General features: G+C 47.6%; 1 protein-coding gene across 4 annotated transcripts; it reads right to left on the bottom strand.

Moving 5' to 3' along the window:
• Positions 1 to 20,750: 20,750 nt before the first annotated feature.
• Positions 20,751 to 65,409, bottom strand: LOC141103931 (uncharacterized). 4 transcript variants are annotated; one of them, XM_073594016.1, is made up of 3 exons: positions 65,380 to 65,409; positions 29,696 to 29,801; positions 20,751 to 22,965 (listed from the first exon to the last, which is right to left on the bottom strand). In XM_073594016.1, exons 2-3 carry the CDS (start codon positions 29,700 to 29,702, stop codon positions 21,713 to 21,715), a joined length of 1,260 nt encoding a protein of 419 aa, XP_073450117.1. In that variant the 5' UTR covers positions 29,703 to 29,801; positions 65,380 to 65,409; the 3' UTR covers positions 20,751 to 21,712. The 4 variants fall into 4 exon arrangements, with proteins under 4 accessions (XP_073450117.1, XP_073450116.1, XP_073450119.1 ...); XM_073594015.1 differs by lacking the exon at positions 65,380 to 65,409 and adding an exon at positions 65,238 to 65,354; XM_073594018.1 differs by lacking the exon at positions 65,380 to 65,409 and adding an exon at positions 30,016 to 30,054.
• Positions 65,410 to 105,114: the final 39,705 nt, after the last annotated feature.

Raw genomic sequence — 105,114 nt, 5'->3', positions numbered from 1 at the left:
CCTCCCCCTCCCCCTCCTCTGCTATCTGCATGAGTCACTACTGACAAGTTTTCCTGACACCAAGAGATAAAAGGTGACAGGGGAGGAGCCTCCAGCACACAGCCTGTGATTGACAGCCTCAGCTCTGTTTCTGTGTGAAGGGGGGGCGTGTCCCTTCCCTCCAATCAGCTGTCACTGGGCTCTGCAGAGTGTAGCTCCCCGCCCCCTTTTTTCTGACAGCTCATACAAGCTTTATAATTCAGCACTTAGAATGGATGTAGAAGAGAAGGCTGCAGATAATCAGGTACAACTTGTAGGAGGATTTGTCTGATTTCTGAGGACGATCATTCGGAGGGTTTACATTCACTTTATTTGCAGACTTTTGTCCGACGTAATGATTGGTCCTTCTGTTGATGGACAACCTCAATGACCAATAGTGGGGGGGGGTGCGGCCAAACAGTTGGCATTTGGGGATTAGAGCACCGCGGGGGCGGGGCACCTCATCTCCTACAATCCTCTCTGATTTGTAATGACTTTGTGGCTAAGCCCCGCCCAGTTGAAGCGCATGCGTGTTAATGTGTGTTTTTTGGGGGATGAGAAGTGGGTGTGACCCGCAGAACAACGCACGGTACACCCGGGTCACAGCGCTGGCGCTACTTCCTGCCATTTCATGGCGGCGGGGACTTCAGAAGTCGCAGGAAACGTTCTCACCAATCGCGTCGGTTTGAACGCTTCCATTGCGGACAATGAGGTGCGACTTGGAACCGTCACTCGGGGTGCCCAATACATCGGGGGGGGGTCATTGGTGGTGACTGTCACCGGGGCGTGCCATGTGGGCGTGGTGAGAAATGTGGGCGTGGTGAGAAATGTGGGCGTGGCCTCAGCACACAATGCGAATGAAGAGAATCTTTCATCCTGAGAAATGGATTGATGGCTGAGGAGGGGGAAGGGCAATGAGGGAGGGTCGGACCCCCTGTCAGGTTTTGATTGCTGTGTCCCGGGAAGAAATCTACATTATAACAGGAAGAGATCCGGTGTCTGTGATCGGCAGATTTCATCTCACTTCCTGTTGTGTCACCTGGACAGGAAGTGACAGTAGAGATAACCCCTCCCCCTCCTTCCATGTGGCAGAGATGGGGGGGAATCGCAGGCCTGACACAGATGGGACCTCCGATCACTTGTCATTGCAGTGATGGTGGGGGTGGGGTCTGGTTGCTATGGGTTACTGCAGACAGTACAGATGAGTTGCCATGGTTACCACTCTCTGCACTGCTGAGGACTGATTGCGTGGGAGGAGCCATCAGGACCCCCCCCTCCCCCCACAGAGGAGGAGATGAGCTGATTGTATGACGGATGAAGTAAAGGAGGGTTAGAGCCCCTGTATGATTTGTTTGTCAATCCCTCCTAATGAAGACGATCTCTTGGGACCCCCCAATACTATAAAACATGGATTTCTAATCAGGGCACAGCGGGGGATGGACCAATCCTGTGCAGGAAAAATCTTCTCCTTTCTTTTTCTGGAAATGATCGATGGAAACCAAACAACCGACTTCCACCGGACTGCATGTCATGTGACCTCCCCTCCCCCCTTTTCTTACCTGAGCCCGATCCAATCCAGCGATGTGCACGAGTGCACTGGCTCCGCCTCCTGTCTCTCCCCTCATTGGATAGATTGATAGCAGTGGGAGTCATTGGCTCCGCCTCCTGTCTCTCCCCTCATTGGACAGATTGATAGCAATGGGAGTCATTGGCTCCGCCTCCTGTTAATGAAATCTGGTAACGTGGGGGGCGGGGCCGTGTTTATGGACGAATGAGCACACACGGGTGTCCCCAGGGAAAGCAGCTTTCTGTGGGGGCACCCAATGAAGGGGAGGATCCAGGAGCAGGGGACCCCAGAAGAGGATCGGGGGGCGCCCTGTGCTTTTATAGAGGCAGATGGGGGGGGCTCTGTGTTTTTATAGAGGAGGATGGGGGGGGGCTCTGTGTTTTTATAGAGGAGGATCGGGGGGGGGCTCTGTGTTTTTATAGAGGAGGATCGGGGGGGGCTCTGTGTTTTTATAGAGGAGGATCGGGGGGCTCTGTGTTTTTATAGAGGAGGATCGGGGGAGCTCTGTGTTTTTATAGAGGAGGATGGGGGGGGGCTCTGTGTTTTTATAGAGGAGGATCGGGGGGGGGCTCTGTGTTTTTATAGAGGAGGATTGGGGGGGCTCTGTGTTTTTATAGAGGAGGATCGGGGGGCTCTGTGTTTTTATAGATGAGGATCGGGGGGCTCTGTGTTTTTATAGAGGAGGATCGGGGGGCGCCCTGTGCTTTTATAGAGGCAGATGGGGGGGGGCTCTGTGTTTTTATAGAGGAGGATCGGGGGGCTCTGTGTTTTTATAGAGGAGGATTGGGGGGGCTCTGTGTTTTTATAGAGGAGGATCGGGGGGCTCTGTGTTTTTATAGAGGAGGATCGGGGGAGCTCTGTGTTTTTATAGAGGAGGATGGGGGGGGGCTCTGTGTTTTTATAGAGGATCGGGGGGGGGCTCTGTGTTTTTATAGAGGAGGATCGGGGGGGGGCTCTGTGTTTTTATAGAGGAGGATTGGGGGGGCTCTGTGTTTTTATAGAGGAGGATCGGGGGGCTCTGTGTTTTTATAGATGAGGATCGGGGGGCTCTGTGTTTTTATAGAGGAGGATCGGGGGGCGCCCTGTGCTTTTATAGAGGCAGATGGGGGGGGGCTCTGTGTTTTTATAGAGGAGGATCGGGGGGCTCTGTGTTTTTATAGAGGAGGATTGGGGGGGCTCTGTGTTTTTATAGAGGAGGATCGGGGGGCTCTGTGTTTTTATAGATGAGGATCGGGGGGGCTCTGTGGTTTTATAGAGGAGGATCGGGGGGGGGCTCTGTGTTTTTATAGAGGAAGATTGGGGGGGGGGCTCTGTGTTTTTATAGAGGAGGATCGGGGGGGGGGGCTCTGTGTTTTTATAGAGGAGGATGGGGGGGGGCTCTGTGTTTTTATAGAGGAGGATCGGGGGGGGCTCTGTGTTTTTATAGAGGAGGATCGGGGGGGGGCTCTGTGTTTTTATAGAGGAGGATTGGGGGGGCTCTGTGTTTTTATAGAGGAGGATCGGGGGGCTCTGTGTTTTTATAGATGAGGATCGGGGGGCTCTGTGTTTTTATAGAGGAGGATCGGGGGGCGCCCTGTGCTTTTATAGAGGCAGATGGGGGGGGGCTCTGTGTTTTTATAGAGGAGGATCGGGGGGCTCTGTGTTTTTATAGAGGAGGATTGGGGGGGCTCTGTGTTTTTATAGAGGAGGATCGGGGGGCTCTGTGTTTTTATAGATGAGGATCGGGGGGGCTCTGTGGTTTTATAGAGGAGGATCGGGGGGGGGCTCTGTGTTTTTATAGAGGAAGATTGGGGGGGGGGGCTCTGTGTTTTTATAGAGGAGGATCGGGGGGGGGGCTCTGTGTTTTTATAGAGGAGGATCGGGGGGGCTCTGTGTTTTTATAGAGGAGGATCGGGGGGGGGGCTCTGTGTTTTTATAGAGGAGGATCGAGGGGGGGGGCTCTGTGTTTTTATAGAGGAGGATGGGGGGGCTCTGTGTTTTTATAGAGGAGGATCGAGGGGGGGGGCTATGTGTTTTTATAGAGGAGGATCGGGGGGGCTCTGTGTTTTTATAGAGGAGGATCGGGGGGGCTCTGTGTTTTTATAGAGGAGGATGGGGGGGAGCTCTGTGTTTTTATAGAGGAGGATCGGGGGGGCTCTGTGTTTTTATAGAGGAGGATCGGGGGGGCTCTGTGTTTTTATAGAGGAGGATCGGGGGGGCTCTGTGTTTTTATAGAGGAGGATGGGGGGGGCTCTGTGTTTTTATAGAGGAGGATCGGGGGGGCTCTGTGTTTTTATAGAGGAGGATCGGGGGGGCTCTGTGTTTTTATAGAGGAGGATCGGGGGGGCTCTGTGTTTTTATAGAGGAGGATCGGGGGGGGCTCTGTGTTTTTATAGAGGAGGATCGGGGGGGGCTCTGTGTTTTTATAGAGGAGGATCGGGGGGGCTCTGTGTTTTTATAGAGGAGGATCGGGGGGGCTCTGTGTTTTTATAGAGGAGGATGGGGGGGTTTTTGTGTTTTTATAGAGGAGGATCGGGGGGGCTCTGTGTTTTTATAGAGGAGGATGGGGGGGCTCTGTGTTTTTATAGAGGAGGATGGGGGGGGCTCTGTGTTTTTATAGAGGAGGATCGGGGGGCTCTGTGTTTTTATAGAGGAGGATCGGGGGGGCTCTGTGTTTTTATAGAGGAGGATCGGGGGGGCTCTGTGTTTTTATAGAGGAGGATCGGGGGGGCTCTGTGTTTTTATAGAGGAGGATCGGGGGGGCTCTGTGTTTTTATAAAGGAGGATCGAGGGGGGGGCTCTGTGTTTTTATAGAGGAGGATCGGGGGGGCTCTGTGTTTTTATAAAGGAGGATCGAGGGGGGGGGCTCTGTGTTTTTATAGAGGAGGATCGGGGGGGCTCTGTGTTTTTATAGAGGAGGATCGGGGGGGCTCTGTGTTTTTATAGAGGAGGATCGGGGGGGCTCTGTGTTTTTATAGAGGAGGATCGGGGGGGCTCTGTGTTTTTATAGAGGAGGATGGGGGGGGGCTCTGTGTTTTTATAGAGGAGGATCGGGGGGGCTCTGTGTTTTTATAGAGGAGGATGGGGGGGGGGCTCTGTGTTTTTATAGAGGAGGATCGGGGGGGCTCTGTGTTTTTATAAAGGAGGATCGAGGGGGGAGGGCTCTGTGTTTTTATAGAGGAGGATCGGGGGGGCTCTGTGTTTTTATAAAGGAGGATCGAGGGGGGGGCTATGTGTTTTTATAGAGGAGGATCGGGGGGGCTCTGTGTTTTTATAGAGGAGGATCGGGGGGGCTCTGTGTTTTTATAGAGGAGGATTGGGGGGGCTCTGTGTTTTTATAGAGGAGGATCGGGGGGCTCTGTGTTTTTATAGATGAGGATCAGGGGGCTCTGTGTTTTTATAGAGGAGGATCGGGGGGGCGCTCTGTGTTTTTATAGAGGAGGATCGGGGGGCGCTCTGTGTTTTTATAGAGGAGGATTGGGGGGGGGGCTCTGTGTTTTTATAGAGGAGGATCGGGGGGGGGGGCTCTGTGTTTTTATAGAGGAGGATCGGGGGGGCTCTGTGTTTTTATAGAGGAGGATCGGGGGGGGGGCTCTGTGTTTTTATAGAGGAGGATCGGGGGGGCTCTGTGTTTTTATAGAGGAGGATCGAGGGGGGGGCTATGTGTTTTTATAGAGGGGGATCGGGGGGGGCTCTGTGTTTTTATAGAGGAGGATCGGGGGGGCTCTATGTTTTTATAGAGGAGGATCGGGGGGGCTCTGTGTTTTTATAGAGGAGGATGGGGGGGGGCTCTGTGTTTTTATAGAGGAGGATCGGGGGGGCTCTGTGTTTTTATAGAGGAGGATCGGGGGGGCTCTGTGTTTTTATAGAGGAGGATCGGGGGGGCTCTGTGTTTTTATAGAGGAGGATGGGGGGGGGCTCTGTGTTTTTATAGAGGAGGATCGGGGGGGCTCTGTGTTTTTATAGAGGAGGATCGGGGGGGCTCTGTGTTTTTATAGAGGAGGATCGGGGGGGCTCTGTGTTTTTATAGAGGAGGATCGGGGGGGCTCTGTGTTTTTATAGAGGAGGATCGGGGGGGCTCTGTGTTTTTATAGAGGAGGATCGGGGGGGCTCTGTGTTTTTATAGAGGAGGATGGGGGGGGTTTTTGTGTTTTTATAGAGGAGGATCGGGGGGGCTCTGTGTTTTTATAGAGGAGGATGGGGGGGGCTCTGTGTTTTTATAGAGGAGGATCGGGGGGGCTCTGTGTTTTTATAGAGGAGGATCGGGGGGGCTCTGTGTTTTTATAGAGGAGGATCGGGGGGGCTCTGTGTTTTTATAGAGGAGGATCGGGGGGGCTCTGTGTTTTTATAGAGGAGGATCGGGGGGGCTCTGTGTTTTTATAAAGGAGGATCGAGGGGGGGGGGCTCTGTGTTTTTATAGAGGAGGATCGGGGGGGCTCTGTGTTTTTATAGAGGAGGATCGGGGGGGCTCTGTGTTTTTATAGAGGAGGATCGGGGGGGCTCTGTGTTTTTATAGAGGAGGATCGGGGGGGCTCTGTGTTTTTATAGAGGAGGATCGGGGGGGCTCTGTGTTTTTATAGAGGAGGATGGGGGGGGTTTTTGTGTTTTTATAGAGGAGGATCGGGGGGGCTCTGTGTTTTTATAGAGGAGGATGGGGGGGGCTCTGTGTTTTTATAGAGGAGGATCGGGGGGGCTCTGTGTTTTTATAGAGGAGGATCGGGGGGGCTCTGTGTTTTTATAGAGGAGGATCGGGGGGGCTCTGTGTTTTTATAGAGGAGGATCGGGGGGGCTCTGTGTTTTTATAGAGGAGGATCGGGGGGGCTCTGTGTTTTTATAGAGGAGGATCGGGGGGGCTCTGTGTTTTTATAGAGGAGGATCGGGGGGGCTCTGTGTTTTTATAGAGGAGGATCGGGGGGGCTCTGTGTTTTTATAGAGGAGGATCGGGGGGGCTCTGTGTTTTTATAAAGGAGGATCGAGGGGGGGGGGCTCTGTGTTTTTATAGAGGAGGATCGGGGGGGCTCTGTGTTTTTATAGAGGAGGATCGGGGGGGCTCTGTGTTTTTATAGAGGAGGATCGGGGGGGCTCTGTGTTTTTATAAAGGAGGATCGAGGGGGGGGGGGCTCTGTGTTTTTATAGAGGAGGATCGGGGGGGCTCTGTGTTTTTATAGAGGAGGATCGGGGGGGCTCTGTGTTTTTATAGAGGAGGATCGGGGGGGCTCTGTGTTTTTATAGAGGAGGATGGGGGGGGCTCTGTGTTTTTATAGAGGAGGATCGGGGGGCTCTGTGTTTTTATAGAGGAGGATAGGGGGGGCTCTGTGTTTTTATAGAGGAGGATCGGGGGGGCTCTGTGTTTTTATAGAGGAGGATCGGGGGGGCTCTGTGTTTTTATAGAGGAGGATCGGGGGGGCTCTGTGTTTTTATAGAGGAGGATCGGGGGGCTCTGTGTTTTTATAGAGGAGGATCGGGGGGGCTCTGTGTTTTTATAGAGGAGGATCGGGGGGGCTCTGTGTTTTTATAGAGGAGGATCGGGGGGGCTCTGTGTTTTTATAGAGGAGGATCGGGGGGCTCTGTGTTTTTATAGAGGAGGATAGGGGGGGCTCTGTGTTTTTATAGAGGAGGATCGGGGGGGGGCTCTGTGTTTTTATAGAGGAGGATCGGGGGGGCTCTGTGTTTTTATAGAGGAGGATCGGGGGGGCTCTGTGTTTTTATAAAGGAGGATCGAGGGGGGGGGGGCTCTGTGTTTTTATAGAGGAGGATCGGGGGGGCTCTGTGTTTTTATAGAGGAGGATCGGGGGGGCTCTGTGTTTTTATAGAGGAGGATCGGGGGGGCTCTGTGTTTTTATAGAGGAGGATGGGGGGGGCTCTGTGTTTTTATAGAGGAGGATCGGGGGGCTCTGTGTTTTTATAGAGGAGGATAGGGGGGGCTCTGTGTTTTTATAGAGGAGGATCGGGGGGGCTCTGTGTTTTTATAGAGGAGGATCGGGGGGGCTCTGTGTTTTTATAGAGGAGGATCGGGGGGGCTCTGTGTTTTTATAGAGGAGGATCGGGGGGCTCTGTGTTTTTATAGAGGAGGATCGGGGGGGCTCTGTGTTTTTATAGAGGAGGATCGGGGGGGCTCTGTGTTTTTATAGAGGAGGATCGGGGGGGCTCTGTGTTTTTATAGAGGAGGATCGGGGGGCTCTGTGTTTTTATAGAGGAGGATAGGGGGGGCTCTGTGTTTTTATAGAGGAGGATCGGGGGGGGGCTCTGTGTTTTTATAGAGGAGGATCGGGGGGGCTCTGTGTTTTTATAGAGGAGGATCGGGGGGGCTCTGTGTTTTTATAGAGGAGGATGGGGGGGGCTCTGTGTTTTTATAGAGGAGGATCGGGGGGGCTCTGTGTTTTTATAGAGGAGGATCGGGGGGGCTCTGTGTTTTTATAGAGGAGGATGGGGGGGCTCTGTGTTTTTATAGAGGAGGATGGGGGGGGCTCTGTGTTTTTATAGAGGAGGATGGGGGGGCTCTGTGTTTTTATAGAGGAGGATCGGGGGGGCTCTGTGTTTTTATAGAGGAGGATCGGGGGGGCTCTGTGTTTTTATAGAGGAGGATCGGGGGGGCTCTGTGTTTTTATAGAGGAGGATCGGGGGGGCTCTGTGTTTTTATAGAGGAGGATCGGGGGGGCTCTGTGTTTTTATAGAGGAGGATCGGGGGGGCTCTGTGTTTTTATAGAGGAGGATCGGGGGGGCTCTGTGTTTTTATAGAGGAGGATCGGGGGGGCTCTGTGTTTTTATAGAGGAGGATCGGGGGGGCTCTGTGTTTTTATAGAGGAGGATCGGGGGGGCTCTGTGTTTTTATAGAGGAGGATCGGGGGGGCTCTGTGTTTTTATAGAGGAGGATCGGGGGGGCTCTGTGTTTTTATAGAGGAGGATCGGGGGGGCTCTGTGTTTTTATAGAGGAGGATCGGGGGGGCTCTGTGTTTTTATAGAGGAGGATCGGGGGGGCTCTGTGTTTTTATAGAGGAGGATCGGGGGGGCTCTGTGTTTTTATAGAGGAGGATGGGGGGGGCTCTGTGTTTTTATAGAGGAGGATCGGGGGGCTCTGTGTTTTTATAGAGGAGGATAGGGGGGGCTCTGTGTTTTTATAGAGGAGGATCGGGGGGGCTCTGTGTTTTTATAGAGGAGGATCGGGGGGGCTCTGTGTTTTTATAGAGGAGGATCGGGGGGGCTCTGTGTTTTTATAGAGGAGGATCGGGGGGCTCTGTGTTTTTATAGAGGAGGATCGGGGGGGCTCTGTGTTTTTATAGAGGAGGATCGGGGGGGCTCTGTGTTTTTATAGAGGAGGATCGGGGGGGCTCTGTGTTTTTATAGAGGAGGATCGGGGGGCTCTGTGTTTTTATAGAGGAGGATAGGGGGGGCTCTGTGTTTTTATAGAGGAGGATCGGGGGGGCTCTGTGTTTTTATAGAGGAGGATCGGGGGGGCTCTGTGTTTTTATAGAGGAGGATCGGGGGGGCTCTGTGTTTTTATAGAGGAGGATCGGGGGGCTCTGTGTTTTTATAGAGGAGGATCGGGGGGGCTCTGTGTTTTTATAGAGGAGGATCGGGGGGGGCTCTGTGTTTTTATAGAGGAGGATCGGGGGGGGCTCTGTGTTTTTATAGAGGAGGATCGGGGGGGCTCTGTGTTTTTATAGAGGAGGATCGGGGGGGCTCTGTGTTTTTATAGAGGAGGATCGGGGGGGCTCTGTGTTTTTATAGAGGAGGATCGGGGGGGGGCTCTGTGTTTTTATAGAGGAGGATCGGGGGGGCTCTGTGTTTTTATAGAGGAGGATGGGGGGGGCTCTGTGTTTTTATAGAGGAGGATCGGGGGGGCTCTGTGTTTTTATAGAGGAGGATCGGGGGGGCTCTGTGTTTTTATAGAGGAGGATGGGGGGGCTCTGTGTTTTTATAGAGGAGGATGGGGGGGGCTCTGTGTTTTTATAGAGGAGGATGGGGGGGCTCTGTGTTTTTATAGAGGAGGATCGGGGGGGCTCTGTGTTTTTATAGAGGAGGATCGGGGGGGCTCTGTGTTTTTATAGAGGAGGATCGGGGGGGCTCTGTGTTTTTATAGAGGAGGATCGGGGGGGCTCTGTGTTTTTATAGAGGAGGATCGGGGGGGCTCTGTGTTTTTATAGAGGAGGATCGGGGGGGCTCTGTGTTTTTATAGAGGAGGATCGGGGGGGCTCTGTGTTTTTATAGAGGAGGATCGGGGGGGCTCTGTGTTTTTATAGAGGAGGATCGGGGGGGCTCTGTGTTTTTATAGAGGAGGATCGGGGGGGCTCTGTGTTTTTATAGAGGAGGATCGGGGGGGCTCTGTGTTTTTATAGAGGGGGAAGTGACATGTTTGTTGTTTTCATACAAGGAGAATAAATGGAGATCTTTCGCTCCCTCGAGTCACATCTCTGCGATTCGGATCTCTGATTTCATTTATGGGAAGTCGCAATGAAATGACAAGAATAGTTGTGCAGGAAGTAGAGAGCCGGTAGAGTCACAACTTGTGGTAATGAGGATCGACTCGCCATGAACGGTGTGAACGGGACGCCGATCGATTGGCGGTGCTTCAATGGAGAGGAGCTTCTGAGGAAATCACTTTTCAGGCGCATTTTTTTAGCTCTGCTTCACATTAATGTGATTTGATATATAAAGTCGCATGTTAAATCGCCGGCTATTACCGTCCAAACCGGTGCGATTCGGACTTTGTGTTCCCGGATCTCTTGTATTACTTTTGGTGATTTCAATAAAGTTCTGAGCAGAAAACGGCAGAAATGTCTCTGGAATCGCCGGACTGACATGAAATGCGATTTCCACCCCGATGTGAAGCTCCAAGTCCCACCAATGAGGTTTTTCATGTTTTTTTCCATTTTGCAGAACTTTTGTTAACATGTGTTCTTATAGAAAACGTTCACATCGATGCGTTTTTCTGCGTTCTTGGAGGGAGTCGGGGACTTTTTTTAATTGCAAAATATTCTTTTCGCTTTTTTTTTTTGGTTCAGTAGATTTCAATGGGGAAGCTGCAGAAATGCATGTGGAGCGTTTTTACTGCAATTTTGCCATGATTTGCATTTTTAAATCGGCCCAACAAAAAATTTCCCCCCTCCCCCCCAAAAAAACAAAAATCACAAATTGCAGTAAAATCACAGTAAAAAAACACGGAAAGCACAGAGCCTAACGGAGAGGCTCTGCGCCTTCTATGAGCTCCATGCCTGGATGGAGAGTTTTCACATCTCAAATCGCATTCAAATCAGCGGCTATTAATTCACACGACTGTCCGGGTCGCCTCACGCGGCTGTCTGGGTCGCCTCACGCGGCTGTCTGGGTCGCCTCACGCGGCTGTCCGGGTCGCCTCACGCGGCTGTCCGGGTCGTCTCACGCGGCTGTCCGGGTCGCCTCACGCGGCTGTCCGGGTCGCCTCACGCGGCTGTCCGGGTCGTCTCACGCGGCTGTCCGGGTCGTCTCACGCGGCTGTCTGGGTCGCCTCACGCGGCTGTCTGGGTCGCCTCACGCGGCTGTCCGGGTCGCCTCACGCGGCTGTCCGGGTCGCCTCACGCGGCTGTCCGGGTCGCCTCACGCGACTGTCCGGGTCGCCTCACTCGGCTGTCCGGGTCGCCTCACGCGACTGTCCGGGTCGCCTCACGCGACTGTCCGGGTCGCCTCACTCGGCTGTCCGGGTCGCCTCACGCGACTGTCCGGGTCGCTCAGTTTCTCAGGCGGATCGGATCCTGCATTGTCCTCTATGGAGCAGCCGATGTCACTCGCCACCATTAAATACGCTCAAATTTGTGCCTGAGAAGGAAACGCATCGGTGCGATCCGAGAACTCCGGGAACAACTTTCATTTCTATTCCTCAGTAATCACAAAGGAATATGAATCGGCTCTCCTTGTACAGATGACACAACCCCATTGGATTAACAATGAAGAAGTCCATGACGAGGATTCTCCCTCTTTGCAGGACTATTGGGTGGATCATGTTGGGTCGGCCTCCTTGGAGGTGGTGTGGGGTCTCTCCCTCTTTGGGTGGATCATGCGGATTCGGCCTCCTTGGAGGTGGTGTGGGGTCTCTCCCTCTTTGGGTGGATCATGCGGATTCGGCCTCCTTGGAGGTGGTGTGGGGTCTCTCCCTCTTTGGGTGGATCATGCGGATTCGGCCTCCTTGGAGGTGGTGTGGGATCTCTCCCTCTTTGGGTGGATCATGCGGATTCGGCCTCCTTGGAGGTGGTGTGGGGTCTCTCCCTCTTTGGGTGGATCATGCGGATTCGGCCTCCTTGGAGGTGGTGTGGGATCTCTCCCTCTTTGGGTGGATCATGTTGGGTCGGCCTCCTTGGAGGTGGTGTGGGGTCTCTCCCTCTTTGGGTGGATCATGCGGATTCGGCCTCCTTGGAGGTGGTGTGGGATCTCTCCCTCTTTGGGTGGATCATGCGGATTCGGCCTCCTTGGAGGTGGTGTGGGATCTCTCCCTCTTTGGGTGGATCATGCGGATTCGGCCTCCTTGGAGGTGGTGTGGGGTCTCTCCCTCTTTGGGTGGATCATGCGGATTCGGCCTCCTTGGAGGTGGTGTGGGATCTCTCCCTCTTTGGGTGGATCATGTTGGGTCGGCCTCCTTGGAGGTGGTGTGGGGTCTCTCCCTCTTTGGGTGGATCATGCGGATTCGGCCTCCTTGGAGGTGGTGTGGGATCTCTCCCTCTTTGGGTGGATCATGCGGATTCGGCCTCCTTGGAGGTGGTGTGGGGTCTCTCCCTCTTTGGGTGGATCATGCGGATTCGGCCTCCTTGGAGGTGGTGTGGGATCTCTCCCTCTTTGGGTGGATCATGTTGGGTCGGCCTCCTTGGAGGTGGTGTGGGGTCTCTCCCTCTTTGGGTGGATCATGCGGATTCGGCCTCCTTGGAGGTGGTGTGGGATCTCTCCCTCTTTGGGTGGATCATGCGGATTCGGCCTCCTTGGAGGTGGTGTGGGGTCTCTCCCTCTTTGGGTGGATCATGTTGGATCGGCCTCCTTGGAGGTGGTGTGGGGTCTCTCCCTCTTTGGGTGGATCATGTTGGGTCGGCCTCCTTGGAGGTGGTGTGGGGTCTCTCCCTCTTTGGGTGGATCATGCGGATTCGGCCTCCTTGGAGGTGGTGTGGGGTCTCTCCCTCTTTGGGTGGATCATGTTGGATCGGCCTCCTTGGAGGTGGTGTGGGGTCTCTCCCTCTTTGGGTGGATCATGCGGATTCGGCCTCCTTGGAGGTGGTGTGGGGTCTCTCCCTCTTTGGGTGGATCATGTTGGGTCGGCCTCCTTGGAGGTGGTGTGGGATCTCTCCCTCTTTGGGTGGATCATGTTGGGTCGGCCTCCTTGGAGGTGGTGTGGGGTCTCTCCCTCTTTGGGTGGATCATGCGGATTCGGCCTCCTTGGAGGTGGTGTGGGATCTCTCCCTCTTTGGGTGGATCATGCGGATTCGGCCTCCTTGGAGGTGGTGTGGGGTCTCTCCCTCTTTGGGTGGATCATGCGGATTCGGCCTCCTTGGAGGTGGTGTGGGATCTCTCCCTCTTTGGGTGGATCATGCGGATTCGGCCTCCTTGGAGGTGGTGTGGGGTCTCTCCCTCTTTGGGTGGATCATGCGGATTCGGCCTCCTTGGAGGTGGTGTGGGATCTCTCCCTCTTTGGGTGGATCATGTTGGGTCGGCCTCCTTGGAGGTGGTGTGGGGTCTCTCCCTCTTTGGGTGGATCATGCGGATTCGGCCTCCTTGGAGGTGGTGTGGGATCTCTCCCTCTTTGGGTGGATCATGCGGATTCGGCCTCCTTGGAGGTGGTGTGGGATCTCTCCCTCTTTGGGTGGATCATGCGGATTCGGCCTCCTTGGAGGTGGTGTGGGGTCTCTCCCTCTTTGGGTGGATCATGTTGGATCGGCCTCCTTGGAGGTGGTGTGGGGTCTCTCCCTCTTTGGGTGGATCATGCGGATTCGGCCTCCTTGGAGGTGGTGTGGGGTCTCTCCCTCTTTGGGTGGATCATGCGGATTCGGCCTCCTTGGAGGTGGTGTGGGATCTCTCCCTCTTTGGGTGGATCATGCGGATTCGGCCTCCTTGGAGGTGGTGTGGGGTCTCTCCCTCTTTGGGTGGATCATGCGGATTCGGCCTCCTTGGAGGTGGTGTGGGATCTCTCCCTCTTTGGGTGGATCATGTTGGGTCGGCCTCCTTGGAGGTGGTGTGGGGTCTCTCCCTCTTTGGGTGGATCATGCGGATTCGGCCTCCTTGGAGGTGGTGTGGGATCTCTCCCTCTTTGGGTGGATCATGCGGATTCGGCCTCCTTGGAGGTGGTGTGGGATCTCTCCCTCTTTGGGTGGATCATGCGGATTCGGCCTCCTTGGAGGTGGTGTGGGGTCTCTCCCTCTTTGGGTGGATCATGCGGATTCGGCCTCCTTGGAGGTGGTGTGGGATCTCTCCCTCTTTGGGTGGATCATGTTGGGTCGGCCTCCTTGGAGGTGGTGTGGGGTCTCTCCCTCTTTGGGTGGATCATGCGGATTCGGCCTCCTTGGAGGTGGTGTGGGATCTCTCCCTCTTTGGGTGGATCATGCGGATTCGGCCTCCTTGGAGGTGGTGTGGGGTCTCTCCCTCTTTGGGTGGATCATGCGGATTCGGCCTCCTTGGAGGTGGTGTGGGATCTCTCCCTCTTTGGGTGGATCATGTTGGGTCGGCCTCCTTGGAGGTGGTGTGGGGTCTCTCCCTCTTTGGGTGGATCATGCGGATTCGGCCTCCTTGGAGGTGGTGTGGGATCTCTCCCTCTTTGGGTGGATCATGCGGATTCGGCCTCCTTGGAGGTGGTGTGGGGTCTCTCCCTCTTTGGGTGGATCATGTTGGATCGGCCTCCTTGGAGGTGGTGTGGGGTCTCTCCCTCTTTGGGTGGATCATGTTGGGTCGGCCTCCTTGGAGGTGGTGTGGGGTCTCTCCCTCTTTGGGTGGATCATGCGGATTCGGCCTCCTTGGAGGTGGTGTGGGGTCTCTCCCTCTTTGGGTGGATCATGTTGGATCGGCCTCCTTGGAGGTGGTGTGGGGTCTCTCCCTCTTTGGGTGGATCATGCGGATTCGGCCTCCTTGGAGGTGGTGTGGGGTCTCTCCCTCTTTGGGTGGATCATGTTGGGTCGGCCTCCTTGGAGGTGGTGTGGGATCTCTCCCTCTTTGGGTGGATCATGTTGGGTCGGCCTCCTTGGAGGTGGTGTGGGGTCTCTCCCTCTTTGGGTGGATCATGCGGATTCGGCCTCCTTGGAGGTGGTGTGGGATCTCTCCCTCTTTGGGTGGATCATGCGGATTCGGCCTCCTTGGAGGTGGTGTGGGGTCTCTCCCTCTTTGGGTGGATCATGCGGATTCGGCCTCCTTGGAGGTGGTGTGGGATCTCTCCCTCTTTGGGTGGATCATGCGGATTCGGCCTCCTTGGAGGTGGTGTGGGGTCTCTCCCTCTTTGGGTGGATCATGCGGATTCGGCCTCCTTGGAGGTGGTGTGGGATCTCTCCCTCTTTGGGTGGATCATGTTGGGTCGGCCTCCTTGGAGGTGGTGTGGGGTCTCTCCCTCTTTGGGTGGATCATGCGGATTCGGCCTCCTTGGAGGTGGTGTGGGATCTCTCCCTCTTTGGGTGGATCATGCGGATTTGGCCTCCTTGGAGGTGGTGTGGGATCTCTCCCTCTTTGGGTGGATCATGCGGATTCGGCCTCCTTGGAGGTGGTGTGGGGTCTCTCCCTCTTTGGGTGGATCATGTTGGATCGGCCTCCTTGGAGGTGGTGTGGGGTCTCTCCCTCTTTGGGTGGATCATGCGGATTCGGCCTCCTTGGAGGTGGTGTGGGGTCTCTCCCTCTTTGGGTGGATCATGCGGATTCGGCCTCCTTGGAGGTGGTGTGGGATCTCTCCCTCTTTGGGTGGATCATGCGGATTCGGCCTCCTTGGAGGTGGTGTGGGGTCTCTCCCTCTTTGGGTGGATCATGCGGATTCGGCCTCCTTGGAGGTGGTGTGGGATCTCTCCCTCTTTGGGTGGATCATGTTGGGTCGGCCTCCTTGGAGGTGGTGTGGGGTCTCTCCCTCTTTGGGTGGATCATGCGGATTCGGCCTCCTTGGAGGTGGTGTGGGATCTCTCCCTCTTTGGGTGGATCATGCGGATTCGGCCTCCTTGGAGGTGGTGTGGGATCTCTCCCTCTTTGGGTGGATCATGCGGATTCGGCCTCCTTGGAGGTGGTGTGGGGTCTCTCCCTCTTTGGGTGGATCATGTTGGATCGGCCTCCTTGGAGGTGGTGTGGGGTCTCTCCCTCTTTGGGTGGATCATGTTGGGTCGGCCTCCTTGGAGGTGGTGTGGGGTCTCTCCCTCTTTGGGTGGATCATGCGGATTCGGCCTCCTTGGAGGTGGTGTGGGGTCTCTCCCTCTTTGGGTGGATCATGTTGGATCGGCCTCCTTGGAGGTGGTGTGGGGTCTCTCCCTCTTTGGGTGGATCATGCGGATTCGGCCTCCTTGGAGGTGGTGTGGGGTCTCTCCCTCTTTGGGTGGATCATGTTGGGTCGGCCTCCTTGGAGGTGGTGTGGGATCTCTCCCTCTTTGGGTGGATCATGGCTCAGCCTCCTTGGAGGTGGTGTGGGATCTCTCCCTCTTTGGGTGGATCATGCGGATTCGGCCTCCTTGGAGGTGGTGTGGGATCTCTCCCTCTTTGGGTGGATCATGTTGGGTCGGCCTCCTTGGAGGTGGTGTGGGGTCTCTCCCTCTTTGGGTGGATCATGCGGATTCGGCCTCCTTGGAGGTGGTGTGGGGTCTCTCCCTCTTTGGGTGGATCATGCGGATTCGGCCTCCTTGGAGGTGGTGTGGGATCTCTCCCTCTTTGGGTGGATCATGCGGATTCGGCCTCCTTGGAGGTGGTGTGGGATCTCTCCCTCTTTGGGTGGATCATGTTGGGTCGGCCTCCTTGGAGGTAGTGTGGGGTCTCTCCCTCTTTGGGTGGATCATGCGGATTCGGCCTCCTTGGAGGTGGTGTGGGATCTCTCCCTCTTTGGGTGGATCATGTTGGCTCAGCCTCCTTGGAGGTGGTGTGGGATCTCTCCCTCTTTGGGTGGATCATGCGGATTCGGCCTCCTTGGAGGTGGTGTGGGATCTCTCCCTCTTTGGGTGGATCATGTTGGGTCGGCCTCCTTGGAGGTGGTGTGGGGTCTCTCCCTCTTTGGGTGGATCATGTTGGGTCGGCCTCCTTGGAGGTAGTGTGGGGTCTCTCCCTCTTTGGGTGGATCATGCGGATTCGGCCTCCTTGGAGGTGGTGTGGGATCTCTCCCTCTTTGGGTGGATCATGTTGGCTCAGCCTCCTTGGAGGTGGTGTGGGATCTCTCCCTCTTTGGGTGGATCATGCGGATTCGGCCTCCTTGGAGGTGGTGTGGGATCTCTCCCTCTTTGGGTGGATCATGTTGGGTCGGCCTCCTTGGAGGTGGTGTGGGGTCTCTCCCTCTTTGGGTGGATCATGTTGGGTCGGCCTCCTTGGAGGTGGTGTGGGATCTCTCCCTCTTTGGGTGGATCATACGGATTCGGCCTCCTTGGAGATGGTGTGGGAGGCTTCGGGTCGATATATCTCTGCTGTGGCTCCAGAACTTGGGGTCTCTGACCTACGACATAAAGTTGAGGAGACCTTGACTCATTATTCGGCTTCGGTTCCTAACTTGGAGCACCTTTCATCGCTTAGAGGAGAACTACATCTCCATGTCTCAGACATCACCAGAGTTGGTATAGAAAATAGCAGAGATTCATATTTCGAGGAAGGGGATAAAACCTGCAAACTCCTGGCGATGTTGGCACAGCAAGATAGGCCCTTAGCGGTTATACCTGAAATCCTCACGGTAGACGGTGTGTTAGTCTCCTCCCAGGAAGATACCCTATCGGCATTCACTACGTTTTATACCTCTCTATGTTTCCTCACTTCCTGATGACTTCTGCACCAATGCTCTCCATGTTAGACACGCTAGCACCAGGATGGCTCTCTGATGCAGAGAGACAATTCGTTGTTTCTGAGATCACATCAGAAGAGGTCATGGTGGCCATCAGGTCTTTTCCGGCAGGGAAGACCCCCGGGCCGGATGGACTGCCCATAGAATATTATAGAGCTCACAAAGAACTGCTCGCCCCCAAGCTAGCTCAGATGTTTCAGGCCTGCCTCCAACAGGGCTCCTTACCATCCACTATGAGGGAAGTCCATATTGTTCTCATTCCAAAGCCTAATAAAGACCCCAAGTTATGCGCCTCCTATAGGCCGATAGCGCTCCTAAACTGGGACCTAAAAATACTAACCAAATTACTGGCCACTAGGCTTAATAAGGTAATACAATTCCTGATTGACTCTGACCAAACGGGCTTTATGCCAGGTAGATCCACAGATATTAACATACGCAGACTTTTTTCTAATATTCATGCCCCCCATACTTATCAGGGCACTAGGACCATTGCCGCGCTTGATATGGCAAAGGCATTTGACACGGTGGAGTGGGTGTATCTGTGGGAGGTGTTGAGAAGAATGGGTTTCCCCCTGATATTTATTGACTGGATTCGTACATTGTATACTGGTCCTCTGGCATGCATTAAAATGAACGGCTCCCTGTCTCCTCCGTTCCCCCTGCAAAGAGGCACCAGACAGGGATGCCCTCTCTCCCCAGCTCTGTTCGCCCTGGCCATGGAACCAATAGCTGAGGCCCTCAGAAGCTCAGCCGAGGTCCGTGGGCTTAGGGTGGGTTGGCTGGAGGAGAGAGTGGCTCTTTAAGCTGATGATTTACTCCTTTTTTTAAATGACGCTGGTGACTCTCTGGGGGGTGCACTTGGGGTCATGGATGCCTTCTCCGCCTTCACGGGACTGAAGGTGACTTGGCACAAGTCTCAGCTCTTTCCGGTGGATGAGGGGGCCAGGTCCTCCTCACCCTCCTCAACCCCGCTCCAGTGAGTGGATAAATTAACCTATTTAGGTATCATCATCTCAAGGGAGAGCGGGGACTTTGACCCTGTCCTGGCAGTTATTAGATCCAAACTGAAGGCGTGGAGCAATCTTCCTCTTTCCCTCATTGGGCCTATCAACCTTCTTAAAATGAAAGTCCTCCCCAAACTTACGTACATTTTTGGAAATTCCCCACAATGGTTGACCAAAACCTTCTTTAATTCTCTTAAGCACCTCTTCCTCTCCTTCATTTGGGGATCAAAGCCACCTAGATTTAGATACACCACTCTGACCAGGCCTGTGGACAGTGGGGGTTTGGCTCTACCTGATTGTCACAAGTATTTCTTGGCCACTCAGCTTGTGACTGCCCATTGGTGGTTGCAACCGGACCTGACCAATTCTGTGACGGTGCTGGAGGCGGCTATAGTGGGGTCTCTGGAGGCCTTGAAGGGGCTACTATTCAGGGGACCAAAAACACCTCACTCCCTCACCCCTTCTATGCGCACCACTATGTGGGCGTGGAGGGTGGGAGAGGTGCTGAGGGCACCCCAGCCGAACTCCTGGTCTCCTCACACCCCCCTGTGGCTGAACCCTAACCTATCACAGTTTAATACTATCCCGGATCCACAGGCCTGGGCCAGATATAAAATATTGACCCTTGAACATGTAATCACCAATGGGGAGCTCATTCCCTTTCACGTATTGCGTACCAAATTGAATGTACCTGCAAAGGCCCACTTTCGGTATCTTCAAGTCGCTCATGCCTATAGGTGTCAGTTCTTAGGCCAACCGATTGTATTGTAATATTCAGAACTTGAATCCACCCTTCGGGTGAAGGATCTCGAGAAACCCACGTCTCAGATCTATGGGTCCCTGCTGGTCGCTGCCGTTCCCGAGCTGTCCTCCCTCCGCAAGAAATGGGTGGGGGACATGCTGGAGATGGATGAAGATGACTGGAGGAAGATTTGGGATTTTCCATTCTCCCCTCTGGTCTCAGCCAGGGACAAACTAGTCCAATACAAAATCGTACACAGAGTTCATTACACGCCCCCCTGGCGTATTCTCCGGTGTGTTGGCGCTGCTCCTACCAGCCGGGGTTCTTCTTATACATTCTCTGGGCTTGTCCAGCAATTGTACATTATTGGAAAGAAGTACTAGAAGTGATCACTAAGATTAGTATCCCGAATGATCCTAAACATCGTCTACCAAATGGACCAAATGTCAATACTCAGAGCTAGGAAAATACTCATATCTCTGTTATTATACTAAACACGTAACGCCATCACCATGACCTGGAAACGGTCGTCTCCCCCTCTGATAGGTTCTGGAAGAGCCTAGTGAATGCCAGTCTGCCCCTCTATAAAGCCACCTACTCGGGGAGGGTTGTCCCCAAAAATGTGAAAAGGTATGGACCTGTTGGTTGGATGATAATACCATGGCAACTGATACAGTAATCAATTCCTAAATTAGCATTATGGCTATAAATATGTTAGCAAATTGACCCAATATCTCTCCTTCAAATATCCTGTCAGTGCAGAGCATGGATTTTCCTGAATTAAACCCCTCCCCCCATCGGGGTATAGTTAAGTAAGTTTGTTTATGTTGGTTCGGTCTACAGCCGCATCGGAGGATATGCCCCTGCGTGGGCAATGTTTGGCCCCTGCGTGGGCAATGTTTGGCCCCTGCGTGGGCAATGTTTGGCCCCTGCGTGGGCAATGTTTGGCCCCTGCGTATGTTTGGCCCCTGCGTGGGTACTTTTTGTATGACAATATAAAACTTAATAAAAAGATTTAGCAAAAAAAAAAAAAGATAGCGGTGACATCAAAGAGCAGAGCTGTGGGAGGGGCCTGCCAAGCTCCACCCAGTACAGGAAGGGGCGGAGACCAGGAGAGAGGGCAGCAGTGGGCGGTCTTTATTACACTGGATAACTGCCCAGATCTGGAGGAAGTCACATGATTGGTGGATTTATTTCCCCCGGAGTTCATCTAAAGAAGACATTTTGAGTAGAGCGGAGGTTAAAGAGCTGTGGTCTGTGTCCCCCTAGGGGAGATTTCCCTTCACTTCCTGTCCTGGAAACAAAACAGGAAGTGAGAGGAAATTTTCCCTTCCGTTTTTGAACAGGCGCTCCCATTGGAGGATTTCCTCTCTATTTCTGTTCTTTGGATCGTCACTTCCTGTGATGATGATCACCGGGACAAATACGGGGAATTTCAGCCGTGGGGACACAGACATTTTTTTACCTTTCCTTGCACCAAGTAAAACTCACAAATCATTGGCTGTGGATACATTTTTAATGATCTAAAGATCTTTTGGGTTGTGGATGACTGAAGAGTGACCTGAGAGCCAGGCCGCCGGCATTTTCTGAGGACGGGGGGAGGGGACTTCTCTCAGGACAGGTACAATCTTTTCTGGAATGTTTCTCACAATTGTACACAATACAGTGGGCGGGACTAACACAAAATCATCAATACAAAATCTGTAACCAGTAGAATTCAGTAGAGACACTTCTGTAGCTTTCTGATAAATGTATAAAAATAAATATTTGCATTAAGTAGTTTAACTGCTAAAAAAGAGGTCAGATCCGAGCGTTCCTGACCAGTGGGCCCCACAATGGGGGTCTCAGGCTTGGCCCCATCCAGTAGGCCACAGCTGGCCAGTCCTGAAAAAGAAGTCAGTGCTTTCCTTCAGAAGAGGTGGGTTTGGGCATACGAGACCCGTGTGTCCCACAATGGGGGTCTTAGGCTGTGCCCGGACTGGTAGGCCATAGTTGACCAGTTTGGAAAAATAAGTCGGTGTTTTCTTTTAGAGGAGTTGGATTAGGGCATTCCTAACCAGTGTGCACCACAACAAGGGACTGAGGCTGGGCCTAATCCGGTAGGCCATAGTAAACCCGTTGGGGAAAACAAGTCAGTGTTCTTTCAGAAGTGTTGGACTTGGGCTTTCCTAACCAGTGTGCACCACAACTGGGTTCTCAGACTGTGCCTGGTCTCGTGGGCCATAGCTGGCCAGTTTTGAAAAATAAGTAATTCAGGGTTTTCTGACCAATGTGCACCACAATGGGGGTCTCAAGCTGTGCCCAGTCCAGTGGCCCACAGATGGCCGGATGTGCAAAATAAGTGTTTTCTTTCAGAAGAGTTGGAACCAGGTTTTACTGACCAACATGCACCACAACGGTGGTCTCAGACCAGGTCTGGTGAGCCATAGCTGGCCGATTCTGTTGGGTTTAAAGAGTGCCTAGGTGAGGTCTACACTCTCATATTCACAATGGTCTGAGTCTTCCAGCTCAATGCCAGGAACTAAGCTGTAATAGTCTGTAGACTGATTGAGGTAAAGCTTTTCTCGGTCTGTTGAGTCCTTCATGACCTCTGTTACGCTCACCGTGTCTACCTCTAACTCAGTCTTCAAATCCACCTCTTCTTCCTCTTCTTCCACCGCCAGGGTCAGACCCGGACCTTCCTGGCCAACCTGTCCTTCGCCCTTCACTAAAGAGTCCGCAGAGGTTCCCAGTTTGATCTCCACCTCCTCGTAGAGGTCTCTGCTGCTCCCAAGGAGAGCAGCTGAAGGTTTCAGTAGAATGGGGTCCTTGAACTGACTGGGTTCTGCTTCCCTTCGCTTATTTTGGAAGCTTTGTTGCAGTTCATAATGGTGATATTCTCCCCCGACGTTGCTGGCACCATTGCGATCCACAGTGACCAGATTGCACTCTCGACCAGCACTGGTGTAATTCCCCTTATGTTTGCGGCAGCAGCAATACCAACAGAGGAAGAGGACCAGCGCCACCAGCGGGATACAGATAAGAGCTATGGTCAAACTGTGGGACCTGCAAAGTCTCCCCCTTTCCACCTCCACAATTTGTAAGCCGCTGACCTCATTTGGAGTGACGCAGATCACCCCGTCCAGCAATGAACTTGTGTGGTTGTCCCGGAGTTTGGGCTCCAACTGGTCGTAGAGGACGCATGTGCAGTCCAGGCTGTTGTTGAGAAAGTTGAGTTTGGTGAGGGAAGGTTTGAGAAGATCACCGGGAAGGGAATTCAGGTCATTGAAGTTCAGGTGTATCTCCTCAATTTGGTCCGAGACCTTCAAGAAGTTGTCAGGAAGCCTTCTCAACTTGTTGTGCTCAATATGGAGGACCTTCAGGTTGGGAGCATTGCTCAGGAACCCATTAGGGAGATCCTTCAAGTGATTGTTATTTAAATACAGAAACTCAATGTTTGTGCGGTTCCTCCCCTGGACAGCGTCCGTAATTTCCAAAATTCCAGAGCTGGAGAGGTCCAGGACCCGAAGACCGGGCAGTAAGGTGAATATATTCCATTCCAGGGTGTCAACGCTGAGACTGAGGTTCACACAGCAGTGATCAGACATGAGCAGCGACCAATCGTACTCCTTCTCCACTACGAAACATTTACAGGGTTCCTCCATTGCTCCGCCCATCAGCACCCCGAACATCTGCAGCAGAAAGAACACCGAGCCGGGTCTGAACCGAAGACCTGAAATAAGAACAAACAACATCAGTATAGTTATCACCCTTATTAGCCTTACACATTCCCACCCAATATACCCAGATAGGGGAGCCGCTTTATAATGTTTAATATGGGCCAAGATACTGCCAATGGGCCATTCTCTACAGCACCATCTCTGTTCAGGCATCATCCAGGGTCACCATCAACTTCCTGGACTGAAACACCAGCTAAGAGAAGACTCAGGCATGCAAACCTGTGCAGCTCTTGGCTGTGTTCACAAATGTTTGACACAGACAAGCCCCTGCTGTAGCCTTTCTACAATGTACAGTCTGATCACTGGGGGAGGGGAGACTGAGGAAATGACTCCTCCTCCTTCTACAAAGTTACAATGTACAGTCTGATCCCTGGGGGGAGGGGAGACTGCGGAAATGACTCCTCCTCCTTCTACAAAGTTACAATGTACAGTCTGATCCCTGGGGGAAGGGAGACTGAGGAAATGACTCCTCCTCCTTCTACAAAGTTACAATGTACAGTCTGATCACTGGGGGAGGAGACTGAGGAAATGACTCCTCCTCCTACAAAGTTACAATGTACAGTCTGATCACTGGGGGAAGGGAGACTGAGGAAATGACTCCTCCTCCTACAAAGTTACAATGTACAGTCTGATCAATGGGGGAGAGGAGAGGGAAGTCTCAAAAACCATTTTTTGAAACAGAGGATTATGGGAAAAGGTTACTCAGCAGCCATACAGAATCTGTAGTTTTATCCTCCAGAAGGGCGGTAATATATCAGCTCAGTGCTCTGTCTCCAGTAATGAGGAATTGTGGGAATGGGGGTTGGTAGCCATGACGGTTCTGGAGACTCTTCCTGTGATTAATGATGGAATTCAGCCAATTATGAAACAATGGAGGACTTTGTCCCTCTTCATATATAATGACCAAACCTCCCCCTCCCCCATCTGATAATATTCACTGCTTACCTCCATTCTGACCCCAATCTGTGATTTATTACATAACGTCCGATGGGTGAGACACACCGCCCCAAATAGGAAGGAGGTCCCAATTCCTCCATATACAATATATAGATGAGAAGAATATACAGTACCTTGAAAAAGTATTCATACCCCTTGAAATTTCCCACATTTTGTTACAATCAAAAACCATAAATGTATTTTATTGGGATTTTATGTGATAGACCAACACAAAGTGTCACATAATTGTGAAGTGGAAGGAAAATGATAAATGATACAAATAAATATGTGAAAAGTGTGGGGGAGGGGCATTTGTATGGCGCCCCCCGGAGTCAATACTTTGTAGAACCCCCTTTCTCTACAAGTCTTTTTGGGGATGTCTCTACCAGCTTTGCACATCTAGAGAGGACATTTCTGCCCATTCTTCTTTGTAAAATATCTCAAGCTCTGTCAGATTGGATGGAGAGCGTCTGTGAACAGCAATTTTCAAGTCTTGCCACAGATTCTCAATGTGATTTAGGTCTGGACTGTGACTGGGCCATTCTAACACATGAATATGCTTTGATCTAAACCATTCCATTGTAGCTCTGGCTGGATGTTTCGGGTCGTTGTCCTGCTGGAAGGTGAACCTCCGCCCCAGTCTCAAGTCTTTTGTAGACTCTAACAGGTTTTCTTCTAAGATTGTCCTGTATTTGTCTCCATCCATCTTCCCATCAACTCTGACCAGCTTCCCTGTCCCTGCTGAAGAAAACCATCCCCACCACATGATGCTGCCACCACCATGTTTCACGGTGGGGATGGTGTGTTCAGGGTGATGTGCAGTGTTAGTTTTCCCCACACATAGCGTTTTGCTTTTAGGCCATAAAGTTGAATTTTGGTCTCCTCTGACCAGATCACCTTCTTCCACATGTTTGCTGTGTCCTCCACATGGCTTCTCACAAACTACAAACAGGACTTCTTATGACTTTCTTTCACCAATGTCTTTCTTCTTGTCACTCTTCCATAAAGGGCAGATTTGTGGAGAACACGACTAATAGTTGTCCTGTGGACAGATTCTCCCACCTGAGCTGTGGATCTCTGCAGCTCCTCCAGAGTTACCATGGACCTCTTGGCTCTTCTCTGATGAATGTTCTCCTTGCCCGGCCGGTCAGTTTAGGTGGACGGCCATGTCTTGGTAGGTTTGCAGTTGTGCCATACTCTTTCCATTTTCCGATGATGGATTGAACAGAGCTCCGTGAGATGTTCAAAGCTTGGGAGATTTTTTTTTTATAACCTAACCCTGCTTTATACTTCTCCACAACTTTATCCCTGACCTGTCTGGTGTGTTCCTTGGCCTTCATGATGCTGTTTGTTCACTAAGGTTCTCTAACAAACCTCTGAGGGCTTCACAGAACAGCTGTATTTATACTGAGATTAAATTACACACAGGTGGACTCTACTTACTAATTAGGTGACTTCTGAAGGCAATTGGTTCCTCTAGATTTTAGTTAGAACCCTTTCACACTGGAGGCGTTTTTCAGGCACTAAAGGGCTAAAAATAATGCCTGAAAAACATCTCCCTGCAGCCTCAGTGTGAGAGCCGTATACACCCCTCCTCCACCGCCCCTGCCATTGAAATCAATGGGCACCGCTGCCAAAGTGCTTCAGCAGCGGCGCTTTTCAGGCACATTTAACCCTTTAAAGAAATACAAATGTGTCTGCGCTAGAATTCAAATATCTAATAAGTGGTTGCAGTGAGTGTTAAATAGGTAAAGTAATACAAAAAATAAAAAATTGAAAAATATTTTTAAATTAAAAATAAAAATTAAAAACTGCACTTAAGCTGATCAATACAAATCAGAAATATCTCTTGGTGATTCAACCTTATAATACTAAAAGTGCGAAGTGCAATCTAAAATCCACAATATAAGTGCCAAATCGAAAGTGAAATTTTCATAAAAGTCCTTATAGTACAAAGGTGCATATCCAAAGAAATATAAATATAAGGTGCTCAAAATTAGTGTCCATAATAGTGAAGCTCATCCATCTTGTTCCTCCAAAAGTGTACATAAAGCATGCCTTAGTGTCTTTCCGTGATCCCCCAAAAGCACATGCGCTCACCTTCCTGCGTGTGACACAGTAATTAAACTCTGTCAAACACGCTTTGGAGCAACTCCTGTGCTCAAAGGAATCAACTTTGTAGACCTCCAATGCTCCCAGTCATGATATTATAAGCAAGAAAAAAGGAAACTCCATAGCGCAATATTGTAGGATAATGAAGGATCTTTTATTGTGAACAGAAACTCTCCCCTCATAGGGGTACTCTCATGCAGTGGGTGCGTAGGGGCACCATCCCATACAAGCATTGACAGAAACAGGCCGTCCGTAAGGTATAGCGTGCGGTGCGGTGTATACCACAATCTCTCTCTCTCTCTCTCTCTCTGCAGACAGCTCCGTCCAGGCCCCTCCCCTACGCGTGTTCGGCATCGGGATCACGTGCCTTCATCAGGGGGAGAGAGAGAGAGATTGTGGCATACACCGCACCGCACGCTATACCTTACGGACGGCCTGTTTCTGTCAATGCTTGTATGGGATGGTGCCCCTACGCACCCACTGCATGAGAGTACCCCTATGAGGGGAGAGTTTCTGTTCACAATAAAAGATCCTTCATTATCCTACAATATTGCGCTATGGAGTTTCCTTTTTTCTTGCTTATAATATCATGACTGGGAGCATTGGAGGTCTACAAAGTTGATTCCTTTGAGCACAGGAGTTGCTCCAAAGCGTGTTTGACAGAGTTTAATTACTGTGTCACACGCAGGAAGGTGAGCGCATGTGCTTTTGGGGGATCACGGAAAGACACTAAGGCATGCTTTATGGTACACTTTTGGAGGAACAAGATGGATGAGCTTCACTATTATGGACACTAATTTTGAGCACCTTATATTTATATTTCTTTGGATATGCACCTTTGTACTATAAGGACTTTTATGAAAATTTCACTTTCGATTTGGCACTTATATTGTGGATTTTAGATTGCACTTCGCACTTTTAGTATTATAAGGTTGAATCACCAAGAGATATTTCTGATTTGTATTGATCAGCTTAAGTGCAGTTTTTAATTTTTATTTTTAATTTAAAAATATTTTTCAATTTTTTATTTTTTGTATTACTTTACCTATTTAACACTCACTGCAACCACTTATTAGATATTTGAATTCTAGCGCAGACACATTTGTATTTCTTTAATATTAATTGCACGGTTATGGAACGTGATTAGTGTTTGCAGCTGTTTTTTCACTTGGATTCTTTTCACTTGGATTTTATTTCGTTATTTGATAAGGCATTAACCCGTATGTGGCTCGCAAGGCTCATCTAGATTTTTGGTACATTTAACCCTTTCTTTGGTCACTAGCAGGGGTTAAAAATACCCCGCTAGCGGCCGAAAAGCGCCACTGAAATGACGGCTCAGTGTGAAAGGGATCTAAAGGAGGCTGAATACAAATGCCCCTCCCCCCCCCACACTTTTCACATATTTATTTGTATCATTTATCATTTTCCTTCCACTTCACAATTATGTGACACTTTGTGTTGGTCTATCACATAAAATCCCAATAAAATACTTTTACGTTTTTGGTTGTAACCTGAAAAAATGTGGAGAATTTCAATGGGGTATGAATACTTTTTCAAGGCACGACTGAAACCCCTAAATCCATAAAGGGTGAGAATAAGGTTCAGGAGGTTCAATAGGAAGCCATGGTGAAGAACACAAGGACATGACTTCAAGACAGCCGGAGGAAAGTTCAAATCTAACCTTCGAAAATATTATTTTACTGAAAGGGTAGTTGATGCGTGGAGCAGACTTTCAGCAGAGGTAGTGAGACAGTTACCAGTAAGTGGGACAAGCATAGATCGATTCTCCGGGTGGCTAAACCTGTGGCCCTTGGAGCCCTTTAATGTGGCCCTTGAAACCCTTTAATGTGGCCCTTGAAACCCTTTAATGTGGCCCTTGGAGCCCTTTAATGTGGCCCTTGACCTCAAACCAGTGAAGCACACTTCTATTTTATCCTGCAGGTTTGGTGTGGTATCAGAAAGTTCACCGCACCCACAAGATATAATAGAAGTCTATGGCAAAGTGCGGGAAAGCCGCAGCACATCAGTGTGAAAGCAGCATTATAGGGGGCTCATTTACATTTGCGGTTTTGGGGGTGGGGTAAAATCCCATAGTTGAGATATGTTTTTACCACACACCACTCAACCACTGGTGTAGCGTCAGGGGTTGCAATGGTGGCCCCGACCCAGGGAGCCCCTGCAGCCTCCTTGTCACATTCTGTTTTACATCTCAATTTTCTTCTTGCAACCTCTCCTTATGCCATTCAAAATAAAAAATTCTAAATTCTGAACTATTTCATTTCATTGTAGCCCGTGACCGGTTACCAAATCATTTAAGTGGCCCTCACTCTTCAAAAGGTTGACCACCCCCGCTATACTCATAGGTTAAAATAAACACTGAATAAAAGAAAAAATAACAATAAAATAACAAATAAACAATAAAATAATAAAAAGTTAAAAAATAAAAGAGGCAGACCTGATGGAGCGCGTGGTCTTTAGACCTGATGGAGTGCGTGGTGTTTAGACCTGATGGAGTGTGTGGTCTTTAGACCTGATGGAGTGTGTGGTCTTTAGACCTGATGGAGTGCGTGGTGTTTAGACCTGATGGAGCGCGTGGTCTTTAGACCTGATGGAGCGCATGGTCTTTAGACCTGATGGAGTGTGTGGTCTTTAGACCTGATGGAGCGCGTGGTGTTTAGACCTGATGGAGTGTGTGGTCTTTAGACCTGATGGAGCGCGTGGTCTTTAGACCTGATGGAGTGTGTGGTCTTTAGACCTGATGGAGTGCGTGGTCTTTAGACCTGATGGAGCGCGTGGTGTTTAGACCTGATGGAGCGTGTGGTCTTTAGACCTGATGGAGCGCATGGTCTTTAGACCTGATGGAGTGCGCGGTGTTTAGACCTGATGGAGTGCGCGGTGTTTAGACCTGATGGAGTGTGTGGTCTTTAGACCTGATGGAGCGCGTGGTCTTTAGACCTGATGGAGTGTGTGGTCTTTAGACCTGATGGAGCGCGTGGTGTTTAGACCTGATGGGGTGTGTGGTCTTTAGACCTGATGGAGCGCTTGGTCTTTAGACCTGATGGAGTGTGTGGTCTTTAGACCTGATGGAGCGCATGGTGTTTAGACCTGATGGAGCGCATGGTCTTTAGACCTGATGGAGCGCGTAGTCTTTAGACCTGATGGAGTGTGTGGTGTGTAGACCTGATGGAGCGCGTGCTCTTTAGACCTGATGGAGTGTGTGGTGTGTAGACCTGATGGAGCGCGTGGTCTTTAGACCTGATGGAGTGTGTGGTGTGTAGACCTGATGGAGCGCGTGGTCTTTAGACCTGATGGAGTGCGTGGTGTGTAGACCTGATGGAGCGCGTGGTCTTTAGACCTGATGGAGTGTGTGGTGTGTAGACCTGATGGAGCGCGTGGTCTTTAGACCTGATGGAGTGCGTGGTGTGTAGACCTGATGGAGCGCGTGGTCTTTAGACCTGATGGAGTGTGTGGTGTGTAGACCTGATGGAGCGCGTGGTCTTTAGACCTGATGGAGTGCGTGGTCTTTAGACCTGATGGAGTGCGTGGTCTTTAGACCTGATGGAGCGCGTGGTCTTTAGACCTGATGGAGTGTGTGGTCTTCAGACCTGATGGAGCGTGTGGTCTTTTTCTGCCGTCTCTCTATGTTTCTATGACCCCAAGGCACAGATAACTCACCGGACATGGCTGGATTGTGGCGGAATGTGAAGATCAGGAAATATCCCGGTGGCTATTTACATTTCCAAAGGGCACTTTGGGTCCTTCTGTGGTCTTCTCATGTCGTCTGGAAGAGAGAAAAGAGGAATATGTAACAAATTCCACCTGTAGCCTCCAGGATCTCATTACATCCATGCAAACCGGGGCCCTAAATGACCTTTTCTGGAGCAGGAGTAAAGGCATCAGCCAACCAAAGCACATGGTGGAAGAGACCCCATAATTCCAGTACACCTCCGGGGTCTCCGGTTACCTCTACACCTGCCCTGAGAAGGGTTCCTCACCCTCAGAACAATGTGATGTCTTCACAGCTTGGGTGTGATATTACCGTAACCACAACCGTCGCCTGGAGGACTCAATGGTTCCTCGGAGCATCGCCCATCTGATTAACCCTTTGCTGTTCCTCCTACAACTGACCTATGTATCCCTTCAGAGAGCTCACCTCATTGGACGCTTCGTTCCTCACATATATCAGACGAGGAGATTCTCAGAGTTTGCTGTTGGGAAATGTGAGAAGATAGTGATGGATGGAGCTGAACACAAGCCAATCTCTATGGAGACGTTACACAGAGCTCTGGCCCCAGGGCATTATGGTTACCTGGGAAAAGCTTCAGGTTACTGTTGATGGCAGGTTCCCCTATCCGCAGAATACTCAACATGGGGGGGGGGCGGGGGGACTATGGAAAAGGTCTGTTTGGGGCGGAGTCCAGGCAGATCATCTCAACATTCCCATATCCGATACAAAGTTACCCCCAGAAAAATAAAACTCCGGGTGACACCAACGTACTCCTTCCAGACACTGATATCACAACCCAACACCACCGAGGGGACCCAAAATAGTGTACCCACCTCAGCTCCGGAAAGTTTTACCCCCCTTCATGACCAGGGCACTCTCTGACCTCATCTCTGAACTGCACATAAATGGAACAATGTTACTTTGTATCTCTCTATCTCCTGTCTGATCAATGTCTATAAACAATGTTACTTTGTATCTCTCTATCTCCCGTCTGATCAATGTTTATAAACAATGTTACTTTGTATCTCTCTATCTCCCTTCTGATCAATGTTTATAAACAATGTTACTTTGTATCTCTCTATCTCCCGTCTGATCAATGTTTATAAACAATGTTACTTTGTATCTCTCTATCCCCTGTCTGATCAATGTTTATAAACAATGTTACTTTGTATCTCTCTATCTCCTGTCTGATCAATGTTTATAAACAATGTTACTTTGTATCTCTCTATCTCCCGTCTGATCAATGTTTATAAACAATGTTACTTTGTATCTCTCTATCTCCCGTCTGATCAATGTTTATAAACAATGTTACTTTGTATCTCTCTATCTCCTGTCTGATCAATGTTTATAAACAATGTTACTTTGTATCTCTCTATCTCCCGTCTGATCAATGTTTATAAACAATGTTACTTTGTATCTCTCTATCTCCCATCTGATCAATGTTTATAAACAATGTTACTTTGTATCTCTCTATCTCCTGTCTGATCAATGTTTATAAACAATGTTACTTTGTATCTCTCTATCTCCCGTCTGATCAATGTTTATAAACAATGTTACTTTGTATCTCTCTATCTCCCGTCTGATCAATGTTTATAAACAATGTTACTTTGTATCTCTCTATCTCCTGTCTGATCAATGTTTATAAACAATGTTACTTTGTATCTCTCTATCTCCCGTCTGATCAATGTTTATAAACAATGTTACTTTGTATCTCTCTATCTCCCATCTGATCAATGTTTATAAACAATGTTACTTTGTATCTCTCTATCTCCCGTCTGATCAATGTTTATAAACACTGTTACTTTGTATACAATATTGCCTTATTGAGGCAGAGTTCTACCCAGAAGTTGAAGCTCCCCCTCCGGTGCCACATTTACCACCTTTCAGGAGGAGGGGGAGGGGTACCTGTCCCCACTTCTGTTGGACCTCCCTGTGGCAAGTTATATCAGAAGTTTGGCCCCTCCCCCTTCCCTGTCGCCGGGCTATTCAGAAAGCGCTCTGTGCATGCGCTGTGAAGCTGCAAGGCCTCACTGTTATTTCCCTTACAGACAGCGGCACCCGAGATGGAAACATGTCGGGATTCCTGGACAGGTAATGTCCTAATAATAAGTCAGCGGTTCCGGTATTTGTACGGTGGGTGTGGCTGCTGACTTTACATTTTTCGGTGGGGGGGGGCGGAATTCCTCTTTGAGCTGTGGAAGATTTACCCCCCTCCAGGACCAGGCCATTTCCTGCTATTCAGCACTGCGCTAATATTACAGGTAATTGATCGGTCATGTGACGCCGAACACAAATGTCATTTATATCTTTATTTTCACACAGAGATTTCTTTTTGTGATATTTGATTATCTGCATGTTTTATTATTTATTATAGAAAATAACATTTCTGCTCTAAAAAATATCCAATAAAATCGAATTTCTTCATAAATTTTGTCCAATATGTATTCTGCTCCGTGTCTTTGGTAAAAGAAATCCCAATAAGTGAATATTGATCGGTCTGTGTGAAGGTTCTACGTCTACAATTATGGGATATCTACGGGGATTATAATGGGTCTGGGATACGGCGGGGGGCAATGTGACACTAACTGACATCACCAATGACACGAATACAGTGAAAATACTATGCACTGTCACTGTACTAATGACAGCGGCTGGGAAGGGGTTGAAGCAAACATTATCAGAGGAGAGGTGGAGAAGAACGATCCGACACATGAGATCGGCACAGAGATGTCGGGTTTTGTCGGAATTCCCATCATTTGGAGTATTTTGTAAACTCCGGATATTTATGTTCTCACAGATCCTCCATTCCTCTCCTCTGTTGATGATTTATAGTATTATGGGCGGGATCAAACCTTGTAGTGTGGGGTCCGGGGGGGGGTCCGGGGGGGGGGTCCGGGGGTCCCTATTCTCCATTTCAGGGAGGAGTCAGGCCTGAAATGGGGCCAAAGCCGCTCCGCAGCCCCCCGGAGATAGGTGATCAGAGGTGAAACCTCATTTTGCAGCCCCCCTTGGCTCCACCCCTGACTCCACCCCCTTTGCCCTGCCCAGGTATACCCCACCTTTTTAATGAAGTGTCCACCAATCAATGTTTGCTTCCATTCATTCGGGGGACACAGACAGTCCTCCTCCTCCGCTGTGCCTCGGACACTATGTGCTGATGCTGAGATTTAGTTACAGAGAGAGGTGAGAAGGAACACCAGTGACCGGCGCCCCGAGGTGGCAGTGTGCCCTAGACGGCTGCCTAGTTTGCCTAGTCGGGCGGCACAGTGGTGTAGTGGGCGGCACAGTGGTGTAGTGGGTAGCACTCTCGCCTAGCAGTAAGAAGGGTCCCTGGTTCGAATCCCAACCACGACACTACCTGCCTGGAGTTTGCATGTTCTCCCTGTGTTGGGTTTCCTCCCACACTACAAAGACATGCTGGTAGGTTCATTGGATCCTGTCTAAATTGTCCCTAGTATATGAATGTGAGTTGGGTCCTTAGATTGTAAGCTCCTTGAGGGTAGGGACTGATGTGAATGTACAATGTATATGTAAAGCGCTGCGTAAATTGATGGCACTATATAAGTTCCTGAAATAAATAAAAATAAATAAAAAATAGTTGTAGCACCGGCCCTGCATGTGAACCGGCTCCATAGAGAGCCAATCACAATCTCCCATCATGTGAATTGGAGGCGGGGAAACCTTCATCCATCCACATAGGTGTGAGCCGGTCTGAGTATATATAACACACCTGTAATATATGATTGTCCTGAAGAAGCAGCGATCCGCGAAACGCGTAGAACAAGTACATCCATCAGATTTACAGATTTTTGTATTTATCGCAGTTTCTTTATGTACATCAATGTTTTATAATGTTGTGTTTATGACGTTTTATGTGTAATAAAATTTATATCGATTTTTATTCTACTTTGTTCTCATTTGTCATTTAAAGTCCCACCAAAAATACCAAATTCATTGATAGGATGATAACAATGTGAACCTGACCAATGATTGGAGCTCATTTCCCCCAATTTACAACTTTCTTTATGTATTAAGATGATCAGGAACAGAGCGATCGGCCCTGTGCACAGAGCTCTGGGCTGTGATTGGACACGGAGCTCTGGGCTGTGATTGGAAGTGGAGCTCTGGGCTGTGATTGGACACGGAGCTCTGGGCTGTGATTGGACACGGAGCTCTGGGCTGTGATTGGACGTGGAGCTCTGGGCTGTGATTGGACACAGAGCTCTGGGCTGTGATTGGAAGTGGAGCTCTGGGCTGTGATTGGACACGGAGCTCTGGGCTGTGATTGGACACAGAGCTCTGGGCTGTGATTGGAAGTGGAGCTCTGGGCTGTGATTGGACACGGAGCTCTGGGCTGTGATTGGACGCGGAGCTCTGGGCTGTGATTGGACGCGGAGCTCTGGGCTGTGATTGGACACGGAGCTCTGGGCTGTGATTGGACACGGAGCTCTGGGCTGTGATTGGACACGGAGCTCTGGGCTGTGATTGGACACGGAGCTCTGGGCTGTGATTGGACACGGAGCTCTGGGCTGTGATTGGACACGGAGCTCTGGGCTGTGATTGGACACAGAGCTCTGGGCTGTGATTGGAAGTGGAGCTCTGGGCTGTGATTGGACGCGGAGCTCTGGGCTGTGATTGGACGCGGAGCTCTGGGCTGTGATTGGACGCGGAGCTCTGGGCTGTGATTGGACACGGAGCTCTGGGCTGTGATTGGACGCGGAGCTCTGGGCTGTGATTGGACACGGAGCTCTGGGCTGTGATTGGACGCGGAGCTCTGGGCTGTGATTGGACGCGGAGCTCTGGGCTGTGATTGGACGCGGAGCTCTGGGCTGTGATTGGACGCGGAGCTCTGGGCTGTGATTGGAGGAGGGAGGGGGTGCTCACGCCATAAACCCAGAATCAGGCTGCGACATACCAGTTCAAGCACCTGGAGTCTCATCACCACTGAGGTCGCGACATTAAAACAGGTTGTGAAAAGGCGACATATTGCCACCTAAGAAACATCTCTGAAAAGCAGTCCAAGTGCAGATTGCTTTTCAAAGGCACACAAATCTTGTCTAAACCTGAAGTGGCCCTTCCTGAGAGCGAGGCGGCTCAGTACATCGTATACATAATATATACTTCACCAAATCAACAAATACTAAATAAAACCGATCGTTGTGGATGTTACAAAGTATAACAATAAGAAATGTAAAGTAAAAGGCAAAACCTTCTTTCCTTTTTGATTGATTAGAGTAATGGAGGATTATATCCCCTCCCCTCCCCCCCTGCAGTGTTTATTTGCCATTTGTGTCCCATTGGGGTGATTTCCCTTCATTTCCTGTCCCATAACCCAAGCAGGAAATGAGGAAGTCCCCAGAACTGGTGTCCCCAGTTGAAGATTTTTCCTGACTTCCTGCCAAAGAACAGAAAGTGAGTGGAAATTCCTCCAAAGTGAGAATAAATCCTTGGGTGTCCCCATTCAAAGATTTCCCTTCACTTCCTGTCCCGTAGCCAAAACAGGAAGTGAGGAACTCCCTGGTTGTCACCAGAACTGACGTCTCCAGTTTAAGATTTTTCCTAACTGCCTGTTCCATCGCACAATGGAAAGTGAGAATAAATCCCTGCTTGTCACTGGAACCAGTGTCCCCACTGGAAGATTTTCCTCCACTTCCTATTTCATGGCCACAACAGGAAGTGAAAGGAAATCCCCAGTTGTCACCAAACTAGAAGATTTCCCTCACTTTCTGATCCACAGCCACAGCAGAAAAGAAGGAAAAGCCCCCCAAAGTGAGAGGAAATCCCTGGTTGTCACGGGAACTGGTGTCCCTAATGGAAGATTTCCCTTTACTTCCTGTCCCATAGAGGGAAATGAAATCCTTCCAAAGAGGAACTGCCTGGTTGTCACCAGAACTGGTGTCCCCAATGAAAGATTTCCCTCCACAAATAGAGGAGGGGGGAGGGGAATCTCCCTAATGGGGACACAGACAACAATAAAAACTGACAGGGGGTCTTCCCCCTCCCCCCTCCACCCAAAACCTAACAAGAAAAGTTTTGTATTTATTTATACTTTTTTATCACCAATAAACCCCCCCCATCCCCCAATAACCAGAAAACATCAATGTGACAAAATATCCAAAAGATACATAAAATAAATGAAAGAAATCTGGAAAGTAGAGAGGCGGAGTCTCCGGGACGGAGGTGAATATGGCGGGAGCTCCATACAATATTCATACCCTGGAGGACTACAAGTCTCAGCAGAATCACCCGGAGACTCTCCATACTGACTGCAGACTGAGGCCCCCTCCCCATCCCCCGCGGGCGGTTTATTTTTAGCTGCCCGTTACGCACAGCCGCCGCGCCCTCCTGATGTCACAATGCGTTTCGTCTGGCAGGAATGCGTTCTCTCATCCCAGGACAGGATGCGGCTCAGTGACCCCGAGTGTCAGGAAGTCCTGGGGGCCCCAAAGTGCAGCCGGAGGGCCCCCATTTTCTGGGAGATCTAATAGAGCCCCCCGATCTCCCCCTAAAGTGGACCTGTCACTGCACAAAGCAACCACAAGGGGGCAGGTGAGAGCAATAAAGTTATATGAAAAAAATACATAAATGAAATAATATTAATAAAATATAAAAACAAATGAAATAACATAATAAAATAATTCTAGTGCCTTATTTCAGGTTTAAAGGGGTTGTAAAGGTAATTTTTTTCTTTTTAAATAACAAACATGTTATACTTACCTTCACTGTGCGGCTCGTTCTTCACAGAGTGGCCCCGATCCTCCCCTTCTGGGGTCCCTCGGCCTCCTCTTGTGGGGTCCCTCGGCCTCCTCTTCTGGGGTCCCTCGGCCTCCTCTTGTGGGGTCCCTCGGCCTCCTCTTCTGGGGTCCCTCGGCCTCCTCTTCTGGGGTCCCTTGGCCTCCTCTTCTGGGGTCCCTCGGCCTCCTCTTGTGGGGTCCCTCGGCCTCCCCTTCTGGGGTCCCTCGGCCTCCTCTTCTGGGGTCCCTCGGCCTCCTCTTCTGGGGTCCCTCGGCCTCCTCTTGTGGGGTCCCTCGGCCTCCTCTTCTGGGGTCCCTCGGCCTCCCCTTCTGGGGTCCCTCGGCCTCCCCTTCTGGGGTCCCTCGGCCTCCTCTTCTGGGGTCCCTCGGCAGCTGTCTTAGCTCCTCCCCACAAGGACTCACCACCTTCATGTGAGCTCCCTCGCATGGTGGTTAGTTCTTGCGGGCGCACTCCCGTGATACAGCCGGTAGCTATAGCCGCTCACTGTATCACTCGGCCCCGCCCCCCAGTGCGCCGCGTCATTGGATGTGATTGAAAGCAGCGCGAGACAATGGCTGCGCTGCTTTCAATCCATCCACTATAGCCAATCAGCGACCAGGCTGAGCGGCGGAATGGATGACGGGAGCGAGCGGCTGACTTTCGAGGTGTCAGGTAAGTAAAGCGGGGGGGCTGGGGGGGGCGGCGGTATTGTCGGAAGTTTTTTCACCTTAATGCATAGAATGACATTTACCTTTACAACCCCTTTAACTTTAAACTGATGATAACCTGTAAAGCCTTTTATAGCGCCACCTATGGAGAGTTTTAGGTAGTTTGTCGCCATTCCACGGGCGGGCGCAATTTTAAAGTGTGACATGTTTGGTATCTATTTACTCAACGCAACATCATCTTTTATACTTTACAAAAAAAAAAAAAAAAAGGATATTTCATTGTGTGCACTAAAATGCAATTTTAAAAAAGGTGGTTTTGATAAACAGCTGCGTTTTATTCCCGGGGGCCTCAGAAAATATATCACGTTTTCTAGCAGAAAAAGAAAGAAAATGCTGATTTTAATGTGCGAAAAATGACAAAATTGCCCAATAGGCAGCAGTTTAATATTGATCAAAATGGGGGCGTGGTTTTGTGGGTGTGGTTAAATGTGGACACGTTCAATAGGATGTCCCTAAAATTATTTTTTTAAATTTGGTCACCTTACTGTAACAGGAGGCGGTATGCAGAAAAGTGGGCGGGGACACCTCTCAGGTGGACAGGAACCAATGGAATTATGGGAGATCTCAATGTTGGATGATTCAAACCAGGGACTGGCTCCTCCCAGCAGGCTCCGCCTATATCTAAAATGTCGGTTTAGGGAGGACTGACACTTTAATGATCAAGTCTTGTTAGAGGGGGCGTGTCTTCAAGGAAAGAGTCATCAGCCATGCAGCAGTTCACTACATGGATGGTCACATGTCTGGAAGAATGTTAGCCCCGCCCACAGTACGCATTTCTCCTGCCCACTTTCCAGGTGGATGTCCCCAAAACACACCCACTTTATAGGTTTGTCTGCCTAGACTCCGCCTTTAAATATGCTGGGACTGCCCTGATCCCCACAATCTGATACACTGGGCATGTGCAGAAACCTGTATACGATTGGTGCTGCGATCCCAGGACACGGCCCGGGGCAGAGCATCGGCGGGACAGGGAGGGCCGGGATACTGGACTATCCTGGCAAATCCGGGACATCTGGTATGTATAGAATAGAGAGAGAGAGACAGACGTCACATACGGGTTACATCATCGGCCGGGTTTTTACCGCCCTCTCTGTCCCAGTGACACCCCATTTCTTGTCCTGGTGTCAGTGAAATCTCCCTGATGAGGACAGAAATAATAACTCAGCAAAACTTCTGACTTTCCCACCATTGAAACATTTCTAGAAGTTTTGTCTGGAGGGTTGGGCCAATTTTCCACTGCTGATCACTCGGCGTGGCGGAGTCCGTTCTATAGGAGGTTTACGTTCATCGTCTCCATTGTCCTCCGTCCAGCTGGAACCCCCCGGGATTTGTCTGTCCATCCAGCTGGGACCCCCCAGAATTCGTCTGTCTGTCCAGCTGGGACCCCCCCCCGGAATTCATCTGTCCGTCCAGCTGGGACCCCCCGGAATTCGTCTGTCCAGCTGGGACCCCCCGGGATTTGTCTGTCCGTCCAGCTGGGACCCCCCGGAATTCATCTGTCCATCCAGCTGGGACCCCCCGGAATTCATCTGTCCATCCAGCTGGAACCCCCCGGGATTTGTCTGTCCGTCCAGCTGGGACCCCCCAGAATTCATCTGTCCGTCCAGCTGGGACCCCCCCAGAATTCGTCTGTCCATCCAGCTGGGACCCCCCGGAATTCATCAGTCCGTCCAGCTGGGACCCCCCAGAATTCATCTGTCCATCCAGCTGGGACCCCCCAGAATTCGTCTGTCTGTCCAGCTGGGACCCCCCGGAATTCATCTGTCCATCCAGCTGGGACCCCCCGGAATTCATCTGTCTGTCCAGCTGGAACCCCCCAGAATTCATCTGTCCGTCCAGCTGGGACCCCCCAGAATTCATCTGTCCATCCAGCTGGGACCCCCCGGAATTCATCTGTCCATCCAGCTGGGACCCCCCGGAATTCATCTGTCTGTCCAGCTGGAACCCCCCAGAATTCATCTGTCTGTCCAGCTGGGACCCCCCGGAATTCATCTGTCTGTCCAGCTGGAACCCCCCAGAATTCATCTGTCTGTCCAGCTGGAACCCCCCAGAATTCATCTGTCCGTCCAGCTGGGACCCCCCGGAATTCATCTGTCTGTCCAGCTGGAACCCCCCAGAATTCATCTGTCTGTCCAGCTGGAACCCCCCAGAATTCATCTGTCTGTCCAGCTGGGACCCCCCAGAATTCATCTGTCTGTCCAGCTGGAACCCCCCAGAATTCCTCTGTCTGTCCAGCTGGGACCCCCCAGAATTCATCTGTCCGTCCAGCTGGGACCCCCCGGAATTCATCTGTCTGTCCAGCTGGAACCCCCCAGAATTCATCTGTCCATCCAGCTGGGACCCCCCGGAATTCATCTGTCTGTCCAGCTGGGACCCCCCAGAATTCATCTGTCTGTCCAGCTGGGACCCCCCGGAATTCATCTGTCTGTCCAGCTGGGACCCCCCCAGAATTCGTCTGTCCGTCCAGCTGGGACCCCCCGGGATTTGTCTGTCTGTCCAGCTGGGACCCCCCAGAATTCATCTGTCCATCCAGCTGGGACCGCCCAGAATTCATCAGTCCGTCCAGCTGGGACCCCCCGGAATTCATCTGTCTGTCCAGCTGGGACCCCCCAGAATTCATCTGTCTGTCCAGCTGGGACCCCCCAGAATTCATCTGTCCGTCCAGCTGGGACCCCCCAGAATTCATCTGTCCGTCCAGCTGGGACCCCCCAGAATTCATCTGTCCATCCAGCTGGGACCCCCCGGAATTCATCTGTCCATCCAGCTGGGACCCCCCGGAATTCATCTGTCTGTCCAGCTGGAACCCCCCAGAATTCATCTGTCTGTCCAGCTGGGACCCCCCAGAATTCATCTGTCCGTCCAGCTGGGACCCCCCGGAATTCATCTGTCTGTCCAGCTGGAACCCCCCAGAATTCATCTGTCTGTCCAGCTGGAACCCCCCAGAATTCATCTGTCTGTCCAGCTGGGACCCCCCAGAATTCATCTGTCTGTCCAGCTGGAACCCCCCAGAATTCCTCTGTCTGTCCAGCTGGGACCCCCCGGAATTCATCTGTCCGTCCAGCTGGGACCCCCCGGAATTCATCTGTCTGTCCAGCTGGAACCCCCCAGAATTCATCTGTCCATCCAGCTGGGACCCCCCGGAATTCATCTGTCTGTCCAGCTGGGACCCCCCAGAATTCATCTGTCTGTCCAGCTGGGACCCCCCGGAATTCATCTGTCTGTCCAGCTGGGACCCCCCCAGAATTCGTCTGTCCGTCCAGCTGGGACCCCCCGGGATTTGTCTGTCTGTCCAGCTGGGACCCCCCAGAATTCATCTGTCCATCCAGCTGGGACCGCCCAGAATTCATCAGTCCGTCCAGCTGGGACCCCCCCAGAATTCGTCTGTCCGTCCAGCTGGGACCCCCCGGGATTTGTCTGTCCGTCCAGCTGGGACCCCCCAGAATTCATCTGTCTGTCCAGCTGGGACCCCCCAGAATTCATCTGTCTGTCCAGCTGGGACCCCCCGGGATTTGTCTGTCCGTCCAGCTGGGACCCCCCAGAATTTGTCTGTCTGTCCAGCTGGGACCCCCCAGAATTTGTCTGTCTGTCCAGCTGGGACCCCCCCAGAATTTGTCTGTCTGTCCAGCTGGGACCCCCCCAGAATTCATCTGTCCGTCCAGCTGGGACCCCCCGGAATTCGTCTGTCCGTCCAGCTGGGACCCCCCGGAATTCATCTGTCCATCCAGCTGGGACCCCCCGGAATTCGTCTGTCTGTCCAGCTGGGATTCAGATTACTAGTATCCATCAGATTGTGTAACCAAAGTGACGTCCAACCAAAAAATACTTACTGCGCATGCACAATGCGTTCCACACACTTTATGATCTGACGGGTGACGGTAATCTGATAGAACAGCCATGCGGACATCTTACTACACCCAGCTACGGCGTGCATTTCAGAGTAACTTTAGTAATAAAGTGATTGTAGATAAAATAAATATATTATAGTGACATCTGTGATGTGTTTGGATGTTACATTTTGAAAGCTTAAAGGTTTAGCGCTGAGCAGTGCTGGGTGTACCAACATGGCCTCCGCCACCTTCCTACTGCTGGGTGTACCAACATGGCCTCCGCCACCTTCCTACTGCTGGGTGTACCAACATGGCCTCCGCCACCTTCCTACTGCTGGGTGTACCAACATGGCCTCCGCCACCTTCCTACTGCTGGGTGTACCAACATGGCCTCCGCCACCTTCCTACTGCTGGGTGTACCAACATGGCCTCCGCCACCTTCCTACTGCTGGGTGTACCAACATGGCCTCCGCCACCTTTCTCCTGCTGGGTGTACCAACATGGCCTCCGCCACCTTCCTACTGCTGGGTGTACCAACATGGCCTCCGCCACCTTCCTACTGCTGGGTGTACCAACATGGCCTTCGCCACCTTCCTACTGCTGGGTGTACCAACACGGCCTCCGCCACCTTCCTCCTGCTGGGTGTACCAACACGGCCTCCGCCACCTTCCTCCTGCTGGGTGTACCAACACGGCCTCCGCCACCTTCCTCCTGCTGGGTGTACCAACACGGCCTCCGCCACCTTCCTCCTGCTGGGTGTACCAACACGGCCTCCGCCACCTTTCTCCTGCTGGGTGTACCAACACGGCCTCCGCCACCTTCCTACTGCTGGGTGTACCAACACGGCCTCCGCCACCTTCTTACTGCTGGGTGTACCAACACGGCCTCCGCCACCTTCCTACTGCTGGGTGTACCAACACGGCCTCCGCCACCTTCCTACTGCTGGGTGTACCAACATGGCCTCCGCCACCTTCCTACTGCTGGGTGTACCAACATGGCCTCCGCCACCTTCCTACTGCTGGGTGTACCAACATGGCCTCCGCCACCTTCCTACTGCTGGGTGTACCAACATGGCCTCCGCCACCTTCCTACTGCTGGGTGTACCAACATGGCCTCCGCCACCTTTCTCCTGCTGGGTGTACCAACATGGCCTCCGCCACCTTCCTACTGCTGGGTGTACCAACATGGCCTCCGCCACCTTCCTACTGCTGGGTGTACCAACATGGCCTCCGCCACCTTCCTACTGCTGGGTGTACCAACATGGCCTCCGCCACCTTCCTACTGCTGGGTGTACCAACATGGCCTCCTCCACTTTCCTACTGCTGGGTGTACCAACACGGCCTCCGCCACCTTCCTCCTGCTGGGTGTACCAACACGGCCTCCGCCACCTTTCTCCTGCTGGGTGTACCAACATGGCCTCCGCCACCTTCCTACTGCTGGGTGTACCAACACGGCCCCCGCCACCTTCCTCCTGCTGGGTGTACCAACACGGCCCCCGTCACCTTCCTCCTGCTGGGTGTACCAACACGGCCTCCGCCACCTTCCTCCTGCTGGGTGTACCAACATGGCCTCCGCCACCTTCCTCCTGCTGGGTGTACCAACATGGCCTCCGCCACCTTCCTCCTGCTGGGTGTACCAACATGGCCCCCGCCACCTTCCTCCTGCTGGGTGTACCAACATGGCCTCCGCCACCTTCCTCCTGCTGGGTGTACCAACATGGCCTCCGCCACCTTCCTCCTGCTGGGTGTACCAACATGGCCTCCGCCACCTTCCTACTGCTGGGTGTACCAACATGGCCTCCGCCACCTTCCTACTGCTGGGTGTACCAACATGGCCTCCGCCACCTTCCTACTGCTGGGTGTACCAACATGGCCTCCGCCACCTTCCTACTGCTGGGTGTACCAACATGGCCTCCGCCACCTTCCTACTGCTGGGTGTACCAACATGGCCTCCGCCACCTTCCTCCTGCTGGGTGTACCAACATGGCCTCCGCCACCTTCCTACTGCTGGGTGTACCAACATGGCCCCTGCCACCTTCCTACTGCTGGGTGTACCAACATGGCCTCCGCCACCTTCCTCCTGCTGGGTGTACCAACATGGCCTCCGCCACCTTCCTACTGCTGGGTGTACCAACATGGCCTCCGCCACCTTCCTACTGCTGGGTGTACCAACATGGCCTCCGCCACCTTCCTACTGCTGGGTGTACCAACATGGCCTCCGCCACCTTCCTACTGCTGGGTGTACCAACATGGCCTCCGCCACCTTCCTCCTGCTGGGTGTACCAACATGGCCTCCGCCACCTTCCTACTGCTGGGTGTACCAACATGGCCCCTGCCACCTTCCTACTGCTGGGTGTACCAACATGGCCTCCGCCACCTTCCTACTGCTGGGTGTACCAACATGGCCTCCGCCACCTTCCTCCTGCTGGCATCCAGCTTCTTTCACAATGTAACATCCAAACAGCATCACAGATGTCACTATAATATATTTATTTATATACACTCACTTTGTTGCTACAATTAATGAAATTTAAGATGTAGCTGGGTGTAGTAAGATGTCCGCTGCCTTCTTCTGAATGCAGGTGTTCTGACAGATCATGAAGTGTGTGGAACACATCGCGCATGCGCAGTAAGTATTGTTTGGTGGGAATGTCAGTTCCGTTACACAATCTGATAGAACACCGGTATGAATGCTTCACATATTTTTAAAGAGGTATTTCAGTCCAGGTAATGCTAGCCCCGCCCCCTCTCACTTGCGCCGCCATCTTTGAAAGTCCCGGAAGAGATCTTTGACACATCTGCACATGCTCGGAATTCTTCCCCAGGCATGCACAGATCCGGGATCTCCAGAACAGCGCCGTGTTGGCACATGGAAGACCCCGCAGATGTGGCGAAGGTCTCTTCTAGGGTACGGACTTTCAAAGATGGCGGTGCTGTAAGGGGGCGGGGCTAGAATTAGCCAATCTGAAGTTCCTCTTCTCAACCATTTGGCACAAGTATGTATGAACCCCAACAATGATCTTCTCCCATTGGCTCCCTTTGGTCTTGTTACATCTCTTCAATAAATAGAAAAAATAGCCGCTGATCCCGCCAGAAAGCCAGCGAGCCAATAACTTCCTGTGCTTACAGAACACCTCTACCCTATGCTGTGGAGATAAGGAAAGAAGGAGGTGTTCTGTAGTACTACCATAAGGTGACAACGCTGCTCCTCCACAGATACAGTACAGAGAGTGTTGTCACCCTATGACAAGTCTACAGAACACCTCCCCCTTTCCTCATCTCCACATAATAGAGTAAAGGTGTTCTGTAGTCCTTTTCTAGCATGACAACGCTCTTCCTCCAGAAGTATATAGTATAGTGAGTGTTGTCACCCTAGGACAGGAAGTGTGTTACTGGCAGGATCACCAGGTGGAAATAAATAAAAATATTAAAATTATTTTATATTTATATTTTATTTATTATAATTAATACAGAGAGAAAAATAACGATCGTCTCCTCTGCAGATTGTGTAAGTTTTGCCCCCTTACATAGAAATGAAGGGTCTATAATTTTTATCATAGGTGTATTTTATATGATAGAGACAGAATATCAACCAAAAATCCAGAAAAATCACACAATACAAATGTTATAAATGGAGTAAAATAAGTATTTGCTCCCCTTAGTAGTTGGTGGAGAAACCCTTGTTGGTGATCACAGAGGTCAGACGTTTCTTGTAGGTGGTGATCAGTTTCCACACATCTCAGGAGGGATTTTCTCTTCTTTACAGATCTTCTCTAAATCCTGAAGGTTTCTTGACATCTCGAAGTTTTCAGCTCCTCCATACATTTTCTATAGGATTAAGGTCTGGAGACTGGATAGGACACTCCATGACCTTCATGTGCTTCTTCTTGAGCCCCTCCTTTGTTGCCTTGGTGATATGTTTTGGGTCATTGTCATGCTGGAAGACCCATCCATGACCCATCTTCAGTGTTCTGGATGAGGGAAGAAGGTTCTCCTCCAAGATCTTACAATATATGGCCCCGCCCATTGGACCCTCAATACGGCAAAGTCGGCCTGAACCTTTATCAGAGAAACAGCCCCAAATCATCATGTTTCCACCTCCGTGTGTGACTGTAGGGATCATGTGTGACTGTAGGGATGATGATGTGACTGTAGGGATGATGTGTGACTGTAGGGATGATGTGACTGTAGGGATGATGTGTGACTGTAGGGATGATGTGACTGTAGGGATGATGTGTGACTGTAGGGATGATGTGACTGTAGGGATGATGTGACTGTAGGGATGATGTGTGACTGTAGGGATGATGTGTGACTGTAGGGATGATGTGTGACTGTAGGGATGATGTGTGACTGTAGGGATGATGTGTGACTGTAGGGATGATGTGACTGTAGGGATGATGTGTGACTGTAGGGATGATGTGACTGTAGGGATGATGTGTGACTGTAGGGATGATGTGACTGTAGGGATGATGTGTGACTGTAGGGATGATGTGACTGTAGGGATGATGTGACTGTAGGGATGATGTGTGACTGTAGGGATGATGTGTGACTGTAGGGATGATGTGTGACTGTAGGGATGATGTGTGACTGTAGGGATGATGTGTGACTGTAGGGATGATGTGACTGTAGGGATGATGTGACTGTAGGGATGGTGTGTGACTGTAGGGATGATGTGACTGTAGGGATGATGTGACTGTAGGGATGATGTGACTGTAGGGATGATGTGTGACTGTAGGGATGATGTGTGACTGTAGGGATGATGTGTGACTGTAGGGATGATGTGTGACTGTAGGGATGATGTGACTGTAGGGATGATGTGACTGTAGGGATGATGTGACTGTAGGGATGATGTGTGACTGTAGGGATGATGTGTGACTGTAGGGATGATGTGTGACTGTAGGGATGATGTGTGACTGTAGGGATGATGTGACTGTAGGGATGATGTGACTGTAGGGATGATGTGTGACTGTAGGGATGATGTGTGACTGTAGGGATGATGTGTGACTGTAGGGATGATGTGTGACTGTAGGGATGATGTGACTGTAGGGATGATGTGACTGTAGGGATGGTGTGTGACTGTAGGGATGATGTGACTGTAGGGATGATGTGTGACTGTAGGGATGATGTGTGACTGTAGGGATGGTGTGTGACTGTAGGGATGATGTGTGACTGTAGGGATGATGTGTGACTGTAGGGATGATGTGTGACTGTAGGGATGATGTGACTGTAGGGATGATGTGACTGTAGGGATGGTGTGTGACTGTAGGGATGATGTGACTGTAGGGATGATGTGACTGTAGGGATGATGTGTGACTGTAGGGATGATGTGTGACTGTAGGGATGGTGTGTGACTGTAGGGATGATGTGACTGTAGGGATGATGTGACTGTAGGGATGATGTGTGACTGTAGGGATGATGATGTGACTGTAGGGATGGGGTGTGACTGTAGGGATGATGTGTGACTGTAGGGATGATGTGTGACTGTAGGGATGGTGTGTGACTGTAGGGATGATGTGACTGTAGGGATGGTGTGTGACTGTAGGGATGATGTGACTGTAGGGATGGTGTGACTGTAGGGATGATGTGACTGTAGGGATGATGTGTGACTGTAGGGATGATGTGACTGTAGGGATGATGTGACTGTAGGGATGATGTGTGACTGTAGGGATGATGTGTGACTGTAGGGATGGTGTGTGACTGTAGGGATGATGTGACTGTAGGGATGGTGTGACTGTAGGGATGGTGTGTGACTGTAGGGATGATGTGACTGTAGGGATGATGTGTGACTGTAGGGATGATGTGACTGTAGGGATGATGTGACTGTAGGGATGATGTGTGACTGTAGGGATGATGTGTGACTGTAGGGATGATGTGTGACTGTAGGGATGATGTGTGACTGTAGGGATGATGTGACTGTAGGGATGATGTGACTGTAGGGATGGTGTGTGACTGTAGGGATGATGTGACTGTAGGGATGATATGACTGTAGGGATGATGTGTGACTGTAGGGATGATGTGTGACTGTAGGGATGGTGTGTGACTGTAGGGATGATGTGACTGTAGGGATGGTGTGTGACTGTAGGGATGATGTGACTGTAGGGATGATGTGACTGTAGGGATGATGTGACTGTAGGGATGATGTGTGACTGTAGGGATGATGTGTGACTGTAGGGATGATGTGTGACTGTAGGGATGATGTGTGACTGTAGGGATGATGTGACTGTAGGGATGATGTGACTGTAGGGATGGTGTGTGACTGTAGGGATGATGTGACTGTAGGGATGATGTGTGACTGTAGGGATGATGTGTGACTGTAGGGATGGTGTGACTGTAGGGATGATGTGACTGTAGGGATGATGTGTGACTGTAGGGATGATGTGTGACTGTAGGGATGATGTGTGACTGTAGGGATGATGTGTGACTGTAGGGATGATGTGACTGTAGGGATGATGTGACTGTAGGGATGGTGTGTGACTGTAGGGATGATATGACTGTAGGGATGATGTGTGACTGTAGGGATGATGTGTGACTGTAGGGATGGTGTGTGACTGTAGGGATGATGTGACTGTAGGGATGGTGTGTGACTGTAGGGATGATGTGACTGTAGGGATGGTGTGACTGTAGGGATGATGTGACTGTAGGGATGATGTGTGACTGTAGGGATGATGTGACTGTAGGGATGATGTGACTGTAGGGATGATGTGTGACTGTAGGGATGATGTGTGACTGTAGGGATGGTGTGTGACTGTAGGGATGATGTGACTGTAGGGATGGTGTGACTGTAGGGATGGTGTGTGACTGTAGGGATGATGTGACTGTAGGGATGATGTGTGACTGTAGGGATGATGTGACTGTAGGGATGATGTGACTGTAGGGATGATGTGTGACTGTAGGGATGATGTGTGACTGTAGGGATGATGTGTGACTGTAGGGATGGTGTGTGACTGTAGGGATGGTGTGTGACTGTAGGGATGATGTGACTGTAGGGATGGTGTGTGACTGTAGGGATGATGTGACTGTAGGGATGATGTGTGACTGTAGGGATGATGTGTGACTGTAGGGATGATGTGTGACTGTAGGGATGGTGTGTGACTGTAGGGATGATGTGTGACTGTAGGGATGATGTGTGACTGTAGGGATGATGTGTGACTGTAGGGATGATGTGTGACTGTAGGGATGGTGTGTGACTGTAGGGATGATGATGTGACTGTAGGGATGATGTGACTGTAGGGATGATGTGACTGTAGGGATGATGTGACTGTAGGGATGATGTGTGACTGTAGGGATGATGTGACTGTAGGGATGGTGTGTGACTGTAGGGATGATGGTGTGACTGTAGGGATGATGTGTGACTGTAGGGATGATGTGACTGTAGGGATGATGTGTGACTGTAGGGATGATGTGACTAGGGATGATGTGACTGTAGGGATGATGTGACTGTAGGGATGATGTGACTGTAGGGATGATGTGACTTTAGGGATGATGTGTGACTGTAGGGATGATGTGACTGTAGGGATGATGTGACTGTAGGGATGGTGTGTGACTGTAGGGATGATGTGTGACTGTAGGGATGATGTGTGACTGTAGGGATGGTGTGTGACTGTAGGGATGATGTGACTGTAGGGATGATGTGTGACTGTAGGGATGATGTGACTTTAGGGATGATGATGTGACTGTAGGGATGATGTGTGACTGTAGGGATGGTGTGTGACTGTAGGGATGATGTGTGACTGTAGGGATGATGTGTGACTGTAGGGATGGTGTGTGACTGTAGGGATGATGTGTGACTGTAGGGATGATGTGTGACTGTAGGGATGATGGTGTGACGGTAGGGATGATGTGACTGTAGGGATGATGTGACTGTAGGGATGATGTGACTGTAGGGATGATGATGTGACTGTAGGGATGATGTGTGACTGTAGGGATGGTGTGTGACTGTAGGGATGATGTGTGACTGTAGGGATGATGTGTGACTGTAGGGATGGTGTGTGACTGTAGGGATGATGTGTGACTGTAGGGATGATGATGTGACTGTAGGGATGATGTGACTGTAGGGATGATGTGACTGTAGGGATGATGTGACTGTAGGGATGATGTGTGACTGTAGGGATGATGTGACTGTAGGGATGGTGTGTGACTGTAGGGATGGTGTGTGACTGTAGGGATGATGTGTGACTGTAGGGATGATGTGACTGTAGGGATGATGTGTGACTGTAGGGATGATGTGACTGTAGGGATGGTGTGTGACTGTAGGGATGATGTGTGACTGTAGGGATGATGTGACTGTAGGGATGATGTGACTGTAGGGATGATGTGTGACTGTAGGGATGATGTGTTACTGTAGGGATGGTGTGTGACTGTAGGGATGATGTGTGACTGTAGGGATGATGATGTGACTGTAGGGATGATGTGTGACTGTAGGGATGATGTGTGACTGTAGGGATGATGTGTGACTGTAGGGATGGTGTGTGACTGTAGGGATGATGTGACTGTAGGGATGATGATGTGACTGTAGGGATGATGTGTGACTGTAGGGATGATGTGTGACTGTAGGGATGATGTGACTGTAGGGATGATGTGACTGTAGGGATGATGTGTGACTGTAGGGATGGTGTGTGACTGTAGGGATGATGTGACTGTAGGGATGATGTGTGACTGTAGGGATGAGGTGTGACTGTAGGGATGATGTGACTGTAGGGATGATGTGTGACTGTAGGGATGGTGTGTGACTGTAGGGATGATGTGTGACTGTAGGGATGGTGTGTGACTGTAGGGATGATGTGACTGTAGGGATGATGTGTGACTGTAGGGATGGTGTGTGACTGTAGGGATGATGTGTGACTGTAGGGATGATGTGACTGTAGGGATGATGTGACTGTAGGGATGATGTGTGACTGTAGAGATGATGTGACTGTAGGGATGATGTGTGACTGTAGGGATGATGTGACTGTAGGGATGGTGTGTGACTGTAGGGATGATGGTGTGACTGTAGGGATGATGTGACTGTAGGGATGGTGTGTGACTGTAGGGATGATGTGTGACTGTAGGGATGATGTGACTGTAGGGATGATGTGTGACTGTAGGGATGATGTGACTAGGGATGATGTGACTGTAGGGATGGTGTGTGACTGTAGGGATGATGTGTGACTGTAGGGATGATGTGACTGTAGGGATGATGTGACTGTAGGGATGGTGTGTGACTGTAGGGATGATGGTGTGACTGTAGGGATGATGTGACTGTAGGGATGGTGTGTGACTGTAGGGATGATGTGTGACTGTAGGGATGATGTGACTGTAGGGATGATGTGTGACTGTAGGGATGATGTGACTAGGGATGATGTGACTGTAGGGATGGTGTGTGACTGTAGGGATGATGTGTGACTGTAGGGATGATGTGTGACTGTAGGGATGATGTGACTGTAGGGATGATGTGACTGTAGGGATGATGATGTGACTGTAGGGATGATGTGTGACTGTAGGGATGATGTGTGACTGTAGGGATGATGTGTGACTGTAGGGATGATGTGACTGTAGGGATGGTGTGTGACTGTAGGGATGATGTGTGACTGTAGGGATGATGTGACTGTAGGGATGATGTGTGACTGTAGGGATGATGTGACTGTAGGGATGGTGTGTGACTGTAGGGATGATGTGTGACTGTAGGGATGATGTGACTGTAGGGATGATGTGTGACTGTAGGGATGATGTGACTGTAGGGATGATGTGTGACTGTAGGGATGATGTGTGACTGTAGGGATGATGTGTGACTGTAGGGATGATGTGTGACTGTAGGGATGATGTGACTGTAGGGATGATGTGTGACTGTAGGGATGATGATGTGACTGTAGGGATGATGTGTGACTGTAGGGATGATGTGACTGTAGGGATGGTGTGTGACTGTAGGGATGATGTGTGACTGTAGGGATGATGTGACTGTAGGGATGATGTGACTGTAGGGATGGTGTGTGACTGTAGGGATGATGTGACTGTAGGGATGATGTGACTGTAGGGATGGTGTGTGACTGTAGGGATGATGGTGTGACTGTAGGGATGATGTGACTGTAGGGATGGTGTGTGACTGTAGGGATGATGTGTGACTGTAGGGATGATGTGACTGTAGGGATGATGTGTGACTGTAGGGATGATGTGTGACTGTAGGGATGGTGTGTGACTGTAGGGATGATGTGACTGTAGGGATGATGTGTGACTGTAGGGATGATGTGACTGTAGGGATGATGTGTGACTGTAGGGATGATGTGTGACTGTAGGGATGATGTGACTGTAGGGATGATGGTGTGACTGTAGGGATGATGTGTGACTGTAGGGATGATGTGTGACTGTAGGGATGATGTGTGACTGTAGGGATGGTGTGTGACTGTAGGGATGGTGTGTGACTGTAGGGATGGTGTGTGACTGTAGGGATGATGTGTGACTGTAGGGATGATGTGACTGTAGGGATGATGTGTGACTGTAGGGATGATGTGTGACTGTAGGGATGATGTGTGACTGTAGGGATGATGTGACTGTAGGGATGATGTGTGACTGTAGGGATGATGATGTGACTGTAGGGATGATGTGTGACTGTAGGGATGATGTGACTGTAGGGATGGTGTGTGACTGTAGGGATGATGTGTGACTGTAGGGATGATGTGACTGTAGGGATGGTGTGTGACTGTAGGGATGATGTGACTGTAGGGATGATGTGACTGTAGGGATGGTGTGTGACTGTAGGGATGATGTGTGACTGTAGGGATGATGTGACTGTAGGGATGGTGTGTGACTGTAGGGATGATGTGTGACTGTAGGGATGATGTGACTGTAGGGATGATGTGTGACTGTAGGGATGATGTGTGACTGTAGGGATGGTGTGTGACTGTAGGGATGATGTGACTGTAGGGATGATGTGTGACTGTAGGGATGATGTGACTGTAGGGATGATGTGTGACTGTAGGGATGATGTGTGACTGTAGGGATGATGTGTGACTGTAGGGATGGTGTGTGACTGTAGGGATGATGTGTGACTGTAGGGATGATGTGACTGTAGGGATGATGTGACTGTAGGGATGATGTGTGACTGTAAGGATGATGTGTGACTGTAGGGATGGTGTGTGACTGTAGGGATGATGTGACTGTAGGGATGATGTGTGACTGTAGGGATGATGTGACTGTAGGGATGATGTGTGACTGTAGGGATGATGTGTGACTGTAGGGATGATGTGTGACTGTAGGGATGATGTGACTGTAGGGATGATGTGTGACTGTAGGGATGATGATGTGACTGTAGGGATGATGATGTGACTGTAGGGATGATGTGTGACTGTAGGGATGATGTGTGACTGTAGGGATGATGTGTGACTGTAGGGATGATGTGACTGTAGGGATGATGTGTGACTGTAGGGATGATGATGTGACTGTAGGGATGATGATGTGACTGTAGGGATGATGTGTGACTGTAGGGATGATGTGACTGTAGGGATGATGTGACTGTAGGGATGATGTGACTGTAGGGATGATGATGTGACTGTAGGGATGATGATGTGACTGTAGGGATGATGTGTGACTGTAGGGATGATGTGACTGTAGGGATGGGGTGTGACTGTAGGGATGATGTGACTGTAGGGATGATGTGTGACTGTAGGGATGATGTGTGACTGTAGGGATGATGTGTGACTGTAGGGATGATGTGACTGTAGGGATGGTGTGTGACTGTAGGGATGATGTGTGACTGTAGGGATGATGTGACTGTAGGGATGATGTGTGACTGTAGGGATGATGTGTGACTGTAGGGATGATGTGACTGTAGGGATGATGTGACTGTAGGGATGATGTGTGACTGTAAGGATGATGTGTGACTGTAGGGATGGTGTGTGACTGTAGGGATGATGTGACTGTAGGGATGATGTGTGACTGTAGGGATGATGTGACTGTAGGGATGATGTGTGACTGTAGGGATGATGTGTGACTGTAGGGATGATGTGTGACTGTAGGGATGATGTGACTGTAGGGATGGTGTGTGACTGTAGGGATGGGGTGTGACTGTAGGGATGATGTGTGACTGTAGGGATGATGTGACTGTAGGGATGATGTGTGACTGTAGGGATGATGTGTGACTGTAGGGATGATGTGTGACTGTAGGGATGATGTGTGACTGTAGGGATGATGTGTGACTGTAGGGATGATGATGTGACTGTAGGGATGGTGTGTGACTGTAGGGATGATGTGACTGTAGGGATGATGTGTGACTGTAGGGATGATGTGTGACTGTAGGGATGGTGTGTGACTGTAGGGATGATGTGACTGTAGGGATGGTGTGTGACTGTAGGGATGATGTGACTGTAGGGATGATGTGTGACTGTAGGGATGATGTGTGACTGTAGGGATGATGTGACTGTAGGGATGGTGTGTGACTGTAGGGATGATGTGTGACTGTAGGGATGATGTGACTGTAGGGATGATGTGACTGTAGGGATGATGTGTGACTGTAAGGATGATGTGTGACTGTAGGGATGGTGTGTGACTGTAGGGATGATGTGACTGTAGGGATGATGTGTGACTGTAGGGATGATGTGACTGTAGGGATGATGTGTGACTGTAGGGATGATGTGTGACTGTAGGGATGATGTGTGACTGTAGGGATGATGTGACTGTAGGGATGATGTGTGACTGTAGGGATGATGATGTGACTGTAGGGATGATGATGTGACTGTAGGGATGATGTGTGACTGTAGGGATGGTGTGTGACTGTAGGGATGATGTGTGACTGTAGGGATGATGTGACTGTAGGGATGATGTGTGACTGTAGGGATGATGATGTGACTGTAGGGATGATGATGTGACTGTAGGGATGATGTGTGACTGTAGGGATGATGTGACTGTAGGGATGATGTGACTGTAGGGATGATGTGACTGTAGGGATGATGATGTGACTGTAGGGATGATGATGTGACTGTAGGGATGATGTGTGACTGTAGGGATGATGTGACTGTAGGGATGGGGTGTGACTGTAGGGATGATGTGACTGTAGGGATGATGTGTGACTGTAGGGATGATGTGTGACTGTAGGGATGATGTGTGACTGTAGGGATGATGTGACTGTAGGGATGGTGTGTGACTGTAGGGATGATGTGTGACTGTAGGGATGATGTGACTGTAGGGATGATGTGTGACTGTAGGGATGATGTGTGACTGTAGGGATGATGTGACTGTAGGGATGATGTGACTGTAGGGATGATGTGTGACTGTAAGGATGATGTGTGACTGTAGGGATGGTGTGTGACTGTAGGGATGATGTGACTGTAGGGATGATGTGTGACTGTAGGGATGATGTGACTGTAGGGATGATGTGTGACTGTAGGGATGATGTGTGACTGTAGGGATGATGTGTGACTGTAGGGATGATGTGACTGTAGGGATGGTGTGTGACTGTAGGGATGGGGTGTGACTGTAGGGATGATGTGTGACTGTAGGGATGATGTGACTGTAGGGATGATGTGTGACTGTAGGGATGATGTGTGACTGTAGGGATGATGTGTGACTGTAGGGATGATGTGTGACTGTAGGGATGATGTGTGACTGTAGGGATGATGATGTGACTGTAGGGATGGTGTGTGACTGTAGGGATGATGTGACTGTAGGGATGATGTGTGACTGTAGGGATGATGTGTGACTGTAGGGATGGTGTGTGACTGTAGGGATGATGTGACTGTAGGGATGGTGTGTGACTGTAGGGATGATGTGACTGTAGGGATGATGTGTGACTGTAGGGATGATGTGTGACTGTAGGGATGATGTGTGACTGTAGGGATGATGTGTGACTGTAGGGATGATGTGTGACTGTAGGGATGATGTGTGACTGTAGGGATGATGTGACTGTAGGGATGGTGTGTGACTGTAGGGATGATGTGACTGTAGGGATGATGTGTGACTGTAGGGATGATGTGTGACTGTAGGGATGTTGTGTGACTGTAGGGATGATGTGACTGTAGGGATGATGTGTGACTGTAGGGATGATGTGTGACTGTAGGGATGATGTGTGACTGTAGGGATGACGTGTGACTGTAGGGATGATGTTCTTAGGGTCATAGTCACCATTTTTCTTCCTCCAAACACGGTGAGTCTTCCTCCTCATGAAGACACAAGTACAGTCAGGCCAATGAACATCTAAATGATTCAGAGAAGGAGAAAGTTCTGTGGTCAGATGAGACCAAAATTCAGATCTTTGGCATCAACTCGACTCGCGGTGCTTGGAGGAAGAACAATGGTGACTATGACCCTAAGACAATGGATGGGGCCATGTATTGTAAGATCTTGGAGGAGAACCTTCTTCCCTCATCCAGAACACTGAAGATGGGTCATGGATGGGTCTTCCAGCATGACAATGACCCAAAACATATCACCAAGGCAACAAAGGAGGGGCTCAAGAAGAAGCACATGAAGGTCATGGAGTGTCCTATCCAGTCTCCAGACCTTAATCCTATAGAAAATGTATGGAGGAGCTGAAAACTTCGAGATGTCAAGAAACCTTCAGGATTTAGAGAAGATCTGTAAAGAAGAGAAAATCCCTCCTGAGATGTGTGGAAACTGATCACCACCTACAAGAAACGTCTGACCTCTGTGATCACCAACAAGGGTTTCTCCATCAACTACTAAGGGGAGCAAATACTTATTTTACTCCATTTATAACATTTGTATTGTGTGATTTTTCTGGATTTTTGGTTGATATTCTGTCTCTATCATATAAAATACACCTATGATAACAATGATAGACCCGTCACACATGGATTTAAATCCCTACACACCCCACTGGCTCCATTTCTTGATAATCCTCCCCCTCCCCCTCCCCCCGGGTCTTCATCCTCATGATTGGTGGACTAATAAGGGTTTGATACGAATAGCAGATCTCCGTGTCCATTGAGGTGTTTTGCCCTTCAGGAGAAGTCCCATCCCCCCAACACAGAACTATATCGCTACACGCAGATGGCGCATTTCTTGGCGACATTGGAATCGCACCTCTGAACTGACCACATATCAAATAAATGACAGGATTTTCTAAATGCAAAAATGGGAGCCGGATGTAGAAACCAGGAATGTGAAGAGTGAAGTAGAATGGTAGAGCGCGCATGCAGATCAGAGATTAATACCTCCTGATAGAGGCCAATTCTAAAGTCTTGATGGGGTGGTTCATCACAACATTGTGAGATGGGAATGAGGAACACCTACTAACAAAGGTATGTAGGCATAGGACACGCCCCCTGCCTCGCCCCCTTTAAGGAGAATTGTCCAAAAAAAGGTTCATTAAATCAACAAGGACTTTTTTAGCACTAATATTCCTTTATATCGGCTTTTAAAATGTAGAAATGAAGCAAATTAGAATTTGGAGGAAAGGTTTAGTGCATTTTATATACAACTATAGAGATCAGAGCAAAATGAGGAGGAATGAGGAGGAATGAGGAGGAATGAGGAGGAATGAGGGACAAATGAGGAATGAGGGACAAATGAGGAGGAATGAGGGACAAATGAGGAATGAGGGACAAATGAGGAGGAATGAGGAGGAATGAGGAGGAATGAGGGACAAATGAGGAGGAATGAGGGACAAATGAGGAATGAGGGACAAATGAGGAGGAATGAGGAGGAATGAGGGACAAATGAGGAATGAGGGACAAATGAGGAGGAATGAGGAGGAATGAGGGACAAATGAGGAATGAGGGACAAATGAGGAATGAGGGACAGATGAGGAGGAATGAGGAGGAATGAGGAGGAATGAGGGACAAATGAGGAATGAGGGACAGATGAGGAGGAATGAGGGACAAATGAGGAGGAATGAGGGACAAATGAGGAATGAGGGACAAATGAGGAGGAATGAGGGACAGATGAGGAGGAATGAGGGACAAATGAGGAGGAATGAGGGACAAATGAGGAGGAATGAGGGACAGATGAGGAATGAGGGACAAATGAGGAGGAATGAGGGACAAATGAGGAGGAATGAGGGACAAATGAGGAATGAGGGACAAATGAGGAGGAATGAGGGACAGATGAGGAGGAATGAGGGACAAATGAGGTGGAATGAGGGACAAATGAGGAGGAATGAGGGACAGATGAGGAGGAATGAGGGACAAATGAGGAATGAGGGACAGATGAGGAGGAATGAGGGACAGATGAGGAGGAATGAGGGACAAATGAGGAATGAGGGACAAATGAGGAGGAATGAGGGACAGATGAGGAGGAATGAGGGACAAATGAGGAATGAGGGACAAATGAGGAATGAGGGACAGATGAGGAGGAATGAGGGACAAATGAGGAGGAATGAGGGACAAATGAGGAGGAATGAGGGACAAATGAGGAGGAATGAGGGCCAAATGAGGAATGAGGGACAAATGAGGAGGAATGAGGGACAGATGAGGAGGAATGAGGGACAAATGAGGAATGAGGGACAAATGAGGAATGAGGGACAGATGAGGAGGAATGAGGGACAAATGAGGAGGAATGAGGGACAAATGAGGAGGAATGAGGGACAAATGAGGAGGAATGAGGGCCAAATGAGGAATGAGGGACAAATGAGGAGGAATGAGGGACAGATGAGGAGGAATGAGGGACAAATGAGGAATGAGGGACAAATGAGGAATGAGGGACAGATGAGGAGGAATGAGGGACAAATGAGGAGGAATGAGGGACAAATGAGGAGGAATGAGGGACAAATGAGGAGGAATGAGGGACAAATGAGGAGGAATGAGGGACAAATGAGGAATGAGGGACAGATGAGGAGGAATGAGGGACAGATGAGGAATGAGGGACAAATGAGGAGGAATGAGGGACAAATGAGGAGGAATGAGGGACAGATGAGGAGGAATGAGGGACAAATGAGGAGGAATGAGGGACAAATGAGGAATGAGGGACAAATGAGGAGGAATGAGGGACAGATGAGGAGGAATGAGGGACAAATGAGGAATGAGGGCCAAATGAGGAGGAATGAGGGCCAAATGAGGAATGAGGGACAAATGAGGAGGAATGAGGGACAGATGAGGAGGAATGAGGGACAAATGAGGAATGAGGGACAGATGAGGAGGAATGAGGGACAGATGAGGAGGAATGAGGGACAAATGAGGAGGAATGAGGGACAAATGAGGAGGAATGAGGGACAGATGAGGAATTAGGGACAAATGAGGAGGAATGAGGGACAAATGAGGAGGAATGAGGGACAGATGAGGAATGAGGGACAAATGAGGAGGAATGAGGGACAAATGAGGAATGAGGGACAAATGAGGAGGAATGAGGGACAAATGAGGAGGAATGAGGGACAGATGAGGAGGAATGAGGGACAAATGAGGAATGAGGGACAGATGAGGAGGAATGAGGGACAGATGAGGAGGAATGAGGGACAAATGAGGAGGAATGAGGGACAAATGAGGAATGAGGGACAAATGAGGAGGAATGAGGGACAGATGAGGAGGAATGAGGGACAAATGAGGAATGAGGGCCAAATGAGGAGGAATGAGGGCCAAATGAGGAATGAGGGACAAATGAGGAGGAATGAGGGACAGATGAGGAGGAATGAGGGACAAATGAGGAATGAGGGACAAATGAGGAATGAGGGACAGATGAGGAGGAATGAGGGACAAATGAGGAGGAATGAGGGACAAATGAGGAGGAATGAGGGACAAATGAGGAGGAATGAGGGACAAATGAGGAGGAATGAGGGACAAATGAGGAATGAGGGACAGATGAGGAGGAATGAGGGACAAATGAGGAATGAGGGACAAATGAGGAGGAATGAGGGACAAATGAGGAGGAATGAGGGACAAATGAGGAGGAATGAGGGACAGATGAGGAGGAATGAGGGACAAATGAGGAATGAGGGACAGATGAGGAGGAATGAGGGACAAATGAGGAATGAGGGACAAATGAGGAGGAATGAGGGACAAATGAGGAGGAATGAGGGACAGATGAGGAGGAATGAGGGACAAATGAGGAGGAATGAGGGACAAATGAGGAATGAGGGACAAATGAGGAGGAATGAGGGACAGATGAGGAGGAATGAGGGACAAATGAGGAATGAGGGCCAAATGAGGAGGAATGAGGGCCAAATGAGGAATGAGGGACAAATGAGGAGGAATGAGGGACAGATGAGGAGGAATGAGGGACAAATGAGGAATGAGGGACAGATGAGGAGGAATGAGGGACAGATGAGGAGGAATGAGGGACAAATGAGGAGGAATGAGGGACAAATGAGGAGGAATGAGGGACAGATGAGGAATTAGGGACAAATGAGGAGGAATGAGGGACAAATGAGGAGGAATGAGGGACAGATGAGGAATGAGGGACAAATGAGGAGGAATGAGGGACAAATGAGGAATGAGGGACAGATGAGGAGGAATGAGGGACAGATGAGGAGGAATGAGGGACAAATGAGGAGGAATGAGGGACAAATGAGGAGGAATGAGGGACAGATGAGGAATTAGGGGACAAATGAGGAGGAATGAGGGACAAATGAGGAGGAATGAGGGACAAATGAGGAATGAGGGACAAATGAGGAGGAATGAGGGACAAATGAGGAGGAATGAGGGACAGATGAGGAGGAATGAGGGACAAATGAGGAATGAGGGACAGATGAGGAGGAATGAGGGACAAATGAGGAATGAGGGACAAATGAGGAGGAATGAGAGACAAATGAGGAGGAATGAGGGACAGATGAGGAGGAATGAGGGACAAATGAGGAGGAATGAGGGACAAATGAGGAATGAGGGACAGATGAGGAGGAATGAGGGACAAATGAGGAATGAGGGACAAATGAGGAGGAATGAGAGACAAATGAGGAGGAATGAGGGACAGATGAGGAGGAATGAGGGACAAATGAGGAGGAATGAGGGACAAATGAGGAATGAGGGATAAATGAGGAGGAATGAGGGACAGATGAGGAGGAATGAGGGACAAATGAGGAATGAGGGCCAAATGAGGAGGAATGAGGGCCAAATGAGGAATGAGGGACAAATGAGGAGGAATGAGGGACAGATGAGGAGGAATGAGGGACAAATGAGGAATGAGGGACAGATGAGGAGGAATGAGGGACAGATGAGGAGGAATGAGGGACAGATGAGGAGGAATGAGGGACAAATGAGGAGGAATGAGGGACAGATGAGGAATGAGGGACAAATGAGGAGGAATGAGGGACAAATGAGGAGGAATGAGGGACAAATGAGGAATGAGGGACAAATGAGGAGGAATGAGGGACAAATGAGGAATGAGGGACAAATGAGGAGGAATGAGGGACAAATGAGGAGGAATGAGGGACAGATGAGGAGGAATGAGGGACAAATGAGGAATGAGGGACAGATGAGGAATGAGGGACAAATGAGGAGGAATGAGGGACAAATGAGGAATGAGGGACAAATGAGGAGGAATGAGGGACAAATGAGGAGGAATGAGGGACAAATGAGGAGGAATGAGGGACAGATGAGGAGGAATGAGGGACAAATGAGGAGGAATGAGGGACAAATGAGGAATGAGGGACAAATGAGGAGGAATGAGGGACAGATGAGGAGGAATGAGGGACAAATGAGGAATGAGGGCAAATGAGGAGGAATGAGGGCCAAATGAGGAATGAGGGACAAATGAGGAGGAATGAGGGACAGATGAGGAGGAATGAGGGACAGATGAGGAGGAATGAGGGACAAATGAGGAGGAATGAGGGACAGATGAGGAGGAATGAGGGACAAATGAGGAATGAGGGACAGATGAGGAGGAATGAGGGACAGATGAGGAGGAATGAGGGACAAATGAGGTGGAATGAGGGACAAATGAGGTGGAATGAGGGACAAATGAGGAGGAATGAGGGACAAATGAGGAGAAATGAGGGACAAATGAGGAGGAATGAGGGACAAATGAGGAGGAATGAGGGACAGATGAGGAGGAATGAGGGACAGATGAGGAGGAATGAGAGACAAATGAGGAGGAATGAGGGACAGATGAGGAGGAATGAGGGACAAATGAGGAATGAGGGACAAATGAGGAGGAATGAGGGACAAATGAGGAGGAATGAGGGACAAATGAGGAATGAGGGACAGATGAGGAGGAAAGAGGGACAAATGAGGAATGAGGGACAAATGAGGAGGAATGAGGGACAAATGAGGAGGAATGAGGGACAAATGAGGAATGAGGGACAAATGAGGAGGAATGAGGGACAAATGAGGGACAAATGAGGAGGAATGAGGGACAAATGAGGAGGAATGAGGGACAGATGAGGAGGAATGAGGGACAAATGAGGAGGAATGAGGGACAAATGAGGAGGAATGAGGGACAGATGAGGAGGAATGAGGGACAAATGAGGAGGAATGAGGGACAAATGAGGAGGAATGAGGGACAAATGAGGAGGAATGAGGGACAGAGGGACATTGCTCCGAATCAGGGACAGTTGGGCGCTATGGGTTCATGGTCCCGGTGAGGGTAGCAACCTATGTCCCGGGGGCCTCCCTGCAGTGCTTCAGAGGATGTGGCATGGATGGCACCATGTTCCTCATATGGTGGACATGCCCGAAAGTGCGAAGGTTCTGGATAGGCACAACTTCATATATTCATTGACCCAAGTCAACCTCATCACCTCTACAGGCACTGATGGGACGCCCAGTGGAGGAGACTCATAACCTTCATATTCGTAGCAGTGGGAATATCCATAGCCAAATCTTGGAAGTCCCCTACGATCCCTTTCCACCTACGAAAATCAAAACTATAACGGATAATGATAAATGAACATCTCTCGGCAATGATAAAATTGCTTTATTCGACAAAATATTGGACCTCTGGATCAACCACTTTTCAGCTGCATTATGAGATGGGATTGGCCTTGGAGTGTTCTTCTCCGGGGATAGAGTGCACCCCCTTCCCTGCACCCCCCGAAACCACCCTCCATTCTTCTGTCCACTCTTTTCCCTTGAATCATGAATTGGCCTTTCCATGGGCCCTCCGACCAATCACAGTCCCTGGGACTACACAGGAGTTCACTTAGTGGGTTAAGTAGATATAGCAGAGGGGGATTTACTGCTTTCCATGTATTGATATAGATCTGTGCAGTCCGAAAGAAGAAAGAAGAAGAATGAAGAAGAATGAAGAAGAACGAGTGCCAAACATCCCTCCTCTCCCTGTTTACCAACCGTCACTCGGCAGCAGCTCGGAGCTCAGGAACTGTCCCACCTCATCCAAGAATTTCCTGTATCACTCCGCTACAATCCACCCTCCGATCCCCATCCCTCCGATCCCCATCCCTCCGATCCCCATCCCTCCGATCCCCATCCCTCCGATCTCTCCGATCCCCATCCCTCCGATCCCCATCCCTCCGATCCCCATCCCTCCAATCTCTCCGATCCCCATCCCTCCGATCCCCATCCCTCCAATCTCTCCGATCCCCATCCCTCCGATCCCCATCCCTCCGATCCCCATCCCTTCAATCTCTCCGATCCCCATCCCTCCGATCCCCATCCCTCCAATCTGTCCGATCCCCATCCCTCCGATCCCCATCCCTCCGATCCCCATCCCTCCAATCTCTCCGATCCCCATCCCTCCGATCCCCATCCCTCCAATCTCTCCGATCCCCATCCCTCCGTTCCCCATCCCTCCGATCCCCATCCCTCCGATCTCTCCGATCCCCATCCCTCCAATCCCCATCCCTCCGATCTCTCCGATCCCCATCCCTCTGATCTCTCCGATCCCCATCCCTCTGATCTCTCCGATCCCCATCCCTCCAATCGCTCCGATCCCCATCCCTCCGATCCCCATCCCTCCGATCACTCCGATCCCCATCCCTCCGATCCCCATCCCTCCGATCTCTCCGATCTCCATCCCTCCGATCCCCATCCCTCCGATCACTCCGATCCCCATCCCTCCGATCCCCATCCCTCCGATCCCCATCCCTCCAATCTCTCCGATCCCCATCCCTCCGATCCCCATCCCTCCGATCTCTCCGATCCCCATCCCTCCAATCCCCATCCCTCCGATCCCCATCCCTCCGATCTCTCCGATCCCCATCCCTCCAATCCCCATCCCTCCGATCTCTCCGATCCCCATCCCGCTGATCTCTCCGATCCCCATCCCTCCGATCCCCATCCCTCTGATCTCTCCGATCCCCATCCCTCTGATCTCTCCGATCCCCATCCCTCCGATCCCCATCCCTCCGATCACTCCGATCCCCATCCCTCTGATCCCCATCCCTCCGATCCCCATCCCTCCAATCTCTCCAATCCCCATCCCTCCGATCACTCCGATCCCCATCCCTCCGATCCCCATCCCCTCGATCTCTCCGATCCCCATCCCTCCGATCCCCATCCCTCCGATCTCTCCGATCCCCATCCCTCCGATCTCTCTGATCCCCATCCCTCCAATCCCCATCCCTCCAATCCCCATCGCTCCAATCCCCATCCCTCCGATCCCCATCCCTCCGATCCCCATCCCTCCGATCTCTCCGATCCCCATCCCTCCGATCTCTCGATCCCCATCCCTCTGATCTCTCCGATCCCCATCCCTCCGATCCCCATCCCCTCGATCTCTCCGATCCCCATCCCTCCGATCCCCATCCCTCCGATCTCTCCGATCCCCATCCCTCCGATCTCTCTGATCCCCATCCCTCCAATCCCCATCCCTCCAATCTCGATCCCTCCGATCCCCATCACTCCGATCCCCATTCCTCCGATCCCCATCCCTCTGATCTCTCCGATCCCCATCCCTCCGATCTCTCCGATCCCCATCCCTCCGATCTCTCCGATCCCCATCCCTCCGATCTCTCTGATCCCCATTCCTCCAATCTCGATTCCTTCCAATCACCATCTCTCCGATCTCTCCGATCCCCATTCCTCCAATCCCCATCCCTCCAATCTCGATCCCTCCGATCCCCATCCCTCTGATCCCCATCCCTTCAATCCCCATCCCTCCAATCTCGATCCCTCCGATCCCCATCCCTCTGATCCCCATCCCTCTGATCCCCATCCCTCCAATCCCCATCCCTCCAATCTCGATCCCTCCGATCCCCATTCCTCCGATCTCTCCGATCCCCATCCCTCCGATCTCTCCAATCCCCATCCCTCCAATCCCCATCCCCTCCAATCTCGATCCCTCCGATCCCCATCTCTCCGATCCCCATTCCTCCAATCCCCATCCCTCCAATCTCGATCCCTCCGATCCCCATCTCTCCGATCCCCATTCCTCCAATCCCCATCCCTCCAATCCCCATCCCTCCAATCTCGATCCCTCCGATCCCCATCTCTCCGATCCCCATTCTGCGATACTAAATATTATTACTGAACATTATGGAAATCTTAGAATAAAATATGCAAAGAATGTTCTGGATGTCATAATAATAAATAGTGAAAGTTTATATGATTTAAAAATATTTCTATTTCTAGAAGTTTTCAGTTGTTGATACAAAGCGAATTAGGAGATTGGGATCTGTGTCTATATACCCTCCCGACACCTATATACCCTCCCGACACCTATATACCCCCCCGGGACTTATATACCCTCCCGACACCTATATACCCCCCCGGGACTTATATACCCTCCCGTCACCTATATACCCCCCAGGACTTATATACCCTCCCGACACCTATATACCACCCGGGACTTATATACCCTCCCGACACCTATATACCCCCCGGGACTTATATACCCTCCTGATACCTATATACCTTCTTGGTGCATCTATATCCTCTTCATGCCTATGTACCCTTCTGTTACCTCCATGCCCTGCTGGTGCCTCTATACCTTCCTAGTATCACAATAATATCCCAGTGCCTATATACCCTCCTCATACCTATATACCTTTCTGTGTCTATATCTCCCCCCCCCCCCCCCCCGCTGCATATATACCCACCTTGTACCTCTACACCCTCCTATTGCCTATATACTGACCTTCTGCCCCTATACCCTCCTAGAATCTCTTGGTGCCTCTATACCTCCTTGTGCCACTATCGATCCTGGGCACCCCTGTACCCTCACAGTGCCTATATATACAGTACTCTAGGTACCCCAATACTCCCCTGGTGCCTCTATACCCTCCTCGCACCTATATATCCTTCCAGTGCCTCTATAAGCACCTACTACCTCTATACCCTCCTGGTACTGGGTGCCCCCTGCACTGGCTACTGATCCTGGAGAAGTTTGTTCCTGGCACAGGGTTGGTAGTTGGAGAAGAACCCTGATAGGTGGCATGAGACTCTCTCCTACCTTCTCCTCCAGTGTGTGGATGGTGATGAGTCCCCAGGAGTGTACTCCTCTCCTCTGTACTCCTCTCCTCTGTACTCCTCTCCTCCCCTCCTCCCTCCTCGCTCTTCCTCTTCCTCCACCCTGAGCCCAGCCCTGTACTCACTGAGCCGCCATTCTCCGCGCCCGGCGCTCTGCGGGTTCAATTCAATTTCACTTCTCCAGGGGAAGGAAGGAGTTAATTAAAGTGACAGTCACCCACATTACTAAATCTTCTCACCTACTGTACAAGCTGAGCAAGGAGTTCATTATCCCCCGGACTGCGCTACGGCCAACGTCTGCTTCACACGCTTTATAGATTTATGGCTTTTAGTTCTCTATTTGTACGTGCGGGATGCGCATGCGAGACTTTCCTGTGCCGGGAATATCTGAGTACAAAGTTATCCAGCACACAGGAAATTTTTTGCAACAAGTGTTGCCAATGTTTGTGTCCAGCAGTGAGATTTTCCCACCACCACTATTCACAGTTCTACCCAAATGTCACAGCGATGATGTCACCCTCCCAGGATGGACGCCCCAAACTAAGACTTTAATTGAAAAAATCGGCGACACAAATGTGACATTCTGCCTGGACCCCTCCCATTGTGAGACGATACTTCTAGAGCCTGTACAGGAATAACCCAACCAGGGAAGCAATAATCGAGATCTTTACCATCTGTGATCTCCGCCCAGGTTACAGAAATGTCAGATATGGGGGGAGGGGAGATATTCCTTTCCCGCCTCCCATCTCTGTCAGGTGCACCTTTTATCTTATTTGTGTACGCCCGCCCTGGGGTGTGTAGTGATACCACGGGGGCGGCGGCACCTGGAATGTTGACCTACAGGTTATGTGTCACCAACCAACCAGAGGAACCGGAATGACCTCTGTACAGCACTGCGGTATATGTCAGAGCTATATAAATGTATAATAATAATAGTGTTTGACTGTGGGGGGAGGGGGACATTAGAGTGTAAGCTCCTCTGTATAGAGACTGATGTGACTGTGGGGGGAGGGGACATTAGAGTGTAAGCTCCTCTGTACAGAGACTGATGTGACTGTGGGGGAGGGGACATTAGAGTGTAAGCTCCTCTGTATAGAGACTGATGTGACTGTGGGGGAGGGGACATTAGAGTGTAAGCTCCTCTGTATAGAGACTGATGTGACTGTGGGGGGGAGGGGACATTAGAGTGTAAGCTCCTCTGTACAGAGACTGATGTGACTGTGGGGGGAGGGGACATTAGAGTGTAAGCTCCTCTGTACAGAGACTGATGTGACTGTGGGGGGAGGGGACATTAGAGTGTAAGCTCCTCTGTACAGAGACTGATGTGACTGTGGGGGAGGGGACATTAGAGTGTAAGCTCCTCTGTATAGAGACTGATGTGACTGTGGGGGGAGGGGACATTAGAGTGTAAGCTCCTCTGTACAGAGACTGATGTGACTGTGGGGGGAGGGGACATTAGAGTGTAAGCTCCTCTGTACAGAGACTGATGTGACTGTGGGGGAGGGGACATTAGAGTGTAAGCTCCTCTGTATAGAGACTGATGTGACTGTGGGGGGGAGGGGACATTAGAGTGTAAGCTCCTCTGTACAGAGACTGATGTGACTGTGGGGGGAGGGGACATTAGAGTGTAAGCTCCTCTGTACAGAGACTGATGTGACTGTGGGGGAGGGGACATTAGAGTGTAAGCTCCTCTGTATAGAGACTGATGTGACTGTGGGGGGAGGGGACATTAGAGTGTAAGCTCCTCTGTATAGAGACTGATGTGACTGTGGGGGAGGGGACATTAGAGTGTAAGCTCCTCTGTATAGAGACTGATGTGACTGTGGGGGGAGGGGACATTAGAGTGTAAGCTCCTCTGTACAGAGACTGATGTGACTGTGGGGGGAGGGGACATTAGAGTGTAAGCTCCTCTGTACAGAGACTGATGTGACTGTGGGGGGAGGGGACATTAGAGTGTAAGCTCCTCTGTACAGAGACTGATGTGACTGTGGGGGGAGGGGACATTAGAGTGTAAGCTCCTCTGTATAGAGACTGATGTGACTGTGGGGGGAGGGGACATTAGAGTGTAAGCTCCTCTGTACAGAGACTGATGTGACTGTGGGGGGAGGGGACATTAGAGTGTAAGCTCCTCTGTACAGAGACTGATGTGACTGTGGGGGAGGGGACATTAGAGTGTAAGCTCCTCTGTACAGAGACTGATGTGACTGTGGGGGGAGGGGACATTAGAGTGTAAGCTCCTCTGTATAGAGACTGATGTGACTGTGGGGGGAGGGGACATTAGAGTGTAAGCTCCTCTGTATAGAGACTGATGTGACTGTGGGGGAGGGGACATTAGAGTGTAAGCTCCTCTGTATAGAGACTGATGTGACTGTGGGGGAGGGGACATTAGAGTGTAAGCTCCTCTGTACAGAGACTGATGTGTGGGGGGAGGGGACATTAGAGTGTAAGCTCCTCTGTACAGAGACTGATGTGACTGTGGGGGAGGGGACATTAGAGTGTAAGCTCCTCTGTACAGAGACTGATGTGACTGTGGGGGAGGGGACATTAGAGTGTAAGCTCCTCTGTACAGAGACTGATGTGACTGTGGGGGAGGGGACATTAGAGTGTAAGCTCCTCTGTACAGAGACTGATGTGACTGTGGGGGGAGGGGACATTAGAGTGTAAGCTCCTCTGTACAGAGACTGATATGACTGTGGGGGAGGGGACATTAGAGTGTAAGCTCCTCTGTATAGAGACTGATGTGACTGTGGGGGAGGGGACATTAGAGTGTAAGCTCCTCTGTATAGAGACTGATGTGACTGTGGGGGGAGGGGACATTAGAGTGTAAGCTCCTCTGTATAGAGACTGATGTGACTGTGGGGGGGAGGGGACATTAGAGTGTAAGCTCCTCTGTACAGAGACTGATGTGACTGTGGGGGGAGGGGACATTAGAGTGTAAGCTCCTCTGTATAGAGACTGATGTGTGGGGGAGGGGACATTAGAGTGTAAGCTCCTCTGTACAGAGACTGATGTGACTGTGGGGGAGGGGACATTAGAGTGTAAGCTCCTCTGTATAGAGACTGATGTGTGGGGGAGGGGACATTAGAGTGTAAGCTCCTCTGTACAGAGACTGATGTGACTGTGGGGGGAGGGGACTTTAGAGTGTAAGCTCCTCTGTATAGAGACTGATGTGACTGTGGGGGGAGGGGACATTAGAGTGTAAGCTCCTCTGTATAGAGACTGATGTGACTGTGGGGGAGGGGACATTAGAGTGTAAGCTCCTCTGTATAGAGACTGATGTGACTGTGGGGGAGGGGACATTAGAGTGTAAGCTCCTCTGTATAGAGACTGATGTGACTGTGGGGGAGGGGACATTAGAGTGTAAGCTCCTCTGTACAGAGACTGATGTGACTGTGGGGGAGGGGACATTAGAGTGTAAGCTCCTCTGTACAGAGACTGATGTGACTGTGGGGGGGAGGGGACATTAGAGTGTAAGCTCCTCTGTACAGAGACTGATGTGACTGTGGGGGGAGGGGACATTAGAGTGTAAGCTCCTCTGTATAGAGACTGATGTGACTGTGGGGGAGGGGACATTAGAGTGTAAGCTCCTCTGTACAGAGACTGATGTGACTGTGGGGGGGAGGGGACATTAGAGTGTAAGCTCCTCTGTACAGAGACTGATGTGACTGTGGAGGAGGGGAAATTAGAGTGTAAGCTCCTCTGTATAGAGACTGATGTGTGGGGGAGGGGACATTAGAGTGTAAGCTCCTCTGTACAGAGACTGATGTGTGGGGGAGGGGACATTAGAGTGTAAGCTCCTCTGTACAGAGACTGATGTGACTGTGGGGGGAGGGGACATTAGAGTGTAAGCTCCTCTGTATAGAGACTGATGTGTGGGGGGAGGGGACATTAGAGTGTAAGCTCCTCTGTACAGAGACTGATGTGACTGTGGGGGGAGGGGACATTAGAGTGTAAGCTCCTCTGTATAGAGACTGATCTGACTGTGTGGGGGGAGGGGACATTAGAGTGTAAGCTCCTCTGTACAGAGACTGATGTGACTGTGGGAGGAGGGGACATTAGAGTGTAAGCTCCTCTGTATAGAGACTGATGTGTGGGGGGGAGGGGACATTAGAGTGTAAGCTCCTCTGTATAGAGACTGATGTGACTGTGGGGGAGGGGACATTAGAGTGTAAGCTCCTCTGTATAGAGACTGATGTGACTGTGGGGGGAGGGGACATTAGAGTGTAAGCTCCTCTGTATAGAGACTGATGTGACTGTGGGGGAGGGGACATTAGAGTGTAAGCTCCTCTGTATAGAGACTGATGTGACTGAGGGGGAGGGGACATTAGAGTGTAAGCTCCTCTGTACAGAGACTGATGTGACTGTGGGGGGAGGGGACATTAGAGTGTAAGCTCCTCTGTACAGAGACTGATGTGACTGTGGGGGGAGGGGACATTAGAGTGTAAGCTCCTCTGTATAGAGACTGATGTGACTGTGGGGGAGGGGACATTAGAGTGTAAGCTTCTCTGTATAGAGACTGATGTGACTGTGGGGGAGGGGACATTAGAGTGTAAGCTCCTCTGTATAGAGACTGATGTGACTGTGGGGGAGGGGACATTAGAGTGTAAGCTTCTCTGTATAGAGACTGATGTGACTGTGGGGGGAGGGGACATTAGAGTGTAAGCTCCTCTGTATAGAGACTGATGTGTGGGGGGAGGGGACATTAGAGTGTAAGCTCCTCTGTATAGAGACTGATGTGACTGTGGGGGGAGGGGACATTAGAGTGTAAGCTCCTCTGTATAGAGACTGATGTGACTGTGGGGGAGGGGACATTAGAGTGTAAGCTCCTCTGTATAGAGACTGATGTGACTGTGGGGGAAGGGACATTAGAGTGTAAGCTCCTCTGTACAGAGACTGATGTGACTGTGGGGGGAGGGGACATTAGAGTGTAAGCTCCTCTGTACAGAGACTGATGTGACTGTGGGGGGAGGGGACATTAGAGTGTAAGTTCCTCTGTACAGAGACTGATGTGACTGTGGGGGGAGGGGACATTAGAGTGTAAGTTCCTCTGTACAGAGACTGATGTGACTGTGGGGGGAGGGGACATTAGAGTGTAAGTTCCTCTGTACAGAGACTGATGTGACTGGGGGGGAGGGGACATTAGAGTGTAAGCTCCTCTGTACAGAGACTGATGTGACTGTGGGGGGAGGGGACATTAGAGTGTAAGCTCCTCTGTATAGAGACTGATGTGATTGTGGGGGGAGGGGACATTAGAGTGTAAGCTCCTCTGTATAGAGACTGATGTGACTGTGGGGGAGGGGACATTAGAGTGTAAGCTCCTCTGTATAGAGACTGATGTGACTGTGGGGGGAGGAGACATTAGAGTGTAAGCTCCTCTGTATAGAGACTGATGTGACTGTGGGGGAGGGGACATTAGAGTGTAAGCTCCTCTGTATAGAGACTGATGTGACTGTGGGGGGAGGGGACATTAGAGTGTAAGCTCCTCTGTATAGAGACTGATGTGACTGTGGGGGGAGGAGACATTAGAGTGTAAGCTCCTCTGTATACAGACTGATGTGACTGTGGGGGGAGGGGACATTAGAGTGTAAGCTCCTCTGTATAGAGACTGATGTGACTGTGGGGGGAGGGGACATTAGAGTGTAAGCTCCTCTGTATAGAGACTGATGTGACTGTGGGGGGGGACATTAGAGTGTAAGCTCCTCTGTATAGAGACTGATGTGACTGTGGGGGGAGGGGACATTAGAGTGTAAGCTCCTCTGTACAGAGACTGATGTGACTGTGGGGGGACGGGACATTAGAGTGTAAGCTCCTCTGTATAGAGACTGATGTGACTGTGGGGGGACGGGACATTAGAGTGTAAGCTCCTCTGTACAGAGACTGATGTGACTGTGGGGGAGGGGACATTAGAGTGTAAGCTCCTCTGTACAGAGACTGATGTGACTGTGGGGGGAGGGGACATTAGAGTGTAAGTTCCTCTGTACAGAGACTGATGTGACTGTGGGGGAGGGGACATTAGAGTGTAAGCTCCTCTGTATAGAGACTGATGTGATTGTGGAGGAGGGGACATTAGAGTGTAAATTGTTTTTATTAAAAAATCATACAAACATTCAGCTCATTAATAAAAACATATTTACACAAAAATAAACAACAACTATACAAAATAAGCGTGCTTACATCAGCAAGTAAAGAAAAACGTTTCCTGACAAGATAACATATTAAGAAACATTTTTTAAATGACAAGAAAAAAGAGACTACAAACCCCGAACCTCAACTTATACACAATCCAGGCTAAGAAACATTTTGAGATTTAATCGCCATCAGGATGCGATTTCAAAATCCCCCATTAACCCCTCCCCCCACTTCATTCACCCCTCCCTCAACATCATTCACCCCTCCCCCCACTTCATTCACCCCTCCCCCAACATCATTCACCCCGACTTCCAGAACATTCAACTTGCATTCTGCACCAGCCACCCTCATTCCCTTTCCACCTCCCCCTCCATCATCATCCAATCCATCCCTCACTCTACCCCTCGGTGTCTGCCGACCTCCAGCTGCACTTCTGTCATACCGAGGAGGAGAGGTTGGCACCAACATATACGCTGGTCCAGCACCCTCCACTGCCTTCACTACACTAGGAGAAACAATAAGTGCAGACACAGACTTGACAACCACACTTTCTGACACTGACTGGGAAACCACAGACTGGGGGGGGATACTGACACCACAGACTGGGGGGACACTGACACCACAGACTGGGGGGACACCGACACCACAGACTGGGGGGACACCGACACCACAGACTGGGGGGACACCTACACCACAGACTGGAAAGACACTAACACCACAGACTGGGGGGACACTGACACCATAGACTGGGGGGACACTGACACCACAGACTGGGGGGACACTGACACCGCAGACTGGGGGGACACTGACACCACAGAGGGCCTCACAGACACAGATTCTGATGGGACAGAGACACTAGGATCCCCTGGTACAACCTCCGCCAAGCCAGACTCTTCACCATCCAGACGGAAGAATTCCTCCACTAACTCGCTTATTGTGCAAAGCCTCAGGGCACCGGCTATAAGGGTGACCAACCTTATCACATAGGTTACATTTAATGATGTTACAGTCCCTGGCCAGAAACCCCAGTTCCTGACACAAAGAACATTTCTGTTCTAGACATTTAGAGGAGAAATGTCCCTTGACTCCACATTTATGGCACAGCTTAGGTTGACCAGGGTAGAAGACAGTAAAGGCAGAGGAGGGCAAATGCTGGACCACATTCCCATGCACACTCAACCTCATTGACACCGACCACCCACCCGTCCAGATTCCTCTATCATCCTCAATCTTTTTTAGGGGACACAATGTTTCACCAAACTTCCTCAACCAGACCCATAAATCCTCGGGGGGTATAGACTCATTCCTTGTCAGGATAGTCACATCCTTAATCAAAGGCTGACGTGAGACAACTTTGGGAACAAGTCCCTTCCGGTCCGGCTGGTCCCAATATACATGCTCAAACATCTCCCAAAACAGATCCAGTGATTCTGGACGCACAACTGATAAATCATATTCATAGGAACCAGCCAGACTGATAAGAGCATAAATATCCTCTGCCTTAAATCCCATGGCTAGGATCTTATCCACAACCTCCCTCCTGATAGGTGGAATACCTCCTCCTTCCCACCTGAGCTGTACCACATTCCTGCGTTTAATGGAAGAGGGTGCGTTAGGTGAAAGTCATACAACTGGCTCCCTTCATCCAGCAGCAGCATGACTTTGTCCCAACACAGCCTTAGCATAACTCCTAACTGGTACAGATGAAACAATAACTGGCTGCATAGGAACCTCCGAAATCTGGTTTGGTAAATTACCCACCACTTGATCCTCCCTCCCCCCCCAGCACAAGAATTCCACTCACCATAGTCCCAGAAGTACCACAGATACCAGCAGTCCGGTCATCAAGTAAAGTCTTCTGTTTAGAAAAAACACCAGCTGTTTCAGCGTTCATACGGCCCTCCTGCTCTGCAGTTTCATTGTTCATGCGACATTCCTGCTCTGCACTGTTAGTGTCCATGTGGGACTCCTCACAGCCAGCAGAAACTTCTCTGCCTGGACACATGCCATCTCTTCCTGCATTCCCATGATCCTCATCTGATGGGTTGGTGCCACTCAAGGGAGATTCCATTTCTGTAATGGCCTGCAGCAATCCGCCATTTTCCTCAACCTCCTCCTGAGATGACCCAGGCTGCTGGGGAGGGAGGGGGGCAGATACTGACTCAGGTGCAACAGATCTTGAGACAGGGGTAGTACTGGGGCCACCATGTGAAGCCACTTTCTTAACCCCCATCCATACTGTCGCCGTTGCTCTGGTATCCACCCTCTGGTTGTTCCTGGCACAGGAACTTTCCTTCATCTGTTGGAATCTCTCCTCATTCTCACACTTTTCTCTGAACACACCGCTGCTCTCCATCAGAGAGACAACCAACTTCTCCTGCTTTTTCAATGCCTCTTCCAGAGGCTTCAGCTTGGAGACTTCCCTCTTACTGTTTCCAGACTTACTATGCAGAGATTTCTTTTTCTGAAGATCTTCTGTTATAACAGGAAGCTTCTGTTCCTCCTTAGCAATGCGGCAAAGTCTGTTCACCACTCTATCCTGGAGGACAGGTAAGGATTCCTCATGCATAGGGACAGGCCCAGGATCCATTGCAGCTTGAGTACATGGAGTAGGCCTCAGTGCCTCTGGAGAGCCTCCACCATTGTCTTCCCCAATATGGTCCATGTTTGCCTGGGAAAAGCCTGCATGAGAGGCCCCAGGCTTGCTGAGATTACAATAGATTGAGCCAACAGCACCACCCTCTGGTACAGAGACTGATGTGACTGGGGGAGGGGACATTAGAGTGTAAGCTCCTCTGTACAGAGACTGATGTGATTGGCTCAGTGATCTCTGTACAGCACTACGGTATATGTCAGAGCTATATAAATGTATAATAATAATAGTGTGTGACTGTGGGGGAGGGGGCATTAGAGTGTAAGCTCCTCTGTACAGAGCCTGATGTGATTGGCTCAGTGTTTGATGGAATGATGAGGTCAGTTCACCCAGGGTGAAAACTCTGGAAAAAACAAGTCACCCCATAAGTGGTCCCTATAGGTGCTGGGCGCGGTGTAGGAGGTTCTGACCTAAAATGAGCACCCCACAAGTTATCACATATTGCAGGCACTGGGGACAAAAACACACAAACTGCTGAGAGACACAGCTTGAGAATCCAGGTCTTCAGAGGATGCCTATGGGGTCCGTTTCATAATGGAGGGTGTGATGGGGCTACATGTGTAAGGGGGGCTCTGATGTGAACCTAGCCTCAAGGAGGGTCTAGGATGGAGACACCTTTTGCAAGGGGTTAGTAGATGTAAAGAAGGAGGAGAGGGGAGGGAGGAGCTCTGATCAGGATTTTTTCAGCCCCCAAATATTTGTAAAATATATGGCGGACCCTTGTAGTGAGATTCTGGAGCCCCCTATCCGGGCCATCTATTGCTCTCCCACCATATCATGACCTGTATTATATCGCCCTCTGGTGGTGGATGAGAGGAAGACTGAAGATGGAGGGATATAGGGGTGAAGGGGGTTACATTTCCTGGCAGGTTTCTTTTTTTCGTTCTGTTTCTGTATTTATCCCACCACCCCACATGGGGAGATCTTTCTCTCATTTCCTGTCCTGTGACACCTGTGGAAGAAATGGGGGGGGACATCATCAGGACAGGAAGACCCCAACGGACATTGTGATCCTCCCGCACTCCCCTACAATACGTTTATCCTTCGGGTGGAGTAGGAAACGTTGGACCTCCTGACAGTTTTTTCTATTTTTTTCTGTCCTGCTGGGAAACATTTCCTTTGCTTCCTGTCCCAGGATTACAACAGGAAGTGAGAGAAAATCATCTCTTAGTTGTCACCGAAGAGGTGAAGATTCCTCCTCAATTCCTGTCCTGGCGACAATGACATACGGATCACCACTAGGGGGAGCCTCTGGAAATCTGTCCGTGAACTCCAAGTAATAAAATATGGAACAGCAATGCTGGATATAGCAATATAAATGTCCTCCAGTAGGGGTCAGCACTGGTCAGAAAGAACCCTTCAGTATGGAGCATCTCCCATCCTCCGGGGTCTATGGAGCATCTCCCATCCTCCGGGGTCTATGGAGCATTTCCCATCCTCCGGGGTCTCTGGAGCATCTCCCATCCTCCGGGGTCTCTGGAGCATCTCCCATCCTCCGGGGGCCAAGGAACATCCCCCATCCTCCGGGGTCTCTGGAACATCTTCCATCCTCCGGGGTCTATGGAGCATCTCCCATCCTCCAGGGTCTCTGGAGCATCTCCTATCCTCCGGGGTCTATGGAGCATCTCCCATCCTCCAGGGTCTCTGGAGCATCTCCCATCCTCCAGGGTCTCTGGAGCATTCCCCATCCTCAGGGGTCTCTGGAGCATTCCCCATCCTCAGGGGTCTATGGAGCATCTCCCATCCTCCGGGGTCTCTGGAGCATCTCCCATCCTCCGGGGTCTATGGAACATCCCCCATCCTCCGGGGTCTCTGGAACATCTCCCATCCTCCAGGGTCTCTGGAGCATCTCCTATCATCCGGGGTCTATGGAGCATCTCCCATCCTCCAGGGTCTCTGGAGCATCTCCCATCCTCCAGGGTCTCTGGAGCATTCCCCATCCTCAGGGGTCTCTGGAGCATTCTCCATCCTCAGGGGTCTATGGAGCATCTCCCATCCTCCGGGGTCTATGGAGCATCTCCCATCCTCCTGGGTCTCTCGAACATTTCCCATCCTCCGGGGTCTATGGAGCATCTCCCATCCTCCGGGGTCTATGGAGCATCTCCCATCCTCCGGGGTCTATGGAGCATCTCCCATCCTCCTGGGTCTCTCGAACATTTCCCATCCTCCGGGGTCTATGGAGCATCTCCCATCCTCCGGGGTCTCCGGAGCATCTCCCATCCTTCGGGGTCTCTGGAGCATCTCCCATCCTCCGGGATCTATGGAGCATCTTCCATCCTCGGGGTCTCTGGAGCATCTCCCATCCTCCGGGGTCTCCGGAGCATCTCCCATTCTTTGGGGTCTCTGGAGCATCTCCCATCCTCCAGGGTCTATGGAGCATCTCCCATCCTCTGGGGTCTCTGGAGCATCTCCCATCCTCCGGGGTCTCTGGAGCATCTCCCATCCTCCGGGGTCTCTGGAGCATCTCCCATCCTCCGGGGTTTATAGAGCATCCCCCATGCTCCGGGGTCTATAGAGCATCTCCAATCCTCCGGGGTCTATGGAGCATCTCCCATCCTCCTGGGTCTCTGGAGAATCTCCCATCCTCCGGGGTCTCTGGAGCATCTCCCATCCTCCAGGGTCTATGGAGCATCTCCCATCCTCCGGTGTCTATGGAGAATCTCCCATTCTCCGGTGTCTATGGAAAATCTCCCATCCTCCGGAGTCTATGGAGCATCTCCCATCCTCCGGTGTCTATGGAGAATCTCCCATCCTCCGGTGTCTATAGAACATCTCCCATCCTCCAGGGTCTCTGGAGCATCTCCCATCCTCCGGGGTCTATGGAGCATCTCCCATCCTCCGGGGTCTATGGAGCATCTCCCATCCCCAGGGGTCTCTGGAACATTTCCCATCCTCTGGGGTCTCTGGAGCATCTCTCATCCTCCGGGGTCTCTGGAGCATTGCCCATCCTCAGGGGTCCATGGAGCATCTCCCATCCTCCGGGTCTATGGAGCATCTCCCATCCTCCAGGGTCTCTGGAGCATCTCCCATCCTCCGGGGTCTATGGAGCATCTCCCATCCTCCGGGGTCTATGGAGCATCTCCCATCCCCAGGGGTCTCTGGAACATTTCCCATCCTCTGGGGTCTATGGAGCATCTCCCATCCTCTGGGGTCTCCGGAGCTTCTCCCATCCTTCGGGGTCTCTGGAGCATCTCCCATCCTCCGGGGTACATGGAGCATCTCCCATCCTCCGGGGTCTCTGGAGCATCTCCCATCCTCTGGGGTCTCCGGGGCTTCTCCCATCCTTCGGGGTCTCTGGAGCATCTCCCATCCTCCGGGGGCTATGGAGCATCTCCCATCCTCCAGGGTCTCTGGAGCATCTCCCATCCTCCGGGGTCTACGGAGCATCTCCCATACTTCGGGGTACTGGAGCATCTCCCATCCTCCGGGGTCTCCGGCGCATTTCCCATCCTCCAGTGTCTATGGAGAATCTCCCATCCTCCGGGGTCTATGGAGCATCTCCCATCCTCCGGGGTCTATGGAGCATCTCCCATCCTCCGGGGTCTATGGAGCATCTCCCATCCTCCGGGGTCTATGGAGCATCTCCTATCCTCCGGGGTCTCTGGAGCATCTCCCATCCTCCAGGGTCTATGGAGCATCTCCCATCCTCCGGTGCCTATGGAGAATCTCCCATCCTCTGGTGTCTATAGAGCATCTCCCATCCTCCGGTGTCTATGGAGCATCTCCCATCCTCCAGTGTCTATGGAGAATCTCCCATCCTCCAGGGTCTATGGAGCATCTCCCATCCTCCAGGGTCTCTGGAGCATTTCCCATCCTCCGGGGTCTATGGAGAATCTCTCATCCTCTGGGGTCTATGGAGCATCTCCCATCCTCCGGGGTCTATGGAGCATCTCCCATCCTCCGGGGGCTACGGAGCATCTCCCATCCTTCGGGGTACTGGAGCATCTCCCATCCTCCAGGGTCTCTGGAGCATTTCCCATCCTCCGGGGTCTATGGAGAATCTCTCATCCTCCGAGGTCTATGGAGCATCTCCCATCCTCCGGGGTCTATGGAGCATCTCCCATCCTCCGGGGTGTATGGAGCATCTCCCATCCTCCGGGGTCTCTGGAGCATCTCCCATCCTCCGGGGTCTCCGGAGCTTCTCCCATCCTTCGGGGTCTCTGGAGCATCTCCCATCCTCCGGGGTCTATGGAGCATCTCCCATCCTCCAGGGTCTCTGGAGCATCTCCCATCCTCCAGAGGCTACGGAGCATCTCCCATACTTCGAGGTACTGGAGCATCTCCCATCCTCTGGGGTCTCCGGCGCATTTCCCATCCTCCGGTGTCTATGGAGAATCTCCCATCCTCCGGGGTCTATGGAGTATCTCCCATCCTCCAGGGTCTATGGAGCATCTCCCATCCTCCGGGGTCTATGGAGCATCTCCCATCCTCCGGGGTCTATGAAGCATCTCCCATCCTCCGGGGTCTATGGAGCATCTCCTATCCTCCGAGGTCTCTGGAGCATTTCCCATCCTCCAGGGTCTATGGAGCATCTCCCATCCTCTGGTGTCTATGGAGAATCTCCCATCCTCTGATGTCTATAGAGCATCTCCCATCCTCCGGTGTCTATGGAGCATCTCCCATCCTCCGGTGTCTATGGAGAATCTCCCATCCTCCAGGGTCTATGGAGCATCTCCCATCCTCCAGGGTCTCTGGAGCATTTCCCATCCTCCGGGGTCTATGGAGAATCTCTCATCCTCTGGGGTCTATGGAGCATCTCTCATCCTCTGGGGTCTATGGAGCATCTCCCATTCTCCGGGGTCTATGGAGCATCTCCCATCCTCCGGGGTCTATGGAGCATCTCCTATCCTCCGGGGTCTATGGAGCATCTCCCATCCTCCGGGGTCTATGGAGCATCTCCCATCCTCCGGGGTCTATGGAGCATCTCCTATCTTCCGGGGTCTCTGGAGCATCTCCCATCCTCCAGGGTCTATGGAGCATCTCCCATCCTCCGGTGTCTATGGAGAATCTCCCATTCTCTGGTGTCTATAGAGCATCTCCCATCCTCCGGTGTCTATGGAGCATCTCCCATCCTCCGGTACCTATGGAGCATCTCCCATCCTCCGGTGTCTATGGAGAATCTCCCATCCTCCAGGATCTATGGAGCATCTCCCATCCTCCGGTGTCTATGGAGAATCTCCCATCCTCCGGGGTCTATGGAGAATCTCCCATCCTCCAGGATCTATGGAGCATCTCCCATCCTCCGGTGTCTATAGAACATCTCTCATCCTCCGGGGTCTCTGGAGCATTTCCCATCCTCAGGGGTCTATGGAGCATCTCCAATCCTCCGGGGTCTATGGAGCATCTCCCATCCTCCAGGGTCTCTGGAGCATCTCCCATCCTCCGGGGTCTATGGAGCATCTCCCATCCTCCGGGGTCTATGGAGCATCTCCCATCCCCAGGGGTCTCTGGAACATTTGCCATCCTCTGGGGTCTATGGAGCATCTCCCATCCTCCGGGGTCTATGGAGCATCTCCCATCCTCTGGGGTCTCTGGAGCATCTCCCATCCTCCGGGGGCTACGGAGCATCTCCCATCCTTCGGGGTCTCTGGAGAATCTCTCATCCTCTGGGGTCTATGGAACATCTCCCATCCTCCGGGGTCTATGGAGCATCTCCCATCCTCCGGGGTCTATGGAGCATCTCCCATCCTCCGGGGTCTATGGAGCATCTCCCATCCTCCGGGGTCTATGGAGCATCTCCTATCTTCCGGGGTCTCTGGAGCATCTCCCATCCTCCAGGGTCTATGGAGCATCTCCCATCCTCCGGTGTCTATGGAGAATCTCCCATTCTCTGGTGTCTATAGAGCATCTCCCATCCTCCGGTGTCTATGGAGCATCTCCCATCCTCCGGTGTCTATGGAGCATCTCCCATCCTCCGGTGTCTATGGAGAATCTCCCATCCTCCAGGATCTATGGAGCATCTCCCATCCTCCGGTGTCTATGGAGAATCTCCCATCCTCCGGGGTCTATGGAGAATCTCCCATCCTCCAGGATCTATGGAGCATCTCCCATCCTCCGGTGTCTATAGAACATCTCTCATCCTCCGGGGTCTCTGGAGCATTTCCCATCCTCAGGGGTCTATGGAGCATCTCCAATCCTCCGGGGTCTATGGAGCATCTCCCATCCTCCAGGGTCTCTGGAGCATCTCCCATCCTCCGGGGTCTATGGAGCATCTCCCATCCTCCGGGGTCTATGGAGCATCTCCCATCCCCAGGGGTCTCTGGAACATTTGCCATCCTCTGGGGTCTATGGAGCATCTCCCATCCTCCGGGGTCTCTGGAGCATCTCCCATCCTCCGGGGTCTCCGGAGCTTCTCCCATCCTTCGGGGTCTCTGGAGCATCTCCCATCCTCCGGGGTCTATGGAGCATCTCCCATCCTCCAGGTTCTCTGGAGCATCTCCCATCCTCCGGGGGCTACGGAGCATCTCCCATCCTTCGGGGTCTCTTGAGCATTTCTCATCCTCCGGGGTCTATGGAGAATCTCTCATCCTCTGGGGTCTATGGAGCATCTCCCATCCTCCGGGGTCTATGGAGCATCTCCCATCCTCCGGGGGCTACGGAGCATCTCCCATCCTTCGGGGTACTGGAGCATCTCCCATCCTCCAGGGTCTCTGGAGCATTTCTCATCCTCCGGGGTCTATGGAGAATCTCTCATCCTCTGGGGTCTATGGAGCATCTTCCATCCTCCGGGGTCTATGGAGCATCTCCCATCCTCCGGGGTCTATGGAGAATCTCTCATCCTCTGGGGTCTATGGAGCATCTCCCATCCTTCGGGGTCTATGGAGCATCTCCCATCCTCTGGGGTCTATGGAGCATCTCCCATCCTTCGGGGTCTATGGAGCATCTCCCATCCTCTGGGGTCTATGGAGCATCTCCCATCCTTCGGGGTCTCTGGAGCATTTCTCATCCTCCGGGGTCTATGGAGAATCTCTCATCCTCTGGGGTCTATGGAACATCTCCCATCCTCCGGGGTCTATGGAGCATCTCCCATCCTCCGGGGGCTACGGAGCATCTCCCATCCTTCGGGGTACTGGAGCATCTCCCATCCTCCAGGGTCTCTGGAGCATTTCTCATCCTCCGGGGTCTATGGAGAATCTCTCATCCTCTGGGGTCTATGGAGCATCTTCCATCCTCCGGGGTCTATGGAGCATCTCCCATCCTTCGGGGTCTATGGAGCATCTCCCATCCTCCGGGGTCTCTGGAGCATCTCCCATCCTCCGGGGTCTCTGTATCTGGATTAGTGTTACATTGTTTCTCATTCTCGGATCCTGAGATGAAGATTACACCCCTTACAGGAAATGGGAAGATTTCGGGGGACAGAATGCAATGAGGGGTTCCCAGAAAATAAAGTCCAGAGCCGTCCCACCAAAGACCCCGTTATGTCTATAGCGACTCACACTGATGCGACGTGTCGTGCGATTTGTCAGGTGAGATCACATGACAAGTCGCACCCTTTCGTCAGCAATGGAACCGTTCAAATCGGAGTGACGCCGAGTCTGCGGTGCGGCACGGATTGGAAAAATAAATAGTTCCTGCGCTGGTTTTGCCGATTTCAGGTGCGACTCCCACAGACATTTGTATATGAAGCCGCACAGATGTCGGCCAAGTCACACCTGACAGAGATAGTCCTTTTATTGGAAGGACAGGGAAGGTGGAGGAGGGGGAGGGGTGAGTCTATAGATCAAAAATGATGTAAGGGTGGTAGACAGGAGCCACATTGCGAATGGGGGGATCAGAGATCGAGCAATCAGATTGGAATGTGTGTGACAGTTTAATGAAGCCGTTTGGCTGCTGATTTTCTCTCTAATTTTGACTTTGATAAAAAAACAAATTTTGTTATTGTTGGCAAATTTTGACAATTTATAGATCTGTCAAAATTTTAGGTATAATTTGGGCCGCCCCAAAATTTCCACAATCTGATATTTTAGTAAAAGAGAAAGAACCACCAAAAAATGGAAAATTGTATCAAATAGTAATAATGTTCTTTCCCGGTGCCAATCCATGGCGGCATCCATGTGGTAATATAAGCATGGCGCCGGAACGTTCTGTGCCTGGAAGGAGCAAAGCGAGCCAACAGTTCTCTAATATGACCACCAGGGGGCAGCCAGCCGCCATATATCGGGGTATTGAATTCAAATTCAAAGAGGTGCAGTCCCAATCCCATCTACAGCTCCCGTCTATGTACTACAACTCCCATCTATGTACTACAACTCCCATCTATGTACTATAACTCCCATCTATGTACTACAAATCCCATCTATGTACTACAACTCCCATCTATGCACTACAACTACAACTCTCATCTATGTACTACAACTCCCATCTATGTACTACAACTCCAATCTATGTACTACAACTCACGTCTATGTACTACAACTCCAATCTATGTACTACAACTCCTGTCTATGTACTACAACTTCCATCTATGTACTACAACTCCAATCTATTTACTACAACTCCCGTCTATGTACTACAACTTCCATCTATGTACTACAACTCCAATCTATTTACTACAACTCCCATCTATGTACTACAAATCCCATCTATGTACTACAACTCCCATCTATATACTACAACTCCCATCTATGTACTACAACTCCCATCTATTTACTACAAATCCCATCTATGCACTACAACTCCAATCTATGTACTACAACTCCCGTCTATGTACTACAACTCCCATCTATGTACTACAACTTCCATCTATGTACTACAACTCCCATCTATGTACTACAACTACAACTCCAATCTATGTACTACAGCTCCCATCTATGTACTACAGCTCCCGTCTATGTACTACAACTCCCATCTATGTACTACAACTCCAATCTATGTACTACAACTACAACTCCAATCTATGTACTACAGCTCCCATCTATGTACTACAGCTCCCGTCTATGTACTACAACTCCCATCTATGTACTACAACTCCAATCTATGTACTACAACTACAACTCCAATCTATGTACTACAACTACAACTCCAATCTATGTACTACAACTCCCATCTATGTACTACAACTACAACTCCAATCTATGTACTACAACTCCTATCTATATACTACAACTCCCATTTATGTACTACAACTCCCAACTCCCATCTATGTACTATAACTCCCGTCTATGTACTACAACTCCAATCTATGTACTACAACTCCAATCTATGTACTACAACTCTCATCTATGCACTACAACTCCAATCTATGTACTACAACTCCAATCTATGTACTACAACTCCCATCTATGTACTACAACTCCCAACTCCCATCTATGTACTATAACTCCCGTCTATGTACTACAACTCCAATCTATGTACTACAACTCCAATCTATGTACTACAACTCTCATCTATGCACTACAACTCCAATCTATGTACTACAACTCCCATCTATGTACTACAACTCCAATCTATGTACTACAACTACAACTCCAATCTATGTACTACAACTCCAATCTATGTACTACAACTCCAACTCCAATCTATGTACTACAACTCCAACTCCAATCTATGTACTACAACTCCCATCTATGTACTACAAATCCCATCTATGTACTACAACTACAACTCCCATCTATGTACTATAACTCCCGTCTATGTACTACAACTCCAATCTATGTACTACAACTACAACTCCCATCTATGTACTATAACTCCCGTCTATGTACTACAACTCCAATCTATGTACTACAACTACAACTCCCATCTATGTACTATAACTCCCGTCTATGTACTACAACTCCAATCTATGTACTACAACTACAACTCCCATCTATGTACTATAACTCCCGTCTATGTACTACAACTCCAATCTATGTACTACAACTACAACTCCCATCTATGTACTATAACTCCCGTCTATGTACTACAACTCCAATCTATGTACTACAACTACAACTCCAATTTATGTACTACAACTCCCATCTATGTACTACAACTCCAATCTATGCACCACAACTCCCATCTATGTACTACAACTCCAATCTATGCACCACAACTCCCATCTATGTACTACAACTCCAATCTATGCACCACAACTCCCATCTATGTACTACAACTTCCATCTATGTACTACAACTTCCATCTGTGACCTACTGAAGTAGAGCATGATCCCCTCCCTTCAGAGACTGGACCGCAGGGCAGTATTCCAACATGATAACCACCCCAAACACACCTCCAAGACCACCACTGCCTTGCTAAAGAAGCTGAGGGTAAAGGTGATGGACTGGCCAAGCATGTCTCCAGACCTAAACCCTATTGATCATCTGTGGGACATCCTCAAATGGAAGGTGGAGGAGCACAAGGTCTCCAACATCCACCAGCTCTGTGATGTCATCATGGAGGAGGGGAAGAGGACTCCAGTGACAACCTGTGAAGATCTGGTGACCTCCATGCCCAAGAGGGTTAAGGCAGTGCTGGAAAATAATGGTGGCCACACAAAATATTGACACTTTGGGCCCAATTTGGAGATTTTCACTTAGGGGTGTACTGACTTTTGTTGCCAGCGGTTTAGATATTAATGGCTGTGTGTTGAGTTATTTTGAGGGGACAGTAAATTTACACTGTTATACAAGCTGTACACTCACTACTTTACATTGTAGACAAGTGTCATTTCTTCAGTGTTGTCACATGAAAAGAGAGAAGAAAAGATTTATACAAATGTGAGGGAGGGGTGTACTTACTTTTGTCAGATACTATAAATGTATAATAATAATAACAATAATAATAGTGTGTGACTGAGTGGGGGGAGGGGACATTAGAGTGTAAGCTCCTCTGTATAGAGACTGATGTGACTGTGGGGGGAGGGGACATTAGAGTGTAAGCTCCTCTGTATAGAGACTGATGTGACTGTGGGGGAGGGGACATTAGAGTGTAAGCTCCTCTGTATAGAGACTGATGTGACTGTGGGGGAGGGGACATTAGAGTGTAAGCTCCTCTGTATAGAGACTGATGTGACTGTGGGGGAGGGGACATTAGAGTGTAAGCTCCTCTGTACAGAGACTAATGTGTGGGGGGAGGGGACATTAGAGTGTAAGCTCCTCTGTACAGAGACTGATGTGACTGTGGGGGGAGGGGACATTAGAGTGTAAGCTCCTCTGTATAGAGACTGATGTGACTGTGGGGGAGGGGACATTAGAGTGTAAGCTCCTCTGTACAGAGACTGATGTGACTGTGGGGGGGGGAGGGGACATTAGAGTGTAAGCTCCTCTGTATAGAGACTGATGTGTGGGGGAGGGGACATTAGAGTGTAAGCTCCTCTGTACAGAGACTGATGTGACTGTGGGGGGGGAGGGGACATTAGAGTGTAAGCTCCTCTGTATAGAGACTGATGTGTGGGGGAGGGGACATTAGAGTGTAAGCTCCTCTGTACAGAGACTGATGTGACTGTGGGGGAGGGGACATTAGAGTGTAAGCTCCTCTGTATAGAGACTGATGTGACTGTGGGGGAGGGGACATTAGAGTGTAAGCTCCTCTGTATAGAGACTGATATGTGGGGGAGGGGATATTAGAGTGTAAGCTCCTCTGTATAGAGACTGATGTGACTGTGGGGGAGGGGACATTAGAGTGTAAGCTCCTCTGTATAGAGACTGATGTGACTGTGCGGGGGAGGGGACATTAGAGTGTAAGCTCCTCTGTATAGAGACTGATGTGACTGTGGGGGGAGGGGACATTAGAGTGTAAGCTCCTCTGTATAGAGACTGATGTGACTGTGGGGGAGGGGACATTAGAGTGTAAGCTCCTCTGTATAGAGACTGATGTGACTGTGGGGGAGGGGACATTAGAGTGTAAGCTCCTCTGTACAGAGACTGATGTGACTGTGGGGGGAGGGGACATTAGAGTGTAAGCTCCTCTGTATAGAGACTGATGTGACTTGGGGGGGGGGGGACATTAGAGTGTAAGCTCCTCTGTATAGAGACTGATGTGTGGGGGGAGGGGACATTAGAGTGTAAGCTCCTCTGTACAGAGACTGATGTGTGGGGGGAGGGGACATTAGAGTGTAAGCTCCTCTGTACAGAGACTGATGTGACTGTGGGGGGAGGGGACATTAGAGTGTAAGCTCCTCTGTATAGAGACTGATGTGACTGTGGGGGGAGGGGACATTAGAGTGTAAGCTCCTCTGTACAGAGACTGATGTGACTGTGGGGGAGGGGACATTAGAGTGTAAGCTCCTCTGTACAGAGACTGATGTGACTGTGGGGGAGGGGACATTAGAGTGTAAGCTCCTCTGTATAGAGACTGATGTGACTGTGGGGGAGGGGACATTAGAGTGTAAGCTCCTCTGTTCAGAGACTGATGTGACTGTGGGGGAGGGGACATTAGAGTGTAAGCTCCTCTGTATAGAGACTGATGTGACTGTGGGGGGGAGGGGACATTAGAGTGTAAGCTCATGTGACAGTAATAGACGGTGACAGGTCCTCTTTATGGAGAGATCTGGGGTCTATAATGAATGTAAACATCCCATGTGACAGTAATAGGTGGTGACAGGTCCTCTTTATGGAGGGATCTGGGGTCTATAATGAATGTAAACATCCCATGTGACAGTAATAGGAGGTGACAGGTTCTCTTTATGGAGAGATCTGGGGTCTATAATGAATGTAAACATCCCATGTGACAGTAATAGGAGGTGACAGGTCCTCTTTATGGAGAGATCTGGGGTCTATAATGAATGTAAACATGCCATGTGACAGTAATAGACGGTGACAGGTCCTCTTTATGGAGAGATCTGGGGTCTATAATGAATGTAAACATCCCATGTGACAGTAATAGGTGGTGACAGGTCCTCTTTATGGAGAGATCGGGGGTCTATAATGAATGTAAACATCCCATGTGACAGTAATAGGAGGTGACAGGTCCTCTTTATGGAGAGATCTGGGGTCTATAATGAATGTAAACATCCCATGTGACAGTAATAGACGGTGACGGGTCCTCTTTATGGAGAGATCCGGGGTCTATAATGAATGTAAACATCCCATGTGACAGTAATAGGAGGTGACAGGTCCTCTTTATGGAGAGATCTGGGGTCTATAACGAATGTAAACATCCCATGTGACAGTAATAGGTGGTGACAGGTCCTCTTTATGGAGAGATCTGGGGTCTATAATGTAAACATCCCATGTGACAGTAATAGGAGGTGACAGGTCCTCTTTATGGAGAGATCTGGGGTCTATAATGAATGTAAACATCCCATGTGACAGTAATAGGAGGTGACAGTTCCTCTTTATGGAGCGATCTGGGGTCTATAACGAATGTAAACATCCCATGTGACAGTAATAGGTGGTGACAGGTCCTCTTTATGGAGAGATCTGGGGTCTATAATGAATGTAAACATCCCATGTGATAGTAATAGGAGGTGACAGGTCCTCTTTATGGAGAGATCTGGGGTCTATAATGAATGTAAACATCCTATGTGACAGTAATAGGAGGTGACAGGTCCTCTTTATGGAGAGATCTGGGGTCTATAATGAATGTAAACATCCTATGTGACAGTAATAGGAGGTGACAGGTCCTCTTTATGGAGTGATCTGGGGTCTATAATGAATGTAAACATCCCATGTGACAGTAATAGGAGGTGACATGTCCTCTTTATGGAGAGATCTGGGGTCTATAATGAATGTAAACATCCCATGTGACAGTAATAGGAGGTGACAGGTCCTCTTTATGCAGAGATCTGGGGTCTATAATGTAAACATCCCATGTGACAGTAATAGGAGGTGACAGGTCCTCTTTCTGGAGAGATCTGGAGTCTATAATGAATGTAAACATCCCATGGGACAGTAATAGGAGGTGACAGGTCCTCTTTATGGAGAGATCTGGGGTCTATAATGAATGTAAACATCCCATGTGACAGTAATAGGAGGTGACAGGTCCTCTTTATGGAGAGATCTGGAGTCTATAATGAATGTAAACATCCCATGTGACAGTAATAGGAGGTGACGGGTCCTCTTTATGGAGAGATCTGGGGTCTATAATAAATGTAAACATCCCATGTGACAGTAATAGGAGGTGACAGGTCCTCTTTATGGAGGGATCTGGGGTCTATAATGAATGTAAACATCCCATGTGACAGTAATAGGTGGTGACAGGTCCTCTTTATGGAGAGATCTGGGGTCTATAATAAATGTAAACATCCCATGTGACAGTAATAGACGGTGACAGGTCCTCTTTATGGAGAGATCTGGGGTCTATAATGAATGTAAACATCCCATGTGACAGTAATAGGGGGTGACAGGTCCTCTTTATGGAGAGATCTGGGGTCTATAATGAATGTAAACATCCCATGTGACAGTAATAGGAGGTGACAGGTCCTCTTTATGGAGTGATCTGGGGTCTATAATGAATGTAAACATCCCATGTGACAGTAATAGTAGGTGACAGGTCCTCTTTATGGAGAGATCTGGGGTCTATAATGAATGTAAACATCCCATGTGACAGTAATAGGAGGTGACAGGTCCTCTTTATGGAGAGATCTGGGGTCTATAATGAATGTAAACATCCCATGTGACAGTAATAGGAGGTGACAGGTCCTCTTTATGGAGAGATCTGAGGTCTATAATGAATGTAAACATCCCATGTGACAGTAATAGGAGGTGACATGTCCTCTTTATGGAGAGATCTGGGGTCTATAATGAATGTAAACATCCCATGTGACAGTAATAGGGGGTGACAGGTCCTCTTTATGGAGAGATCTGGGGTCTATAATGAATGTAAACATCCCATGTGACAGTAATAGGTGGTGACAGGTCCTCTTTCTGGAGAGATCTGGGGTCTATAATGAATGTAAACATCCCATGTGACAGTAATAGGTGGTGACAGGTCCTCTTTATGGAGAGATCTGGGGTCTATAATGAATGTAAACATCCCATGTGACACTAATAGACGGTGACAGGTCCTCTTTATGGAGAGGTCTGGGGTCAATGAGAGAGAAATTCCCCCTCTGCACTTAAAAGCATTCCAAACGCTAAGATCTGTATTTTTGAATACTTTAAATTTTTGAAAAATCACGTCAATGACATTCGTGTAAACCGGAAGTGATGTCACGCCATCCCTTCGAGGTCCCCATAGTGGAGACCCAATTAAACCCGATTGTATGGGACGGGAGAGCCCAAGCAAGCTGCGGAAGGTGGTTAGGGGGCGCGACGTACATAATAGCAATTGAGCGGTTGGTACAATGACGTACCAGGTATGTAACTGGTGGGCAAGTGGTTACACTTAAATCAATGTCTCCTTTGGGGACCAAAGATTCCTTGGTGGGGGGAGTGTGTAGCTGGGGGTGCTGCCAGCTGTATGTTATTCCCCCCCCCCCCCACGCCTCTGCTGGGATTCTTATGAGAGCGCAGTGATAGAGCGGGCTGTGTGCTCTGCGCCGCTCTTCTCTCTTTTCACTCAGCTCTACAAGGATGACCTGTAAAGGCTTTGAAAGCGCCACCTATGGACAATATTAAGGTGTGACACGTTTGGTATCAACTTACTACATGCAACCTCATCTTTTTATATTCTCCCGAAAATCTGATAATATATATTGTGGTCACTGAAATAACTTTAGTGTATTTTGTCCAGAAAATCTAAATGTCATAGGCAGGAGCACAAATATCGTGAGACGTAAACATTGCAGCAGCTGCCATTTTATTCCCCAGGGTCTCTGCATCCAGAAAATATAAAATTGCTAAGGGGAGATTTTAACGTGTCTAAATACAGCCGGAGGACATCCCCCCTGTACACTCTCCGGAATGAGCGATCGGCGGGATAGAAAGCCGCATCCAGATAAATCGACATCAGTGAAGACATAACCCCTCCCCCACCCAATGCTGGTCCACTGACTAAACAGGAACTTTCTGCAGCCTGAGCATTCCTGTAGAGGGCAGAAGAGATGGTGGATTGTGATGTGGGAAGATGATGTCTGGGGTCAGGATGATGGGAGGAGTCATCCTCTGCACAGGTGAGGCTTCCATTGGCTGTAGGGAAGTATACAATTAATTATATAGATAAGGTGATAACGATGAAATAATGAATCGGCCACATACAGAGGAGATGAGAGTGTGAGATCCTCTTCATTGATTCCTGAGGTCTCTTCTAGGAGGTGTCACATGGAAACACAGGATGAGACACCATTGACCACATTTCCATACCCCCCCCACCCCCCAGGCCTTTTCTGGTACTCTTTGTTTACCAATAAACATCAGTATTTTTTGCTAGAAAATTACTTAGAACTCCCAAACATTATATATGTTGTATTTTTTTTTTAGCAGAGAATCTAGAGAATAAAATAGCGTTCCTTGCAATGTCTTATTTTACACAGTATTTTCACAGTGGTATTTCAAACGCATTTTTTCTGGACAAAATACACCTGAATTCATTTTAATGCAAAAAAACCCCACAATATATCCCTCAATTTTTTAGTAAAATATAAAAGATGATGTTACGCCAAGTAAATAGATACCAAACATGTCATGCTCGTGGAATGGCGACAAACTATGATACTTAAAAATCTTCATAGGCGACTCTTTAAAACGTTTTTGCAGGTTACCAGTCTAGAGTTACAGAGAATTATTGCTCTCGCTATAACGATCGTGGCAATACCTCCCATGTGTGGTGCGATCACCGTTTACATATATGTTCAATTCTGCAGGTGAGCGCAGAGGGATGAGGGCGGGTTGCAGTTTTTTTTGTGACTTTTACTCCTTTTACAAGAAATGTAAACACCCCATGTAATAGAAATAAGAGATGACAGGTCCTCTTTATGGAGATCTCATGTAATAGAAATAAGAGATGACAGGTCCTCTTTATGGAGAGATCTCATGTAATAGAAATAAGAGGTGACACGTCCTCTTTATGGGGATCTCATGTAATAGAAATAAGAGATGACAGGTCCTCTTTATGGAGAGATCTCATGTAATAGAAATAAGAGATGACAGGTCCTCTTTATGGAGATCTCATGTAATAGAAATAAGAGATGACAGGTCCTCTTTATGGAGAGATCTCATGTAATAGAAATAAGAGATGACAGGTCCTCTTTATGGAGATCTCATGTAATAGAAATAAGAGATGACAGGTCCTCTTTATGGAGAGATCTCATGTAATAGAAATAAGAGATGACAGGTCCTCTTTATGGAGATCTCATGTAATAGAAATAAGAGATGACAGGTCCTCTTTATGGAGATCTCATGTAATAGAAATAAGAGATGACAGGTCCTCTTTATGGAGAGATCTCATGTAATAGAAATAAGAGATGACAGGTCCTCTTTATGGAGATCTCATGTAATAGAAATAAGAGATGACAGGTCCTCTTTATGGAGAGATCTCATGTAATAGAAATAAGAGGTGACAGGTCCTCTTTATGGGGATCTCATGTAATAGAAATAAGAGATGACAGGTCCTCTTTATGGAGATCTCATGTAATAGAAATAAGAGATGACAGGTCCTCTTTATGGAGAGATCTCATGTAATAGAAATAAGAGATGACAGGTCCTCTTTATGGAGAGATCTCATGTAATAGAAATAAGAGATGACAGGTCCTCTTTATGGAGATCTCATGTAATAGAAATAAGAGATGACAGGTCCTCTTTATGGAGATCTCATATAATAGAAATAAGAGATGACAGGTCCTCTTTATGGAGATCTCATGTAATATAAATAAGAGATGACAGGTCCTCTTTATGGAGAGATCTCATGTAATAGAAATAAGAGATGACAGGTCCTCTTTATGGGGAGATCTCATGTAATAGAAATAAGAGATGACAGGTCCTCTTTATGGGGATCTCATGTAATAGAAATAAGAGATGACAGGTCCTCTTTATGGAGATCTCATGTAATAGAAATAAGAGATGACAGGTCCTCTTTATGGAGAGATCTCATGTAATAGAAATAAGAGATGACAGGTCCTCTTTATGGAGATCATGTAATAGAAATAAGAGATGACAGGTCCTCTTTATGGAGAGATCTCATGTAATAGAAATAAGAGATGACAGGTCCTCTTTATGGAGATCTCATGTAATAGAAATAAGAGATGACAGGTCCTCTTTATGGAGAGATCTCATGTAATAGAAATAAGAGGTGACAGGTCCTCTTTATGGGGATCTCATGTAATAGAAATAAGAGATGACAGGTCCTCTTTATGGAGATCTCATGTAATAGAAATAAGAGATGACAGGTCCTCTTTATGGAGATCTCATGTAATAGAAATAAGAGATGACAGGTCCTCTTTATGGAGACATCTCATGTAATAGAAATAAGAGATGACAGGTCCTCTTTATGGAGATCTCATGTAATAGAAATAAGAGATGACAGGTCCTCTTTATGGAGATCTCATGTAATAGAAATAAGAGATGACAGGTCCTCTTTATGGAGACATCTCATGTAATAGAAATAAGAGATGACAGGTCCTCTTTATGGAGATCTCATGTAATAGAAATAAGAGATGACAGGTCCTCTTTATGGAGATCTCATGTAATAGAAATAAGAGATGACAGGTCCTCTTTATGGAGATCTCATGTAATAGAAATAAGAGATGACAGGTCCTCTTTATGGAGATCTCATGTAATAGAAATAAGAGATGACAGGTCCTCTTTATGGAGAGATCTCATGTAATAGAAATAAGAGATGACAGGTCCTCTTTATGGAGAGATCATGTAATAGAAATAAGAGGTGACAGGTCCTCTTTATGGATGGCTTAACTCCAATGTAAAAATGCATATAAAAGCAAAGGAGAAGGCCTTCAAAAAATACAAGGTTGAGGGATCATCATCAGCATTCAGACTTTATAAAGAATGCAATAAGAAATGTAAGGGTGCAATTAGGATGGCTAAGATAGAACATGAAAGACACATAGCGGAGGAGAGCAAAAAAAATCCCAAGAAATTCTTTAAGTATGTAAACAGTAAAAAAGGGAGGACAGACCATATTGGCCCCATAAAGAATGAGGAAGGACATCTGGTTACAAAGGATGGGGAGATGGCGAAGGTATTGAATTTATTCTTCTCCTCAGTCTTCACGAGTGAATCGGGGGGCTTCAGTAACCAAAACTGCAGCGTTTATCCTCAGGACACAACACAGGAAGCACCTCCATGGTTAACAGAGGACAGAATTAAAATTAGACTTGGGAAACTTAAAGCGTTTGTAAAGGTGTTTTTTTTTTTTTAAAATAACAAACACGTTATACTTACCTTCACTGTGCAGCTCGTTCTGCACAGAGTGGCCCCGAACCTCGTCTTCTGGGGTCCCTCGGCGGCTGTTTCAGCTCCTCCCCGCAAGCATTCACCACCTTAATGTGAGCTCCCTCGCACGGTGGTGAGTGCTTGCGGGCGCGCTCCCGTGATACAACCGGCGGCTATAGCCGCTCGCTGTATCACTCGGCCCCGCCCCCCGGCGCGCTGCGTCATCGGATGTGATTGACAGCAGCGCGAGCCAATGGCTGCGCTGCTTTCAATCCATCCACTGCAGCCAATCAGCGGCCAGGGTGAGCGGAGGAACAGATGTCGGGAACGCGAAGCTGACTTTCGAGGCGTCAGGTAAGTAAAACGGGGGGGCTGGGGGCGGCGGTTCTGTCAGAAGTTTTTTCACCTTAATGCATAGAATGCATTAAGGTGAAAACATTTTTACCTTTACAACCCCTTTAACATTAATAAATCACCGGGACCAGATGGCTTGCATCCGAGGGTACTTAGGGAACTCAGTCAGGTGATTGCCAGACCGTTGTTCCTAATTTTTACAGACAGTCTATTGACTGGAATGGTACCAGCTGATTGGAGAAAAGCCAATGTAGCACCAATATTTAAAAAGGGCCCAAAAAACATCCCTGGGAATTACAGACCAGTTAGCCTAACATCAATAGTATGTAAACTCTTGGAGGGGATGATAAGGGACTATATACAAGATTTTAGTAATAAGAATGATATCATTAGCAGTAATCAGCATGGATTCATGAAGAATCGTTCTTGCCAAACCAATCTATTAACCTTCTATAAGGAGGTGAGTTGCCATCTAGATAAAGGAAGGCCCGTAGACGTGGTGTATCTGGATTTTACAAAAGCATTTGACACAGTTCCCCATAAACGTTTACTGTACAAAATAAGGTGCGTTGGCATGGACCATAGGGTGAGTACATGGATTGAAAACTGGCTACAAGGGCGAGTTCAGAGGGTGGTGATAAATGGGGAGTACTCAGAATGGTCAGGGGTGGGTAGTGGGGTTCCCCAGGGTTCTGTGCTGGGACCAATCCTATTTAATTTGTTCATAAACGATCTGGAGGATGGGATAAACAGTTCAATCTCTGTATTTGCAGACGATACTAAGCTAAGCAGGGCAATAACTTCTCCGCAGGATGTGGAAACCTTGCAAGAAGATCTGAACAAATGAATGGGGGAGGGGCAACTACATGGCAAATGAGGTTCAATGTAGAAAAATGTAAAATAATGTATTTGGGTGGTAAAAATCTGAAGTCAATCTATAGACTGGGGGGAGAACCTCTGGGGGGATCTAGGATGGAAAAGGACCTGGGGGTCCTAGTAGATGATAGGCTCAGCAATGGCATGCAATGCCAAGCTGCTGCTAACAAAGCAAACAGAATATTGGCATTAAAAAGGGATCAACTCCAGAGATAAAACGATAATTCTCCCACTCTACAAGACTCTGGTCCGGCCGCACCTGGAGTATGCTGTCCAGTTCTGGGCACCAGTCCTCAGGAAGGACGTACTGGAAATGGAGCGACTACAAAGAATGGCAACAAAGCTAATAAAGGGTCTGGAGGATCTTAGTTATGAGGAAAGGTTGTGAGCTCTGAACTTATTCTCTCTGGAGAAGAGACGCTTGAGAGGGGATATGATTTCATTGTATAAATACCGGACTGGTGACCCCACAATATATAAATACCGGACTGGTGACCCCACAATATATAAATACCGGACTGGTGACCCCACAATATACAAATACCGGACTGGTGACCCCACAATATATAAATACCGGACTGGTGACCCCACAATATATAAATACCGGACTGGTGACCCCACAATATACAAATACCGGACTGGTGACCCCACAATATATAAATACCGGACTGGTGACCCCACAATATATAAATACCGGACTGGTGACCCCACAATATATAAATACCGAACTGGTGACCCCACAATATACAAATACCGGACTGGTGACCCCACAATATATAAATACCGGACTGGTGACCCCACAATATATAAATACCGGACTGGTGACCCCACAATATACAAATACCGGACTGGTGACCCCACAATATATAAATACCGGACTGGTGACCCCACAATATACAAATACCGGACTGGTGACCCCCCAATATATAAATACCGGACTGGTGACCCCACAATATATAAATACTGGACTGGTGACCCCCCAATATATAAATACCGGACTGGTGACCCCACAATATATAAATACCGGACTGGTGACCCCACAATATATAAATACCGGACTGGTGACCCCACAATATATAAATACCGGACTGGTGACCCCACAATATACAAATACAGGACTGGTGACCCCACAATATATAAATACCGGACTGGTGACCCCACAATATACAAATACCGGACTGGTGACCCCCCAATATATAAATACCGGACTGGTGACCCCACAATATATAAATACTGGACTGGTGACCCCCCAATATATAAATACCGGACTGGTGACCCCACAATATATAAATACCGGACTGGTGACCCCACAATATACAAATACCGGACTGGTGACCCCACAATATATAAATACCGGACTGGTGACCCCACAATATATAAATACCGGACTGGTGACCCCACAATATACAAATACCGGACTGGTGACCCCACAATAGGGATAAAACTTTTTCGCGGAAGAGAGTTTAATAAGACTCGTGGCCACTCATTACAATTAGAAGAAAAGAGGTTTAACCTTAAACTACGTAGAGGGTTCTTTACTGTAAGAGCTGTAAGGATGTGGAATTCCCTTCCACAGGCGGTGGTCTCAGCGGGGAGCATTGATAGCTTCAAGAAACTATTAGATAATCACCTGAATGACCGCAACATACAGAGATATACAATGTAATATGACATATAATCACACAACATACAGGATATATAATGTAATATGACATATAATCACACAACATACAGGATATATAATGTAATATGACATATAATCACACAACATACAGAGATATATAATGTAATATGACATATAATCACACAACATACAGAGATATATAATGTAATATGACATATAATCACACAACATACAGAGATATATAATGTAATATGACATATAATCACACAACATACAGAGATATATAATGTAATATGACATATAATCACACAACATACAGAGATATATAATGTAATATGACATATAATCACACAACATACAGAGATATATAATGTAATATGACATATAATCACACAACATACAGGATATATAATGTAATATGACATATAATCACACAACATACAGGATATATAATGTAATATGACATATAATCACACAACATACAGAGATATATAATGTAATATGACATATAATCACACAACATACAGAGATATATAATGTAATATGACATATAATCACACAACATACAGGATATATAATGTAATATGACATATAATCACACAACATACAGAGATATATAATGTAATATGACATATAATCACACAACATACAGGGATATGTAATGTAATATGACATATAATCACACAACATACAGAGATATATAATGTAATATGACATATAATCACACAACATACAGAGATATATAATGTAATATGACATATAATCACACAACATACAGAGATATATAATGTAATATGACATATAATCACACAACATACAGAGATATATAATGTAATATGACATATAATCACACAACATACAGAGATATATAATGTAATATGACATATAATCACACAACATACAGGATATATAATGTAATATGACATATAATCACACAACATACAGAGATATATAATGTAATATGACATATAATCACACAACATACAGAGATATATAATGTAATACTGACACATAATCACACAACATACAGAGATATATAATGTAATATGACATATAATCACACAACATACAGGGATATGTAATGTAATATGACATATAATCACACAACATACAGAGATATATAATGTAATATGACATATAATCACACAACATACAGGATATATAATGTAATATGACATATAATCACACAACATACAGAGATATATAATGTAATATGACATATAATCACACAACATACAGAGATATATAATGTAATATGACATATAATCACACAACATACAGAGATATATAATGTAATATGACATATAATCACACAACATACAGGATATATAATGTAATATGACATATAATCACACAACATACAGGATATATAATGTAATATGACATATAATCACACAACATACAGAGATATATAATGTAATATGACATATAATCACACAACATACAGAGATATATAATGTAATATGACATATAATCACACAACATACAGAGATATATAATGTAATATGACACATAATCACACAACATACAGAGATATATAATGTAATATGACATATAATCACACAACATACAGAGATATATAATGTAATATGACATATAATCACACAACATACAGAGATATATAATGTAATATGACATATAATCACACAACATACAGAGATATATAATGTAATATGACATATAATCACACAACATACAGGGATATATAATGTAATATGACATATAATCACACAACATACAGATATATAATGTAATATGACATATTATCACACAACATACAGAGATATATAATGTAATATGACATATAATCACACAACATACATGATATATAATGTAATATGACATATAATCACACAACATACAGAGATATATAATGTAATATGACATATAATCACACAACATACAGAGATATATAATGTAATATGACATATAATCACACAACATACAGGATATATAATGTAATATGACATATAATCACACAACATACAGAGATATATAATGTAATATGACATATAATCACACAACATACAGAGATATATAATGTAATATGACATATAATCACACAACCTACAGAGATATATAATGTAATATGACATATAATCACACAACATACAGGGATATATAATGTAATATGACATATAATCACACAACATACAGAGATATATAATGTAATATGACATATAATCACACAACATACAGGATATATAATGTAATATGACATATAATCACACAACATACAGAGATATATAATGTAATATGACATATAATCACACAACATACAGAGATATATAATGTAATATGACATATAATCACACAACATACAGAGATATATAATGTAATATGACATATAATCACACAACATACAGGGATATATAATGTAATATGACATATAATCACACAACATACAGAGATATATAATGTAATACTGACATATAATCACACAACATACAGAGATATATAATGTAATATGACATATAATCACACAACATACAGAGATATATAATGTAATATGACATATAATCACACAACATACAGAGATATATAATGTAATATGACATATAATCACACAACATACAGGATATATAATGTAATATGACATATAATCACACAACATACAGAGATATATAATGTAATATGACATATAATCACACAACATACAGAGATATATAATGTAATATGACATATAATCACACAACATACAGAGATATATAATGTAATATGACATATAATCACACAACATACAGAGATATATAATGTAATATGACATATAATCACACAACATACAGAGATATATAATGTAATATGACATATAATCACACAACATACAGAGATATATAATGTAATATGACATATAATCACACAACATACAGGATATATAATGTAATATGACATATAATCACACAACATACAGGATATATAATGTAATATGACATATAATCACACAACATACAGAGATATATAATGTAATATGACATATAATCACACAACATACAGAGATATATAATGTAATATGACATATAATCACACAACATACAGAGATATATAATGTAATATGACATATAATCACACAACATACAGAGATATATAATGTAATATGACATATAATCACACAACATACAGGGATATGTAATGTAATATGACATATAATCACACAACATACAGAGATATATAATGTAATACTGACACATAATCACACAACATACAGAGATATATAATGTAATATGACATATAATCACACAACATACAGGGATATGTAATGTAATATGACATATAATCACACAACATACAGAGATATATAATGTAATATGACATATAATCACACAACATACAGGATATATAATGTAATATGACATATAATCACACAACATACAGAGATATATAATGTAATACTGACACATAATCACACAACATACAGAGATATATAATGTAATATGACATATAATCACACAACATACAGGGATATGTAATGTAATATGACATATAATCACACAACATACAGAGATATATAATGTAATATGACATATAATCACACAACATACAGGATATATAATGTAATATGACATATAATCACACAACATACAGAGATATATAATGTAATATGACATATAATCACACAACATACAGAGATATATAATGTAATATGACATATAATCACACAACATACAGAGATATATAATGTAATATGACATATAATCACACAACATACAGGATATAATGTAATATGACATATAATCACACAACATACAGGATATATAATGTAATATGACATATAATCACACAACATACAGAGATATATAATGTAATATGACATATAATCACACAACATACAGAGATATATAATGTAATATGACATATAATCACACAACATACAGAGATATATAATGTAATATGACATATAATCACACAACATACAGGATATATAATGTAATATGACATATAATCACACAACATACAGAGATATATAATGTAATATGACATATAATCACACAACATACAGAGATATATAATGTAATATGACATATAATCACACAACATACAGAGATATATAATGTAATATGACATATAATCACACAACATACAGAGATATATAATGTAATATGACATATAATCACACAACATACAGGGATATATAATGTAATATGACATATAATCACACAACATACAGAATATATAATGTAATATGACATATAATCACACAACATACAGAGATATATAATGTAATATGACATATAATCACACAACATACATGATATATAATGTAATATGACATATAATCACACAACATACAGAGATATATAATGTAATATGACATATAATCACACAACATACAGAGATATATAATGTAATATGACATATAATCACACAACATACAGGATATATAATGTAATATGACATATAATCACACAACATACAGAGATATATAATGTAATATGACATATAATCACACAACATACAGAGATATATAATGTAATATGACATATAATCACACAACATACAGAGATATATAATGTAATATGACATATAATCACACAACATACAGGGATATATAATGTAATATGACATATAATCACACAACATACAGAGATATATAATGTAATACTGACATATAATCACACAACATACAGAGATATATAATGTAATATGACATATAATCACACAACATACAGAGATATATAATGTAATATGACATATAATCACACAACATACAGAGATATATAATGTAATATGACATATAATCACACAACATACAGAGATATATAATGTAATATGACATATAATCACACAACATACAGAGATATATAATGTAATATGACATATAATCACACAACATACAGAGATATATAATGTAATATGACATATAATCACACAACATACAGAGATATATAATGTAATATGACATATAATCACACAACATACAGAGATATATAATGTAATATTGACATATAATCACACAACATACAGAGATATATAATGTAATATGACATATAATCACACAACATACAGAGATATATAATGTAATATGACATATAATCACACAACATACAGGATATATAATGTAATATGACATATAATCACACAACATACAGAGATATATAATGTAATATGACATATAATCACACAACATACAGAGATATATAATGTAATATGACATATAATCACACAACATACAGAGATATATAATGTAATATGACATATAATCACACAACATACAGAGATATATAATGTAATATGACATATAATCACACAACATACAGAGATATATAATGTAATATGACATATAATCACACACATACAGGATATATAATGTAATATGACATATAATCACACAACATACAGGGATATATAATGTAATATGACATATAATCACACAACATACAGGATATATAATGTAATATGACATATAATCACACAACATACAGAGATATATAATGTAATATGACATATAATCACACAACATACAGAGATATATAATGTAATATGACATATAATCACACAACATACAGAGATATATAATGTAATATGACATATAATCACACAACATACAGAGATATATAATGTAATATGACATATAATCACACAACATACAGAGATATATAATGTAATATGACATATAATCACACAACATACAGAGATATATAATGTAATATGACATATAATCACACAACATACAGAGATATATAATGTAATACTGACATATAATCACACAACATACAGAGATATATAATGTAATATGACATATAATCACACAACATACAGGATATATAATGTAATATGACATATAATCACACAACATACAGAGATATATAATGTAATATGACATATAATCACACAACATACAGGATATATAATGTAATATGACATATAATCACACAACATACAGAGATATATAATGTAATATGACATATAATCACACAACATACAGAGATATATAATGTAATATGACATATAATCACACAACATACAGAGATATATAATGTAATATGACATATAATCACACAACATACAGGATATATAATGTAATATGACATATAATCACACAACATACAGGGATATATAATGTAATATGACATATAATCACACAACATACAGAGATATATAATGTAATATGACATATAATCACACAACATACAGAGATATATAATGTAATATGACATATAATCACACAACATACAGAGATATATAATGTAATACTGACATATAATCACACAACATACAGAGATATATATGTAATATGACATATAATCACACAACATACAGGATATATAATGTAATATGACATATAATCACACAACATACAGAGATATATAATGTAATATGACATATAATCACACAACATACAGGATATATAATGTAATATGACATATAATCACACAACATACAGAGATATATAATGTAATATGACATATAATCACACAACATACAGAGATATATAATGTAATATGACATATAATCACACAACATACAGAGATATATAATGTAATATGACATATAATCACACAACATACAGAGATATATAATGTAATATGACATATAATCACACAATATACAGAGATATATAATGTAATATGACATATAATCACACAACATACAGAGATATATAATGTAATATGACATATAATCACACAACATACAGAGATATATAATGTAATATGACATATAATCACACAACATACAGAGATATATAATGTAATATGACATATAATCACACAACATACAGGATATATAATGTAATATGACATATAATCACACAACATACAGGATATATAATGTAATATGACATATAATCACACAACATACAGAGATATATAATGTAATATGACATATAATCACACAACATACAGAGATATATAATGTAATATGACATATAATCACACAACATACAGAGATATATAATGTAATATGACATATAATCACACAACATACAGGGATATATAATGTAATATGACATATAATCACACAACATACAGAGATATATAATGTAATACTGACATATAATCACACAACATACAGAGATATATAATGTAATATGACATATAATCACACAACATACAGGATATATAATGTAATATGACATATAATCACACAACATACAGAGATATATAATGTAATATGACATATAATCACACAACATACAGAGATATATAATGTAATATGACATATAATCACACAACATACAGAGATATATAATGTAATATGACATATAATCACACAACATACAGAGATATATAATGTAATATGACATATAATCACACAACATACAGAGATATATAATGTAATATGACATATAATCACACAACATACAGAGATATATAATGTAATATGACATATAATCACACAACATACAGAGATATATAATGTAATATTGACATATAATCACACAACATACAGAGATATATAATGTAATATGACATATAATCACACAACATACAGAGATATATAATGTAATATGACATATAATCACACAACATACAGGATATATAATGTAATATGACATATAATCACACAACATACAGAGATATATAATGTAATATGACATATAATCACACAACATACAGAGATATATAATGTAATATGACATATAATCACACAACATACAGAGATATATAATGTAATATAACATATAATCACACAACATACAGAGATATATAATGTAATATGACATATAATCACACAACATACAGAGATATATAATGTAATATGACATATAATCACACAACATACAGGATATATAATGTAATATGACATATAATCACACAACATACAGGGATATATAATGTAATATGACATATAATCACACAACATACAGGATATATAATGTAATATGACATATAATCACACAACATACAGAGATATATAATGTAATATGACATATAATCACACATACATACAGAGATATATAATGTAATATGACATATAATCACACAACATACAGAGATATATAATGTAATATGACATATAATCACACAACATACAGAGATATATAATGTAATATGACATATAATCACACAACATACAGAGATATATAATGTAATACTGACATATAATCACACAACATACAGAGATATATAATGTAATATGACATATAATCACACAACATACAGGATATATAATGTAATATGACATATAATCACACAACATACAGAGATATATAATGTAATATGACATATAATCACACAACATACAGAGATATATAATGTAATATGACATATAATCACACAACATACAGAGATATATAATGTAATATGACATATAATCACACAACATACAGAGATATATAATGTAATATGACATATAATCACACAACATACAGAGATATATAATGTAATATGACATATAATCACACAACATACAGGATATATAATGTAATATGACATATAATCACACAACATACAGGGATATATAATGTAATATGACATATAATCACACAACATACAGAGATATATAATGTAATATGACATATAATCACACAACATACAGAGATATATAATGTAATATGACATATAATCACACAACATACAGAGATATATAATGTAATATGACATATAATCACACAACATACAGAGATATATAATGTAATACTGACATATAATCACACAACATACAGAGATATATAATGTAATATGACATATAATCACACAACATACAGGATATATAATGTAATATGACATATAATCACACAACATACAGAGATATATAATGTAATATGACATATAATCACACAACATAAGGTATATCATGATATGACATATAATCACACAACATACAGAGATATATAATGTAATATGACATATAATCACACAACATACAGAGATATATAATGTAATATGACATATAATCACACAACATACAGAGATATATAATGTAATATGACATATAATCACACAACATACAGGATATATAATGTAATATGACATATAATCACACAACATACAGAGATATATAATGTAATATGACATATAATCACACAACATACAGAGATATATAATGTAATATGACATATAATCACACAACATACAGAGATATATAATGTAATATG

The sequence above is a fragment of the Aquarana catesbeiana genome, linkage group LG07 (genome assembly GCF_042186555.1).
Source record: "Aquarana catesbeiana isolate 2022-GZ linkage group LG07, ASM4218655v1, whole genome shotgun sequence".
Classification (NCBI taxonomy): domain Eukaryota; kingdom Metazoa; phylum Chordata; class Amphibia; order Anura; family Ranidae; genus Aquarana; species Aquarana catesbeiana.
The sequence above is the reverse complement of the archived record's forward strand: the minus strand, read 5'-3'. Positions and strand labels throughout refer to the sequence as shown.